Below are 142540 nucleotides of genomic sequence, written 5' to 3' on the forward strand. Positions count from 1 at the left end.
CCCCTCACTTCAGCATTGGTGCACTAGACTCTGTAAAAATTTTTCAATCACGCTTTTTTTTTTTTTTTTTTTAAACTCGAGTCAATATAAACCTTGTTCAAAATGTTATGAAAAAATGTACATGTTTATACAAGGCAGGTGGCGGCGGGGCGCCGGGGTTCCCCTCCCCGGTCGGCCCCTGGGGCGGGGAGAGGGGCCGGATGACGTCCCGCCCGCGCTGCTCCCCGCCCGTCCGCCCTCCCTCTCCCCCCCCCGCCCCCCACCCGGGAACCAGCAGCGTCCCGCCCCTCGGTGAGCGCTGACCCCCTCTTCCCCCGGCCCCGGGGGAGGGAGCCGCCGCCCCGTCCCCCGTCCCCCCCCCCCCCCCCCCCCCCGGGCAGGAGCGCGCCGGGGGTCGGCCGCGCCCCTCTCCCTTCCTCTCCCTCAGAACGGTCGGTTCACCCCTCCGGGCCCGGCCCGAGGGACGCTGCTCTGTACAGGTCCGGTCCGGGGAGGTGTCAGCTCATCATGTCGTTGCTGTTCACGCCGTACGTGGAGTTCTTCATCGAGTCGTTCACTTCCCGCCGGAACGCCGACAGGTTCTGCGTGAACCTGCACGGGACGGAGAGACGGGTTGGGGGGAGGGGCTCGCGTCGGTCCGCGGGCGTCCCCGGCTCCCGCCCCCGACCTGATCCGTCCCGGGGGCCGCTCCGGGCCCCCGTCGCTCTTCGAGGGAAGAAACCCCCCGGAGTCACTGGTCCCACGGGGCGGGCCCGTTTCCGGGGACGCTCCCGCACGGCGACGCGCTTTCCTCCGGGGCCCGCGGCGGCTGCCCGAGCTCTCCCGCCCGTGCGGGACGGCGGCAGCGCCGGCACGGGGGCCGGGGCGGGGCGGGTGGGGAGGGGAACTCCGAGGGGCCTGAGCCAACGGGCGGCCCGACTGGGAAGAGGCCGGCGCTGACCGGAACCGGCCCTCCGGGCTCCGCCCGGGGCTCTCCAAGCCTTCGGCCGAGTGACCCGAAACCTCGGGGAGGTCCTAGGGCCGACCGGGTCTCGCGGATCCTCGGCGGCAGCCCGGGACCCGAATCCCGGGGCGCGCGTCGAGTCCGGCGGCCGCTTCCTTCCTTGCCCGACGTCGGGCGGCCCGACGGTGCCGCCGCCCGACGCGAGACGGCCCACCGCCCCGCAGCCTCCGAGGCGAGGGGGATTCTCCCGGGCCGGGCCGCGCCCGAGTCTCACAGCTGACCTTCTCACCCGGTCGTACCGTAGCCTAGTCCTACGGGACGTCTGAGGGAAAACTGAGAGTCGCGGGGTCTTTGCCATTCCGGGACCCGCAGGTGGCCGCTCACCCGGACGTCGCCAACCGGAGAGGGCCTGCGCCCGGCCCGATCCGTCTGGCCCCGGAGTCCCCGGCTGACACGAGAGCCGGGTGAGCTCTTGGCCGCGCTTTCCTCGGTCCTGGCTCCCGGCCCAAGGGCCGCAGCGGCCCCTCTCCGGGGAACCTCCGGTTTAAAGAGGTGACTCGGGGGCGGCCGATAATCGTACATCCCTCTCCCCTCCCTGGGCAGGAAGTGGTGCCGGCAGGGGCGGCGCGGCCCTCGTCGACGGCGCGCGGCCCGGGAGTCGGAAGGACCTGGGTTCTAATCCCGGCTCCGTCGCCTGCCGGCCGTGAGACCGCGGGCAAGCCGCTTCGCTGGCTCGGTTCCTTCGCCTGTAAAACGGGGACCAGAACCGCGGACCCCGCGTGGGACGCGCACGGCGAGGCCAACCCGATCGTCTGCTATCTACCCCGGCGCTCGGTACGGTGCCTGGCACGCGGTAAGCACTTAACGTATGCCTCGATGATCGTCACTGCGAGGATGGCTCCCGCAAAAACTACACGGCGATGAAAACCGAGGGAGAAGAGCCCGAGAGCCGGCCGGAGTGAGCGCAACGGCGTTCGGGGTGCTTCTCCCGGACTGTTCGGAGGCCTCTTTTGCCCAGCGTGGGTAACTGACCCCGGGACCTCTCGCAGCCCCCGACCCATCGGCGGCAGCCGAGGGGGGCCGGGAGACTTCTCTACAGAGCCCTCTTCGGCTCTCGGCTTTCCTCGTTCCACCCGAGGGCCCGGGTTCGCAATGCAACGCGGAAGGCGGAAGCCACCGCAGAGGGCCGTCGGACATACGGACGGAGCCCTCCGGCGGCAAAACGCCGCACGGTCCGTTCTGTTGCGGTGTACTCTCCCCGGCGCTCGGTACGGCGCTCCGCACACGCAGTAGGCGTTCGGTAAACACCATCAATCGAGCGGGCGGAGGTCACTTCTCAGCCGCGGCAGGGAGTAGTCACCCCCGACTAAAGATGAGAAAGTTAAGGGCCGGGTGAGATTCGGATCACCGACCTCCCGACCCGCAGGCTCGGGTTAAACGCGTCGCGCCGGGCCGCCCCCGTGTCTCGTGGCCTCCGGTTGACCGCCGCGGCGGACGCTCGTCCGCGAGCCCGCGCCGAACCGCGCGACCCGGGCGGGGCACCGCCACGGGACCCGGCACGGAGGTGCCACCCGAAGGTCTCCTCTGCCGTCAGCGGGGCGGGGGTCCGGCTTGGTTAGGGAGCGTGCTCGGGGCCGGCCCCGTGCCTCCGGAGGAGGGCTTCCCGCGATCAGAGGACGCCAGCTGTCCCAGGCGAGCTCAGGAGGCCCCCCTCCCGCCCCGGCACTCACCTGTCTCTGTTTTTCGTCAAGAGGTTCCGTTCGATGCCTTCCATCAGGTTCTCGAAGCACAGATGCATGGCCTGCTGCTTCTCCGGCGGCTGGCTGTTCACTATACTGTTTCTCAAGTCTGAGAAATACTGGAGAGGAAGGGAGAAAGGAGGGCGTCACCGTCCTTTAAGCGGGTCACCCTTAAAGGGGGGCCGGGAGCCCCGGGCGGGTCTCGCCGGGTCTCTCGAGCCCCTGGGGGAAGGGGCCGGGCGCACCTACCTTTTCATTAAGCAATATCAAGCCAAGGAGGGGTCGGGACATGGACCACTGGTTCCTACAGTCCTCGAAGATTATGATGTTCAGCACCGTCGACAGCATCTGTGAACGGCAAGACCCGACAGGTCGACATCCCGATCCGCAGCCCGACCGAGGCGGCGAGGGGCACGGGCCGGCCCGGAAGAGCCGTGACGCAGGGGCACGGATCCGTCTTTATCCCGAGCTGGGTGGCGAGGCTTCAGAACGTTGGCCCTCGCCCCTCCCGGTGGGGCTGGGCCATCTCCCCCGCCTTGCCTTTTGCACAACCGGGAGACGCGAGGGCCGGCGTTCCGTCGCTTCAAAAACCGCCGGCAGATTCGGAGAGGTTTCCCAATTCGGGGGGGCGACCTGTCTCCCCAGGCAGTTAGAGCCGGTCCCTTCCTGCGTGCGTGAGGTCGGGGGGGGGGGGGGGCGGGGGGACGGGTCCCGTCCCCTGCCCAAAGATGGAGGCCGGGGAAGGGCCGGGACTCCGGGCTTCCACCCACCCCACACTCTTCCTCACCCCCGACCTCAACGTCCCGCTCCCGTTTTGACTTCTGGCTCTGGGAGGATCCGGCCCGGTCCATGACATCACCGCATCACTCTGGGTGGCCGGGGTAACGTACGGGATGTCGCGCGCGTACAGGTCGACTTTTTATTTTTCTTCAATTTCCCGCTCTGGGAAGGGCCCCTTCAGCCTAGGGCTCGGGGTGATAACTGACCCGCCTGCTCCTACCCTGGGGTCGGCCCGGCCGCCAGGGTGGCCGGACAAAGGCCGAGCAGGCCGGCCCTTCATCGCGCGGCCTTCCTCCTCGTCTCCCGCGCGGCCACCACGGGTAGCCGCCTCCGCTCTGCCGAGGGCCCTCCCCGCCGCGCCCGCTCGCTCACCTGCTGGATCATCTCCGGATGCTGCTGCATGATGTGCAGGAAACGGTCGCTCTCCTGGCTCAGGGGCGTCGTCCGCTTTTTGGTGCTCCGCGATAGCTGCTTGAAGAGGTATGTCACAATGTGGTCCAGGCAGGAGCAGCAGCCCGTGCACACCATGGTGTCTGGGAGAGCAGGGAGACGGGGGTGGAGTGGAGTCTGGGGACCCAGACGCGGGGGGCCGGGGACCCCCGTCGGCCCTTCTCGTCTCGGGCCTAACCCGGTGCTTAGTACGCGGTGATCTTTTAAATTGATAGCAAAATTATTCTACTTATTTGTTAAGCTGGTGGGCAGGGAACGGGCCAACGCCAACATTATACTCTCCCAAATGTTTCGTACGGTGCTCCGCGCACAGTGAGCGCCCCCAAAATAGCGCCGGATGATCGCTCTCATTATTGACGACGTCCTCGGCAATGCTGTTGCGCTTGACGAGCCCCTGCTGTTTTTGAGCGCTTTACTACCGAGCGGGCTAAGGCAGAGTTTTGCCCTCGTGAAAGGGACGTCCTTTCCGCCGCAGCACCGCCCTTCAGAGGTATGAGCCTACGCAGGCTCGACTGGACCGTTCTACACATTTCCCAGAAGGGGAAGCTTCCCTACAGCATGGAAACGGAATGCTTTGAAGCTGGGGAGAAAGGACTCGGGTCACCTGGATTTCTGGGTCTGTCTCGCTCCCTCCTGGCTCTCCGTCTCCACGGCCCTACGACCCAACCAAACACCCCCCCCCCCCCCCGGGGGGACTCGAGGCTGGTGGGCCCGGCCCGGCGGCTAGTTTAGGAGGGAGCCCCTCGAGGGACACGGTCCTCGTCTAATGCCCGGTTGTGCGGTCTTTCCTAGAGCCCGGTATGGTGCTCTGCCCACGGTAAGTGCTCGATGATTACAAATGATTGACCGACCACCACCGGGAATCCCCAGAATATAAGCCCAGTCGATTTCACCGGAGAAAGGGCCGGTCCTCCCTCGGGCCCTTTCACGGAGAGGCCCTCCGTGGACACCTCGGTGTCGGCAGTGAGCAACGGACCCCGACCCGACTGGTCTCCTGGGCTGATCCGGAGGTTACGATCATGACCCCTCAACTGCCGATGCCACGGACTTGATCTCCTCCCTCCCTTTAAGGATCCCGGAGGGGATTCGCCGGAGCGCCGATCCGGCTGGGGGCCGTGGGACCCGCGCTGCCCGGCCGGCTTATCTCTGACTTTGACAGGACGGGGCCTCCCGAGGTCACTCCCGCTGGCAGGAGGGTTGGCCCGGGCAGCGCTTTAGAACGATCCTCACATAAAAGATAAGCCTGGTTGGGGGAGGAGGCTCTGGAATTCTTACCTAGTGCAGTGAGTCCTTCAGAAATGGAGGAGAGAATATACATGATGACATGGGGCTCCAGGCTGGCGATAAAGTTCATGTGGTCCTGGGTGAGGACTTCCAGTAAGGAATAATACGACTGGCTGAGCTTGGGGTAATCCTACGGGAGAGGAGGGGAAAGAGGAGAAGATGAAGACTCTAAGCTTGTTACGGGCAGGGAATACGTCCGCTAATTCCGTTGTACTATACTCTCCCAAGTTCGTAGTACAGTACTCTGCACATAGTTAAGCGCTCAAATTTGACCGGTTGACTGACTGACGGACCCGACGGGCACTTTGGACCCCACTGGGTGGGCAGGGCGGTGAGTACAACGGGGCAACCCGGAGGCTGGGCAACAGGAAGCGTCGTTAGCCAATACCTCTGTTTGCACAAACCCCCCCATTTCAGGAACACAAAACAGATCATAGGGAATTTTTTTAAATTCCAGATTTGAAAATGACTAGCCTGGAATCCATTTTCTGCCCCTAAAACCCGCAAAAACGAAAGCAGAAAAAAACAACAACCTACCCCCAAACCAGTAGCCCTGCCTCCGAGTGGGAGAAAAGCTTCGGTCTCTTTGCCAGAGCCTTGGGGAGGGATTGTTTGGAGAGAAGGGTACAAGCACGCCCGCCCTGGGGTGTCCTGCTGATGGAGGGCTGAAGCGCTAGCTTCCTGGCTTGCCTGGCCCCTTGAGTCGTCTCAGTGCCTCTCACTGTGCGGTTCCTCAGATACTCCGGGCTCTTTGAACTTTGTGGCCTAGGATCCCCCTCGTCTCTTATTGTCCCCCATTCCTCCCCAAAGACGGGAAATCAGGGGGAGCAGGTGCGGAGGTCCTCTCTAACACGAACCCCAGCAGAAGCAGGGAGAGAACCGCCAGCTGAGCGGACACCCGACCGCGACCCCAGATGGACGAACCGCCCGACCGTGACTCAGGAGCAGAGTGAACCGGCTTGGGCAGATGGGACCGTTTCCTGTCCCATCAGAAAGTTTCTGAACTTTCGGAAGCCAGATCTAGAGGTGGGGAGCGGGGGAAGAAAATAAAAAAAAAAAATCCACGCCTGCGAAAACACCCGTGACACATCCGAGGAAAAGAAAACCCCCCAACTCCTAACCTGGGAGGAGGGTACGGTTGGAAGGCAGGAGGTTCCCTATCTGGCCCCGGACTCACCAGGAGATCACTGTGAGGGATGGAGAGGAGCAGCTTGATGAAGGTCTGCAGGGCGTTGTCCAGGGCGTCATCTCCGTAGAGGCGGAAGACCCCGAAGTTGACATAGCTCCCGCTGAGTGCGGCCTTCAACATGGAGAAGCAGATGGAGATGCCCTTGAGTTTCAGTGCGTAGACTTGATCCTTTGGGACCTCTCCTAGTGTCAGGATGCGATTGCCTGGGACCACACACAGGTACGTGAGCTTTTTGACAAAGGAGCCGGACCACTCTTCCCCCTTACTGCCCCCAGAGAAAGACAAGGTGGGGAAACCCCCAAATCCACCCGGCTGTGGAGACGCGAATACCGGCTAAGGAGAGCCTCGGCGTGTAGATTTGGGCGGGGCAGACTAATGGAGACCGGGCAATCCGTTGGCCACTTTGGTTTGAAACGCACTGACCCTCTTTCAAAGGCGGGTCCTCTTTCCACCATTTTGGCCCCTGGCCACCCGTACTGTATTAAACTAGGGCCTCTGGCTGTGACCTGGCCTTAAGGCTACGACTGACGTCCCTTAATGGTTCAAGGATCTCCTCTCCCTTCTGTCCCCCTCTACCCATCCGTCCCTCGGGCCGCCAATGACACTCAACCCAGAGGCAGCCTGAATCTTTCCTACTTGAAGATGGATGGGACACCCACTCCTCCGGCTCTCGATTCGTTCCCGAGACCCGAGGGAACCCCGGGCCTGCTCCTCCGTGTCGATTCCGTTCCGAGGGAGGGCCAACGGGAGTTCAAGCGGCCCGCGACAACGCCAGCCTGGGAACCCTCTCCAGAAACGGCCCCTCCCCTCCGGATCACCAGAGTGCAATTTTACTGGGGAGGTGAAGGAGGCCTAAAGAACCTACCGTATGTAGTTATCATCTTGCTGGTCTCCCGGAAGAGCAAGATCCCGTTAGGGGAGGAAACGTCAAACTGTAGTCGCTGGGACCTGAAAAGAGGACACGTGTGAGAAAACGACCAATGGGTGGGATGAAGACAGTGGTGGCTCGGGAGTAGGTGTCGGGCTACAGCTGAATACTGGGTCCCAGGACCCTGACCCGGGGTTTGGAAAGACAGACAAGTCAACGTCCTTACTAAAGACGGATGCCAGAATTGCCTTTTTTTAGCCAAACGGAAAGTAGCTTCTAAGGAAATCAAGAAATTCTTGACTTTTTTTTAGACTTCTGACTTCTTGACCTGGTCATAGTCATTTCCATTTCAGTAAATCAAGAATTTCTAATTTGGCCTTATCCTCCAGAGGTCTTCCCGCTTTAGAGAAGTTTTGTCATAGTGGGTGTTTTCAATGTAGGTTTTGCTTAGAAAAGATTGGGGAGGGGGGACGTCGGGCCACCAACGCAAGCCTGCTTGGGTTGCATCGCGTGATTTTCTGGGTCCCTTAACACCTCGCCGACACCCAACTGTTGACAAGTGACTACCGACCCCCTTGGCGGCCTTCTGTGAGCCGGGGGGACAGAATTAACGTAGCCCCAAGGAACCCTGTATAATGTTCGGTGTCTTTTCTGCTGGGCTTGGAGAAGATAATTAAGTATAGAGTTTTGGAGGTCTCTTGGCCAGCTCCGGGGAGACGAGAGTTCACCCGGACATCATTTACAGTCAGCAAACTGCTTTCTCTGAGCCAATCACCTGGCACGTCCATCTCCCCTATTAAAGTGGTCTCCCGCCCATAGAGGTTCTGGGGCAAGCAAGATCTCTCCTGCCACTTTCGAGAACTTTAAACCCGCATCTCCATCTCCTCCTAGTTCTCCCCGAGCCCGGGTCCGAAGGTAATCTCTTCGCCTCGGGGTGCAGCGACCCCGAGGCGGCTTACGCTTCCCCGTTCATTTCTCTCCGGGCCACCCGGGGCGTTGAGTGCTTAAGAGATGGTCTTTCTTCAGCTGCAGAAGACAGTGCTCTCCTAGGCATCCCGGACGCTAGGAATACCGGCACTCACAGCTATGGAGCTACGTGGAACGCTGGCCTCGACCAATTCCCTCTTGCCCCTTCCTAAGGCTGGGGACCCGCTAAGCTCCCCCGGGAACCCTCCCTCACCAGCTTACCTGTTGTGGACTAGCTCGGCCATCAGCTTCAGCACCGGCGTGGTACAGGCCGGGTCGTGGTACCACAGTTCGATAGCCCGCTGCAGGATCGGCATGTAGGACGGGTAGCTGTACGGAGGAAGCTAAGGCAACTCTGTTCTTTGAGACCCGGGGTTTAAAATAATTTTGGAGCAACCACGAGGACCAGCTGACGGCCCGCAAATCTCTAATCTCCAGACTCCTTCGGCGAGGCTGGGTCAAAAAGCCAAGCTAGCGGACCCTACCTGTCTAGAGAGTCGGCACCTCGGCTTGAAGACGACCCTGCTGATGGCAGGACTGAATCCATGCCTGTAGGGGGTCACCGAGACACTTTCCTAGGGTTTACTCTACCGGAGCTGCGGGCGATCACCTCATTTAGTCGATCACAAGCATCTGATCGTATTTTTACTCGATTCCGCACAAGACCTTTCTTCTAAGGACCCCACAGTACAGCACCATCGTCGTAACAGTAATAATAACTATTACGACGTTAGTTGGTTCTTCCTATATGCCAAGGACTGTGCTCAGATAGATATAAGATCAGACCCAGGCCCTGTCCCCGACGGGGACTCACAATCTAAGGGGGAACGGGCAGTTTATGCCCATTTTTCAGATGAGGGAACTGAGGCACGGGGGGGGGGGGTGGGGAGAGACAGGACGCCCTGTATTCTATTGATCCCAGTAATTGGTGAATCGAGGGCAAGGAGAGAGGGGGAGCTGGGTTTTTTTTTTTTTTTGGAGGAGCAGAATCAGAGTCAACTCTTGAGACGTTTTCCCTGTTCTGCTCTGAGAAAAATTCCAGAAAATTAGCTCTAACTTTTAAAAAACAAATGAAAATCCTCCTCCCCCTACTTACTTCACCGCCACCCAGGTACTTCATTATCATGACTGCTTTCAAATCTCAGCAGCCATTACACCCTAAGGCCAACACGGCCTTAAAAAATGGCATCAGTCCCCACGGTCGTCGGGTGTCTGTAACTTACTCCACTTCACAATCCATAACTATAACAGTCACTGCGGGTTGTTAAGCGCTTACTACGTGAGGACCACTCTTCTGAGCGCTGGGGCAGGTAGAATTCGATCATTCGATCGTATTTATTCGGCGCTTACTGTGTGCGGAGCACTGTACCAAGCGCTTGGGAGAGTACAATAGAAGATCATCAGGTGGGAAGCAGAATACCATCGATTTACGAAAAGACTGCTTGTCAAGGGGATGGATTCGGGTTTATTCCCTTGGGTTTCTGAGTTTGGTGCAAGCCAATTGGAAGCTCCTGAGGAGATCCCCCCCCGCAACCCCGCGACCAACCCCACTGTGATCCCAGTACGCTGGATTTGCGCAAAACCGGGCTCCCCCACATCTCCTCCCGTGACGTGGGCGTCTACTGCCGTCCCGCGGTCGGACATTCCACGTCTCCACCTCTCCCCTCGTCTGTAAAGCCTAACCTTACCCCACCGAGGAAACCAGCCCCCCCCCCCCGGCTAAATCCTCCCCCGACAAGTTCCTTTCCGGTTCAGGATACATCCACTCAAACAACATCATGAAGCTCGTCTTGGCGTTGAAGGCGAAGGCTATTCCTCTCAGGTCTCTCACTAGGCCCACCAGGGTTCGCTGTAGCAGAAGGCAGAAACACAGTCCAGTGAGGGACCGGCAGAAAACAGACTTCCAAGCATTCCGTCCCCCAAGCTCGCCAACGTTTTCCCTCGTGCTCTAGAGGGGGGACTTGGTCCGCGAGTTACTCTGATGTAGCGCCAGGGGGAGAGGAAGGAGAGGTGGGGAGGGGGCGGTCAATCTGGGACAGAGGTGATCCAGGGAATGGGGCGAGGAAAATTTTAATCAATCATTCACCGAGCGCTTATTGTGCGAAGAGCACTGTCCCGAGCGCTTGGGGAAGTACAATATACCCAAGTTGCAGACACGTTCCCCGCCCGCACCGAGACCTTACAATCTAGAGAGACAGACATTAATATTAAAAAAAAAATTACGGATAGGTACATAAGCGCTGTGGGGCTGAGGGCGGGGATTGCTTGATGCAAATCCAAGTTGCAAGGGCAACGTAGAAGGGAGTGGGAAAAGAGGAAATGAGGGTTTTAATTAGGGAAGGCCTCTTGGAGATGTGCCTTCGATAAGGCTTCGAAGGTGGGGAGAGTAACTGTCTGTAGGATGAGAAAGGCATAAACCACGTGTGTGACCCTTATAATTCACCTGCCTCAGAGGGAACAGGAAAACCACAGAGCCAGGAGACTCTCAATCTCCCAAATTAGGCAACGGCCCAATGCGACGACAGGTCACGAGATGCAAGTTTAATTGAATCCTCCCCTTCTGGTCTGGGATACCAGATTAGAAACCCCTCCAAGGGCAGGGAGATTGTCTTTTCCTTCTGCCAGCAATGCTCGATACATGCCGAGAAGGGGCAGGGCTGGGATGCCATCTCTAAGTACCCCTTTTGCATTCCCTACACTCCACATCCGACCGATCTCATCAATCAGTACCACTGTTCACTGTGTGCAGAGTCTGGGGGGGAATACGACCAAGTAGACTCGTAAAGCAGCCACGATCCCTCATAGAGTTTGCAGACTATCGCTAGGTGGAGGTTTATCCCTGGGCATTCCGGATTACCTATCAAAGCAAACATTCTCAGGCTGTTTCTCCGGCGCCACGTTTTAAGTGGATTCTAGGACACGGTCTCCGTTCGGGGCCGCTAGGGGCTCGGTGGCCGGGCTTGGCTCACGGAGCTGCCTGAATGCCACTGCGCCCGAAACCACCTCCGATCTGGAACCCTTGTGCAAGATCCAGGAGGCCTTGCGGTGGACGTTTCATATCGTCCTCCCCTAAAGGCTGGAAGGAGCTAGCTTTCTAGATTCCTCGCTGGGGGCGATGATGAAAACGAGGGCATTTTTGAAAGCCAGGTGGTCGCCCTGGCTCCGAGGAGCTCTCGCCGCTCAGCCTCGGGGACTCCCAGGACAGCTGGGTGCTAAGAAAGAGCCAGGGAGTCGTCGGCAGGATGCCGGACAGTGTTCTTTCGAACGAGATCTGGAAGTCATTAAGTGGTAAAGGAGATCTGGGTCTTGGACAGGGGAAGAGTGAGAGGGAATGCAGAAGAGAATATAATCAGGAAACGACAACCCTATGGCAGCAGCAATCACGTTTTAACTGAAGACCGGCGCCCGCAGGGGACGACGAGGGGGATTTTTACGGCCTTAATTCTTTCACATACTCGACTACGGGCCCTGAGGAAATCCGAGCGCAGGCCGTCCGTCTAATCGCTGCACGCAACAGACGGAGCCATCAGGTGACTGAGGGATGATCCCCAGTTTTTACAGGGCTGGACCAGCCCTCTCCGGATGGGGTGGGGTGGGGGTTGGGGGCATTCTCCCAGCAAACCCAGTCGATCGTCAGAGGGTAGACCCGACCCACTCACCTTCGCCTCCTGCTCATTGAAAGTATTAGTGCTAAACATCTGGGCGACGGTCTCGAACGCTGCTGTGAGAGGTAGCATGAACTGCTCGTACTGATCCTCGTCCTCCCCTGGAAGGGAAGCGATCGGGAGATGACCACCCTGACGACACAGGCTCGGTGACGCGGGGGGGGGGGGGGGGTGCCAGGACACAGGCTGGGGGTGGCAGGGGAGCGATCGAGAGCATGGGGCGGCGCTCAGAGAGAGGCCCCTCTCATCCCAGCAGGAGCTGGACTGACTACAGAATGTTACAGAGCGCAGGTAATAAGAGGTAAATAAGACCAACGCCCACTCCCAAACCCTCTATGAGAACAGGCTTGCACAAACATCGTGGATTAGAGGGCGGCTTCACAAGCCTGCCCTCCGGGTTTAGAAAACGACAGCGGGGCCGCCAGCCCTTCCCTCCCGACGGAGCCCCTGGCCGTTCCGGACGGCTCCGACCGCCGAAAGAGCACGCAACCGAGAAGCGGCGGGGCCTAGCGGAGCGAGCACGGGCCTGGGGAGTCGGCTGGACCTGGGTCCTAACCCCGGCTCCGCCGCTCGTCCGCAGGGCGACCCCGGGCAAGTACTTCGCTTCTCCGTGCTGCAGTCTCCTCAACGGTAAGACGGGGATACCTCTTCTCCCTCCTCCGTGGGGGGACGGGGGCTGTGTCCAACCCCGAACCCGTACCTCCCCCGGAGCTTAGGACGGTGTCAGACGCGGAGTAAGCGCTTTACAAATACCGTTAAAAAACGGGACGCGCCCGGGGAAACTCCTCACGAGCCCAGAGCCCCCCCGGAGCGTAGGAAAGGAGGGCCGGGTTGCGTTCCCAGCCCTCGGGATGAGGTGCAGTACCTAAATCCACCATGAGAAGTCGGCCCAGTGCCGTGTAGAACGTCGTCCGACACCGCATGTCCGACAGGTTGGACTGATTGTTAATGCCCAAGAAGGAAAAGTGCTCACTCTGGAGACGAGAAAGAACAGGTCGTAAGGATGAGATGCACAGGTCAGAAAGGACGAGGAGGATGGGGCCCGCCCCCGCTTTAAAAAAAAAAAAAAAAAAAGTTGACCACCGCAGTCCGTCCTCGCAAAAAGCCTGGGGGCCCAGCTGCGTGTAACCGCAGAGCGACGAGAAGACACTAAAGGACAACACCGGCGGATCGTGGATCGCTTTCAAGTTACCCCAGAGATCTGCTCTCACCACGGCGCCGGTCCCCGCCCGGGTTTATTTAAAAAACGACAACAGCGTTTTGAGAGTGGGGACTGCGGTGGGAGGACTGACGGAATACTTCCCTCTTGCTGACGCCGGCGGCCCCGGGGAGCCCAACTCCGCCAGTGTGGCACACTGACGGCCCGGGCGGCTTCACTGGGGAGGAGAAAACGCAGGAGCGACACTCACCGTGTGATTGTTCAGCATGAACTGTACTGCGCTGAGTTTCACCAGTTTCCTCACACTACTATACGTAGAGGCCGGAAGAGGGGACCGTCAAGGAAAGGGCAGTTCGAACCGACGGTCCCGAAGCATCGCACGCCTCGAGAACGTGAAAAGGTTGCCGCCGACCGACGCCGGAAGCCATTCGGCATTCCCGTTCAGTCGCGGGCCAGGAAGCGTCGCCAGCCCCGTCACGACTACCCATTCTACGAGTCCCAGAAAAGTGATCACTCTGGGAAACCCCGGTGGACCGTATGCCCCTGGAGGGCAGGCATCTTTTGTTCCCGGTATACTCCTGTAGTCCCCCAAATGCTTCATACGGGGCTCTCCCGCCAGTCGGCCAACCACTCAACGCTCGACCGGAAGGTGGAGAAGGCTCACGACTGCCCCACGGATAAACATTAAAGATTCAAAGGGCACAGAGGGGTGATTCCCCCGAACGGGCTCACGCGGTGGAAGTTAACCGTCGAGGTTCCCAACCCGGGTCCGATACAAACCGACCGAGTCACAGGATCTTCCTTTTACTATCGGTCACTACAATTTTGGGTCACGGGAGTGGGGGGGGTGGGCCATGAGGTGGCCACACGGGCCGCTTCTAGAGAGCGGGTGCTTGGAAACGGCGCGGAGAAACCCGTGACGCACCGCTGGGGTTGTGGTTTGGCTTTCAGAGGCTGGAACCGCTCCTGTATGTGTGTGGGTGTTATCTCCGGCACCCGGGAGAACCAGAAATCCTTAAACGGACCACGCCACCGCACCGGGGGGTGGATGGAGTGGGGGGCCGGGCCGGGAGGGGACGGGTCCCCGTTCTGCCACGCTCGGGGCAGCCTAGGAAAAGGATATCCGATGGAAAGGTCATTGAGAAGCTGTAGTGTCTTGGAGGTGATGGGTTCACAGCGGCCCCAGTACTTCAGGTTGGTGATGCTGAAGGAAGAGAGGAAAACACAAGAGAGAGATTTTTTTTTTTTTTAACTTCCCCCGCTGCCTGGGGAGAGAGGCGAGGGGAAGAAGGGGGAGGGAGGGACGGGGAGCGGGATATCGTCCATCAAGTCACCCAACAGCTCTTCCACCAATTCACAGACATCACAATGACAAAATACGGGGATAAAAATCACTGTACTTACATTTGGTTGGCTAGAAAATTATCCTTCAGATAATCTTCACTACTTGGTTCCAAAGCTACACTGGCCCATACCCAGGCCCTTGGAAATCTGGGTACTCCAGGGCTGATTTCTGCAGCAAGGGTAAGAGATTTCTGCGGCAGTGACAACATGCAGACGTCTGCAATTCTGCACCTGCGCCATCGACTGTCAGCTGCAGAATTCTAGTAGCCCTTGCTTCCGGCTTCCTAGCCGGGAGGGTCGTTTCGACCTATTCGTTTGTTCGTCTGCTTTTTTGGTTTTCTCTTCGGAAAGACCAGCGTGTGGTGTGAGGCGGGTGGAAGGAGGCAAACCGCCACCAGATTCCTGGAACCTGCCACCCTCCAAGCAGCCCTGGGTGTGAGGCCTGGCCGGTCCACTGACTGACTGACGGCGGGCTTTAACCTCAGAGTTTCGGGAGCCCCGTCGGCACGAAACCGCTTATCTTCAACCCCACGAGAAAGGCCAAATAGGAGGCCCAAGTGCGGGGAGGATTCTGACGATGGTGCTCGTTTTCAGACGATGGGTGCTGGTCAGCGGGGGAAGGCGCGGGAAGGGGGAGGACGGGAGGGAGCCCGTTTTAGAACGCATCCATCCCTCGTGGGGTTCTCCGGACTCAGAACCAGCCCGCCGTGAGGTCCCCGGGGTGGGCCCGCCGGGCACCAACGCAGACGGAAAACGGGCTGGTCTGCACCGTCGAGAAGGAGAAATCCAGTTTGGTCCCGCCGCTGACGGGGGGGTTTCGCAGCTGCGCCCTTCGGGGGCCAGGGTGAGATTCCACAGTGGGTGGATTAAGTTCCCTCCCTCCGAGAACTCTGGAACGCTCTGGGGCCGGGCCACAGCTCTAAACGCACCCTCGCCACACACTCAAGATACACAGTTCTCTCTGATGCAAACCGCCGAGGCGGAAAGACCGAGATCTTCGCGGTACGTCACCAAGAGCTCGACTCGACTATTACGAGAGCAGTCGCTGGGCTCTTGCCGCTAGCCCGCTCGAATACTTACATCTTCCCGATGAAGACGCTCAGAACCATGGTCTCGTCATTCAAGCCCAGGACCTCGGAGAGGCGGCGGTAGAGCTGTCGCGGGAAGGAAGATGGGTGAGACCGAGTGCGGGTCAGGGAGAGTCGCACCCGGCGACGCTTTTCTCCACTGTTTCACGGTGGTGGGGCGGGGAAGGAGACGCAAGACGGCCAATGATGGTGGGGAATTTGGGGGCGGGGCACGCCACGTTCGATACGATACACCGGGCCCCTCCCTCGTGCTTAAAGAAGTGGAAGTCACCGTCTCTGGCTCTGACACGATCCCTTAAATCTATGGCAGAAATGTGACTTATTTTACTAAGGGACTGAACTCTTTCCAATCGCCAGTTCTTTCAAAAATGTCCTCCCTGCATTTTGGGACTCAGTGTAAATGTCTCGGTCGGGTAAAACCAGCTGACTTGAAAAACGATTTGCCGAGCGTGCGCGGTGCCAGTGCGGCCGGCGGGATTCCCGGGATGCCCGGGCCCTCGACTCGGCATCTGGACGCACAGCCCCGAGACCCAAGAACGGGAGGTTGAAGCCACAGCGCCCGTTCCCGCAACCTCGACGTCGGCCGTCTGTCGTTCGGACTGCATCCGCTGCCAAAGCCACCGGGGAGCTGGGTTGAACGGGACGGGAGACTTACCTTGGAGGATTTCTGCACCTGATCCCCGATGTAGATTTTTCGGAACTGTTCGAAAAAGCTCAGCATGGCCAACTCCAGCTTCTCATTGCCGGCCTGAGCCAGGCGAGAGTCTGTTAGGTTCATCAGCTGGAGCACCCTAGAGGGAGGCGAGGGATGATTCTCTCAACAGCAGGACATCCTGGTCACTCCGGAAGATCGAACCCGCCCCCAAGGACCCTGCGCTAGCCTTCAGCTGCTTGCCTCCGTTCTCCATAATCTCCGACTCTGAGATCAACAGGAATTCAGAGTCCTTTCTATCCACTCCGGAGGCACCTCGGGTTAAGAGCGAATGTACGTAACTGGATTTCCCAATGCTTCCGACGGTAGACAACACCACTATCCTCCCTATCTCACAAGCCCGTGATTTTGGCATCATCCCCCCCGACTCATTTCTCTTATACAACCCGCCTACTCAATCAGTCAACAAATCTGGTCAGTTCTACCTTCACGACACTGGTTAAAATCCGCCCGTTCCTTGCCATCCAGTCGGCTACCATGTTAATCCACCCACTTACGCTGTCTTGCCTTGATGACTGCAACTGCCTCCTTGCCTCCTGCCTCTCCCCGCTCTAGTCCACAGTTCACCCTGCTGCCGGGATCATTTATTTTCAAAACAGCTATGTGCATGTCTCCCCGCTCTTCAAGAACCTCCAGTGGGTGCCCGTCCACCTCGGCATCTGACGGGAACGTCTTATCATTTGCTTTAAAGCAATCATCTCGCCCCTTCGTACCTAATCGCCTTGATCTCACACTACAGCCCAGTCCTCCCACTTTGTTCCTTTAGTACCAGCTTGCTTAGTGAGCTCCGCTATCATCCATCTTGCCATCGACCCCCTTTCCTATGTCCTCTCCGGTCTGGAATTCCCTCCCTTTCCGTCGAGGTCGGCTCACCACTCTCCCCAGCTTCAAAGTCTTAGTAAGGTCCCATCTCCTCCAAGGCGCCTCTCCCGACTAAGCTCTCTTTCCCCGACTCCCTTCTCCCTTCCGCGTCATCTACGCACTTGGATCCGTACCCTTTGGGTACCTGCTATTCACCCCGTCCTCAGCCCCACCATACTTTCGTACAGAGCCGTTATTTATCGCTACTGCATTCGTTACGCGCTTACTCTGTGCTGTATCAGTGTCTGTTTCCCTGCCTAGACTGCAAGCGTGTTGTGAGCAGGGAACATATCTACCACCTCCGCGGTTTCGTAGTCTCCCATGTGCTTAGCGCAGTGCTCTGCATATGGTAAGAGCGAGCAAATATCATTGATTGACTGATTCTGACCCATCCGGGTCTATTTCAATCTGGGAACGGGCAGTCCCGCCCTTCAAATCATCACTTAGTACAGTGTCTCACACACAGTAAGCGCTTTACCAATGCCGTAATTATCCATTATTATTATTACCATCATTCTCTCAGGCCCTGATTGGAAACAGAGCCCAAAGACCAAATCTACGCTGTCGTTTCTGTATTTTCAGCTTCTTGGCCAATCTGTTGTAAACGCTTCCCTGTCCTAGCAGTAGTCGGTTCCAAAAACCAGCGCAAACTAAAGATCGGGTTCCTCGATTTCATGGGCAACAGGCTTAACGCAGGCTCGTTTTCAGGAGGGGGAGGGGGAGGACGGAAATTCAGCAGACGAGGCATTTTCGTTTCAGGACACCTCAGTGAGATGGGCACACCACCCGCAGCACACTTACCGACAGACCAGCTCCCCATCCATCGCGTCTTGCTCATCAGTGCTGGCGAACGAAACTCGGCCGCCAATTACTGCTCCGATAATGTAAACCAACCACGTTAGCCGCCCTGGAACCGAGGGGAAAGTGTTACGGACTCCTCTCGCAGCGAGTAAGATCTTAGGAAGGATTACCGAACTCAGAGTTGGTTCTTTCCTTCCTTTTTAACAAGCTGCCCATACCAGTCAACATCTCCCGAACAGCAGAACATCGACAGTACGTCTACAGTATTAACCGTGTACCAGCACTCTACCAAGCACTTGGGAGAGTACAACCGAAGAAGACGTGATACTTGTCCACAAGGAGTTTACAATCTCACGGGGCAGACAGGGATGAAATAATATTTACCGAAAGAAGGAAATACTCAAATTGTACATTAAGTAAAACTACCGGTACAGAAATGCAACGAGATGGGATGAGATGATGGGCTTCAGGTTCTTCTTGGGTAAAATGGCGGTTCAATACCCGTTCTTTCTCCCCCTTAGACTCTGAGCCCCCATATGGATCAAAGACTGTGCCCGACCCGATTATCTTGTATCCATTCATTCAACAGTATTTATCGAGCGCTTACTATGTGCAGAGCCCTATACTAAGCGCTTGGAATGTACAAATCGGTAACAAATAGAGACAGTCCCTGCCCTCTGATGGGCTTTCAGTCTAATCGGGGGAGACGGACAGACAAGAACAATGGCAATAAACAGAAGCAAGGGGATCTACCACAGTGCTTGGCATAACGTAGGCACTTAAAAGACATCGTTATTAAGAATGTCCTCCCTTTACATGACCGGCAGGCGATCGGATACTCCCCAACCTTCAAAGCCTTATTATAAGCACATCTCCTCCAAGAGGCCCCCGACTAAGCCCTCGTTTCCCATTCCCCCCCGACTTCTGAGTCGTCCTTAAATTTAGATTTACTCCCTTTATTCACCCTTCCCTCAGCCCCACAGCACTTCGGTTCATATCTGTAACGTATTTATGCATACTAAATACTAAACTGTAGGCTCCCTGTGGGCAGGGGACGTATCTACCAAGTCTGTTAGGTTGCACTCTCCCAGGCACCGAGTACGGCGCTCTGCACACAGTAAGGGTTCAATAAATCCGACTGACTGACCGACGACGGCGATCAGTACTCTCCGCGTGGCTTCCCACGTGGGGTGGGCACTCACCTTCCTGCACCGCGATATCCATCGGGCTGGCACTGGCACTCTGGAGCAGCTCTTGGTACGACTGGGCCGACTGGTCGAACAGCTGCACGAGGAGCGCGCAGGTCTTCTCGTACTCGCAGCGGCCAATTGTAGAGAGCTGGTCCAACTGCTGCTGAACCAGGCCGGTGTCATCCAGGGGATCCTCCAGCCCGTCTCTGCACGGACGACAGGAAGGTGGCCCCTTGGCAACATGTTTTGTTTCAAAGATACGACTTCACAGAGGCCAGATTGGGTCCTTCAAGTAGCTAGGCCGCTTTTATGATGCGGTGACATTGGGTGGAGCCTCCCGGGAGCAGGGATCTCTCATTTAACTCTACTCGGGGGAAGAGCCTGTTGACCGGTCACCTGACTCTCCGTAGCCTAACCACGAAGCCAGTGGACTCCTGGACAAAGTCCGGCCCGGCTAATTGCACAGTGGCTCGCTATCCGTAAGGGCAGATTCGTTTCCCCCCCTTCAGGTTTCGTAATAATAATAATAATGTCATCTGTTAATCGCTTACTACGTGCCAGGCACTGAGCTAAGTCCTGAGGTTACAAACGAGCTAATCAGGTTGGACACAGTCCCTGTCCCACACAGGGCTAACAATCTTAATCCCCATTTTACAGATGAGGTCACTGAGGCCCAGAGAAGTGAAGTGACTTGCCCAAGGTCCCACAGCAGACAAGTAGCGGGGCCTGGATTAGAACCTATGACATTCCGGTTCCCAGGCCCGGGCTCTATCCACTACGCCATGCTGCTTCTTACCTCTACCAGAGGTTGCCCACCCAGGATATTTTCGGGGCTTCAGAAAGGAGAAGCAATACTCATCATCTCATCCCATCTGGTTGCACTTGCGTACGGGTAGTTTTACTTAACGTACAATTTGAGCATTTCCTTCTTGTGGTAAATATCACTGCATCCCTGTCCACCCCGTGAAGCAATGATAACAGAATTATAAGAGTGCTCAGAGTGTCAGGGTTTGAGGGGGACAGGACACCGGTTAGGTTCCGTTCTGTTGGGTATTTTTATGAGTTGATGAAGGGAGGCGTCGTACCTGAGGCCGGCTGAGTGGCAGGGGAGCCTGGAAGGAAAGAAGTGGGTGGGGCTGGGGGTGTGTGTGTGTGCATTTTAGGGGAAACACTTCAGGTAAAACCTTGATTCCACAGGGGTAGAGTTTCAAGGTCAGATCTTGGACTCATTTCGGCTAGTGACATCAAGAAGTCCTATTTTCACAGGAGAAATATTATCGTGACAGCTACCAGCACTTTGAACCGGGCAAGCTAAAAGACCGGGCAAGCTAAAAGACTCAGAGCCCAAAATGTGTCTTCCCCTGAGGGGCCGGGAGACAGCCCTCTGGAGGCTTCAGGGAATCTCTGGTTCCTAAACATTTGGCACAGAGCCGTACACACGAGAGCAGGGAGTCTAATCCAGCAAGTCACATCTTAAAAATACATACTCAGATAGCTAACTCTATTTCCTGTTTGGGGGTGGGAGGGAAGGGAGAAAAGAAAACAGGACAAATTTTCTTACGGGCACTACAGGGAATATGAGCTTTAAGTACGCTCAGAAAGTAGAAAACAGGCAGAGAGTCAAAGGCTTTATTAGACGGTACTTTTTTCTTTTAAAAAAAAGAAACCAAAACATTTCGAAACGTCCCCGACCAGTGATGATCTGGCCCACTGCCTCTGGCCTACTGACAAGACAGACGGGGGCATGGGCTAACACAGTAAACTAAGTGATCGACCATGTGGTATTTTTACGGTTTCTGGCAACTCTGGGAGCCAGTGGAGCTCGGGGTGAAATCTGAACCAAATGGGAGTGAATCAAACTCTTATCTAAAGATTAAGCACTCACTCCTCCAGGCGAACACTTTTGGTGTCTTCAACTTCCCCACCGCTGTCCCCGCTATCTCTATTTTACACACACTAGAGAGAAAATCCGTGGCAGGGAAACCTCAGCGGAACGTTAAAAAGGCAACGGTCCCTTCCTTCAACCAACATAGGTTGCTTTCTCTCCACCGGGCTGCATTTGCTTTGTTAGGCTCCTAAAAGGATCTTCTCCAATTGCTCCCTTTCCCGGAAGGTTTGGTGATAAGAGGTGGGGGGAGAGAGGGAGGGAGAGCAGAAAGAGGAAAGAAGAGGTGAAGGAGATACGCCCCCGGATTTTCCTACCTCAGTATGATGTGCACGGATTCCAACCGGGATGTAATATAGGCTTTTGTGACCTCAGGTGTGTACGTTTCCAACATGTGAGGTTCCGTGGCTTTGACGTACGGCACGGAGGCGGCTAACCGCTGCCAGAGGCTCAGAAGATAGTGAACGCTGTTCGGGGCAAACTCCCAGTGCTGGAAGGGATGGGGTGGGAAAAAAAAAATCACGAGACAAGTTACTTTTGGTTTCTGCCCCCAGTAGACTGGGATCATAAATCCCATCGACAGCAGATGCTTAAAAGAAGAGGACGCTCATTCCCGCCGTCCGCCAAGCTCGGTCGGCTAATCTTCCGAGGAAACAGACAACGAATGAGACCTGATGCTCCAGGTAGGCTCAGTCATCCCTGTTGGGGCATCAATCCTTCAGACTATCCTCCTGAGAGAAACTCTTCTGGAGTGAACTGATTTTCCTCGAGGGTTTGGCCCCCGCGTGCCCCAACCGCGGTAACTTTCCTAACTCTTCCTGCCGCGTCGCTCCTCCCTCACCTTCCTTTTCCGCAGAACGTGCCCATGGGTCGGGAGACCGCCTCAAACGCCAGGCTGCCGTACGCTAGATTTCATTTCTACAAAGGTGGCGGGGCCGGACATCTGTCTCGTTTGCTATTCCGTGCGTGGTTCACCATTCAAAAGAAAATTTCCAATCCAATCAGCCAAATTTGGCCCAGACTTATCGACAGACTCCGATAAGAGGACAGCTAAAATCTGTCTGAAATTAATTTTGGGGGGGTCATCCTAAATACTGCTGCTTTTAGCCCTGAGAACAGCAAAGAAATGGAAAAATCCACATTTATATTAACGTCTGCCTAGACTGAAAACTCATTAATGACGGCGGCATTGGTTAAGCGTTTACTCTGGGCCAGGCACTGTACTGAGCGCTGAGATGGATACAAGCAAATTGGGCTGGACACAGTCCCTGTCCCACAGGGGACTCACAGCCCGTCACTGGGCAGGGATCGTCTCTATCTGTTGCCGAACTGTACGTTCCAAGCGCTCAGTAGGGTGCTCTGCACATAGTAAGCGCTCAAATACTACTGAATGAATGAATCCCCACTTTGTAGATGAGGTAACTGAAGCACAGAGAAGTTACGTGACCCGCACAAGGTCACACAGCAGATAAATGGTGGCACTGGGACTAGAACATAGGTTCCTCTGACTTCCAGGCCCATGCTCTAATCACTAGCGCTGTGGGCAGGGAATGGGTCTACCAACCCTGTTACGCTGTGCTTTCCCCAGCGCTTAGTTCAGTGCTCGGCACACAGTAAGCGCTCAATAAATACGGACTGACCGACTCGTTTGAAGATGAAAGGAAATATTACCGAGTAAAGGAACCATGAGAGAGGTGTGGCCAAACCCTGTCTGTCCAGATTCTTTAAATGGGGAAATGACAGAAGCAAACTTTGTGTGGGTGCAAAGAAACGCATCGCAGTCATTAGAGTCAAAATCTCGCTGCTTCCAAACTATACATCCACGGCAGAAGGAAAGTCTCTGAGACAATGTTCTTGGCATATGGACTCTTGCATTTTAAATTAATTGCTGCAAAGCAACCCTGCGGCATTAACCAACACTGTCCTGCCCAGGTCGGTTTAAATAATGCTGGTCTTAAATCTGTCAGGGGAAAATAGTGCGGAGACTTACGTTTTTAGATTTTTGTCCTAAACTTTCATTTTTTTTGTCTTTCGGAAACTACACCGAGTGCTTAGTAATGGCCTGGTAGTACTTAAGGAAGTCCATCTTCGGCCGCACCGTCTGATATTACATGGTCTTCAGATAAACGAATTGGGCCAATTGCCCAGAAAAATCCAGCTGTTTGCTTACAAACGCCCCCCTCACAAACCCCGTGAGCTCCCTTCTTTCCCCCAGCCCCCCGGCCACCCCAAGAATCAAGGACAAAACCAGTCACAAACTCTCAAGACCCATGACCCGTACACACTACGCTATCCTCTGAACGTTCTCTGCAGCCAAGTTACAGTCCTACTGGGTTACGGTGTATTTATTACTATTGACAATAATAAAATTATAATAATGGTACCTGTTTGGTGCTTACTATGTGCCGGGCACTGTACCAAGCGCTGGGGTGGAGACAAGCTAATCGGGTTGGACACAGTCCCTTCTCCCACGGTCTCAATCTCCATTTTCCAGATGAGGTAACTGAGGCCCAGAGGTGAAATGATTTGCCCGAAGTCACACAGCAGACAAGTGGTGGAGCTGGGTCTGGAACCCATGACTTTCCGATTCCGGGCCCGTGCTCCCTCCACTACGCCTTGATGCACCTCTGTTCGAAAGCCAAAGGAGGAGGCCTGGCCAGTCCATATGAGCACGAGGGAAGTACTAGGTGAGCACTGAACTGGGACAAGGAAACGGGGCCCGCTGCCCGGAGTTGGCCCTCCGTGGGATTCACTCCAGTCTACGGAATGACGGCAAACGGTGTTGCCCACTCCTCGCGCTAGCTCCGGGCCCGGCCTGCCACGGATACAGTCAGCAATCCTCTCCCGTCCAACGGGCTGGGGCACGGAGGGGGAGGCTGACCGCATTAACCACAGGCTTGGGGCTACCTGGGATTGGGGTGAAAGGACAGCTGCTTCTGTCTCAAACCACCCACTGCACCCAACTCCCGCTCTTAAGGCGGCTAAGAAAAGGTTTACAGAACTCAGTACAAGGCTCGCCTTTGGCAGAGAGAAAACAGGGATAATAATAATAATAATGATAATGTTGGTATTTGTTAAGCGCTTACTATGTGCAGAGTAGATCCAGGGTCAGCAGGTCGTTCCACATGAGGCTCACAGTGTTAATCCCCATTTTCCAGATGAGGGAACTGAGGCACGGAGAAGTGAAGTGACTTGGCCACGGTCACACAGCTGAGAAGCGGCAGAGCCGGCATTCGAACCCCTGACTCCCAAGCCCGGGCTCTTTCCACCGAGCCACGCTGCTTCTCCGATTAAAATTCAATTCTAGCAGCGGAGACGTCTCAGATTGTTCGTCGGTCCGAACGTCACACTCCCCACCCTTTTCTGCACGTGACTGACCCTTTCTTCTCCAACAACTGGAGTCGACTTTGTGCCACGTCTCAACGCCGCAACTAGAAAACTGACACGACCGCCTGCGCTGTCAAAAATCTAATGCTCTTCTTGACCCAGCCCACTTGCTAACACATTATCTCCCCCCGCGATGAAAAGCCACACGGCACCAGGCCCTCTCCTGAATAACGCCGGCAGCCGCTTTGCGAGTAAATGACAAAACCTGTCGGTGAGTTTCAAAATACAACTGTAAAAGGGCACGGGTCACACAGTGTAATTATGATCCATTCTTCCAGCGTGGGTCTGCAAGGTACCCCAAGCCTACGGGGAATTCAAATTCACAGAGCAGAGGCTCCAACCCACCCTCCAACTACGTTTTGATAAGGGACGGGAACATTCTACGGCCAATTCCCAATGATCTGTCATAATAGATGATAAAATTAACAATCCGGATAAGCCAAACCCTCACTCTGGCCATCAGCGTTTTGCTACAACTGCTAACAGGTCACTTTTTAAAATGGCATTTAAGCGCTTACAATAACAATAATAATGACGGTATCTCTACGGCACCGTACTAAGCGTTGGGGTGGATACAAGCAGATGGGGTTGGACACGGTCCCTATCTCACGTGGGCCTCACGCTCTCAACCCCGATTCTCCAGATGAGGTAACCGAGGCACAGACAAGTGAAGTAACTCGCCCAAGGCCACGGAGCACACAAGTGGCAGAGCCGAAATCAGAACCCGTGACCGTCTGACTCCCAGGCCCGGGCTCTATCCACTATGCCGCGCCGCTTCTCTACTCAACCTCTAGCGGGAGGAGCTAACGGGAAGGGTCTTGGCAGGGAGGAGAATGGAAAGGCCTGCAAACCCTTCAGTTATTAATCCGTGGTATTTATTGAGCATTTGCTACGTACAGAGCACTGTACCAAGCGCTCAGGAGAGTGCCATACAACAGAATTAGCAGACACGGTCTCTGCCCCCAATGAACTTACATATTATCGGTCCCTGAATAATGCAAGTAAACTTGATTCACCTGCTGCTGGGATGGCAGGCCACACCCCCATGCTATTCTTCCAGGGAGACAACCTGATGGGAAGGGCTCAGTCTGGAAGGTGAGCCGGCCTGCTGTGTGACTCCAGGAGAGGTACTTGACCGCTCCATGCCTCAGTTTCCTCAGCTGTAAAATGAGGGTCATAAAGCTACCTGCCTCCCCCTTCTACACAAGGATGTTGTGAGGACAAATGACATAGCACACGTGAAAGTTCCGCGTCAAAAACGAAAGCAACGAACTCAAGATGTTGTTGCTATTACCCTCCGTTCTACCAGAGATCAGTAACGTGCTGGGGACGTCTTCTATCTACCCTAAAGTAGCTGTCCTGAGGCTGAGGGAAGTCAGGGACAGGAGAGACTTCTATTATTGTTATTATTCTTGTGCAGAGACCCTATAAAATAAATACCAATATGCATCTGAGAAGGGGACAACTCTGTGCTTTTACGGCATTTAAGTGCTTACTCACATATGTGCTCAACACTGGACTAAGCGCTAGGGTAGATACAATCTAATCGGGTTGGACACAGTCCATGTCCCACATGGAGCTGACAGTCTTAATCCCCCATTTTGAAGATGATGTAATGACAGCCACAGAGACGTTCAACGACTCGCCCGAGGTCACAAAGCAGACGAGCGGCAGAGCCGGGATTAGAACCCAGGCCCTTCTGACTCTCAAGCTCGTGCTCTATCCACGAGGCCATGCGGCATGGCCAGGAGGGCGAGGAAGAAAAGGGAAAGAAACCCAATACAAACCTGCAAGCTGGTCACTGTGAAGTTGGCTATCAATCGGATCACCTCGGGGTAATTTTCCACCTTTACCAGTTCTCCCAGTTGGTAGTTGCTTTTCAATCGGGCCAGCAGTCTGCAGAACTCATGGTAATTATTTGGGTCTGACAAACTCTGAAAGAAGAGGAAAAAAACGTGAACTCCAACTTTTACATCACGCGATGCCTCAAAAAAAAAAAAAAGAAAAGAAAAAAAAATCCCCCAAACCAGATAATCCATTCTAAGCAGGGCATCCGTATTTTACATTCAAGTAGGGATCCCTGCCGAACCATTTTGAGACGGGTGATACAGAGTGACTTGGGGATCTTCTTTTATTTCTGAAATGTGATTCACTTTCTGAAAAGTTGAAAGCTTTCGGGAAAAATAAATAAAGATGTCTGGCATGTGAGACCTTAACGGAAGCATCTATAATAAGGGGAGAGTTATACGATTTGGAAAAGTATTTCAGAATCACACAATTTACTTGGAAATTTAAATATCTCTTTCGGTTCTGTGCAGGAAATGTAAACAAAGCTGGGGGAACTCAGGCATGGGAGAAGAATGATAGGAACGACAAAGTGAAGGGATGAATATACCCAAGGACATAAAAGCACACAGGCAAAGAACACACCCCAAATGCAGAGCCGCCTTATCATTTTATTTCAAAAAGTTTAAAAAACAGTCAAAATTTCACCTTTTTGTCCAACCTGGACTAGCGCCAATATTTACCAACACAGTACACATCTTTTAATGTTTTGTTTATTTTTGTATCACCAGGCTGAGAAATATGGCTGTGGTCAAATGTACTCAGATTTTATGAACAAAACAAAACACCCCAGCAGAAGAGACAGACACGGTAAACATATTTAATTCACTTTCGAACCCCCAGACTGCTTTACTTAGCCACAGTCTGATTTCTTTTGGGCCTTGAGATGGGCAGATTTGCACGGCTGACTGGTTGGCAGAAATATCTACTCGAGAACCCTCAGACTCGGGCGCCCAAGCCCCAGATCCTCACCTGCGGGTTTTCCAGTATTCGTTTCACGCCATCGACGAGATGGGAGAGAAACTTGGCTCTCTCTGCATTGTTGAATAAGGATCGGCGGACTGAAGCGATCTGCACTAAACAGGATAAGACCTAAAAGCGAGAAAAAGGAAGCCAATTCGGCTGAGAGGTGGATTCTTTGGGTATGTCACTCCACCACCTCCACTCAAAAAGCCCTTTGCCTCCTAGCCCTAAAAGAGGGCACCCTTTTATACCTCCCCAATCCGCCCAGTTCCCCAGGATATAAGGGTAAATACCACTATTATTATTATTAATAAAGGTAGACTGGGGAAAGGGGGTGGAGCCCTTCCGTTCAGGGCAGCTGCGGCCTGTTGCTGAGACGTATAAACTAGGAAGAGTCCATACGAGTTCAGCACGGCTGCTAATCAGATGGCCTGGAGACAAACCTGGGATTTCTCCGGCCAGCTTTAAGGCGGGCAACTTATTAGTCTGTGTGAAAGCTGCTCTTATTCTTGCTTATATGCAAACTTAAGGCCTGAAAACTCCCCGCAATTAGCGATTCAACTACTTTAGATTTCTGCTGCTCGGTAGGAGTCATTTTTCTCTTTTCTGTGAGCCTCTCAGTGCCTCAGTAGGACTCGACGGGCTTAGGTAAGTACTTTACCGCTCTAAAGAGGTGATCGATTCTGATCTGTGCTACAAAAATAATGATGATGATAATAATAACGGTACTTGGTAAGTGCTCACTACGTGCCGAGCACTGTTCCAAGCACTGGGATAGATACGGGTTGATTAGGTTGGACACAGTCCCCGTCCCACACGGGGTACACACTCTTCATCCCCATTTTACAGATGAGGTAACTGAGGCCCGGAGAAGTGAAGCGACTTGCCCAGGGTCACACAGCAGACACGTGACGGAGCCGGGATTGGAACCCAAGTCTTCCCGACGCCCAGGCCCGTGCTCTATCCACTGAGCCACTCTGCTTCTCCGGGCAATAAAAAGCACACCTATTAAGAACACCTCTTACCCTTCCTGACCAGCGCTACATTTCTGGCCGCAGAACTATGCCTATGTTAATATTTCTTAAATTTGGGGTCTTTTTTAAAAATGGTACTGCGTAATAATAATGGTGTTTGTTAAGCACTGACTCTGCACCAGGCACTATACCGAGCGCTGGGTAGACCCAAGTTAATCGCGTGGGACACTCTACTCTGCCCCTTGTCAGCTGTGTGACTGTGGGCCAGTCACTTCACTTCTCTGTGCCTCAGTTCCCTCATCTGTAAAATGGGGATGAAGACGGTGAGCCTCACGTGGGACCACCTCATTCCCCTGTATCTACGCCAGTGCTTAAACCAGTGCTCTGCACGCAGTAAGCGCTTAACAAATACCAACGTTATTATTTCTGTCTCACATCAGGCTCTCACTCTTAATCCCCATTTTACAGATGAGGTTACTGAGGCGCAGAGCTGTTCAGTGCCTTGCCCAAGGTCACTCAGCAGACAAGGGACCACTCCTTTGCTAAAGCTCCCGAAGACTCTTATTCTGAGGAGGAAGAGGAAGGAGGAGGAAGAGGAGAAGGAGGAAGAGGAGGAGAAGAGGAAGCTATTCCTTCTTCTCTCGGCTCCTCCCTAGATGCGTCCTGCACGATGCTTTAGCGGGAGGAAGTCCACTGAGACCCTTATGCCACAAAAGTGACGGAGGAGCACTGCCTTTGCTTGGAAAATCACTCTGGGACCTGGAAGGTTTTCCACTGTGGGATTCTAATGCAACATAGCAATAATGTCACCGGATGAAATGAGGACACGCTTTCTCCGCTGGCACGAGCCCACCTTTATGAATCGCTAGAGCTTAATTAACTTAAAACAGCTCGGGAGGTCAAGGGTTGCTCTAAAGGGAAGATAGCAATCCTCAGCTCCTGGCTGGCCCTTCTGCCATGCATGTACGTTCCTCTTGCGATTTTAACCTGCACCTAAGTGACGGACTCAAGATTTTCTCCTTCGGGCTTGGTCAAATATGATCGGAATCTCGTCTCTGCTTTAGCCTGCGCAAAATTAGAGACTCGGTACGGATTGAGATTTGGAATGACCCTAGATAACTGCCATGCTGGTCAACGGACGGGCTAAACAAAACAAAGAAAACTCCAGGAAACTCCCCCCCCCCCCACAAAGAAATCATACGTAATGTGGAGGACAGTGAGGTTGCTTAAATGGGATAAAACAGACTAAAAACTGGGGGATATCTTCAATACATCTGTGTCCTTTTAGGAGATGCTTAGCACCGGGCTGCTCCCTGGATTTGGGCTTGCTCAGAAGGAGAGGCGCTGGCTCCGAGGGCCCGCAGTCCAGACTTACCAGAGGTGAAAAAGAAGGAGGGATGGAATGATACAGGTCAAAAAACAGCTGCAGGGTAGAAGAATCCAAGAACGCTGAAACAAACAAAAAGGACAGTTTTAATGGGCATACCTGTATCACTGTTTAGAATTTCTGTCAGTATAGCTCAGTGAATTGGCAGTTACTGGCGCCTCATGCTTATTTAGCGGGAAGAATGAGCATCCTCCCCGTAAATTGCAAGTTATTCTCTTTGGAAAAAAACAGGAAAAATGTTCACCTCCTCCAAGAAACAGACACACGGCCCTGAGCAGAAAACAGCAACACTGGAAGGTCTGTAAAGACCTTGGGAGGAAGGATTTTATTTCTGCAGAGAAGCCCAGGTGCGTGAAGGCTTTAAGAGAAGTACTGCCTGCGGTCGACATGCAGAGAAACCTAATCTCTGAGCTGATTCGGAAGGAGAGCCAAAGACGAATATCCCCAGAAAAAATACTATTTAAAGTAATCCCACCTGTCAGGGGAAACCTTTTCTTTCTAAGAGAGCTAAGCAAAAATCCCTACTTTCCCCACCGCAAACAGAAAATTGGGTTTTCCAGAACAGGAGAGGACTACCCAGTTCACCGGGAACTTTAAAAATGGGTACGGATGAGGACGTGAGTTTCCTTTTTCCGACACCAGAGTGGCTGCTCTCCGCCATTACCTGATCTCCAGCTGGTGGGAATCTGTACCGTGCACAGGTCGTCTGAGGACTCATCTGTCGAGGTGCCGATGAAGTCGAAGTTCAGGCAGTTGTGGGTGAGCTTGAGGAGTTGCATGAGCAAACCGTGTTGACTTTCATCATTTAAATTCAGGTTCTTCCCTGAAGCCTGCGAAAATCACCCGGAACAAGAACCCGCGGAAGTGGTGAGATGACAAACGAGTGAAGAAGATGTGATTTCAAGCAAATAGCTTTAGTTTCCAGAACGGGCCGCACAGAATCAGGGCTCCAAAGACAGCGTCTTACATCTGACGTGTAGAGGCCCGTTCCTTATTTCCACGGGAAACCAGCTGCCTAACCTGCAATAAGCTTCAGAGAACAGGGCCTCTCTGGACCGATACATCGAAGGCTGAAGACGGTGATTATGACCACCAACTAGCGACCAATCGATTGTATTTACTGAGCACTTAACCTGTGCAGAGCGCTGTAGTAAGCACTGGGGACAGTACGACAGAGGAGGTGGGCACAGTCCCGGCCCACGATGAGCTTACTGTCTAGAGGACTGGCACTCTCGGGGAAAACACAAGGGATAATCAATTTAAATGATATTTGCTAAGCACTATGTGCCAGGTGGTGTACTAAGAGCCGGGGCAGGTACAAGCTGATCATGTTGGACACCGTCCTTATCCAATCCGTACCAGAAATCCCCTCCGAGGGGCCTTCCCTGGCTAAGCCCTCCTTTCCTCTTCTCCCACTCCCTTCTGTGTCACCTTGACCTGCTCCCCTTTTTCATTCCCCCCTCCCGGCCCCACAGCCCTGATGTACGTATCTGTAGTTTATTTCTTTAATGACGGGCTCCCCTTCTAGACTGTGAGCTCGATGTGGGCAGGGAATGTGTCTGTCTGGCGTACTGTACTCTCCCAAGCGCTCAGTACGGTGCTCTGCACACAGTGAGCACTCAGCTACGACTGACTGGGGACCCATTCCCCACTTCCCCCAGCCCCCTCTCCACCGTGTCGGCCACCGAACTTCAATGGCAGCCGTGGCGGGCAAACTGGGTTGCTCCAAATCTAAACTGGGACTTTGGGAAGCACCTCGATTCCTTCTACAACTGGGGCATCCTGATAAATACGTTCAAATCGGCAGATGAAGAGCAAGCTGGAGCCGTTGCCGCTTCATCTTCTACCTGGAAAGAGCATGCGACCAGGTGTCCAGAGAGCCAGGAAATAGTAATAATAATGGTATTTGTTAAGTGCTTAGAAGGTGTCAAGCACTAAGCGCTGGGGTAGACACAAGCCAGTCAGGTTGGACACAGTCCGTGTCCCACATGGGGCTCACAATCTTAATCCCCATTTTACAGATGAGGCAACTGAGGCACAGAGAAGCCAAGCACCTGCCCAAGGTTACAGAGCGGACAAGCGGCGGAGCCGGGACTAGAGTCCTGCCTCCCAGGCTAGTGTTCCATCCACCGGGCCCCTCTGCTTCTCCACGCTGCCCTGGGTTCGCCCGATCCAGAAGCTTTTCCCCCTCAGCAGCGGAACCGGACCACCCCCCCTCCCTTCGGATCCCCCCACGCTTCTCCCCTTCCAGGTTCTCTCACTGGCTTGCAGCGGGGGCTTCGGCTTCCTCACCCAGCAACCGCTCTCCCGGCTACTTGAACTGGGAGACCCACGGAGACCCAGGAACGGTAGGATCTGTCTTGAATCTACCCATGATACTTGGCACACAGGAGATTCTTGATAAACCCCACCACCAACTCTAGGGGCAAAGCACCCCTAACAGTGAAAAGAACGTGCAAGAGTCCTAGGGAACATTTCCTGCAGCGTTCAGTTCGGTCCAAAAGGGACAGCCTAGATTAAAACACCAAAAAAACCTCCCCAAACCCAAAGGAGCCTTTGAAACCCCCCATTTAAAAAAAAAAAAAAGTCATTTCCTTACCTGATGCTATCACATCTTTGGGTTAATAAAACTGAATAGATTTTTAAATTATTCATCTACTTTCCCCTACAAGCGTTACCTATTTAACTTGCTGCATTGTGCTCAGTGGGGGACGGTGGAACCAGGTCCAGATAGAGGCGCTAACACGGAGCAGCCAGAATCCGATCCCAAAATTACACGCGTCGCAAGATAAAAATCCATTTTTGCTCAACGGAAAACCAAACTGATACTTATTTCTGTATGAGGATTGTAAAAAATCATTTTTAAAAGACAGAGCTAGAATTTGGGGGGGGTAAACAGTACTCGTTAAGAACGAAAGAAAGAGGGGAGATGTGTTTAGAGTCATCACTCTGGTCTTCAGGGCACTGATTTGCAAACGGGAAAATTACAGTGCTTTTCCTTTTATCAGCCTCAAAGACTGTACCTTCGTTATGGGCAGGGAACATGTCTGCTAATTCTGCTTTACTGTACTCTCCAAAGCGCTTAGCACAGTGCCCAGCACATAGTAAGCACTCCAGAAATGCCACTGATTGCTAGATTTTTTTCCTGAAGATCGAGATAGATCGTAAAAAAACTTTACTACCTTATAGAGCGCTTACTTTGGTAAAATTAAGTGAGCTCCATTCTCCCCTGTTGAGGGGGTAAGTGCTGGAACATTAACCGAGTGGATTTTTTCTCCACATTGGCCCACGGGGCTGAATGCGTACGACCTTCAAATTCAGGAAGCCAAACCTAAACCGTCTCATCACCCTCAAGAGTTCTTTCTCCCTCTAAAGAACTCTAGAAATAATAAGAATAATAATGATTAATAATAATAATAATAATGTTGGTATTTGTTAAGCGCTTACTATGTGCCGAGCACTGTTCTAAGCGCTGGGGTAGACAGAGGGGAATCAGGTTGTCCCACGTGGGGCTCACAGTCTTAATCCCCATTTTACAGATGAGGGAACCGAGGCGCGGAGAAGTGAAGTGACTCGCCCACAGTCACACAGCCGACAAGTGGCAGAGCTGGGATTCGAACTCATGAGCCCTGACTCCAAAGCCCGTGCTCTTTCCACTGAGCCACGCTGCTTCTCCGACTGCTAAGTGACTCCTAGGTGCCAAACGCTGTTCTAAGTGCCGGGATAGATACAAGTTAATCAGGTTGGACACGGTCCCCGTCCTTCACGGGGCTCGCGTTCTTAACCCCCATTTTATAGATGAGGTCACTGAGGCCCAGAGAGGTTAGGTGACTTGCCCGAGGCCACAAAGCAGACACGTGGGGGAGCCGGGATTAGAACTCGGGTCCTTCTGACTCCCAGGCCTGGGCTCTACCCACTAGATCGGGTTGATTCCCCACTCTACTTGGTGAGCAAATATTTTATTTGCTCTAGATAGAGGAGGAGGAAAAAATACTGTCTGAAAACGGTAGTTTCCCCCGGCCCCCAAATCTCTAAGACAGAATACAACCTATAATCTCACCTGTTTTAGTAAATTGCACGAGAGGGTGAAGATATCGAACAGTGATGAATCTCGGAAAGAGGAAGCTATTTTTCTGTGCTTGGTCAGAGGATGGGTGGTGTCTGCCTGTTCAGAGAACAAACACAGCCAAAGAAAGTTTTAGAAGACATGTGCTTATATAAAATACGCAAGACTTGCTACATTTTTCATCAGACACGTCACAAACCGAAGGATCGCCTTTCCTCCGCTTTCAAATGACCAAACCGACACCGAATTCTGTCGCCACTTAATACTTCACGGCCACACTTGCGGTTTCATTTAAGATGAGATACGAATATGGTGAGAGGGTTTGCAATAGGTTTTGGAAATTTCAATTGTCTGAAGTGTCTGAAGGAGATGGGATGTTTACACTGAAAATTACTTTGCCTCAGTTCTGCTAGGTGCATTTTACCAAATTGTTGAAAGGACAGGCTACTAATTGCCACCTCGTGATACCGAATCAAGCTGTGAATTTGAGATGAAACAAACCCCTGGAGACTGTTGCTATTTAACTTTCCAAGTAGACATTAACTTGCAGCTGTTAGTTTAAAATGCACCATATTCCTAGAAAATCTCACTTGCCGCCAGCCTCTCTGAAAAAAGGTATTGAGAATTCAGTTGCGTTTCTCCTGACTCCACGACAGGTCCCCAGGCAGCAACCACTTCCGACAGCGCCAAGTTATGGATCCTCGTTCTGTTTTCTTTTTTTAAAATGGCATTTGATAATCGTAATAACTTCTATTATTATTATAATATTACTTTTGGGGTATTTGTTAAGCACTTACTATGTGCCCGGCCCTGTATTAGGGTTGGGCACCGGGGTAGACAAAAGCTAATCACGTTGGACAACAGTCCCACCCTCATAGGGTTTTCGGTCTCAATCCCCGTTATACAGATGAGGAAACTGAGGCACACAGAAGTAAAGTGATCTGCCCCAGGGTCACCGCAGACAAGCGGCAGAGCCGGGATCTGTGTTCTATCCACTAGGCCTCGACGCTTCTCGCTACTTCATTTTTAAATCCGGGAGCCAAACAACCAAATCAAGCTGACGGTCGGCTCTAAATCTCGCATTCGAGTGTATCAATCACATACCTCGAAGACAGATACTTCTGTATTTTTCTGGCCATGCAGTCATCAGGTCATTCTAAACATGCTTATTAGTATTAAGTGTAAAATTCTGAGGTTTGATTTGTTTTCCCCCCAGTCTATAAATATAAAAAGCACACAGCTTGGGTCACTGGGTTCTTACTGCGGAGTCCGAATTTTAATCGACTTCCAACTATTAAGTTCGAGAGCACCGACTTCAAGTTAGAATTTCAAATGCTGGAGGTAATAAAGCTTCTGGGTATTAGAAAAAGCAGTATTACTCTAAGTAGGGTCCTTTGTTTTCAGTCGACGCAACTGTTTACTTCAAATTCCCAGGTTTCACAAGTGTTTTTTCCTGTTTTTTTTTTTTTTTCCACCCCAATTTTCCACTCCTCTAACAGACTCTTTTGCATCTTCAGTGTTTAGAACCTAACCCGTTTCGGATTGCTAAGCATTTTGCGAATGCTTGGGTCACTGTCTCCAAGGGTTCCGACCGGCTCTGAGAAGGCGACTTGGTAGGGAAAAGGAGGATGGGGGAGGGAGAGGAGAATAAAGTTGGCAGGTAAGACGGGTAGGACCGGAGATTTTGGGGTCAGCAGGACAGTCGGGAGAGACGAAGGTGCAGCCAACCCATGGGGGACGGAGGGCGTGAAGCCACGGACCCCCAGACGCAGGCCAGGCATTTACTCCTGCTAGCTTCAAACAGAGTTCACGCACTTAGAATCACCTCTCTGAAGAGAAACCGCGTACAACTTCTGAGGACCCTTTTCAACCAACACTGATGTATTTTATTAGAAAGCTCTGGAATTACTGGGTCGAAAGGGAAGGAAACTCATCCAGGGAAAACCCAACTACCCTCACTCGGTGGACTGTGACGACAAAACTGGGTTCTTTCTATGGAGTCCGAATTTTAATCGACTTCCAACTATTAGGTTCGAGAGCCCTGACTTCAGGTTAGAATTTCAAATGCTGGAGGTAATGAAGCTTCTGGGTATTAGAAAAAGCAGTATCACTCTAAGGAGGGTCCTCTGTTTTCAGTCGACACAACTGTTTACTTCAAATTCCCAGGTTTCACAAGTGTTTTTTCCTGGTTTTTTTTTTTCCCCACCCCAATTTTACACTCCTCTAACAGACTCTTTTGTATCTTCAATGTTTAGAACCTAATCTGTTTTGGATTGCTAAGCAATCTGCAAACAGAGCGGGAGCAGGCTGCCCGAGTGCCACTTCCAATCAAGGGGTGGAATTCAGGAAGGTTCAGGGAACTTTCTCCCTGGGTGAGGAAGGGTCCCCAGGAATTTCCTCAAGTCCACCATTTCTGACTCACAAATGGGGAGGCATGCTCATACCCCGCTGGCAATCTGGAACTGCTGGCAAGAAAGGGGAACCCCGGGCCCCATTTGTGATAGTAACCCACAGAGAACACTCTTTCCCCACCCATTTTTGTTACTGAACTAATAGATCCCACTAAATTGCCTGGAAAACAAGCAAAATAAACACCTAAAACAAAGGGCCCTACACATACAGGCACGCACACACACACACACACAAACACGCGTGCGCGTCTATCGGTTGACAACCTGGGAAGGGCCGCTTAACAGCATCTCCGGCCTGTTAAGCAAGTGAACGAACTGCAAGCGTTTCAAAAGCGTTTTCTGGTACCCGATTCTGGTGAGGTGCCATGGCAAATGACAGAGGTACCCACGGTCCAGTAGTGACCTACTATCGTTTCCTTCAGGCTTACTGGCGACGGCAATTTCAAATGGTCTCAAAAATAGCACGGTATTTAACAGACGGGATCTTCCGTTTCGAAAACATTTCTAGCCGCATTTTAATAACAGCGCTAGAGGGCCGTGGTCTTCGTCTGAGCAGAAGCGCATCCACGTGTGTAGGTGCAGGGGACAGAGAGACGCTGCCAGTCCCGTGGCGATTCAAGCTCCTGGACCCATCTCCCTTACCGGCAAGGCGGAGGGGCAGTGGAACAGTTCCCCTCTGCATCGGTCCCCCGGTCTTTAACGGTCTATGCTGTTAGTCAAGCGATGGGTTCCAAGAGAGGGGGAATGGAAAAGGTCCGGTCTCACAAGGACCTTCATCACTTACCGCCAAAGCACACAACTGCCAAAAAGATCATCCCACACACAGCAGAAAACAACAATACGAAAGAAAAAAATAGGACACTTACTTCACTGAGGAAGGCTGTAGCACTTACTTGATTAATTTCATTGGTTAACTGAGACAGAATCGTCACTCCAATGATGCAGTGCTCGACGCTATCCTGGTGAGAAAGGTAAGGCGGGAAGAGTTGGCGCTCTGCCCATCAGCCGCTTGCGTCCCCTCTGGACTCTAAGCTCGTCGCGGGCGGGGAAGGGGCCTACCGACTCTGCTGCACTGTACTCGCCCAGGCGCTTAGAACGGGGCTCCGCACACCCGAAGCGCTCAATCAACGCCGAGGACGACGATGAGGACTTGAACCAGGACGGGCCCTCGCCTCACGACACGGAAAAGGCAAAGCGAGACGGGGACGGCCGGGAATCCTAGTTTCGGCCCCGAGGCGGAGATCTCGGGCGGTTCTGAAAATCGATCTCCGAATGACTGCCTCTCCTCTAGTGATTCCTCCCGGGCCCTGCCAAACCGGGCACCCGCTTCGTACCTGCAAAAACCTGGTGACGTCTGTGATCACGTTTCTGAAGACATATTCGTCCTTCTGACAGTCAAACCAGCCCAGCTTTGTGATGCGGGCATATAACTGAATAAGTGCTTGTGTGACAAAAGTAGCCAGCTTTGGCCGGGTAGCTAGGTAGTTGAGCACATAGTTCCCTGCGAAACAAAAGCAATCCATTTGATGGGATATTTGGCTATCCGACTACGCCCTCATCCCGCGAAGGGATTCTGCGTGACTGGTGTTGTGATGTACGTACTGGGACCGGTGGTCTTGGCATTCTGGCGACTCCCCGGGCTCATTAGGGAAAGAGCTGGAATTCCGGACTTCGGTTTTCCAGACCCACCCGTTTAGGCTTCTCACACTAAAGCAGGCAAGATTTCTATCTTGTGATCTCAGACTGGGAATTTCACATCCGCACGGTAAACCCACCGGAAGAGGGCTTAAATAAATAAATGCCAACAGATTTTTCAGGAAGCCACGTCCCCCAGAACTTAATAAAATGGGAAGACACCCCTGCCGCTCCCCACCGGCCCCAGCTACCATCAAGTGAGGGGAGCCGCACGAACGCTATTAGGTTATTACTCAAAGAGTGATAAGAACACTACATCCCTGACCTCCAGGAGAGAGTCCAATCTATTATCGGCTTCGGCGACAATCGGAGGGGAGGAGCTTAGCCACTGTACAAGACAGCTCTGAGAATACCAGCACCTTTTCTGAGGACCGGAAGGTTTTCTACTTACGGATGTCTATACGCTGTTCCAGTGGCAGGGGGTTGTTTGTGCGGGACACAAGCTTCGTCAGGCATGTAGCTGCCAGTAACTGGGAGTACGAGGACTGCGGAAGCGAAAAAGAAGGGCTACGTTACGTCACGGGGGGCTTTTCACGTATAAGTCGGGGTGAGACCTTTAAATAGGATATCTGAGTTCAAATTCTCACTTAAGAACGGTAGACTTTTGCAGCATTTTTACCTTAGGAGTGGGAGAGACAAGCGTACACACCAAAAAGGCTCCCGTAAGGTGGCTAGCGTGAACACCTAAAATAACCAGCTGGTCTTATTAAATTGGCTCTAAAGGATGAGGTGGTTGACTTTTTTCCCTTGTGATTCTGTTCACAAACAGCGTGGCTTAGTGGAAAGGACTGGGCCTGGGAGTCGGAGGACGGGGGTTCTAATCCCGGCTCTGCCACGTGTCTGCTCTGTGACCTTGATCCTGTCACAACCTCTCTGTGCCTCAGTTACCTCATCTGTAAAATGGAGATTAAATCCTACTCCCTCCTACCTAGACCGTGTGCCCAAACCTGATTAGCTTGAATCTAACCCAGTGTTTCGAACGGTGCTCGGCAGGCAGTAAGCCCTTAACAAGTATGATAATAATAATAATAACGAAAAAGAAGGTAGGCCGCTCCCAAGCCCCCGAGAGCTGAACCACCATTATACGTTGAAATTACGACGCAATATCTAATCTTTACTCTTTACTCCTACTTAAGACCGTGGGCTCCTCGTGGGACAGGGCCTGGGTCCAACCTGATTAACTTGTATTTGCCCCAGTGCCTAGTACACAGTAAGCACTTAGGAAATACCATTACTAGCCTATTATATGATCATTTATGTCTTTTGGGGGAATGAGGAAAACACCACCTTTTATCTCAAAATATTTCCCAAAGCTCTATTTTGGTAGAAGGGGGGAAAAAAAAAGGAAAAAAAAAATCATATGCTGTAAAACTCATCCCCAAATTACATCCTTTCCATCAGCATATCTATCATTCAACTAGAGCTCTAGGGAAGGAGGATGTCAATCTGTGTCAGGTTCATTTTATACTGCAATTTATAAAATTAATTATGAAAAAGGAAAATCTATCCCCTGAGCTATAGAACAGAATTACCCCATGCTCAGGTGTGGATTTTAATGAATTCCAGCCCTTACTGCAAATCGAGCATTTCATCAGATTACACTGCACAGGAACCACGTAGAAAGACTCGCGTGTGATGATATCACCTAAAACAGGATGCAGGCTCAGGGCCATTATAAAGAAGTAATTTAATCAAGGGCTATGAATTATCTGCAGTGAAACTAGCAATATTCAACCCGCGGTTTGTAGATTATTAATGACAGTATCACAGAGAAATAACAAATTGGGGGGCGGGGGGGCGGCTAATGTTTTTAAATCCCACGCATCGTCGATGCTGGAAAACGCGGTCAGGGCGCACGAGTCATACGGTGCACGACCAACCCGTCCACCTTCTGGCTCCCGCTGCTGCAGGGAGGGGACAAGTGACAGCTTGTGCCGGCACTAAGTTATTTGAAAAGAATGGCTTAGGAAGTCGGCTTAAGTCAGGGGGCATTAAATTAGCTTAGGCCACTCACTGACCATCACCTGTCTCCTATTTGCCCCGATGTCATCTGGAAGAGAGAGCGTAATTCAGGCTGCTCCGATCACCTGCCTCTCCAGACCACGGCTGGGCGCGCGGGGCCCGGCTCTTTCCAACTGCCCCGCCGCCTGCGGCTGCCCAACAGACTGGGGGATTCCTGTGGGTGACTGGAGGAACGAGGCGGGTCGGGGTCCCCCTTCCTACGTAGGCACCCGAACCCAGCCCCAGCTCTGGCACTGCGAGCTGCAATATCGCGGGGATCTGCACGCTGGGGGTGCCGCACCTGAGTCGGGGGTGTCTGGTAGTGCCGGGGCTGTGGAAGGGAAACTGCAGGCCATTCACTTCTTCGGAAGTGAGAGAGAGAGAGAGCGTGTATGTGTATAGAGAGGGCGAGGAATCAGAAGAGGGAACGGAATCGGTCTGACCGCATCTGAGATCGGGAAAGGAAACCAACCCCGAGACCCGTCACCGATCCCTAGGGCAGTCAAGGATGAAATGGGGTCTCAGAATCCGGCAGCAGTGGGGTTGGGTGGGTTTGGCGGGAGGGGACGGACCGCTGCCTGACGTTTGAAGTTGCGGAGGATGAAATGGGATCCGGGGCCTGTTGGCGACTGAGCCGGCAGCACCCGTACGTAGCCTAGCCGGGAAAATTCCTCTCCCAGAGACTCCGGATCTCAATTCAGCTCCCCCCTCTGTTTTCTGCTTTCCAAGATCATTAGGGGTTTCTAGATTGGGGAGGGAACAGGATGGGGGGGAACTCCCTGGGGGGACTGAGCAGGAAGGGGAGGGGATTTTAACCTCCGACTCCTCTGCTCCTGAGTTCGGGTTGAGAGGAGTGGATGCTTGGGCTTGAGGACGGAACGGCCCCTCCTGAACAGGACCCCCGGGTATAAGGCTACCGATGGCCGTTGGGAGACGTTCTTACGGGCATATCTCATTTTTAAAAATACCACGTGCCGACCAGTTCACTCCACACGGGTAACGATTTACATTTTTCAGTCCCATCAGGCCTGATTAATCATCTGGAAAGATGGGAAAGTGGCTCACCTGAATCCGCTCTGACAATTTTTAGCTTTAATTAGAATGAAAATTTGGTAGGGACTTCCCGTTTAAATATACTTCCTTCAATCAGAACAATCGCAGTGGGATGTCGAGAACACTGACTAAGTGGGCAAGAAGCACCGTGTAGGATCGGGAAGAAACAGAAACCGGTAGCAATATGATGACAGTAACTAATATTTTTCACCGTTGCAAGCGTCTCGTCTCACCCTCGAGAGCTAACCCTGGGTGAGTACGTTGTGGGAGGGGACAAACCCTGAAACTGAACGGGAGAGGACTTGACGGGCCGGCGATCCGTCTCCCTGTGACAATTTTATGACGCAATGATGCAGATCAAATGACTAATTTCAAAAAGAAATCCTTAAAGGTAGTGCCCATTCTTTATCCATTCCTTTTTTTTTTTTTTTTCAAGTATTATCTGTTAAGTGCTTAGTATGTGCCAGGCGCTGTACTAAGCGCTGGGGTAGATATAAGTTAATCAGGTTGGATGCAGCCCACGTCCCAAATGGGGCACTCAGTCTTAATCCCCGTTTATAGATAAGGGAAGTGAGGCACAGAGAAGTTGAGTGAATTGCCTATGGTCACACAGCAGACACGTGGCGGAGCCGGGATTAGAACCCGGGTCCTCTGACTCTTTCTGCTGGGCCACACTGCTTCCCTTTACGGTTTTTTTTAGTTCATAGACCCCCCCCCAGTATTAATTTAGAACACTTTCACAGATGTTAGCCTTTAGCTGAAAGAATCTTTAAGCGGCAGCATGGACAAGATCAGGAAGCAAAGGATTCCCATCTATTCCAATCTCTCCTGTAGGCAAGATACATTTTTCAAATGTAAAGCTGGACACCCCCTTCTAGGTCTTTTGTAAAATGCTCTGAGCATTTAGGCACAGGGTCACTTTTAAATGCAAGGAACCGGGGGGGGGGGGGCGGGGGGGGGGGATTCTGCCGGGGAGGAAGGAGCAGTCATGAATTAGCGGTGAAACGTCTTAGAGCCCTGAATGGGATACGCTGGGCCCGATGGATCCAAGCTTGCAGGGCCCCGCTTGGTCAATCAACCAATCGATCATATTTATCGAGCGCTTGCTGTGTTCAGAGCACTGTACTAAGCGCTTAGGAGAGTAAAATACAGCCAGATTGGTAGACGTGTTCCCTGTAGCGGCCGTGACCATGCCGGGAACGGAGTGGTCTCGCTTAAAGAAGCCAGACAACTTTAATATACTAAGCCCACCCCGAGAGAAAAACATTACAAATTTAAAAAAAGCCTTGGGGTCCAGGTAGGCCGGTCCCCCAAATCCTGCCTTTGCAATAGAGAGACCCGGAGATGGGGAAAAGAGCAGGAATGGACATTTGAGGGGGGGGAGGAAACAAAGACACACTCGCTTGGGAACAAAACTGGAAAATCTTAGGCCTCAAGATAGAAAGGGAGTTCCGTGAAATTCTTAACACGAAGGAAACGGCAGAAGGTAAGAGAAACTTTAAAGCAGATTCTCCTATTTGGCCTCTACAGCTTCCTTGGCATCCGCGATCTTTCCGATACCGGGTAAGGAAACCTAAATACATCTTACAATCAAACAGTACGATTTTAAATTAGACCTACTTCGCAACTAATGGGAAACTCGGTAGGGTGAACACCAAACTCCACCCTAATCCTCCGGTGGCCTCAGACGCTGCTGACCACCCACGGCTCCCGGAAGCGTCATCCGACCTCGGCTTCGCTGCCACCGTTCTCTCCTGATTCTACTCCTACCTCTCTGGCCGCTCATTCTCATTCTGGACCCCTCCGCTGCCTCGCCTAATTGTGGGAGCCCCTCAAGGCTCAGTTCTGGGTCCCCTTCTATTCTCCATCCGCATCATCCACTCCCTCGGAGAACTCATTCTCCCCCATGGCTTCGACCACCACCTCTACGCGGACGATTCCCAAATCCGCATCTCCGGCCCCGACCCCTCTCCTTTCCCTGCAATCTCACAATTCCTCCTACTTTCACAACACTTCTACCTGGATGTCCCACCGTCACCTCAAACACGTCCGAAACAGAACTTTTTATCTTCCTACCCGAACACCGCCGTTCTCCCTGTGACTCTCCCGTCACCGTAGACGGCACCACCACCCTCTCTGTCTCTCACAAGCCCGTAACCCTGGCTTTACCCTCGCCTCGCCTGTCTCCTTCAACCCACACGTTCAATCTGCCACTCAGTCCTGCCGGTTCAGCCTTTACAACATCGCTAAGATCTGCCCTTTCCTCTCCGTCCAAACGGCTACGAGGTCGATTCGAGCACTTATCCTATCCCGCCTTGATTACCGCATCAGCCTCCCTGTTGACCTCCCTGCCGCCTGTATCTCTCCCACTCCAGTTCCTACTTCACTCTGCTGCCCGGATCATTTTTCTACAGAAACATTCGGCCCACGTCTCCCCGTTCCGCAAGGACCTCCGGCGTTACCCACCCACCTCTGCCACGAACAGAAATTCCTTACCACTGGCTTTAAAGCACTCCATCCCCTTGCCCCTCCAACCTCATCTCACCACTCTCCTACTACAACCTAGTCTGCACCCTTGGCTCCTCTAATGTCAACCTACTCGCTGTACCTCAATCTCATCTATCTCGCCGCCGACCTCTCAGTGACACCCCCCTCTGGTATGGAGCGCCCTCCGTATCCGGCAGTCACTCCCCCCACCTTCCGAGCCTTATTGAAACCGCACCCCTTCGACAGAGCCCTCGTTTCCTCTTCTCCCACTCCCTTCCGCGTCGCCCTTTCGCTTGGATTTGAGCCCTTTTCTCATCCCTCCCTCAGCCCTCACGCGCCTGTGTCCCTAATTTTTTTTTTTAACATTAATGTCCGTCTCCCCTTTAAAACCGTAAGCTCGTAGCGGGCAGGCAACGCGTCTACCAACTGTTTCACAGGCCTCTCCCCAACGCCTAGTACAAGGCTCTGCGCACGGTAAGCGCTCGATAAATACGACCGGCCAGGCGTAGGTGCTGTTGCCGGACGAGGCGAGGACGGTTCGCGGCTCCCTCGAGTCCCACCCAGACTTTCCTTTCCGTCTCCCGAAACCTCAGTTGGCATTCGCAATCTGTCAAATCTTACGTACACTCCCTCTTTCGAGGAGGAGCTGACACTTGCTCAGGCAGTCGGGGCTGTTGGTGAACTCGACCAAGGCTTTCTCCGCCTGAAGACGGGTCGTGGTGTCTGTCGTTTCATACAGCTGCTTGCACAGGTTCTCTAGCTGGGCTAGGCTCTGGAAGAGATCAACCAGAAAGGAAAAAGCTCAGAGACGATAGGACCGTTTCTCGTCAGCTGAGCCTCGGGGACGCGGTCAGCCAGTTCAGTTCACCGAGCGCTGTCGGTATTTTCCCTTTTCATTAGGCTTATTTAAACATCGTTCAGCCACGCGAGACCAAAATACGCACCTGTACAAACTGTACCTTTCGCTCAACACTTTTTCTTACCAGAACACAGCATATTTCAGGACATTCGTTATTAAGAGGACTAGTCCAGACGGTAGTTTTTAATCGAAGCTACACCCGCCCCACCATTCCATCGGCTTTAAACCCCGCAGCACGCTGTACCACTTTATGCCGATACTTTCATTTAAAATAAGACGGATACAGTGACCTATTCCTCAGCTCTCTGACACTAGCCTGCAAATTGATCTCACATTCTTCGGGTCAATATTTACTGCCCCCAAACGAAGGCACTTCTGCATCGCCTTCCGAAAACAAACGCACAAAAAATAGCTTTTCTTCCACTAAGCAAATCCGTGCAAAGAAGTATCAGTGGCATGTGTGGGTGCACACACGCGCGCGCGGACACACTTTCTGTGCATATTTCAGCCTTAGAGTTGGACACGTATCCTGCCGATGAACTGCGTGAATGGGTCTCTTTTTTAAATGGGGAATCCGCACCGGAATGGGAATAATTAGTCAGGAAAACAAATAACGGTGGATGTAGGAAAAAGAGATAGCAATTAGTCTCTCAGCTACCTGCCAGAGTGAGGAAAATACACAACAGGTGAGGGAAAACTGAGACCCAGGAATAGGTCTGTATACGGAAAAAGCCCTTACTCTTCCTTCCTCCTGCTGTTCAGGCAACCACCTGATCTCCCAATATTTCCAACCGTATCCTCGCACACTCAAATGCCCACAGATCATTTACAGACACTTACTTTGGAAAAACGCATCTTGGTATCGAGACTTTACGATCTCTTTTCCTCCGCTGGCAGCCTACAAAATGCACCCTATATTCAGTAGTAGAAGTTTACAGATGGAGAGGGCGAGCCTCAGAGCGGCCGAGTGCCTTCCGGCGACAGCGACGTTGCGCTGGGTCTTCTCTCCCGACCGGGAGCGCCTAACGGAGATGGTTTACTGAGCTTGCAAGTTTACGCACCTTCCTCCTCATGTCTGAGCTGATCAGTAGCCTCTCTCTGGATCTGTCCTCACTGGGGAATCCTGCCTCTGCTCCACATTTAAATGGACCCGTCAACACGAACCCAACTGCACCACATGTTTACTCAGAGATAAGAGCGGGGAAACACCCCAAAACAAACCCTGCTCTAAATCTTGAACCAATTCCAAAGAAGTGGGAAGGCTGTGTACGGCAGACCGAGAACCTGAATGGATCTAAACATCCCCGACGAGGCCGGTGACCCTCTGAGAGACACGGGACCAACCCATTAAGGTTCCGCCACTACTTTCTCTTCTTTCGTTCTTCGGAGGGAGGAAGGTTTAACAGCGCTTGGTCTTCAGAGGACCGACTGGAAGCAGGAGGTTGCAAACTCCCTGCGGGGATCCCGCGTACTGATTCTTCGGTGCGCTCTCAGGCGCTTGGTAGACTGCTCTGCCCACGGTACAGGCACTCAATAAACGCTCAATATTTGAGTGGATCCCAGTTTACTCCCAAGAACCGGCGACGTTTTGGGCGTGGCGCTCTCGGAAATGATCAGACGAAAAGTAAAAATTAAGTAAAACAACCTATATTAGCTGCCTATTAAAGTTTTCAAATACGGTACATCAAGCCTGCCCAGGGCTTTTCATTATCTCCTCGTTTCATTACGCTGCGGCTTAACAACCAGGCTTTTCCGCTGAGCGCGAAGCCCTCAGGCCATCAAACTCCGCTTCCTATTTTGCTCTGCCTGCTTAATGATGCTCGGAAATCAACCTGGATGAAATGAGAAGTAAATATCCCGGAATGAGAGAAGATGATCAACAGCCTCAACTGGGGAGTCGCAAACCTTGCGACCTTCATTAGGCTTACGTTAAATTCGTTCCTATTTGATTTTTCAGGGTCCCACAGTACCCCTCAGTTGATATCAAAGGGAGCAAGAAAACTGCCTGTTTATTCTACAGCTTCCCGTTCCAAAGTTCGGGAGACGAAAGACGGGCTTCTCGTGTAGCCACGCCACGCATTAAGAAAAAACTCCGTGCGCGGCTACCAAACCCGAAAAACGCGGTCACGGACCTCAGAATCACCCCGGGCTTGTCGTCCCAAAGTGATCTAGCTTAAAGCCTGACAGTCCAAGCTAAGAGATTCTATTTCCTTCTTTACAAGATACCGCCTCAGATTTTAAGTGGATTTTTTTTTTTTTTGGCTCAACAGCATTCACTCAAAGGAGGAGCAACCACTTGACAGCACAGATTAAATCATTTTCAAATGAGGACTAAACCAGGTCCAAAGTCGCCCCCTGACAGAAAAGGAGGGAGACCTATAAACTCCAGGATTAAGCACCGACAAAAAGTCACTTGACCCTCCCTGTGAAGAAGCAGATACGACCAAACCGAATACTTTGCCAAGTACAGAGTGTATGGACGGAAAAATGTCCATTTGTTTTGCTACTTTCTCAAATGCGGCTCTGGATTGTGTCCATTTCAGTGCCGCTGTCCACGGGGACTGTGACTAAACATCCGCCGAGAGGAGTTGGATTCCTGCTACCTTTATTCGGGTGGTAATCGGCTATTTTTCCGTTAATTCCGTTGACGACACGGTGCACGGTGAAATCAGGCCTTAATGATTTCAGACCTTGGAAATCAGTACTGTTTTGGAAAAGAGGTGAATTCCTTTCTATTAGCTACCTACATTTTGGGACCAGAGGTTGTCTTTTTTTTAAAAATTGTATTTGTCAAGCGCTTACTACGTGCCATGGTCTGTACTAAGCGCTGGGGTAGATACAAGTTAATCAGGTTGGACACAGTCCATGCCCCACATGGAGCTCACAGTCTTAACCCCCACTGTACGGATGAGGTAATCATTCATTCAGTCCTATGTATTGAGCGCTTACCGTGTGCAGAGCGCCGTACTAAGCGCTTGATTCGTTCATTCGCCCAGTCGGTGGTTTTCGCGGAGCGTTTAGGGTATGCAGAGCACTGCTCTAAAGCGCTTGGGAGAGCACGACAACGAACAGGCACATTCCCTGCCCACGACGGGGACCGAGGTAACCGAGGCACAGCGCAGGGAAACAACTTGCCCAAGGTCGTCCAGCGGACGGCTACGGAAGAATCCCGAAAAAGCGGCAGTTCTAGCTTTCAAGTTATTGGGGCGTCTCTCGCGGCAACGGTTTAAGTCTTTGCTTTTTCGTACTACGAACACAGGCACGACACCCGTGGGAAAAAGACTACACGTGCTTACCTGACAGGTTACGGGGCAAACCATTACGACGAGCTCATCTACAATCGGTTGTTCAGGACAACTGATCGAAGAAAGTGAAAAAAGCCAACCAGGTGATTCTATCATTCCTCTCCGGGAAGACACCAGCTCACTGCGGGACGAGGACCGGGCCTGGATCGTTTATTTTGTATTCATCCCGGCGCTCGGGACGTAATGATGCTCGTGAAATACTACGACTAACTCTACTTGACGTTTATGAGGAATTCACAATATGCCACGTGTAATTTTTCCTTCCTGTATATGCCTTCTCCTTGTTCAAGGAGACGCCCTCGGAGCTCATCGATGAACGCCTGGCCTGTTGGATCGCCGAAGTCCTCAGAACAGGAGCCGTGTGGCCTAGTGGGAAGAGCACAGGCCCGGGAGTCAGCGGCCCCGGATGCTAATCCACCTGTCTGCTGTGCGACCCTGGGCAAATCACTTGTCTTCTCTGTGCCTGTTACTCCTCAGTTACCTCACCTGCAAAATGGGGATGAACACTACGAGCCCCAGACGGGAAACGGATTCTGTCCAACGTGGTTACCTACTACCTAACCCAGGGCTTAGTACGCTGCCAGCTGCAAAATAACGTAAAAAAGCACTAGCCACCAAACACCAGAATGTCTGCTTTTTATTCTGAGGACACCAAGCCCGTTATCCAGAGAAGGTCCTCCTGAAGTCAGAGGAGCGTATTTTTAGCCGAATGTTCATCCAACTGGAAGAAGTATTTCCAACCAGTAAAGGACTGCTTCAGCACAGAGGGAGCTCGTGTCAATTCGGTCCAACTCCCAGAACCACACTAGTGCAGAGGCACTGACAACAGCAACGGCAATTCTCCGCTCTCGTAATGAAGAACAGAGAGTTTTCTTCCTCCAGTTTTCTCTCTTCTTAATGAAGACCACAGACGTCTTGATTTTTAACCCGACGGGTGATCTCTGGATATTCTTGACTTGGGGTTGCAATACCAGCATCAATAATGATGATAATAGTGATCAGGCTTAATAACTGTAATATTTGTTGAGTGCCTACTATGCGCCAGGCACTGTACTGAGCGCTGGGATGGACAGAAGCAAATCGGGTTGGACACAGACCCTCTGTCCCACATGGCGCTCACAGTTTCAATCTCCATTTTCCATCTGAGGTGACAGGCACGGAAAAATTGAGTGACTCGCCCACAGTCACCCAGCAGACAAGTGGTGGAGCCAGGATCAGCAGCACACGCTATGTACCGAACACCGTTCTGAGCGCCGGGGTAGACACAAGCTGATCAGGTTGGACACAGTCCACATTCCACATGGGACTCACAGTCATAATCTCCATTTTACAGATGAGGGAATTTAGGCCCAGAGAAGTGAAGTGACTTGCCCACGGTGACACAGCAGACACGTAGGCAGGGCCGGGATTAGACCCAGGTCCTCTGACTCCCAGGCCCGTGCTCTATCCACTGAGCCACGCCGCATCTCCAGTACCAGACCGACGTGTGGAGAGGACGAAGCAAAGCTCCCGACCAGCTCCCTGCCCCCCAAATCCGTTTAGTTACCATGTGCCGCTCATTGGATCGTCCAATGTCCATCCAATCCAATTCAATGAATTGGAGTCGAGGGCGTCCCAGATATTAAACCGGTAAGGAACGGACGATACGCACGCTCCACCGCCAGTTGAGATCCTGAGTGTCTATCGACGGCACCTGAGAAGAGGAAGGTGGGCAACTCTGCCCCGCGACTTGTTTTCCTTTAATACGCGGAGGTCACGCACGCCCGGAAGCAACGCTGAGCGACAGAACACCGAAAGGTAAAGTAAAGCTCCGTGCTTCTAAACCAATCGTGTCCAAAATTAGATCTCGCTCTTCAGTGGCACGTGGCCTTTTGCGGGGCGCTGTTCAGACGACACAGTCCGGGCAGAACCCGTACCAAATCACGTGACCTTTTCACCCGAGCAGGACGCCTGCACGGTCGTCAGGATTTACCAGTCTCTGCGGAAGCGGGGTGGTCTAGCGGCCAGAGCACGGGCCTGGGAGTCAGGGGGGACTGCGGTCTGATCCCGGCTCCGCCACCTGTCTGCAGTGGGACCCGGGCAACCCACTTCACTTCTCTGTGCCTCACTTACCTCATCTGTAAAATGGGGATTAAGACCGTGAGCACCACGTGGGGAAATGGACTGCGTCCGACCTAACTTGCGTCTACCCCAGAGGACGGTGCCCGGCATAGAGTAAGCGCTCGGCGGATACGTCTCATAGCCGATCGTCAAGTAAACTGCCTGCACTCTCAGCAGCTCGGTATGCGACTCGAGGCATCGGTATAACGTAATCAAGTACTATCCAAGAATCCCCAGATTTATCTATTCGATGACCGCATTTTCCTTTCCAGGATGCACACACGTGAAAGAGACCACCCCCAAATCACGCTGTTTTCGTCCCAGATAAGAGTGACCTTGTGTTCTATTTCCAGAATACCCGCTTTGGTCATGTACTCTGTGGACCATAAATGCACAAAGGAAAAAAAGAATCAGCCTCATCTCCCCATCCCGCTTACGCGGGATCCACGTTTCGACTGTTTTCACGTGACTACGGGGCCCTTCGGACAACGCGAAGGCCCAAGCCAACGTGCCATAAATATTATAAGACAAAGTTCAGGCCCCGTTAAAAATCCATCGAACTCTTTCTGAAGTCTGTTTGATTACTTTATGCCGTTACATAATTTTTATCACAGGCACGGAAACCGAGGTTCCCTATTTGCGCTCTCGGTTCTCTGTAGGTAGGTGGCATCGAGGCTGTGGGCTGCCCGCTTCGGTGAAATCGCATCTTCCCCACTGCCCATTTCATCCGTTACGATCTGACGCCGCCGGCCGATACTCTCAAGAGAGCGGAAATTAAAAATGGCTGTCCCGCCCCTCCTCGCAGCGCCTCCCGGTAGGCCACGGTAACCTCGGCTGTACGCAAAACCCGGCCCAGTCCGCAGAACAGACCGGTCGCTGCGGCTGAGCACGCGGGGAGCCCAAGATGGCGATCTCCTTTAGAAGTCGAGTTCTGCACGGCCAACGGACTGCCCCCTTACGTGCCGGTTTTAACGATTCTGTCGCATTCCTCTTCATCCCCAGTGAATCGCCAGTTTTTAGCCAAACGAGCTCGGGAGGAGACTCTGGGCTGCTCTCCCTTTGGTCCTTAGGCGACGTCGGAACGGATGACTCCACGCCCCTCCGGGTCTTAAGCGACCGGATCCATTAGCCCCAGCCCGGGGCGGGGGGGGGCGGGGGGGATTCCGTTCCACCCCGGGTTCAACTCTGGGATTCCCCGACCAGTTCCGTTCTCACCCCGCCACGAGTAGACAGCGTGGCTCAGTGGAAAGAGCCCGGGCTTGGGAGTCAGAGGTCGTGGGTTCGAATCCCGGCCCCGCCATCTGTCAGCTGGGTGACCGTGGGCAAGTCACTTCACTTCTCTGGGCCTCAGCTACCTCGTCTGTAAAATGGGGATTACCTGTGAGCCTCACGTGGGACAACCTGCTGACCCCGTATCTCCCCCCCGCGCTCAGAACAGTGCCCTGCGCATAGTAAGCGCTTAACAGATACCAACAGTATCAGACGCCTGAAACGGTACCGCCTATAATCTCTGTATCTGCCCTTCGCCTGTAGATCAGCCAAACGCACCACTGAGCACTGCACCTAAAAAGAGAAAAGAAAAAAAGAAATCGAACCCGGGTGGGCTCGCAACTGCCGCGAGCGCCCGTGGATCGGGATGGGTACCTCCGGGTGTCTCCCGGTGGTGTGGGTGCCTATGAGGCCTTGATAATGATAACGACGGCGTCTGTAAAGCGCTTACTATGTGCCAAGCACCGTTCTAAGCGCCGTCCCACTTGGGGCTCACAGTCCCAATCCCTACCTTACAGACGAGGTAACGGGCACAGAGAACTGAAGTGGCTTGCCCAAGGTCATCCGGCAGACGAGTGGCGGAGCCGGGATCAGGACCCACGTCCTCGGACTCCCGAGCCCGGGCTTCTTCCACTAAGCCGAGCTGCTTCTCCCACCGATTCTTCCTGCCGGGGCAGAGGCTCGCACAAGCCTCCCTCGAGTGCTAGAGGGCGGGTAGGTGGATGGCTAGGGTGAGGGTTGGGGGGGGGGCAGGTTAGCTACGGAGCCGAACAATTCGCCCCGGGCATCCTCGCGGCCCCGGCCGCTCTCCGATCCTCTCCTTTGACGTGACTGCCTTGACCCGCACTCAACCCTCACCCCCATACACCACCCCCTCCCTTTTTTTGGAATAATGTTGGTATCTGTAAAGCGCTCACTAGGCGCAGAGCCCCGTTCTAAGCGCTGGGGCAGACACGGCGCAATCGGGTTGCCCCGCGGGGGGCTCACAGCCTTAATCCCCATTTTCCAGACGAGGGGACTGAGGCACAGAGAAGTGAAGTGACTTGGGGTACTTATGGTAAGCACTTACTAGGTGCCAGGGACCGTACCAGGCGCCGGAGTAGATTCAGGCTAACCACAGTGGACACAGTCCACGTCCCACACGGGAACGTGGACCTCACGGTCTTAATCCCCATTTTACAGATTCGTTCATTCCCTCGTATTTACGGGGCACTTACGAAGTGCTTGGGAGAGTATAAAATGACAACAAACATATTCCCTGCCCACGACGAGCTTACAGTCTAGAGGGGGAGGCAGACATCAATGCCGGTAAACTACAGATATGTACGTAAGTGCCGTGGGGCTGGGGGGGGGGGGGGGGATGAATAAAGGGAGCAAGTCGGGGCGACGCGGAAGGGACCGGGAGAAAGGGAAAGGAGGGCTCAGTCGGGGAAGGCCTTTGGGAGAAGATGTGCCTTCAGTAAGGCTCTGGAGGGAGGGAGAGTAAACTCTCTGTTGGACTTGAGGGAGGGTGTTCCGGATGAGGTCGCTGCGGCCCAGAGAAGTCAAGCGACTTGCCAAAGGAGTCAGGATTGGACCCCAGGTCCTTCTGATTCCCAGGCCCACGCTCTCTCCACTAGGCCACGCGGCTTCATCCGGACACTAACTGCCCGACCCAAATTGCACCTCTGCGGGGGGTGAGCCCGCTGTGGGCAGGGAATACGTCTGTGGTTATACCGTCCTCTCCCGAGCGCTCAGTACAGCGTTGGCACACGGAGGCGCTCCATAAATACAGCGGAACGAATGATACTGCTGTATGTAGTATTGGAGAAGCAGCGCGGCTCAGTGGAAAGAGCCCGGGCTGGGGAATCAGAGGTGATGGGTCCGTATCCCAGCTCCGCCGCTCGTCAGCGGCGTGACTGTGGGCAAGTCACTTCTCTGGGCCTCAGTTCCCTCATCTGGAAAATGGGGATTGAGACCGGGAGCCTCGCGCGGGGCAACCTGATTAGCCTGTATCTCCCCCAGCGCTTAGAACGGTGCTCTGCACCTAGTAAGCGTTTAACAAATACCAGCATTATTACTATTATATCCGTGGGTTAGGCAGGATTCAAAAAAAAAATAAAATACGGGTGCGCAGGTGTCCGCCCTCAGGTCCGGTCCAAACCCGAAGCAGCCTCTGCTCTCACGGTGCGTCTCAGGGAGGGACGGTTCGGGGACCGCGACCGTGCGTGTGTGCCCCTTGACAGCAACGAAGGCCGTTTCATCAACGGCTTTCGAATTCTGGGTCCGCGCCACCCGTCCGTCCCGGAGGCGCTCTCCCGGGACCGTGTCATCACGGTGGACTGCTTCAAGAGAGACGGGGCCACAGCAGCCTTTGGGCAATGAGAGAAAGGCGACGCTTTCGGTGAGTGACCCGGGGGACCTCTCCGATGGCGAGCGTAAGAGCTGGGCAACAACCCTCTCGCCGGGCAAGGTCTACCGCTGCAACTAAGATAAAGAAAAAAAAAACCAGACGCGCATCTGGGCAAGCGATAGTGCGCAGCACGGGCCCCGTAGGCATTAGATAAGGACGGCAACTCGGCAGAAGCATGAGGCTGCAACATCCTACATTTAACAACAAATCCCAATCTGGTTGCAACTGGTAATAAACAAACGGCACGAGTGCTCTGGGTATTCCGGGGAAGGACTCCGAGAGCAAAATCAAGGTGAGCGTGTTGTTCGGCGAGGTGCGTAGCCCAGCTAATTAAGCCCGCTTCCCTACAAGCCGGTGCTTCGGGCAGACCGGCGTAATAGCCGAATTATTTCAGTATTTTCTCAAACTCCGATTTCCTGTATTTCCGCTATTTTATTGCTTTAAAAAAAAAAAAAAAAAAAAAAGAACGGTATCTGTTAAGCGCTTCCTACGGGCCAGGCTGACAACGTACGGATCCGAAAGCTAGACGGTGAAAGAACGGGACGGAAAGCACATCGATTCTTTTGAAATGTGGTGCTGGAGAGGCTTCTGAGGATACCACGGACAGCCCGGAAAACCAACAAATGGCTTTCAGAGCAAATCAAGCCCAAGTGGTCTTCGGAACGGCCAAACGGCTCCACTTCGATTAGCGTATTTTGGACACGTAATCGGGAGGGCTAATTCTCTGGGGGAGACGCTGACGCTCGGAAAAGTCCGGGGAAAACGAGGAAGAGGCAGACCGGCAGCTAGATGGACAGAGACCATAAGAACGATAAGGGAAGAACTATTAGAAAGGTCGCAGATTAGGGCAGCCGGGACGTTCCGGAGAGAGTATTTCCACGGAGTCGCCACGAATCGGAGACGACTCGACGGCACGATAATAACGGGCCGGGCGCCGTGCTAGGCGCCGGGGTAGATGCGCGCAGTATCAGGTTGGACCAAGTCCACACCCCACGTGGGGCTCACGGTATTAATCCCAAATTGACAGATGAGGCGCAGAGAAGTTACACGATTTGCCTGACAAGAGACGACTGGCAGACCCGGGATCGGTGGCGAGGTGCCAAGCCCTTGCTCCTTCCACCGGACCACGCGGCTTTTTTGGTCCACGAACACCAAGTGCGTCGGGAAAACTGAGCTGGGAATTCTCCTTGACGTGCATCAACCACCGGGGTCGAATAAATCATTCTTTCTTTGTGGTACCTAAAATGGGTAAAAAACCTGATCTGTACTTACCGAGCGTGAGGTCCGTGGGGGGGTCCTGACTGCCTCGGGACCAAACTTCTTTAAGTTTGGCATTTTACAGAATGTACAAGAGATGCACAGATGATCGGAAACATCCTTCAACTGTTAACGCCACCCATTTCCCCCCTCAATTACCAAAAAGGAGTCACACCACCTAACTGTAGAGGAAACGCATCTTGGCCCACGGTCTGAAAGGTTGAAAGGAGCTGACCGAGCTTCCAATCTTTCGACAGAAAGATCCTTTCGATTTGACGATCCTATGTGCTACGTGTTTTCGGAAAGCCCAGAGCATCCCTTTTATTCGAAGACGACGCTGTGGTTGGGATTCTCGCTCGCCCGGGCAGGACCGGTTGAAAATCCACCGTCGGAAAGACCAACGGTCCCCGCCCGGCCACTGGGTATCCAGCACGGCCTAGTGGATGGAGCACGGGCCCGGGGGGGGGGGGGGGTCAGAGGGTTACGGGTTCTAACTCCGGCTCCACCGCTTGTCTGCTGTGTGACCTCGGGCAAGTCGCTTGGCTTCTCCGGGCCCCGGTCACCTCACCTGTAAGACGGGGATCGAGACGGTCCACGTGGGACGGTGACTGCGTCCGACCCGATTTGCTTGTATCCACCCCGGTGCTTAGTACGGTGCCTGGCACGTGACACACTTAACGAATACCACTATTATCATCATCATCATCATCATCATCCCTGGAGACTGCTCCCCTTTGGTGTTTGGAGTGAAGTGGGGTACAAAAGATCAGGTCTCACTCAATACATTTTACATAGCCAAATTCTTGAGGGCCAAACAGAAGACCCAGAAGCTTTTTTTTTTAAATGAGATCTCTTAAGCGTTTATTATGTGTCAAACACCGTTCTAAGCGCTGGGGCAGGAACAAGCTAATTAGGTTAGATACAGTCCCTGTCCCGCATGGGGCTCACAGTCCAAGTAGGAGGGAGAGAAGCGATGGAATCCCCATCTTAGGGTTGAGGAAACTGAGGCCCAGAGAAGTGAAGGGACCTGCCCGTGGTCACTGCCGGGATGAGAACCCAGATCCCTCGCACTCCCGGGCCCATGCTGCTTAAATGAAAGTCCTTCTAAGGCCTCTGGGAATCTTTTAATCAAAAGGCCGGCCAGGCCAAGCTGTTGAGTAGCTCCGCTGGCCCAACCTCTCCCCCTCCTTCACTACCCTGCCCCCGCCCATTCCGCCAGCTCCGCGTTCAACGGGAACTCCTTACCGCTGGCTTTAAGGTGCTCAAGCGGTACTCCCCAACCCACCCTACCTCGCCCATCTACTACAACCAAACCCCGGCTCGGCCCCTCATCTGCCGTGACCCCGGGGCCGAGTCATTTCGCTTCTCTGGGCTTCGGTGACCTCATCTGTAAAATGGGGATCGCGGCTCTGAGCCCTGCGGGACCTCGACTGCGCCCAGCCCGATTAGCTCGTAACTAACCCCGTGCTAGGGCACCCAGTAAACGCTTAAAAAATGCCATTTAACCGCCCCCATCCCCACCACACGCACACTTTGCTCCTCTAATGCCAATCGATCACGTGCTCTCACCTGACCTGCCGCTGGCTGAATGAATCCGAACGCTCCCTCGCCCATCTCCTCCAGCTGGACTAGAAATCCCTCCCCCTTCATATCTGACAGGCCACCGCTCTCCCCACCTTCAAAGCCCTACTCAAATCACATCCTCCCAGAGGCCTTCCTCGACTAAGCTCTCGCTTCCCCTATCCGCCTTCCCTTCCGCGTCGCCTATGTTTATTACGCGTATTAACGTCTGGACCGTGAGCTCGCGGCGGGCAGAGAATTCTGCTGCGGTACTGTACTCTTCCAGCCCTTAGTACAGTGCTTTGCCTCCAGTAAGCGCTCGATAAATACGTCTGAATGAATCTATACCCTGAACATCTTAAGCACTTTTTTATCCACCCCGGCCCCACAGCTCTCACGTACCCGTCCTCATACTCTTGCGTATCCCCTGACCCTAATTTATTTTTTAATGGCATTTAAGCACGTGCTAGGTGTCGAGCCCTGCGCTGAGCACCGGGGTAGTTACCCGTTGATCGGGACGGACCCGGTCCCCATCCTTCAAACGGGTCACGGTCCAAGCCGGGCGGGGGGGAGAACAAGTATCGAATCCTCGTTTTTCAGTTGAGGAAACTGAAGTACGGAGACGTTGGGTGACTTGTCCCAAGTCACGCAGCCGGCAGCTGGCAGGATTAGGATTAGAACCCAGGTCCCGTGACTTCCAGGCCCGTGCTCTTTCCGCTAGGCCATGCCGTTTCTCTGCGGCGACCAGCTCCCCCCGCGGGCTGTCCCGTGGGCGTCAATCAAGTCTGACGACTCTATTTTACCGAATCTCCCAAGCAGTTAAGGTATGTTCCGCACACAGTAAGCCCTCGAATACAACGGATTGACTGGGGGGTTTATGGCAATCTGGACTGAGGTCGGCCCGGATAACCTCCTCTGCCAGATTCCATATTTTTATCACCTACTGGGTGGAACGAGTTTTCCCCTCGGTATCCGGAATCAATCACTTTCAACGGGGAATGCGTCCGCCCGCTCCGTCAGACTCTCCCAAGTGCTCAGTACAGTGCTCGGCGCATAGGAAGCGCTCCACAAATACCACCGACGTCGATGAACCAGAAAAACTGCGGCGCTCGCGGTCGGGGGAGGATCCGCCCCCAAGCCCTTCTCCGGGGTCCCACAGCTTCCTCTGCCCCGTTTCATCTTCCAGAGTGCCTCCTTTCAGGGCAAAAACAATCTGCCTGCGAAGCTTCTCTCTTTAGCATCCTTGGGGGGTTTCGCCGCTCCCCGACGAGCTCTTCCCGGCAAGCGCCAAGAGCGTAGGGGATCGGAAGGCTCACGTCGGTCATTCTTTAGCCTGGCTCGCTGGGGGACGGACTCCCTGTTCAGTCCAGCTGAACTCCCTTAGTCATTCGATCGTATTTACTGAGCGCTTACTATGTGCGGAGCACCGTTCTCAGTGCCGGGGCAGATACAGGGTCCCACGTGAGGTTCACGGTCTCAATCCCCGTTTTACAGACGAGGTAACTGCGGCACAGCGGAGTTCAGTGACTCGCCCGAGGTCACCCAGTTGACGAGTGGCAGAGCCGGGATCTGAACCCATGACCTCTGACTCCCAAGCCCGGGCCCTTGCCACTGAGCCCCACGTGGGACAGGGACTGTGCCCAGCCTGATCACCTCGAATCTACCCCAGACTCAGAACAGGACACATAGTAAGCGCTTGACAACTATAACGATAACAATAACGATCATCACGATGACCAGAGGCCACCGATGCCACGGGGGGCAAGACGGGCAATCGGGGGAGTTTTGCCCGCAGAAGCTTTTGGGAGCTCGGCCAGTGGTTGTGACTGGCCTATCCTCCTCCTTGGCACGAGGCAGAGACCCGAGATAGAACCAAGGTGGTGCCTTCAGACTCTTGCCCTCTGCTGAGAGTAGGAAGAGGAGGCTGCGCTGCTCTTGGGGCCCTCAGTGGTCCCCCAGTTCAATAACGGTATCTGTTAAGCACTTACTAGGTGCCAAGCACCTTACTGAGCGCTGGGGTAGATGCAACAGAATCAGGTCCCGCTTGGGGCTCCGGGTCTGAGTAGGAGGGAGGGAGAACGGGCCCTGACAACCCATTTTACAGATGAGGCAACCGAGGCGCCGAGAAGCTAGGCGACTTGCCCGAGGTCTAACTTGCCTGTGAGCACCACGTGGGACCCGGACTGGGGCCGACACGATCTGCTTGTATCTACCCCAGTGCTCAGTACGTAGAAAGCACTTGACAGTTACCATTAAAAAAAAAAAAAAAAAAAAAGGATCCTCTTCCCTTTCACTTCTCCAGATTTTTCTCTTCCTCTCCTTCTCCCCCTTCGTCCCCTCTTTTTTTGGTGTCCGTTCTTTCTCTCCCCTTTCTCTTCTCTTTGCCCCTAACCCCACGTTCATCCGCACTTTCCAAACAGAACTCCGGCACTCCGGGGTCTGAAGGTTTAAATCTATCGAGGGAACGGTGAAACTTGGCTACAACCCCCCCCCTCCTCAAAACCCAAAATAATAATAATAGTGTTGGTATTTGGTAAGCGCTATGTGCAGAACACTGTTCTAAGCGCTGGGGAAGACACAGGGTAATCAGGTTGTCCCACATGAGGCTGCTCACAGTCTTAATCCCCGTTCTCCAGAGGAGGTCACTGAGGCCCAGAGAAGTGAAGTGACTTGCCCGCAGTCACACGGCTGACAGGTGGCAGAGCCGGCATTCGAACCCACGACCGCTGACTCCCAAGCCCGGGCTCTTTCCGCTGAGCCACGCTGCTTCCCCAAATCCCGGTGTTGGTCTGGGACTGATTCTATATTTACAGATGCTTCCAAGCTTCAAAACAACGGGAAAACCTGTCTTCTCTTGTTCACTTCTCAGGCAACTGTTGGAGACGAAAGTTTACATTCCGTTCGTGCTGCAGCTCAGCTCGGAGGCGAACCCCAAACAGACCCCCCCCCAAAATCGAGTCAAAATTAAAAAAAAAATTAACCAAAAACTCTTCTACATAACTGAATGATCGCTTTTGCCCGGTAAGGACACCAAAGGAGAGAAAAGAAAAGCTATCGGAAGGTCACTGCAGAGGAGGAACTGGGCCTGTATATCCCATGGTTTCCTACGCGCGGGAACCCTGCGTCAAAAGACGGCAAAAATTCGACACGCGTTCATTTTCACCGTCTCTGACTCTTCCGCGGTTTCGAAAACCAAAGCGGTGTACTGGTCGGTGAGGGGGCCCGAACAAGGAAGCAAGCGGAAGTTCCGCGGCCGGCCAGATCACGAAGGCGAGCGGGGGCCGTAAATGGCGATTCGGAAGAACTCTGGCCGAACACAAATCCTTCTAGTACAGCAAAATGAAGGGACGCGGCACCAACTGAATCAAGACGTCCGTCCCCCTTCTCCCCCGGGGGCGTACAACACCACCGCAGAGCAGTTAGGGGCCAACGTGGCTCCGACGCGGTGGCCTAAGGCTCGTAAAGGCGGCGTCCAAAACGCTGGGTCTCGAGATGCTCGGTGTAAATTCAAATTGCAAGCTTGACTCCGCGGTGGCTGATATTTGACCTTTTGGGGGGAAAAAAAAATTATACGCGCCCACACACGTATATGTATATGTACACACACGTATCTGGAATTTATTTATATATCTGTAGCTCATTTATAGTAAAGTCCGTCTCCCCTCTGGACGGCAGGCTCACTGTGGGCAGGGAATGTGTCTGTTGCTATGCTGAACTCTCCCAAATGCTTAGGACGGGGCTCTGCACAGAGTAAAGCCTCAATAAATACGACAACCAACTGAACGAATGCGTTCCGCGTATATATTTACGTATACGTCATCTAAATAATGGAAACCGCTAAAGCGGCGAGCGAGCCGATTCTCCCAACGTCTACTACCTCAGTGCCCCCGGTTCACACCCGACGCTGCGTTCAAGCTTCCGGGTGTGAACATCCTCCCCGGAGAAGGCTGCGGTCCAGCCCTCAGTGAGCATCCTCTGCCCATTCAAAGGCCCCGAAATGACAGGGAAATAACGGTCCTCGGGCTAGAGAGCAAAATCGAGTGCCGAAATCATCGACCCTCTGTAACTGCCGGTCACCGAGCGAGGTTTATAACCCCGCAGCTCGGCCGGAAAAAAAAAGAAAAGCGAACTCCGGACCTGTGCCCCTGACACGGCAGCAGAATCGAACGGGAGTTACTGGTTTTTAATCTTCAAGGACCCGAGTGAAACTGGTTCCCGATACCTCAGGCAGGCCGGGATTTATCTCCCCCTCCAACCGGCCCGCCACTCGTTGAGCCGCGAGGCAAATATCAGTCGCCAGAAGTCGTCCCAAATAGATTTCTCCATTAAGTTCACTAGGCTGCGGCGCTACCCGTTCCCTCAAAATTGATCTCCGTCACAAAGACAACTCCGTTGACCCTCCCGCCAGTCCTCTCCTCAGCCGACCCCGTCGCCGGGATCGATATACAATCCGTCTCTCGTCACGGTCGTGTACGCACACGGCGAGCGCTCGATGAACGCCCCCGACTGATCCATCGAGCCAACCTGATGCGTCTTGGGAAGGGTTTCTCTCTGCCTTCACTAGCATATCCCGGTTGACTGTCGCAGAACCATCGGGAACCTCTAATCGCGCCGCCTTACTGAACTGCGACGTCAACGGAGCCCGCCGTAATGGTTTACGGGTCGGTCGGAGAAGCGGCAACCCGCTTCGCTTGTACCTGCCCCGGCCCTCCGCACGGGGCCTGGCTCGTGGAAAGCGCTTCGCCGACACCACCGTTGTTATTCTCGGCGGGAGTCTGAGGACCCGGGGTCCGATCCCGGCTCCGCCGCTCGTCTGCCGCGTGACCCCGGGCGAGTCACTTCGCGTGCAGAAGCGGCGTGGCTCAGCGGGAAGAGCCCGGGCTCTGGGGTCGGAGGTCACGGGTTCAAATCCCGGCTCGGCCATCTGTCAGCCGTGTGACTCCGGGCAGGTCACTTCACTGCTCGGTGCCTCAGTCACCTCGCCTGTAAAACGGGGATTAAGACCGTGAGCCCCACGGCGGGCGACCTGATTCCCTCGGGTCTCCCCCAGCGCTTAGAACGGTGCTCGGCACATGGTAAGCGCTTAACGAACACCAACATTATTGTTCTCTGTGGCTCGGTTACCTCACCTGGAAAATGGGGATTGAGACTCTGAGCCCTCCGTGGGACACGGGCGGTGTCCAACCTGATGGGCCTGTATCCACCCCGGCGCTTAGTACAGTGCCTGGCCCTTAGTAAGCGTTTTCCATGTACCGTTCAAAAAAAAACAAAAAAACAAAAAACCCAAAAAACAAAAAAAGCATCATCAAGGATCCTCTCTCATACCGCAAAATAGCGTGCTTTTTGATACGCTTTAGTTTCCAGCACCCTCAACCCCGCCAGCCGTCTCCAACACTTATTCACTTATTTATACACTCTTTGATTTCTCTATTTGTACACATTTGACATCTGTCTCCCCCACGAGAGTATAAGCTCCCTGTGGGCCGGGAACATGCCAGCTCCCGACTCCCCAGATGTTCAGAACAGAGCGCTGCACCGGTGGGCGCTCGGTAAATGCCATTTCTTCTCTTCCCACTTTTTGCGACTCCACCTTCCAGATTCGCAGTTCGCCCTACCATTCATTTCATTTCTCTCGTTCGCTGCGTGTCGGGAAGCGGCGTGGCTCAGTGGCACGAGCCCGCGCTTGGGAGTCGGAGGTCACGGGTTCGAATCCCGGCTCCGCCACCTGTCAGCCGGGTGACCGTGGGCAAGTCACTTCACTGGGCCTCAGTGACCTCATCTGGAAGATGGCGACGAAGACCGGGAGCCTCACGTGCGACGACCCGGTGACCCCGCATCTCCCCCGGCGCAACGAACAGCGCTCTGCACATGGTAAGCGCTTAGCAGATACCAACGTTATCCTCCTCCTTCTTCCGCCGTCTCCCGGCACGCCACAGTATTGGAAATGGTACAGTATCTGAAGAGACTATCTGAAAAGCGGCGGAGCCCAGATGCAGCGGGAGGGCGCGTGTCCTCTTGGAGGCCCCTGCGCTGCGGGAACATCGATCGGCCGGCACTGCCGCGCGCACAGCACTGTAGTAAGCGGTCAGAAGAGTGCAGGAAAATGATCACGTTGGTATTCGTTAAGCGCCGACCACGTGCCGAGCACCGTTCTAAGCGCTGGGGTAGATACAGGGTAACGGGGTCGTCCCCCGTGCGGCTCACGGTCTTCACCCCCATTTTCCAGATGAGGCCACCGAGGCACCGAGAAGCGAAGCGGCCTGCCCACGGCTGACAGGTGGCGGAGCCGGGATTAGAACCCAGGACCCCCGACCCCCAAGCCCCCGCTCTTTCCACTGAGCCACGCCGCACCTCAGAGTTGGTAGATGCGTTCCCCGTCGTCCACTTCGGGCTTACAGTCTCGAGGGGGGATACGAGGTGACGGTACGCATCTGGGTCCCCGTGCCGCCGCGCCCGGCCCCACACCGCAACCTCTCGGCCCCAGACGGGCCCGCGCACGACAAATCCCTCCGGCCGCCCTTGCCCCCGTGCCCGCCTACCGGCCCGGGGCATTCCGGGCCTACGGGGAAACCCGGGCTGCCAAGGAAGACGGCGTGCCACGGACACTGGGCCGCCCGCCCGCCGTTCCCGGGTGGATTCTCGGTCGGAAGCCCCAGGACGGAGATCCATCCGGGGTCGGTCCCGACGGGAGAGCCCGTCGCCCGTTTGGGGCCGGGGTGTCCGACGTGCGGCCCCACGGCCCACTTAAAATTTTTAGCGCCCTTTTGTTTTTTCAAATTTAACTGACGCACCCGAACTACCTCCCGTAACTTATTTAGAGACGCGGCACGGCCTGGCGGCGAGGGCACGGTCTTGGGAGTCAGAGGACGTGGGTTCTCGTCCCGGCTCCGCCACTCGTCCGCTGTGCGACCTCGGGCAAGTCACTCCACCTCTCTGTGCCTCGGTCACCTCATCTGGAAAACGGGGATTAAGACCGCGAGCTCCCTGTGGGACCGGGATCGTGTCCAACCCCATTACCCTGTAGCTACCCCGGTCCTCAGAACAGTGCTTGGCACACGGTAATAATGATAATGTCGGTATCCGTGGAGCGCTCACCATGTGCAGAGCACTGGGGTAGACACAGGGGAATCGGGTTGTCCCGCGCGGGGCTCACGGTCTTCATCGCCATTTTACAGACGAGGTAACTGAGGCACAGAGAAGTGACCCGCCCACGGTCACACGGCTGAGAAGTGGCAGAGCCGGCATCCGAACCCACGACCGCTAACTCCAAAGCCCGTGCTCTTTCCACCGAGCCACGCGAGCACTTAAGTACCGTAATTCTTATTATTTCAATGTCCGTCTCCCCCCCGTAAGCGCCTTGTAGGTAGGGATCCCGCCGGGTGCCCTCCCGGGCGTTTAGCACGGTGCTCCGCACCCAGGATTCGCTCCCTAAACACCGCTGCTCGACGGACCGACCGACGTCGGGCCAGTCGGGCCTGGTCAGAACTGAGCCGTGCCCCGGGCCGAACACGCCCCACGCATCTCGGGAACAGGTCGGTTGGCTACGGCACCAGTATTCAGCACGGCTCAGCGGAAAGAGTCCGGGCTCGCGAGTCAGAGGCCATGGGTTCGAATCCCGGCTCTGCCACTCGGCAAGCTGTGTGACCGTGGGCGGGTCACTCCGCTTCTCCGGGCCTCAGTTCCCTCATCTGTAAAATGGGCATTAACTGTGAGCCTCACGTGGGGCAGCCTGATGACCCTGCATCTCCCCCAGCGCTTAGAACGGTGCTCTGCACAGAGTAAGCGCTTAACAAATACCGACATCACTCCCGCTGTCTTCATCCGAGTGGAACGGTGGTTAGCGTTCGGCTCGAATCTGAAGAGTTGACTGAACTTTTAAAAGGTTTTGTTACCGCTTAAGGAAAGGCCCATAGGCCGCGTTTCAGCACCGCTAATAACAACAGTAATACTACCGTTTTTGATGTGCATATGGCGATACTTCTATTTATATTGATGCTACTGATGCCTGTTCACTTGTTTTGATGTCTTGTCCCCTCCCTCGTAGACTGCGAGCCCGCTGCGGGCAGGGATCGTCTCCCCGTTGCCGAATCGCACCGTCCAGAAGCTCGGTACGGGGCTCTGCGCCCAGTGAGCGCTCCATAAATACGACCGAATGAATAAATAACGATCGCAATGCTGGCATCTGTTAAGCGCTCACGTGCAGAGCGCCGTTCTAAGTGCTGGAGCGAACCAGTGCGGTACCTGTTAAAGTGCTCACAATAGGCCAAGCGCTGTACCACAGAGGCACGGGGAGGTGAAGTGACTTGGCCGAGGCCAGGCAGCAGACGAGTGGCAGATTCCGATTCCACGACCTTCGGACTCCCAGGTCTGTGCTCTTCTTAATTTCACGACGCATTCCCGGTTTGACTGTTGTGGGGGGATTAGGATACATTACATTCCACAGTGTATCACATCATTATATTCCATACTGGGAAGCGGCGCGGCTCCGTGGAAAGAGCCCGGGCTGGGGAGTCAGAGGTCATGGGTTCGAATCCCAGCTCTGCCGCGTGTCAGCTGTGAGACTGTCACTTCTCTGTGGCCCGGTTATGGAAAATGGGGATGAAGACTGGGAGCCCCACGACGGACAACCCGATGACCCCGTATCTCTCCCGGCGCTTGGAACGGGGCTCGGCACACAGTAAGCGCTGAACGAATACCAACGTTTACTATTATTAATAGCCTACTGGACTGGGCTAACCGCTCGGGCGTTCACGCGCAACATCGGAAAGAGGGTGCGAACGCGCTTTTTTTTTAAAAAAATGGCATCTGTTAAGCACTCCCTAGGTGCTGAGCACCGTGCGAAGCGCCGGGGAAGATACAAACTAATCAGGCTGGACACGGTCCCCGTCCCACACGGGGCTCACGGTCTTAATTCCCACGTCACCGACGAGGTACCTGAGCCACAGAGAAGTTGAGAGTTTTTCCTGATACGAGGTTTGGCAAGTACGCACCTTACGACCGGGGGAACGGGTGTACTTTCGTTAAGCATTTTCAAACTTTCCAGTAGTGAATACAGAAAAAGAAATAGAGGCCAGAACGCAAGGCAGCCCCGTCAGCGGGCGACACGACAGGACAGGGATTTGCATCAAAGAACGCTACGGCGATATCTTCAAGACACCCACCCTCTACCTCATTGATTCCCAGTGAATCCACGATTATTACCATTCCTTTTTCCCCAAACGTGAGGTTCTTCAAACCCTAACCCCCCGCGTAACGCAGGCGAACTGGACGTTCGATGGCCTCGGCGGGCGTTTCTGGGTTTCTAAAACTACTACGTAGCTATTCTGCTTTTAAGACTCACCCTACTTAACGGCCAGGCGATTCGAATCATCAGCGTCGCCTAGCAGTCTGCGCTGAAGCTGAGATCGGGACGACTCGTACAGGAAGCGGTACGGCCTAGTGGAAAGATCGTGGGCCCGGGAGTCGGGGGACCCGGGTTCTGATTCACCTACCATCCGTCTGTTTGACCCCCGGAGAGGCTCCTTTCCTTGTCTGCGCCTCCATTTCCTTCTCTCTCAAATGGGGCTCGGATACCTGTTCTGCCCTCCCTCACGATCCCCACGTCGCCGAGGGACTGCGTCCGATCTGATCTGCGTCTAGCCGGCGTTCGGCGCGGTGCTCGGCACAGAGTATGCGCTTTGGAAGAAAATGGGATTTGTTAAGCACTGTGAATCCAACACTGTTCCAAGTGCCGGGGGTTAATTAGACGGGACACAGTCCCCGTGCCACCTGGGGCTCACAGTATGAGGGACAAGGGGAACCGGGGCACGGAGAAGTTGAGCGACTTGCGCGAGGTCACGCAGCAGGCAATCGGCAGGGCCGCAATGAGAGCCCCTGACCGCCGAGCCCAAGCTTTTTCCACTAGGCCATGCTGTTTCTCATAATTCATTTCTCTCCGCTTAACACACTTTGAAAAATAATCACTGTTGTTATTCTTCACGGGCTCCGGGTTTACTTCAGAGATGTAAGGACCATTCAAAACGCACTAAGCCTGGATATTACACCAAATTCCCATCTGCCTTTTCCCTAGCAAAAAAAAACCAACAAACAACTTGCACAGCTCAAGAAGCCAACCTTACGGCTGGGGGCCTAAACTGGCCGGCTAGTTAGGAAGCAGCGTGACGTGGTGGAAAGAGCACGGGCCTGGGAGTCGGCAGGTCATGGGTTCTAATTCCGCACTCGTCTGCTGCGGGACCCCGGGCAAGTCGCTTCGCTGCTCCGTACCTCGGCTGCCTCATCTACAAAATGGGGCTCGAGGCCGTGAGCCCCACGTGGGACGGGGACCGCGTCCATCCCGATCTGCCCGTAACCAACCCCCGCGCTCCGTAGTGAGCGCTTACCAAATGCCGTAATTATCATTAGTGGTAGTAGTCGTCCCTACCAAAGAACCGTGCACGATCTTAGCTGTCGTTATTAGCGAGTCTCATTCATTCCTTCCGTAGTATTTATTGGGCGCTTCCTACGTGCAGAGCACTGTACTGAGCGCTTGGAATGGGCAGATGGGTAACAGATAGAGACGGTCCCTGCCCTTCGACCGGCTTACGGTCTCATGCGTGCAAGACACTGAATGATACCTGAGCTTTAAAACCTCTCAGAAAGAATATCAACACAAGGTCCCTGCCATTCAAGGCCCCGCTTCACCGGAGAAGCGGTTTCAGCATCACACAGTAAGTGAAAGCGAGCGAGGCCTGCAGATCCGGGATAAAGTGCGTTTCCCAAAATGCCGCCCCGGCAGGACTAAGTCTCACCTGATTTTCGGAAAGGGCGGAACTTAGCGGCCGCCCGGGGCGGGGGAGGAGAACCACGGAACACTCGGCTCCGAAACTGCAGTCCGACGGTCAACGCGACGGTCGGTTCTTCTCCCGTGCCCGGCCGGCCGCCGAGCACCTCGTACCCCGTCTGAGGCGTCCAAGACGATTCCAGTTGGGCAGCGGTCACCGACGCACCGCTCCCGGCGAGCATCACAAGGTCGCTCCCGATCTCTCATTAGTCAGTGTACAAGGGGAAGAAAAGAACCGAGGCTTCTAAACCAGACGTGACACCCTTAGTCGCTCAGGACTACTCGCTTAGTCCTCCGGACGCGGTCACGGAGCTAAGCTTCTCGGTTACTGGCTTGGCGGCGACATCAGGGGGAGGCGAAGACGGCAAAAGGGCACAAGTCAGCCTATCGAGCCACGGAGGTCTCTCCCTGACACCGACGCTTCCCTGGGAAACACCGCGACTCGAACCATCACACGAGGAAAGTGACTCGAAAAACTCGGCGTAGATTCAGTTAGGGGCCTGGGCGCGGGTTAACTCTTGGATCGTCCTTTCACGTGACGGCGGTATCCCTCTGGGAGAAAGGATTCAGTTCCCGGTCCTTTTCTGTAAATTAAGAGCGGGGAGCCAAAGAAGACCGAGCCAGCTAAAGCTGAAGTGGTATTTGTTGATCTGTTCAGCGCTGACTAGGTGCCAGGCGCTGTGCCAAGCACTGGGGCGAATACGAGTAAATGGCGACGGACACAGTCCGGGTCCCACACGGGGCTCGGAGTCTCGATGCCCGTTTGACCGAGCAGGAGAGTGAGGCTCAGAGAAGTGAAGGGACTTGCCCAGAGTCACACAGCAGACAAACGGCCGGGCCGGGATTAGAACCCAGGTCCCTCTGACTTCCCAGGCCTATGCTCTATTCACTACAAGCAGCGCGGCTCAGTGGAAAGAGCCCGGGCTTGGGAGTCAGAGGTCATGGGTTCGAATCCCGGCTCTGCCACTTGTCAGCTGTGGGACTGTGGGCGAGTCACTTCACTTCTCTGGGCCTCAGTTACCCCATCTGGAAAATGGGGATTAAGACCGCGAGCCTCACGTGGGACAAACTGATGACCCTGTATCTCCCCCAGCGCTTAGAACGGTGCTCGGCATAGAGTAAGCGCTTAACAGATACCAACATTACTATTATTATTATTAGACCACTAGAGAAGCAGCGTGGCTCAGTGGAAAGAGCACGGGCTTAGGAGTCAGAGGTCATGGGTTCGAATCCCCGCTCTGCCACTTTGTCAGCTGTGGGACTGTGGGCGAGTCACTTCACTTCTCTGGGCCTCAGCTACCCCATCTGGAAAATGGGGATTAAGACCGCGAGCCTCACCGTGGGACAACCCGATGACCCTGTGTCTCCCCCAGCGCTTAGAACGGTGCTCTGCACATAGCAAGCGCTTGACAGATCCCAACATTATCATCAGACCACGCCGCTTCTCATAAAGTCGGAGAGGTTGCCCAAGGGTCAAGGAGAAACTGCCAATCTACTGTTTATCACTAGGTCAGAGGCAGCTTGGAAAGAGCAGAGGCCCAGAAGTCAGAGGACTTGGCTTCTAAACATTCTCTGTGAGTTTGGGCAAGTCCCTTAACTTCCCCGAGCCTCACTCTCCTCATCTGTCAAATGGGCATCAAGGCCGTGAGCCCATGGGACACGGACCGCCGTCCAACCTGGTCCTTTTGTACCCACCCCGGCGCTTAGCGCGGGGCCTGGCACTTAGTAAGCAATTAACGTCCTAATGAACCTAATGGCCGCTCACGGTCTTCATGCCTACGAACGAATCCTATCTATTAAAGACCGTGAGAAACCCAGAGGAGAGGTCTTTCACTCCCGGGTAGGCGTAAGATCATTTTTCTAATTTAAGGTACCCTCTCCCCGTGGCTTCCTCTGTGGGAGCGGGGGGCAATAATCCTCTGCATTCGGGACGCCGACGAGGGAGTAAAATGAAGGTCCTCCCTACACAACAGCTATTTGCAAGATGAAACTAAAATGATTCCTATAGTACCAATTGCATTTACTGAGCGCTTACTGTGCGCAGAGCACTGCCCTAAACACTTAGCACGGCCCGGTGCTGCCTTCTCACCGTACCTCGATCTCGTCATCAATCTCCCGCCCGCGTCCCGTCCCCGGCCTCAAACGCCCTCCCTCCTCAAGTCCGACAATTACTCTCACCCCGCTTCAAAGCCTTTTTAATGATAATAATAACAACGTTGGTATTTGGTAAGCGCTTACTACGTGCAGAGCACTGTTCTAAGCGCCGGGGGAGATCCGGGGTCATCAGGTTGTCCCACGGGAGGCTCACAGTCCTCGTCCCCATTTTACAGATGAGGGAACTGGGGCCCAGAGGAGGGAAGCGACTCGCCCGCAGTCACGCAGCTGACAGGTGGCAGAGCCGGGATTCGAACCCATGAGCTCGGACTCCCAAGCCTCTGCTCTTTCCACCGAGCCACGCTGCTTCCCGCATCTCCTCCAAGAGGCCTTCCCTGACTGCCCTCCTTTCCTCTTCTCCCAATCCTTTCTGCGTCACCCTGATCTGCTGCCTTTATTCACCTCCCTCCACAGCCCCGCCGCACTTCCGTGCATATCCGTAACTATTTATTTATATTAATGGCGGCCTCCCCGGACCGGGAATTATTCTGTACTCTCCCAAGCGCCTAGTACAGTGTTCTGCACCCGGTGAGCGCTCAATAAACAGGACTGAATGAACGCATGCTAAATCGGGCCGCTCTCCTGGTCCCAGGTTTTATTTCTTCCAAGAGAAAGAACTACACGGACATCGCCGGGAGGACAAATCGCGCAGCACATATCGAGGCAGGAAAACTAACACCCGGAAGAGCGCAGATATTCTTCCGCTACACGTCTCATAGCCGAGAAGCTCTAACCGGAACGTGAACCAGGTGGTCAACCACCCGGCTCCCGCGAACATCGCCAGCCCTTAATCGTTTACTGAACCAGAAGCACCCGAAGACGGGACGGGTGTGAAACCTCGCAAAAAATCAGCTCTGACGATCCTGGGGGATAACGAGGAGTGTGCCGATTCCTTGAAGACACAAAGAACTGCATTCACATCTCGTGTGACGAACAAGTAAATAAATGAAAAACAAAAGCAAGACGTGCACCGAATGCAACGGCCACAGAACGCCCGGAAAGATCCTGGGCTTCTAACAAATAAAAAGTCATTCTACGGAATCTACGTTCTCTTCGACCATAAAACTGGAGACGTGGAACAAGGAACCGCTATCTTAATCTACCGGCTTGGCAAGCGGCACCGAGGCTCGGTCCGCTACCGAGACCTCTTCGGTGGGATTTTCGAGCACGACGGCCACGGATGAGAATTCCTTCGGCCGGGAAAACCACCCACGGCTCATTCGGGCTGTCTGAGGACTGGGGAGGTCATGGGTTCGAATCCCGGCTCTGCCAGCTGTGTGACTGTGAGCAAGTCACTTCACTTTTCTGTAAAAGGGGGATTAACTGTGAGCCTCACGTGGGACAACCTGATTCCCCCGTGTCTACCCCGGTGCTTGGTAAGCACTTAAACACCAACATTATTATTATTATTATTCTTATTATAATTCGCTTAAAGGGCTTGGGCTCAACCTGGGGGCGTGATGCGGAGGCGGTTTACCCGGACTGATGAACTGCTCTCCGACCTGAAACGGACTATATTTAGAACCCTACTTGGGCAAGGACTCTTCAGTCCGGCCCAAACCCCTCTGATCCCTAGGTAAGCCTGGACCAATTAATGGAAGGGAGGCTGAGCCTCTCCTGGGCTCACATTCTGCTTTGACACGTGCACGGCTGTTTTGCACGGGAATAGTTAGTCCCCGGGCTTCTGGGACTACTTCTCCGGTCAGTCCACGCTAGTCACAGCACACGTCCTAGACCGGGATACCACACTTTCCGTTCACGACCGGCCCTCTGGGAAGGGAGGCCCGGATCCACGTCTGGTTCCACTTGGAATCAGACCACACTCCGACGCCACGACCCGCCCGGGGTGGCCCGGCTGGGATTTTCCTCTCCTTAAAGACTCTTGGCGGGCAACTGCGGGGAAGGAGCGTGGCCCAGCGGAGAGAGCAAGGGCCTGGGAGTCGGAGGGCCCGGCTTCTAATCCCTTCTCTGCCAGGTGCTTGCTGCGTGACCGTGGGCGAGTCACTTCACTTCTCTGTGCCTCCGCCTCCCGTTCTCCCTCCTACTTCGATGGTGAGCCCCAGCGGGGCAGCGACCAGTCCCACCTAAATGACTCCCGTCTACTCCGGCGCTTAGAACGGTGTCTGACACGTAGTAAGCGCTTCAATTCCGTAAGAGTTCCGCCAGCCGCCAGGAATAACTGCTCATCTGCTCGTTCCCGTGATACGTGCAGCGGCGTCCTAACTGCTTCAGGACAGTTCTCCCGGATCCCCTGATCAGCAGGCAGGGACAGACGGGGCGCGCCGACCCAAACCCATGCCAGGTTCTACAACTTCCGTTCTCCAGACGAGCCGGGTGTGCAAAAAGCTGGGTGATAAATGGTGAAACCATCGGGATTGTCCCCCCATCGTTTCACTCGATGAGGCTTGAACTGCTTCACGGCACTTTTAGTGTGAAGCTTCTGATATGAGAAAAGAACTTCCAAGTTCCAGACAGTAAAGGGGAAAAGTTTAATGGGACAGCGGCACCTCATTTTTGTGGTACTTTTTTTTTTTTTTTTTTAATTTAGAGGAGCTCGAAGCCGCTCGAAGATAACCCATTTGTCCCCGAAACACTGTTTTCAGGAAGGGATGGAGGATTTATTGTGCGCGTTTGGGGCCGAGGAGGCAGAAATCCAGTTTTTTGTCCAATTCTTTTTCCAGTCTGCTGCTCTATCAGTCCAAGAATTGGACAAAAAACTGGATTTCTGCCTCCTCGGCCGGGACCAAGTACAGTCTTGGAGTTACCGACTGGGGTTTTGGGGTGAGGCGCTTCGCGGCCAACAGCCCCAACTCTGCCGTATTGTTTGCTTCTCTCCCTTCCTCCCATCCCATCTTCCAGTCCCGGGTTTGAAACGGGTGGCTTTCGGAAAGCGGCGGCATTTGTGGGGACAGACCAACGGCCACAAGAGAAGAAAGACAGCTGTCTGGAAAGTGCACCGTGGCCATTCTTAAATCAAGTAGAGAAAAAAAATTCTCTTTTCAGATGAAGCGGACAAAGACCTACAAGCCCCCTCAGGCAGCTGAGCACTAGGAGAGATTTCACCTTTTCCGCAACAGCGGCCCAGATCGAAAGGTATCCAATCTGGCAACACAACAGATTGTCCAGAATGCTTTCTAAAACAAATAGCTCATTAGTTGCGCAAACCTAATTTTTAAGGACTCAAATTGGATCCCGGGCATCAAGAGATGCGAAGGTGAACCGGACTGCCATCGACTTTTTTTCCGTTCTTGAGCCCGCCCGATTTCAAGAATCGGAAAGAATCAAGTTGGGTGGGAATGGATTTGGAGCAGGGTTCTCCCCTAGAGCTTGAGGGACTCCGTCCGTTGCCTTTCTGAGGAACCTTTCTCCGCGGACTGACTGCTGGTGTGCCCGCGACCCTGAAAAACACATCGCGGATGCTCCGAGCGTGCCCAGATTTTTAGGTTCAAGATGGGGAGCGTAGGCACCTCTTTATGGTTCTTGTTAAGCACTTACTATCTGCCAAGCCCTGTTCCGAGCACTGGGGTAATTAGGCTAATCACTGTAATCGCCGCACCTCAATCTCCTCTCTCTCACCAAGGACTCCTTGCCCACATCCTCCCTTTGGCCTGGAATGCCCTCCCTCCTCAAAACAGACAATTATTCTCCCCAACTTCAAAGCCTTAGTGAAGGCACATCTCCTCCAAGAGACCTTCCCCCTAACTAAGCCCCCCTTTCCTCTTCTCCCACGCCCTTCTGCGTCACCCTGACCTACTCATCCCCCGCTCCCAGCCCCAGAGCACTTATGTACATATCTGTAATTTATTTCATTTATATTAACGTCTGTCTCCCCTCTAGACCGTGAGCATGTTGTGGGCGGAGAATATGTCTGTCTACTCTCCCAGGCGCTTATTACAGTGCTCTGCCAAAAGTAAGTGCTCAATATAACAATGAATGAATGAAGTTAATCAGCTTGGGCCTAGTCCCTGTTCCTCACAGGGCTCACAGTCTAAGCAGGAGGGAGTGGGATTTGATCCCCATATCACAGGTGAGGTAACAGACACTGAGAGGACAAGTGACAAGACCAAACATGATTAGAACCCAAGTCCTCTGACGACTCCCAGGCCCGGGCTCCTTCCACTACGCCCCGTTGCTTCTCTGCGAACACGGTCCCAGCTCTGTGATGACTTCCTTCCCTACACCGATTACAGGATTAAGGCGCGCAGATACAATTCTTCCGCGGAGGTTGTGTAGGATTTGTTATGCTGCGGCTCCCAAAGTCCCAGGCCGGATCGGTTCTGACTCCAGCAAGGTTTGGCCGGAATTGTTCGGGACTCGGAAACACAACAAATCCAATGACCGCTGCAACGCTTCCGTGTGAACTGCCCTTTGTCCGGCCAAATAAACCTAACGAAAGATCAAAAGGCTCAAGAGTCCTAGAGCGCCCACTTGGTTTAAATATATTGGAAATCAGATTATCTGAACACTGGTTAATCACACCACGGCTAGCTAATAACGTTGAGGATGGGGTGGATGGGGATGGGGGGGGAGAGGACTAGTGCCCAGAGGAGAACCGGACATACACCCGTTCAGGATGGTCAAATCCTATTTTGCTTGATTATTCACTTTTTTATTACCTGAACATACTTTGGGCTTAGATGTATTTTATTTACGGCCGTTCTGTGTATTTGTGAACATATGCAAACTCAGCATTTCTAGGTCCGAGTCCCCTATCAGAATATTAATTAGCTCCTTGTTGGCCCCCAGCAATAGGGCTTGTGCTTCTGTGGTAGCTTCCAGGTGCACTGCCCTCCCTAGGCATCCAATAAACGCCATTACTCTCACCACCACCACCAAAAACAGAGACTAAAAGAGTTGGGATAATCGGTTTTACCGCCCTTAGGACGAGGATACCTTTCCACCGCCCCGTAGGACATCGTTACTATTAACTTTGGTACCTGTTAGGTGCTTACTTTACGTTAAGCACCGTTCTAAGGGCTGGGGTGGATACAAGTCTATCGGGTCGGACGTCAGCAATAGCCTACGCGGCTCCGATGCTAAATATAACGGTTGCCGGAAACTCTGGACGAGGCTATCTCATATTCGTATACCTTTGCTTTTCCAAAGGCATAATTATCTTGGATTATATTATTTATCTAATTGGCTCGGTTCATTTAGAAAATTAGGAGACCAGGGTTAATGGCCTCTGCCGGGAGAGCTACGGCCCAACAAAATTCGACGTTCGGCAATTAGGACAATCTGCCTACCGTAAATTTATTCATACCGTTACATGTGACCTACTCTCGTTTCCTTAAACAACTGCAATGATTTTCGGCGGACGGTGGTCTGAGTATCTAACACCCGGCATCGCCCTAGGTCCAAGGGGGGGGCGGGGCGAGCGATCAGCCGAACACCCGCGTGGCCGGAAGGGGAGCGGCAGCTGCCCTAAGGCCCTGGCAAAATCGACCCGGGTGACGGTGGCCAACGATGACCGTGGGGGGCAAATGATGGAGGAGGGGGAGAGGGAAGAGAGCGGAGGTGAGTGGAGGCGGATGGAGAAGGGCGGAGGAGGGAAATCTGCCCCGGCAGCAGAGGTGGGGATGTGTAGAAATCTGTAAATCTGCCTCTAACTCATCCCCTTCCCACCCACTTTGGCGTCCTTTAGGATCTGACCTCTTTTTCCGGGGCGCTGATATGCCGGCAGATCTCTCCCCTAGCTGTTGCCTCCCCATTTCACGTCCGTCCCAGCGTGGGCAAGAACCCTGGCACTACGCGGACCTGAGTCTTCTCTCCCGGGCGCGATTGGGAGGGTGGAGAAGAGCGGATCTCACCTCCCTCCCGTGCCTCACGACAAGATGAAAGCTTCTTCCAGAAGCTGCCACGGGTCGCAGAAGGCGGGAGTGGGCCTCCAGGTCTCTTGGCCTTCACGACACGGAGATCGGGATCCCCGTTCACGTGTAGCTCTCCCCCACCTCCTCCCTGGGCTTTCTTGGCCTGCCCTATCCACCTGTCATGACAGGCAAGGTTGGGACCAACTCTGCTCTCCGTTTCAGAGGCAGTGAGGATAATAATCCTAACGACGGCATTTGTTAAGCGCTTATTATGCGCAAAGCGCCGTTCTAAGCGCTGGGGGATACAAGGTGATCAGGGTGTCCCACGTGGGGCTCACAGTCTTCATCCCCATTTTACAGAAGATGAGGGGACTGAGGCACAGAGAAGTGAAGTGACTTGCCCAAAGTCCCACAGCTGACAAGCGGCGGAGCCGGGATTCGAACCCATGACCGCTGACTCCCAAGCCCGGGCTCCTTCCACTGAGCCACGCTGCTTCCCCGGGAGCAGGATATTTTGATCATTCTTAAAAAGCAAAACCCTCATGTACAAAATTCCTTAACTGACAAAGCCTAAAATGTTAGACTGACAATAAAATGGCAAGGTATAGATGAAAAGATGAAAACGTTATGCAGTTATCATTAGAAGTCGACTTTACGATACGTGTTTAAAACCTTAAACTTCTGAGAAGATTTCAGATAACACCGCTAACGCTCGAACATGAAAATTCCTAGTTTATGGATTTAAATCTGAATGTTCTTTGGGGAAAAGTGACATTTGGAAGAGAAATGACATCTGGCTTACAGAAAGCGCCGGCCTTCGGGTAACGCTGACGCTCGACCCTTTCTTCGGGCCAAGCTCTGCGTTGACTCCTGGGGTGTAGATGCAAAATAATCAGGGCAGACCAAGTTCCTGACCCATATGGGGATCGCAGATGAGGAAACTGAGGCACAGAGGTGCAAGGGACTTGGCCAAAGGTCACACAGCAACCAAGTGGCAGGCTGGGATTAAAACTCAGGACCCTTGACCGCCCTCCCCTCCCCCAAACCCGGCCCATGTTCTTTCCAGCACGTCATCTACCCTTTATACAACTATCAGATATTTGAGGCAAGCCATTACGGATTGCCACTCATTGTTAGATTTCTATCAGTGGGGGGGGGAAAAAAAAAGAGCACAAGTGCCAAAAGGTATTTTCTCATCTCTGAAATAACCAACTTTTCGCATGTCACGAATCGAGGAAAAAGCTGCCTCTATCTACCGAGACTTACTGACCGTTTTAGAAGTCAGAGACGAGATCGGTCACTGGACCAAAGCTTGTTAATACGTTCAAGGACATTTACAAGCATCTTCAGAAGAATAAAAGGAGCGAGAGTGAGGTAAAGAGGCCAGAACTTTTAGCGTTTTAAAAAGAAAAAAAGCTTCTTCTACCTCTCCATCCCCCCAACCCCCGGAAAAGCTTAAAATTCTACTCACTTCAGACACTCGGGCAGAAACTCTCGGAAACAAAATATTAAAAGCAGCCGGGTCACCCCGCCTCAGAATTTTAACTCGAAACGACAGAGGTTTTTCAGCGTAACACAACTGAGATTCCAGCGGCCAAATACAGCACCGACGAAGTCCTTTCCCACTTTTGGACCACGTTCCTCACATGCGGTTTCTCAGATTCCCCGTCATTCTCAAGATATTCTCTAGTACGCTTCCTAAGGTGTCGATTTACCTCGCAATTTACAACTCGAGGCCCTATTTGAGATGCTTTGCAGAGACACCCGGCGGGTCAGCGTTAAAAAGCAGGCAAATCATGAGACGAGAAAAGTCATGAAAGAAACTTCTTTCCCTACCACTTCGGAAGCGTGGCTGGTTAGACGCTACCTCGCTTTAATTAGCCTCGTCACGTGAGGTGCAGCATTCGCCGTTTGGCAATTACTTTCTGATGATATCTGTGACCCGAATTCTGAATACAGTTCGACCCAAGACGGGGGAAAAAGCCCCAAAGAACACCGTCCCTTTGGGGTCGAGATAATGTACGCCAATAACCTCACATCGGGTGGATAATACGCCGGGTCACTGGCTTTAGACTCCAATTTCAGAGTTGACTCTCAGAAGCATTTTCTCTTCTCACCGGCTACAGGACCCGAGGATGTTCTAGCAGAGGATTAACCAGAGAAAGCAATCACGGTTCCACTCGAGGTAGGTAAGTCACGATCGAGTCCGTTCGGAAATCCCCCTGGCCAGACGCAAGTCTTGGGGAACCGACACGGAATCCGGCACTTAGGAGATTACAGGACTGATCTGATACTGTGAGAATCTGTGATTCATTATAACCCACGGAGATGATTTGGTAAATTCCGTTTAAAGACGACCCACAGAACTTCACAAACCAGATCTAGGCGCATCTGACCCAGAAATGACAGCTCTAGAGCTATCTCAAGTGTAGAGAAGTTGAACTCAGAAATGTATAATAATGTTGGTATTTGTTAAGCGCTTACTCTGTGCCGAGCACCGTTCTAAGCGCTGGGGGGAGATACAGGGTCATCGGGTGGTCCCACGTGAGGCTCACAGTTAACCCCCATTTTACAGATGAGGGCACTGAGGCCCAGAGAGGCGAAGTGACTCGCCCACAGTCACACAGCTGACAAGCGGCAGAGCCGGGAATCAAACCCATGACCTCTGACTCCCAAGCCCGGGCTCTTTCCACTGTAACTCAGTGAGTCAAGGGCCTTCGGAGAGAAACCAAACCAACGGGATTCACGTGGCCAGGAGCAGACCACGGAGCTAAAAGGAATCCAGAGAGTTCAACTTAATCTATTTCCTCGCTTCCAAGCAAAGCAACCTCTTAACCAACGTTTCACAGCAATTCTGCCAAGAGAAGCTTCCAGGTACGCCTGAGAATTTCACTGCAACACATCTTTAATTTTATCACGCATGCAAGCATGGGCATGCTCCCAAGTTAAGAAACGCACCCAGGCACAACAGGGAAGCTAAGAAGCTGACAATCAGAACCGGGGTTCCCCCCAACTTATTTTTTAAAAGAACTCCGGTAAAGATATCTTTTAGACTGTAAGCTCTTGGCGGGGAGGGAACACGTTTACCAACTCCGTTATACTGTCCTCTTCCAAGCCTTCGATACAGTGCTCCGCATACGGTAAGCCCTTAATAAATACGATCGCGTGATATTCCAAAACCTCCTTTTCTTCAATAGCGTTGCCGGTCTTTTTTACCAACGATCCCTTCTCACCCTAAGTGGGCCATTCCGCTTCTGGAGGGTGGAAGGAAGTCTGACATTCTCAGGTAGGACCTCTACCACAGAGCAGAAATCTATCGGAAATCCCTACTCAAAATGATCCAGCTAGAAATCGGTGTTCGCGTTTAGCCTCCACCGGTCAAGGCTCAGAAAACGTGGCACGAATCACGACCCTGAAACCACGAATCGCAAAACTGAGACAGAGTTTCCGGCTGTAGGTTCCGCCTCTCCTGAAAACCTTCCTATCGGTAGGATTTCCGATGGCCAGGTTAACTCGATCACAGAACAGGGACGTATACGATCAATTTTTTAAAAAAATGGAGTCAGAAAATATTGTTATTCTTGGTTTCATTTCATTTTTCTCTCTCTTTCCATTTCTTCAATTGAACAAGTCATTATAGAAACAGCTCAGTGACATTTGGAAGGTAAAAGTGTCTCTATGAAAACACAGCAAAATGGCATATTAAGCAACGCGTGACTAGACCGGCGAAATCACGATCGCCTTACCAAACAACCGCAGGTTTCCAAAGCATCAAATGTGAATCACGCTCTCGGCCTCCTTGCTTCGTTATGGGGCATATTTCACGCGACAAACTGCTGGAGCCGAATGCGATTTCACATCCGTCTCCAAGAGGTATTCTTTTGGAATATAGAAAAAATGAGCAAACTCCAAGAACCACTAGGCGAGGAGGAGGTTGTGAGCCTCTTGAGGGCCAGGGAACGCGTCTCATACCCACCTCTGTATACTTTCCCGGTGGTTACTACATACGCTTGTCTTGTCTTACGCTGTCGAGTAGTTTCCAACCCACAGCAAGTGCTTAGTAAATACTACTATTACTATTAGGTTAAATAAAAACAAGTCTCGGAAAAAACTTGGAAAGCACAACTTCCCATTACCCAAAATAAATCCACAGTGCATTAACAGATTTAACTCAAACGTAACTTCTCACTCTTTATTCCAAGTAACCGTACACTTCAAACTTCAAATCAAATCCTCTATCCAACTGATTTTACATCCTGGAATTCCAAAATAATCCCTCAGAGTACCGTAAGTCCTTCTCTTTCAGGGGGAAAAAAAAAAAGGGTTCTTTTTACCCAGGCTCCTTATTCCTTTTCCCACGTTGCTGATAGTTCCGTCTTGTTTCAAATAATCACCAAGATTGCAGGTTTGAACTTGGGTGATAACCGTCGATTCAACTGACCATTAAATTCAGACGACTAACTGCCCTCTCCTTCGGCCCAAATGCCGTCCAAAATGAATTCAGGGCTTCTACGATATACATCAGATCGATGACGTTCTACCTCGGGGATTCTTAACCTGAAGTTTGAGAACATCACAGTGACTGAAAAAGTGCCCCACCTAGGATGATTTAAAGACGCTTGGTCATGGGGAAGCGACTCAGGTGGAGAAAAATAAAGAAGAAGGGAATACGAAAGCGATTTCGGAGATGGCAAATTATAATCGATGAACCGGTATAAGCAATCGAATCAGTTGAATTTATTGAGCGCTTACTGGGTCTGCGGTCCAAATGCACGGAGGCCGTAGAAGGGAGGAGGAGTACGTTTAATCGAGGAAGGCGTCGAGGAGGAGATATGGCTGCGAAGGCGGGGAGAGTGGTGGTCTGTCGGATGTGAAGGGGGAGGGAGCTCTAGGCCAGAGGCGGGACATGGACGAAGGGTCGGCGGGGAGATAGACGAGATTGAGCTACAGTGAGAAGGCTGGTGTTAGAGAGGAGCAAAGTGAACGTGTTGGACTGCGGTGGGAAATCAGCGAGTTTTAAGCAAGAAGGGGGCAAGGGGATGGGGTGCTCGGAAGCCAACGGGAAGGAGTTTCTGTTTGTTCCCGAGGTAGACGGGCAACCACTGGCGGTTCTGGAGGCGTGGGGAGATGTGGACTGAACTTTTTTTTTTTTTTTTTTTTAATGGAAAAAACGATCCAGCCGCAGGGCGAAGGACGGACTGGAGTAGGGAGAGACGGCAGGCGGGGAGGTCGGCAAACTGCAACTTGCGTGCAAACGAAATGAAAGAGCATCGGAGGGAAGGGTGCTGGAACCCGGGTTATCATTTGGGCCCAGTCAGGACTGAATAAAGGTTGAGAATTCCCGCTCTGGTCTTGAATGATTAACGTATTCACTACTATGGGCTGAGCACTGGGATAGATACACGTTTCCCAGACTCTAAAGGCAGGCCCTTCCATCCCTCGGCCACTTGTCGGCTGTGTGACTCTGGGCAGGTCATTTAACTTCTCGGTGCCTCAGTCACCTCATCTGTAAAATGGGGGTGAAGACTGTGAGCCCCACGTGGGACAACCTGATTCCCCTGCGTCTACCCCAGCGCTCAGCACAGTGCTCGGCACGTAGTAAGCGCTTAACAAATACCAACATTATTACATTATCATCCCTCGATCCTGCTGGCCCCAGCCGCAAAAGACGCGGGCCCATTCGGGGTCAGGCATTTCAACGACCGGTGGAAAAAGGGAAGGTCACTCCAAATGGTGTGGGAGGACTCGCCATCTCCTTCTGCTGTAGGCGAGGCCTAAGGAAGGAGGCAGTCGGGGAGCCCTCGTAAAACCGAGAAGAATATCTCCACTAGTTCCACCTCAAGGAAGGCTTTAACTTGTGGGTTTCAGACATATTGGCAAGTTTCTCCTGCTTCAGGGCTGTGGTACAATATTGCTTCCAAAACCCAAGGAGGAGAAAGGAAAATACAGCTGGTGATTACCAACCTCATCTTCTGGACCAAACGAAAGCTGGGTTCGCTGCAAGACGACACACTCGCAAAATGAAAACGATAAAGGGGATCTTCTTAATAATACCCCTTTCCTGGGGGTTGGAGCCGGTCCTGACAGTTACGACTGGCAGGGAACTCAAACACCGTAGGAGGTTCCAGATGTTCGGAATGAGGGTGGGCACGCTGGTTGGTGGAGAGGGGCAGAGAGCAAGTCAACGCGCAAAATTTAATCATTCACGGTATTTAAGTGCCTACTGCGTGCCAGGCACTGTACTAAGCACCGGGGACAGATCCAAGCTAATCGGGTTGGACGGAGTCCGGGTCCCACGAGGACGAGGTCCCTGAGGCACGGAGAATAACAACGCATTTGTTAAGCGCTTACTATGTGCGGAGCACCGTTCTAAGCGCTGGGGGAGATACAGGGTCATCAGGTGGTCCCACGTGAGGCTCACAGTTGATCCCCATTTTACAGATGAGGTCACTGAGGCCCAGAGAAGCGAAGTGACTCGCCCACAGTCGCACAGCTGACAAGTGGCAGAGCCGGGAGTCAAACCCGTGACCTCCGACTCCCAAGCCCGGGCTCCTTCCACCGAGCCACGCCGCTTCCCCTAAGTGAAGTGACTCGCCCAAGATCACCCAAGTGGCAGAGCCGGGATCAGAACCCGGGGCCTTCCGACTCCCCGGCCCGTACTCTCTCCGCTAGCCCACGCCGCTTCTCTATTGTTGTGAATTACTTCTCGGAAGAGAGGTGTCATTAAGGTAACCGAGGTTTCAGAGTCAGGGGAAGCTCGATCGCCTGGAGACCAACGAGGCAGCCTTTGAAACTTACGGAAGCGGGGCATTTCTGACACGCGGGAATCAGGTAGCCTGGGTTCCTCAAACTCTGAAAGGTCAGAGGATCGTTATGGAAAGCTACGGTTTTAGGCATGCCTTCAAAACACAGGACCTGCCCATTTATTAGACCTACACACGCGACCGGAGACGGAGGAAGGTCGCACTTCCGAAAACCGGTCAGCCCTACGGTGACAGAGATAACTACGGCAGTCGCTAAGCGCTTCCTACGTGCTAAGCACTGGGGTGCACACGAGGTCATCAGGTTGGACCCAGTCCCCGTCTCACGTGGGGCTCGGAGTCTCGGTCCCCATTTTACAGAAGAGGTAACTGAGGCCAAGGGACGTGACTTGCCCGAGGTCACACGGCGGCCGAGCCGGGATTAGAACCCACGTCCTCTGACTCCCAAGCCCGGGCTCCTGCCGCTGGGCCGAGCTGCTTCTCTACGATAATGACGGTATTTGTTAAGCACTTACTGTGTGCCTGGCCCTGTCCTGAGCGCCGGGGGTGGATACAAGCAAATCAGGTCGGGCGGAGTCCCTGTTCCACGTGGGGCTCACAGTCTAGATCCCCGACTTCCAGATGTCATAACTGAGCCGCTGAGATAACCGAGGCCCCAGAGAAGTGAAGTGACTTGTCCAAGGTCACCCAAGAGACGAGTGGCAGAGCCGGGATTAGAACCCACGACCTCCGGACCGCCAGGCCCGCGCTCTCTCCACTACGCCAGGCCGCAGGCAGGACGAGGCGCTCTTCCAACAACCGTCTCCTCTTCCTTTGCTGTACTCCGGGTGACATTTCTGAAATGTCGTCCGGGGCCAAGATCACGGCACTCCGCTACGGCATTCTTACTCTGCATAAGGAGGATTTGCCAAAGTGAGAGCGTCCTTCTTTTTACTTTCCATCCCCCCGAACCCGGAGGCTGCGGGTAACCCCTCCAAAGTGGTCCTGCCCGACGGATCCACCGTGGCTTCCACCTTTATTACCTTACGCATCTTGAAAATAATGACGACGGCATTTGTTAAGCGCTTACGATGTGCAAGGCACTGTCCTAAGCGCCGGGGAGGATACAAGGCGGTCAGGTTGTCCCACGTAGGGCTCACGGTCTTAATCCCCATCTTACGGACGAGGGAACTGGGGCCCAGACAGGTGAAGCGACTTGCCCCAGGTCACACCGCCGACAAGCGGCCGAGCCGGGACTCGAACCCATGCCCTCTGACTCCCGAGCCGGGCCCTTCCCACTGAGCCCCGCTGCTTCTGCATCCGTCGGTTCGGCTGCTAGAACTGGACTTACGCTTTTGCACCCTGTTAAATTTTAACCTGCAAGTCTAACGGTTCTTCATGACCCTCGGGTTTCGCTTCCAGTCGACATTTAATTACCGCGCTAGAAATTTACAATAAAATATGACTTTCGCTCAACAGCTGGTCTCGCGTGCTCGGAAACCGAATGCAGAACCCAGTAAAACTCAGCCACGGAGCGATCTCCGAGAACAGCCCGATATTAGAAAGTGTTAAAAACCACTGAAAAACAGAAACAACCTTCACTTATGTAACTATTTCCTTATGCCTTCAAGATCCAGAAAACCAACTGGCTCTAGTTATCAAAGCGCTCCAGTGCCTCAGGCTTCTTAGATCCCATTACCGCTGGCCCGGTCGCCTTTTCACCTTGCAACAGTAAGCCTTCAGGATGAAAGAGGCGTAAACTTCTCAGCAGAGTAACCGCATTCAACTCTGAATACGAGAAAGAAGCCAAGGGGTCGGCGGAAACCCATAAAGATAATTTTGTAACGGTCGAACCCGTTTGGATCTCTTCATCTGGAATTTGATTTCCGTCAGCTTTAGGTGGGAGCCGGGGAGGAGAGGCAAGGAGGTTTATTGGAAGAAATCAGCTCTATCTCCTGGTTCACGGTGGCCACTTCTTCGATCACCTTAACCCTTGAAGTTACGGCGCCCAGATGAGAAATCTTTTTTTTTTTTTTTTTTTTTTACGACAGTTCCGTAGCACACCGAGTTTTCCGTTAAGTCGGCAATCGCCAAAGGAAAAGTCAGAAAGCACTTGGGATAATCTTCACCTCGTGGGAAAAAAACTAAGAACACAGAGGCACGTGACACGGGTTCAGTGTTAACCACCCACCGCTCACTCCGGTGGTCCCCACAGGTACCGGAGGCAGAATATCGTGATCTGAAGTATATCGTGATCTAAACGATAAACGGGATATATAACTTTCAAAGAGTTACTCTCTTGCCGTTCTCCGGACTCATAAAAGAATCGGGGGGAAAGTCTGCTCTCCCTCTCGGCACCTAATTCCCTCTTAACAGTAACCAAGTCGCCTCTCTAGTCTGCAGTACATCGGTCACGGAACGGTTCTGCCCTACTACGGTGCCAGGTGCTCGCGGCTCAGTGGAAAGAGCCCGGGGTTGGGAGTCAGAGGTCGTGGGCTCGGATCCCGGCTCCGCCGCTTGTCAGCCGTGTGACTGTGGGCAAGTCACTTGGCTTCTCTGGGCCTCTGTTACCTCATCTGTAAAATGGGGATGAAGGCTGTGAGCCTCACGTGGGCCGACCTGATGACCCTGTATCTCCCCCAGCGCTTAGAACGGTGCTCTGAACATAGTAAGCGCTTAACAGAGTCCGACACTATTACTATTACCTTGGCATGTTCTCCTTTCGCCACTTGATTCCAAAAAATGACTTGGCCTCACCCACCCGAGCCGAGAAAAGCCCACCGGATTCCTTGCAGTTTCAGTGCTCTCTCTGACTTCCCGCTACCATTTAATAATGAGAATGTTGGTATTTGTTAAGAGCGCTCACTGTGGGCCAAGCACTGTTCTAAGCGCTGGCGTAGACACCAGGTAATCAGGTGGTCCCGCGTTGGGCTCGCGGTCTTCACCCCCATTTGACGGCTGAGGGAACCGAGGCACAGAGGAGCGAAGTGACTTGCCCAAGGTCACTCGGCTGACAAGCGGCGGAGGAGGGATTATTTACCGTCGGCAACATTCAGCCTTACGTCTTGGAGGCGCTTCCTTGGCCATTCCTTCCTCTCTCGCCATCCGCCCGCTCCTCCCTTCCTTTCTCCCCACCCATCCGCTCCTTGATAAGCGATTTCATCAGCTTCTGGTTGGACTGCTATAGCAGCCTCCTTACTGGTCTCGCGCCTCCGCGTCCAACAGCTAGCTGGACCCCTCGTCTTTCTAAAACCCCAGAGCCCATCACCTTCCTTCCTCCTCCGGGAGCTGCTCCCTCCGCCCCCATATGCTGGCGTAGAGCAGAAGCTTCTCAAAGCTTCACAGCTGCCCATCAGTTGGTGCCGTCTTCTCACCCCGCTCACGACGCCTTCGCTCCTCCCAAGCAAACTTGCTAAGCGCCCCTTACTTCTGGCTCGGCTTCTGGGCCCCCGCTCAGGCCTCGACCCCGGCCTGAAACGTCCTCCTTCCCCTCTCTCGCCTTGGCTAAAATCGAGGTGCCTCCCTTTCTTCAAAACCACCTACCCCTTCCGCTAATTTCCCGATGAATTCCCACCTTCCCCTTTGGGCTTTTCCATCGGCGACCTTGGTATCTCTGTACTTATCTACCGACTGTCGATGTATTTACCCGTAAATACCGAGCGACTTAAATCTGTCTCCTCCATGGGATCGCAAACTCCTCGAGGGCAGAGATTCGCCGTCTGCCTGGTCTGTCGTTCCCCATACACCCGGGCGCACGGGCGCTCGATGCTTTTGATCAGCAGTCTCGGCGCTGAAAGAGACTCTCAACACCGAAAGCCCAAGGTTTCAAAGCCCTCTTCCCAGGCACACGTGTCTAAGCAGCGTGGCCCAGTGGGAAGAGCACAGGCCGGGGAGCCGGAGGGCCCGAGTTCTAATCCTAGGCCCTCCACTTGCCTGCCGGGTGACCTGGAGTAAGTCACTTAACTTCCCCGTGCCTCGGTGTCCTCAACCCGTTCTCCCTCTTATTTAGCCGGGGTGTCCGACGTGGGGCCGGACACGGGTCCAACTCGATTAACTTGTGTCTATCACGGAACTTAGAACGGTGTCCGACACAGAAAACGTTTAATATTATCGTGAGAGCGGACGCGTCGTCGGCCTTGTTTTCAACGCTCTGATTGGGAGATCTGTAAATGCAGCTTTTATGAAGCAGCTAACAGTTGTCATTTAAAACACAATCAGGATTTTGGGGGCCGGGCCCGGGACTTGGCTTATTTTCTATTTTCTCGTGGATTTTATGGTATCCGTTAAAGCGCTCACTGTGTGCCAGGCACCACACTGAGCGCTGGGGTAGATCCGAGCTAGTCGGGTCGGACCCAGTCCACGTCCCACAGGGGGTTTGCGATCTTACGCCCCGTTTTACCGAAGAGGTAACCGGGGCCCGGGGAAGTCGAGTCAGGTGACCACGGTCCCGCTCGGCAGAGCGGGGATTAGAACCCAGGTCCTCCTGACTCCCAGGCCCGTGCTCTAGCCACCGGGCCACGCCGCCGCTCCCGTCCGCTTGGTCAACTTCGAGCCGCTCCCTTTGCCCTACTGCCAGGCGGCTTCGATTCCCGGGACGGCTCCGCGGCCCCGTGGAGGCGGAAGGCGGCGAGACCCCCTCTCCCTCCTGCTTAGGATCGTGAGCCCCACGCGGGACCGGAGCCAACCTGATAAACTTCTATCTCCCCCGACGCTCGGAACGGGGCTCGGCATAACGAGAGCGCTTAACGAATACCACAGTGATTTTATGAGTCTTATTATTGCGACTAGGAACCGGAGAGCCCTCCTCTGTCCATCAGGCAACGTCTCCATCCATCTCTGTTTCCATCCGTTCCAACGTCTGGACCGGGAAGCATTAGGCGATCTAGCGGGAAGAGTCCGGGCCTGGGAGCTCGAGGACCTGGGTTCTAATCCCAGCTCTGCCATCTGTCTGCTCTGTGCCAGTCACTCGACTCGTCTGGGTCTCGGTCATCTCACCCGCAGAACGGGGATTAGGACCGTGATTCCCCTACGGGACGGGGATCGTATCCAACTCCATCATCTTGTCCCTATCCCGACGCCTCGCGGAGCGGCCGGCACGGGGGTGGCGCTTCGGTACCATTTGAAAAAAACCTTTTCTGAAACAAAAAAGTGGGATTAACGGTGGGCACTTCCAAAACGATTCCCTTTTTGGATGACTACACCGGGTGCATGAAAATCCGGGTCACAAATGCACTTGCCCAAAGCAGAGTCTGCCAGAAACTTACTCTGTTGGTGGAGACCGGAAAACAACGGCTCCTAGTCGAGACCGTCACGCTTCGCCTTTCGCAGAACTCACAGAATAACCGATCCTGGGTAGCAAAAAAATCTCTACCTTAAAAGAATATCTGAACTATTTATCAAGGGCAGCTCCTGAGCACTTACTGTGTGCAGAGCACTGTAATCATAATCACGACGCTGGTATCCGTTAAGCGCTTACTATGTGCCGAGCACCGTTCTCAGCGCCGGGGGAGATACAGGGTCATCGGTTTGTCCCACGTGAGGCTCACGGTCTTCATCCCCATTTGACAGAAGAGGTCGCCGAGGCACCGAGAAGTGAAGCGACTCGCCCAAGGTCACGCAGCTGAGAGCCGGGATTAGAACCCACGACCTCTGACTCCCGAGCCCGTGCTCCTTCCACTGAGCCACGCCGCTGCTCACTGTACTAAGCGCTGTGAGAATACCACGCAACAGAACCGGGAGACCCCTTCGCCTCGTCCACGGCGAGCTGTCGGTCTAGAGCGGGAGACTTCTCATTTCACCAGAATGAACGTCTGATGGCTCTGAAGCTCCTTCAATATTCTTCCGGTCAGGAGCGGCCACCTCTTTCCGCTTAGCCTTCCTCGTTTCGCTGGCGTCTCCCCGCTCCTAAACGCGCTTCCCCTGAGGAGTCCAAAAACCGGGCCGCGTCGGAAAGCAATTCGGTCAATCAGCTTATCCTGTGAGAATCCGAGCTGGACTTCGGTCCAGGGCAGAGGGAATAAATGAGCCACGCTGGGCGCGGGGGCTGACGCCCCTCAGTGCGTCTGGAGAGCTCTAAGTCGGTAGGCCTCAATCCTCCGGTCGCCTCTCGGAAAATCGCCGACAGAGTCCCTTCCCCCCTCTGCCTCGGTTTCTCCCCATTTTCAAAAACGGAGACGATCTTCAGTCCTCTGCCTACGTTCCCCCACACCGAGGCGAATTAGATGAAAAACACACAAGCCCGTCGTGCCTCTCGGGCACCAGCGCTAGACGAACCCCTTTCGGGGGCGGCGACTATCGATGACGGACTTTGACTGGCCCCAGCCCAACCGGCACAATCCCTAGCCATCATCCCTCGTCGCAGAGCCTCCTGCCTGTCTGAGGAAAACCACGCCTCAACGGGGATCACCGATCCATCGCTCCGTGGCGCTGACTGAGCGGTCGCTGCGCGCAGAGCGCCGCACCGAGCGCCGGGGGGGAGCGCGGTGCAGCAGAGTCGGCAGAAGGCGTCCGTGCCCGCGGCGACGGATTCCTGGGGCTCCCGGACCAAACTCTCTCGAGGCTCGGTCCCGGTTTCCCCTTCTGCGGACGGCTCCGTGCGAAAACAAGGCGGGGGACCCAGTGCCGGGCGTATTCCCCGGACCGTCCCCGGCCTGAACGAGACCCCCGCTTATCCCCTCAAGGGGAAGGTGCCGATCGTCTTCCACCCCCGCGATCGTCCCGTCCCGAACCGAAGTGCCAAGGAAGGTCTGTAGCAGTGCCGGGTTCCCTCTGATTACCGATCGAGGACTGACATCGGAAATACCAGCTGGAGACAACGAGCGGGAGGGGGGGGGGGGGGCGCGAACAAAAAAAAAAAGAAAACCGACCGCACACACACAAAATCCTCTTCCCTGCAAACTTTCTCCAGTCTGGGGGAACCCAAGCCTCCCTTCAGCAGTCGGAGGGTCTTCATCCTTCAGGCCGCGAGTCGCATCCTGGTGGGGGAGCCACGGGGGGAAGGCCGCGGTGCGATGGAAGAGCCCGAAAGCTGGGGGGGGGTCCCACGTTCGAGTCCCGACTCTGACCCCCGTTCCCCGCGCGGCCTTGGGCGGCTCACTTAACCTCCCCCCGCCTCAGTTTCCCCGGCTGTAAAGTGGGGCTACTACTATCGGAACTCCTCCTCGCAGCGAAGAGTAAATAACTAAATCACGTAAGGCGCTTCGGTAATAAAAACACCACCTGAAAACAGAGTGAGACGCAGGGTGGTTTAGGGGCAAGAGCCCGGGCTTGGGATTCGGAGGTGGTGGGTTCTAATCCCGGCTCGGCCATTCCTCAGCTGTGCGACTCTGGGCCGGTAAACCTCTCCGGGCCTCACGCCCCTGATCTGTAAAATCAGGGAAGCGGCGTGGCTCAGCGGAAGGAGCGCGGGCCGGGGAGTCGGAGACAACGGGTTCGAATCCCGGCTCCACCGCTCGTCAGCCGCGTGCCTCTGGGCAAGTCACTTCACTTCTCCGTGCCTCGGTCACCTCATCTGTAAAATGGGCACTGAGACCGGGAGCCCCACGTGGGACAACCCGATCACCTCGTATCCTCCCCGACGATTAGACGCCAACATTATCATTATTAAAGGGGGGAGGGGTACGACTACGAGGCCCAGGCGGGACAACCCGATCACCTCGTATCCTCCCAGGTGCTTAGAACAGTGCTTTGCACACAGTCGGCACTTACGAAATGCCAGCGTCACTACTGTTAAAATGGGGGGAGAGGGGTTGAAGGCTGTGAGCCCCAGGTGGGACCACCCGATCACCTCGTATCCCGCCAGGCATTTAGAAGAGCGCTTCGCACACAGTCTGCGCTTATCCGATGCCAACATTAATATCGTTAAAATGGGGGGGGGGGCGTTAAGCCCGGGACCCCCCCAAGGGGGACCACCTGATCACCTCGTATCCTCCCCAGCGCCGAGCAGAGCGCTTCGCACACAGTAGGGGCTTACCCAATGCCAACATCAGTATTAAGATGGAGGGGGTTAGGCCCGGCAAAGGGGCCAACCTGATCACCTCGTACCCCGCCCGGCGCTCAGCAGAGCGCTTCGCCCACAGTAAGCGCTTGCCAAATACCAACATCATCATTATTAAAATAGGGAGGGGGGGGGGGGGGTCAAGCCCGGCAAGGGGAACAACCTGATGACCTCGTATCCTCCCCAGCGCTCAGCAGAGCGCTTCGCACACCGTAAGCGCTCGACAAATGCCAGCATTACGATTAAAATGGGGGAGGGAGTCAAGCCCGGCCAGGGGGCCAACCTGATGACCTCGCGTCCTCCCCAGCGCTGAGCGGAGCGCTTCGCCCAGAGTAGAGGCTTACCAAATGACAGTATATAAGTATTAAAAAAGGAAGGGGGAGGTCAAGCCCGGCCAGGGGGCCCAACCTGATCACCTCGCACCCCGGCCGGCGCTGAGCGGAGCGCTTCGCACACAGTAGAGGTTACCAAAATGCCACTATTAGTATTAAAAAAGGAAGGGGGAGGTCAAGCCCGGCCAGGGGGCCCAACCTGATCACCTCGCACCCCGGCCGGCGCTGAGCGGAGCGCTTCGCACAGAGTAGAGGCTTACCAAATGACAGTATATAAGTATTAAAAAAGGAAGGGGGAGGTCAAGCCCGGCCAGGGGGCCCAACCTGATCACCTCGCACCCCGGCCGGCGCTGAGCGGAGCGCTTCGCACACAGTAGAGGCTTACCAAATGACAGTATATAAGTATTAAAAAAGGAAGGGGGAGGTCAAGCCCGGCCAGGGGGCCCAACGTGATCACCTCGCACCCCGGCCGGCGCTGAGCGGAGCGCTTCGCACACAGTAAGCGCTTACCAAATGCCAATATAAGTATTAAAAAAGGAAGGGGGAGGTCAAGCCCGGCCAGGGACCCAACCTGATGACCTCGCGTCCTCCCCGGCGCTGAGCGGAGCGCTTCGCACCCAGTAGGGGCTTCCCAACTGCCACCGTTAGCAGGCGGCCGGGGGGGAGGGGGGGGGGGTCGTCGAAGGGGGGGAGGGGCACGTGGGCGGCGGGAGGGAAGCAAGGACGTGCGGCCCCCGCTCCCGGCCGGGCGCAGCGCTTAGGCGAGGGTGTGCGCGGGCGGAGGAGGAGGAGGAGGAGGAAGAGGAGGAGGAGGAGGAGGAGGAGGAGGGCGGCGCGGGGCGAAGGGCCGGTCCTGGGGGGGGCGGCGTGGGCGCCCGGCCCGTCCTCCCTCCCGCCCTCCCCCCGTCGGTCTCTCGCCGGCGTCGGCGGCCTCACCTGCACAGGATCCGCCATTTTGCTCCATTCATGCTCCTCTCCCGCCCCCCCCCCCCCCCGGCCCGCCGCCCCTCCCCCCGCCTCCCCCGCGCCGCGCCTGCGCGCTGCCGCCGCCCCCCCCCCCCCTCGCTACGCCGTTGGCGTAGCGCCCCTCCGCCCGCGCCGCGCCGCGCCGGACGCCGTTGGAGAATAGGGCCCGCCGCGTAAGGGCCCGGCGTAAGGCCGCGCCTGACGTCACCGCTGCCGCCTCCCCCCCACGCCCGGCCGCGCCGCCAGGGGGAGGGGCCGCCACAAACCTTTGTTTACATGACTCTTAAAGGGGACGCGACACCCGCAACCCCCACCCTCTCCTCCTCCTCCTCCTCCTCCTCCTCCTCCTCCTCCTCCTCCTCATCCCCCTCCTCCTCCTCATCCTCATCCTCATCATTCTCCTCCTCATCATCCTCATCCTCCTCATCCTCCTCATCCTCATCCTCATCATTCTCCTCCTCATCCTCCTCATCCTCATCCTCCTCATCCTCCTCATCCTCCTCATCCTCATCCTCCTCATCCTCCTCATCCTCATCCTCCTCATCCTCCTCATCCTCCTCCTCCTCATCCTCCTCCTCCTCCTCCTCCTCCTCCTCCTCATCTTCATCCTCATCCTCATCCTCCTCATCCTCATCCTCATCCTCCTCATCCTCCTCATCCTCATCATCCTCCTCATCCTCCTCATCCTCATCCTCCTCATCCTCATCCTCCTCCTCCTCATCCTCCTCATCAATCCTCATCCTCATCATCTTCATCAATCCTCATCCTTATCATCCTCATCCTCCTCATCCTCCTCATCCTCCTCCTCCTCCTCCTCCTCCTCCTCCTCCTCATCCTCCTCCTCCTCATCCTCCTCCTCCTCATCCTCATCCTCCTCATCAATCCTCATCCTCCTCATCTTCATCAATCCTCATCCTTATCATCCTCATCCTCCTCATCAATCCTCATCAATCCTCATCCTCATCAATCCTCATCCTCCTTATCCTCCTCATCTTCATCAATCCTCCTCCTCATCCTCCTCATCCTCATCCTCCTCATCCTCATCAATCCTCATCCTCATCAATCCTCATCCTCCTCATCTTCACCCTCCTCACCCTCCTCATCCTCATCCTCCTCATCCTCCTCATCCTCCATTCATTCAATAGCATCTATTGAACGCTTACCATGCGCACAGCACTGGACCAAGCGCTTAGAAGGAACAGACACCGGTTTGCGGTAACAGATAGAGACGGTCCCTGCCCCTTGACGGGCTCACGGTCTAATATCCTCATCCTCCTCCTCCTCCTCCTCATCCTCCATTCATTCAATAGTATTTATTGAGCGCTTACTACGTGCAGAGCGCTGGACTAAGTTCTCGGAATACACAAACCGTTAACGGATAGAGACGGTCCCTGCCCTTTGACGGGCTCACGGTCTAATATCATCCTCCTCATCCTCCGTTCGTTCAGTAGTATTCACTGAGCGCTTACTATGTGCAGAGCGCTGGACTAAGCGCTTGGAATGGACAAACCGGTAACGGATGGAGACGGTCCCTGCCCCTTGACGGGCTCACGGTCTGATATCATCATCCTCGTCGTCCTCCTCGCCTGGGTCGGGCGCTCCCCGTGCGCCCACCGCTGGCCTAAGTGCCGGGAGAGGTCGGGGGCTTGGCCTACGTGGGGCCTCGCGGGCTGCATCCCTATCTTTGTGATGATGATAATAAGCCAGCCTCATTGTAATGAGAATCACCGTCATCATGGTGATCATAATTATAATGAGGACGATGGTACTGGTTAAGGGCTCGCTATGAGCCAAGCACCGGTTTAAGCACTGGGGGACATTCCGGGTCGATGGCTTGCATCCCTATCTTTGTAATGATCATAATAATCCAGCCTCATTTTAATAATGGTAATCATCATCATCGCCATCATCATCATCATCGTAATCATAATAATAACGATGATGATGACGGTATTGGTTAAGGGCTCACTTTGAGCCGAGCGCTGGTTTAAGCACTGGGGGAGACACAGGGTCTATGGCTTGGCCCACGTGGGGCCTCACCAGATGCATCCCTATTTTTGTAATAATAACGATAATCCATCCTCATTTCAATAATAATAATGATAATAATGGTATCTGTTAAAGGCTCACTATGGGCCAGACACTGGTTTAAGCACTGGGGGACACGTACGGGGTCATCGGCTTGGCCCACGTGGGCCCTCGCGGGCTGCATCCCTATCTTGGTAATAATGATAATGATCCAATCTCATTTTAATAATAATCATCATCACCGTCATCATCACGATCATAATAATAACGACGATGATGGTATCTGCGAAGGGCTCACTATGAGCCGAGCACCGGTTTAAGCACTGGGGGACATACGGGGTCAACGGCTTGGCCCACGTGGGCCCTCGCGGGCTGCATCCCTATCTTGGTAATAACGATGATAATAATGATCCAGTCTCATTTGAATAATAATAATCATCACCATCATCATCACGATCATAATAATAACGATGATGATGGTATTGGTTAAGGGCTCACTATGAGCCGAGCGCCGGTTTAAGCACTGGGAGACATTCGGGGTCAACGGCTTGGCCCACGTGGGGCCTCACGGGATGTATCCCTATCTTTGTAATAATAATAATAATAATCCAGCCTCATTTTAATCATCATCGTCATCATCATCATAGTGATGACGGTGGTATTTTTTAAGGGCTCACCATGAACCGAGCACTGCTTTAAGCACCGGGGGACATTCGGGGTCAACGGCTTGGCCCACGTGGGGCCTCACGGGATGCATCCCTATCTTTGTGATAATAATAAGAATAATCCAGCCTCGTTTCAATAATAGTAATGATAATCACCATCATCATAATAATCTTCATAATAATGATGACGATGGTATTGGTTAAGGGGTCACTATGAACAAAGCACTGGTTTAAGCACTGGGGGACATACAGGGTCATCAGCTTGGTCCACATGGGGGCCTCACCAGATGCATCCCTATTTTTGGAATAATAATAATAATAATCCATCCTCGTTTTAATAATAATAATAATCACCGTCGTAATACTCATAATAATAAGAATGATGATGATGGTATTTGTTAGGGGCTTACTATGAGCCAAGCACTGGTCGAAGCGCTCGGGAAGATACAGGCTTGGCCCACGTGGGGCCTCACGGGCCGCGTCCCTATCTTTGTAACAATAATAATAATAATAATGATCCATCCTCGTTTTAACAATAATCATAATAATGACGACGATGATGGTATTTGTTAAGGGCCCACTGTGAGCCGAGCGCTGGTTTAAGCACTGGGGGAGATACGGGGTCTACGGCTTGGCCCACGTGGGGCCTCACGGACTTCATCCCTATTTCTGTAATAAGAATAATCCGTCCTCATTGTAATAATAATCATCACCACCATCATCATCATAATAATCATAATAATCACGATGATGATGGTGTTTGTTAAGGGCTTACTATGAGCCGAACACCGGCCTGAGCGCTGGGGGGGGGGGGGGGGATACAGGGTCATCGGCTTGGCCCACGTGGGGCCTCACGGGCAGCATCCCTATTTTTGTGATAATAATGATCCACCCTCATTTTAATAATAATAATCACCATCATCATCATCATAATCATAACGATGTTAAGCGCTTACTATAAGCCGAGCACCGGTCTAAGCTCCAGGGGAGGTACGGGGTCAGCGGCTTGGCCCACGTGAGGCGTCACGGGCCGCGTCCCTATTTTTCCAACAATAATGAGTCGTCCTCATTTAAATGATAACCATCATCATCATCATCACGGTGATGATGATGGTAATTGTCAAGCGCTTACTCTGAACCGAGCACCGGTGTGAGCGTTGGGGGAGATACAGGGTCATCAGCGTGTCCCACGTAGGGCCTCATGGGCTTCATCCCTATTTTTATAATAATAGTGATAATTCATCCTCATTTTAATAATAATAATCATCATCATCATCATCATAACCATGGTATTTGTCAAGCACTTCCTATGTGCCAAGCACTGGCCTAAGCGCTGGGGGAGATCCAGGGTCATCAGCTTGTCCCGTGTGGGGCCTCCCGGGCTTCATCCCTATTTTAATAATAGTAATACTTTTCACTCCTATTCTTATAATAATAATAATAATTCATCCTCGTTCCGATCATCATCATCAGCATCATGATAGTGATGATAATGGCATCTGTCAAGCGCTTACCGTGAGCCAAGCACCGGTCTGAACGCTGGGGGAGATAAAGGGTCATCAGCTTGGCCCACGTGGGGCCTCACGGGCTTCATCCCCATTTTCCAGATGAGGGGACCGAGGCCCAGAGAAGTCGAGTGACTTGCCCCGAGTCACTCGGCCGACAGGTGGCGGAGGCAGAATTAGGACCCGTGACCTCTGACTCCCAAGCCCGGGCTCTCGCCACTAAACCACGCTGCGTCTCCGTCCCTCTGTCCCTCTTATAATGACGAGGACGGTGTAGGTCCAGCGCTTACTACGCGCCGAGCATCGTTCTAAGCGCTGGGAGAGAGACGAGGTGATCGGGTTGTCCCACGTGGGGCCTCCCGGGCTTCATCCCCATTTTTCAGACGAGGTGACCGAGGCCCGGAGAAGCTGAGTGACGCGCGCGAAGTCACCCAGCTGACCGGTGGCAGAGGCGGGATTAGAACCCACGACCTCTGGCTCCCCAGCCCGGGCTCTCCCCACTAAACCGAGCTGCTTCTCTCTCCGTCTCTCCCCACCCGTCGATGCTGTTTCGGGTCCTTCCCTCTGCGCTGTTTAATAATCGGCCACGTGGCTCCGTGGAAAGAGCCCGGGCCGGGGAGTCAGAGGACGCGGGTTCTAATCCCGCCTCCGCCACTGGTCCGCCGTGACCCTGGGCGGGTCACTTCACTTCTCCGGGCCTCGGTTACCGCCTCTGTAGAAGGGGGAATTGAAAGCGTGAGCCCCACGGGGGACAACCCCATCACCCCGTGGCGCCCCCGGCGCTTAGAACGGCGCCGGGCCCGGGGTAAGCGCTCGACAAATACCCTTATCGTTATTATGTGCTAAGCGCTTCCCCTGGGCCAAGCGCCGTTCTACTTCGAAGCCCTACTGAAGGTGCACCTCCTCCAGGAGGTCTTCCCAGACTAAGCCCCCCTTTTCCTCAGCTCCCGCTCCCCATCCCCCTTTGCTCCACGCCCGTCTCCGCACCCCACATCACTTAGGGATATATGGAAATATCTATAATTCTATTGATTTGCACTGATGCCTTTTTACCGGGAGGCAGAAGGTCACGGGTTCTAATCCCCCCTCCACCACTCGCCTGCTGTGTGACCTTAGGCGAGTCACTTCATTTCTCCGGGCCCCAGTTCCCTCGCCTGTCAAATGGGGATTGAGGCCAGGAGCCCTAGGTGGGACGGGGACTGTGTCCGATCCGAATATCTCGTATCTACTCCGGTGCTCAGAGCGGTGCCTGGCACTGAGAAGCAGCGCGGCTCAGCGGAGAGAGCCCGGGCTCGGGAGGCAGAGGTCATGGGTTCGAATCCCCGCTCCGCCACTTGTCGGCTGTGGGACCGTGGGCGGGGTCACTTCACTTCTCTGTGCCTCGGTGACCTCATCGGGAAAAGGGGGATTAACTGTGAGCCTCAGGTGGGACAACCCGATTACCCCGTATCTACCCCAGCGCTTAGAACAGTGTTCTGCACATAGTAAGCGCTTCACAGATCCCAACATTATTATTATTATTATTATTACAGAGTAGGCGCTTAACGAATACCATAATGAGAAGAAGAAGAAGAAGTATGTATCTATAATTCTATTGAAAGTGATGCTGTTTACTTGTTTTGATGTGCATGTATCTCTGGTTCTATTTATTCGTATTGACGCCTGTTTACTCGTTTCGATGTGTACGTTTGTATTTATTCACCTTGATGCCTGTTTACTCGTTTTGCTGCGTATCTATCTATAATTCTATTTGTTCGTATTGATGCCTGTTTATAACGTTGGTATTTGTTAAGCGCTTACTATGTGCAGAGCACTGTCCTAAGCGCTGCGGTAGACACAGGGGAATCGGGCCGGCCCCCGTGGGGCTCACGGTCTTAGTCCCCATTTTGCAGACGAGGTCACTGAGGCCCAGAGAAGTCAAGCGACTTGCCCAAAGTCACGCAGCTGACAAGTGGCCGAGCCGGGATTCGAACCCATGACCTCTGACTCCATAGCCCGGGCTCTTTCCACTGAGCCACGCTGCTTGTGCTGTGTATATATCTATGATTCTATTTATTTATATCGAGGCCCGTTTACTCGTTCTGCTCTGTAGGTATCTATAATTCTCTTTATTCATATCGAGGCCCGTTTACCCGTTTTGATGTCTGCCTCCCCCCCCTCCTAGACTGTGAGCCCGGTCTGGGCAGGGATCGTCTCTCTTTGTTGCTGAATTGAACTTTCCAAGCGCTTAGTACAGGGCTCTGCTCACAGTGAGCGCTCAATGAATCCGATAATAATGATAATGTTGGTATTTGTTAAGCGCTTACTATGTGCCGAGCACTGTTCTAAGGGCTGGGGGGGACCCGGGGGAATCAGGTCGTCCCGCGGGGGGCTCACAGTCTTCATCCCCATTTTACAGATGAGGGAACTGGGGCCCAGAGAAGTGAAGTGACTCGCCCAAAGTCACACAGCTGACGAGTGGCCGAGCCGGGACTCGAACCCACGAACTCCGACGCCAAAGCCCGTGCTCTTTCCACCGAGCCACGCTGCTTCTCTACTGAGCCACGCTGCTTCTCTTAATGAATGAACGATTGAATACTGAGCGCGCTTCCTGTGTGCGGCGCTCCGTCTCGGCCGTATTTGCCTTTGACACCGGACCTCCTTGTTCCTCCAGAGCGGGACCCCGGGCTCCACCCCGACACACCTCTGGACTCGCCTACTGACCGTCCTCCTCATTTGGTTTGCATTCCTTGCTCTCCCGATGTTGAATGAGAATAACTGCGGCGTTCGCTGAGCGCTCACCGTGTGCCCAGCACCGTTCTAAACGCTGTCACGGGGGACTCGCGGTCTTCATCCCCATTTTACAGATGAGGAAACTGAGGCACAGAGAAGTTGAGTGGCTTGCTCAAGCTCACACAGCAGACGAGGGGTGGAGCCGGGATCAGAACCCACAACCCCTGACTCCCGAGCCCGCGTTCTCTCCGCGAGGCCCGAGCCGGCGGGGGGAGAATGTACGGGTATCGGCTTCGGTCTCTCCTCGAATCATTTACCCTCTGAAGGGGGACTGCAGGAGCACATTCACTCAGTCCGTCGTATTTATCGCGCGCTTACTGCGTGCGGAGCACTGTACCGAACGCCAGGAACGTACAGTTCGGAAACGGATGGAGACGACCCCCGCCCGGCGACGGGCTCGCGGTCTAATAAGCGGGCGAGCATCCAGTCGTGAAAATAACGGAAGATGAGATATCGGTAGCGAGCTCCAGTCGATCAGTGGTGTTTATAAAGTGCTTAATATATGCAACAATAATGGCGTTGGTATTTGTTAAGCGCTCACTATGTGCAGAGCGCCGGGGTGGACACGGGGGAATCGGGTTGTCCCCCGTGGGGCTCACGGTCTTCACCCCCATTTTACAGACGAGGTTGCCGAGGCCCAGAGAAGTTCAGCGACTTGCCCAGAGTCGCCCCGCTGACAAGTGGCCGAGCCGGGATTCGAACCCACGGCCTCTGCCTCCAAAGCCCGGGCTCTTTCCACTGAGCCACGCTCTAAGCGCTCGGCAGGGAGCACGTGAGGTTGGAAGGATGGTGGAGGAGGGAGAGTCGAGAGCGAGGGACGGCAGGGCCCCGGCGGAGCCGAAGCCCGGGGGAGGAAGCTAATCGATTAAGAGCCCGGAGGACAATTGTCGGGAGCTTTTTCATTTTGCTCAAGACCGTGGGGAGTTCTTGAGGGGAGGTGACGTTGCCTCGTTTAGGCGTTTTATTTAGATCGCCCGAACCTGTCGGGCGTTATTCTTTCCAGGTGTTCTCCCTTCCCTCCCGCCCGAACGGCTCCCATCCCCGTCGGGACCCTGCTCTTCCTTCGCTAGACCGTCGCGTCCTCTTCGTCCTCTCCCCTTCGAATCTCGGCTCTGCCACTTGGCAGCTGTGTGACCGTTCTTAAGCGCTGGGGGAGATACAGGGCCATCGGGTGGTCCCACGTGAGGCTCCCGGTCTTCATCCCCGTTTTCCAGATGAGGGAACTGAGGCCCAGAGAAGCCAAGTGACTCGCCCACAGTCCCACGGCTGACAAGCGGCAGAGCCGGGATTCGAACTCATGACCTCTGACTCCCAAGCCCCGGCTCTTTCCACTGAGCCACGCTGCTTCTCTTGTAGGCGTCCCGGCGCTGGCACATAGTAAATGCTTAACAAACGCCACAGTTATTATTATTATCATCATCAACACCCCCGGCCATCCTCAGCTCTTACGAATGTATTTTTATACCCATCCCCAGCACTTGTGTTTATGAGTTTATCCCACTCTACATTCGATTTTTAGTCGGAGATTTGAAAATACGCTTATTCTGTCTCTCTCTGTCAAAGCGTTAACTCCGTGAGCTGGGATCGGTCAGCCAGCTGATGGAGAGGAGCGGCGTGGCCTAGTGGAAAGAGCACGTGCGTGGGAGCCAGAGGTTCTAATCCTGGCCCTGCCCCGTGTCTGCTGTGTGACCTCGGCCAAGTCGCTTCACTTCTCTGGGCCTCGGTTCCCTCATCTGCAAAATGGGGATTAAGACTGCGAGCCCCCCATGGGACGTGGCCCATGTCCAAGCTGATTTCGCTCGTATCTCCCCCAGCGCGTAGGACGGTGCCTGGTACATTGCTTAACAGATACCATTTAAAAAAGAATCGGCGATATTCATTAAGCTTTTACGCTGTGCAAAACACCGTACTAAGCACTCGGGAGTTGACGACTGATCCCGGCCCACGAGGGGTTTTCAGTGTAGTGGGAGAGACAGGCGATAAAATACGTTACAGAGAGGGGAAGCGGCGGAGTGTGAGGATAGGAAAACAAGTGCTGTGGGGCTAAGGAAGATAGAACAATTATGGTATTTGTCAAGCATTTGCGATGTGCTAAACACTGTACTAAGTCCTGGGGTAGCTATAAGCTAATCGTCAGCTGTGTGACTGCGGGCAAGTCACTTAACTTCTCGGTGCCTCAGTTACCTCATCTGGAAAATGGGGACGAAGACCGTGAGCCCCCACGTGGGACAACCTGATTCCCCCGTGTCTCCCCCAGCGCTTAGAACGGTGCTCGGCGCATAGTAAGCGCTTAACGAATACCAACATTATTAAGAGGGGACACCGTCCCAGTCCCACACGGGGCTCACAGAATTAATCGATCTCCATTTTCCAGATGAGGTAACTGAGCCACGGGGAAGTCACGTGACTCGTCCAAGGTCACGTGCGGACGAGTGGCGGAGCCGGGATTAGAACCCAGGTCCTCTCCAGACCGCTGAGGACAAGGAATGTGTCCGTTTGTTGTTGGGCCGCACTCGCCCAAGCGCTCAGTACGGTGCTCCGCGCACAGTAAGCGCTCAATAAATACCACCGAATGAGTCGAATGCATATTACGGCGAGAGCTGGGATGAGAACCCAGATCTCCTGGCCCCTGATAATAATGTTGGCTTTTGTTAAGCGCTTACTACGTGCAGAGCGCTGTTCCAAGCGCTGGGGCAGATACGGGATAATCAGGTTGTCCCACGTGAGGTTCGCAGTCTTAATCCCCATTTTCCAGGTGAGGGAACTGAGGCACAGAGAGGTTAAGTGACTCGCCCACAGTCCCCCAGCTGACGAGTGGCGGAGCGGGGATTCGCACCCACGACCTCCGACTCCCAAGCCCGGGATCTTTCCGCTGAGCCACGCCGCCCCTAGCCCCGTGCTCTTTCTACTCGAATACTTTCTTTGCAGTCGATTAAATGGAAGGGAAGCCTGAGGCGGAGAGAGACCAGGAGATAAACGGGAGACTAGAAGGGAGGCTTTAACGGGAACCGGTTAAACGGCGATTAGATCTGGCAGCGACTGCGTAGTTGTTGGGGGGGGGGGGGGCGTGAAAATGAAGGGGAAGGATCTATTATATGTTACTGAGGGCAAACTGGCGAGGCCTAGAAGTAGATTGAATGTGGGAGAGGGAGAGAGGTGTCAAAAACCACCCCAAGGTGAAGAGGAAAGGAACGGGGACGATAGGTACCGTGATCCAAGTCGTTCTACCGACGTCGTTGGCAACGGTATCAATCGTGGGCGCCTTTCCTGGTCACCTGAGTCAACGACAGATTTATAAAATGTAATTCCTGCCCAAGAGGAGCCAGGGAAAAAGTTAGCGAGGAGAAAGGTTTCAAGACGAAGACGAGGTGCTCGGTTGGGGCGTCATTTCTAGTCTGCGAACTCGGGGGCAGGGAGCGGGTCTGACGACTCTCTTGGGCTCTCCCAAGCGCCTAGGACGGTGCTCTGCACGCAGCAAGCGCTCAATAAATTGTCTGATAGTCGGTTCGAGGTCCTGATCAACCATCTAAGCGAAGCTGTCCTAAAGGCGGGAGAAAATATGGGGCGGATGCTGGAGATCGAGATTTGGAACCTACCCGCACGTAGACGTCGAAAAGAATGTCATCTGATAAGTTCACGGACGAATCGATCGATCAGCCGCGCAGTGTATCGAGCGCTCACTCTGTGCTTCCCTATCCCTTCGTCAGTCTCGCACCACTAACCCACGGCCCCGGATCGCCTCGCAGTCCGCTTCCTCCGCTCCTGTGTTCGAGCCGCAGAGGACCGCTGGCGGAAATCTACGCCTCAGGGCGACCTCGGCCATCTTAAGCTCCTCCTTGCGTGCTTTAACTCCGCCCCCTCCTCCGCCTGGCAGAACAGTTTCTCCATCCCAAGTGACCCCCATGCCCACTGCCCTCGCCATTTGTTCCAGACATCTAGCTCCCTCCTCAAACCGCCGCCTCTCCTGTCCCTTGCCTTTTCCTCTCCATCTGAATTGCTACCCTGTTAATCCAAGCTCTTCTCCTCCCCCGCCTTGACTACTCAATCAGCCTCCTTGCTGACCTCCCTGTCTCCCGTCTGTCCTCACTCCGGTCCCTTCTTCACTCTTCTGTCCAGGTCATTTTCCGGCGAAAACGTTCGGGCCGTTCTTTCCCGATCCTCAAGAACCTCCAGTGGTTGTCCATGCGTTGGCTTTAAAGCCCTCCATCACCTTGCCTCTTCCCACCTCACCTCGCCTCTCTCCTTCTACAACTCAGCCGCACACTTGGCCCCTCCAGCGCTGACCTCCGCACTGTGCCTCCATCTCGCCTGTGTCATCGCTGACCCCTTGCCCGCGTCCTTCCTCTGGCCTGGAACGTCCTCCCTCCTCAAATCTGACAGAAAATGACTCTCCCTCACTTCAGAGCCTCACGGAAGGCACACCTCCTTCAAGAGGCCTTCCCAGATAAGCCCCACTTTTCCTCATCTCCCACTCCCTTCTGTGTCACCCTTGACCTGCTCCGTTTGCTTTCTCCCCCCTCAACCGGCCCTACGGCGCTTATGTACATATCTGTAATTTTATTTACCTGTGTCGATGTCCGTCTTCCCCCCGAGACTGCGAGCTTGTTGCGGGCGGGGATTATCACTGTCTATTGTTGGACTGTACTTTCCCCAGTGCTTAGTACAGTGTTCTCCACACATTACGCACTTAATAAACGACTGAATGCGTGAACGAATGCTCTCCCACCACAACCCAGGCCGCACACTTCGCTCCTCGAATGCCACCCTTCTCGCTGTCCCTTGATCTCGTCTCTCTCACCGCCGACCTCTCGCCCAAGTCCTGCCTCCGGCCTGGAATGCCCTCCCTCTTCATATCTGACAGACGGTTACTCTCCCCATCTTCCAAGCCGACTGCTTAGTAGTGCCAACTGCTGAACATGGTAAGCGCTCAATAAATATCACTGCTCCGTATTTAATAACGTTGGCATTTGTTAAGCGCACGCTACGTGCCGAGCGCTGTTCTAAGCGCTGGGGTAGATACGGGGTAATCGGGCCGTCCCACGTGAGGCTCACAGTTGATCCCCATTTTACGGGGGAGGGAACCGAGGCACGGAGAAGTTAAGTGACTCGCCCACGGTCACCCAACTGACGAGTGGCTGAGCCGGGATTCGAACTCGTGACCGCCGACTCTGACTCAGTACGAAGGACTTGGGAGAGTACAAGACAACAGTAAGCAGACACATTCCGTGCCCACAGCGGGCTCTGGAGGGTATGGTGGGGTCAAGGGATTTTTTTTTTTTCCCAGGTAGGGAAATCCTGGACAAGTCGAAGGCAGGGGGAAGGAGCCTGGTGATGGGAAAAGGTTGAAGATAGGAGCGAGAGTGAAGTAAGCCCGTCGATTAGACTGTAATGGTAATAACGATGGTATTTGTTAAGCGCTTACTATGTGCCAAGCACTGTTCTGAGCTCTGGGGTAGACACAGGGTAATGAGGTGGTCCCACTTGGGGCTCACGGTCTTCATCCCCATTTTCCAGATGAGGTCACTGAGGCACCGAGAAGTGAAGTGACTTGCCCAGTCCCACAGCTGACGGGCGGCGGAGCCGGGATTAGAACCCCCGACCCCCGACTCCTAAGCCCGTGCTCTTTCCACTGAGCCCGTCAATGGGCAGGGATCGTCTCCGTCTGTTGCCGAATTGTACATTCCAAGCGCTTAGCACAGTGCTCTGGACCTCGTAAGCGCTCAATCAATACGATCGAACGAACGAATGAAGCGGAGGGTCAGAACAAAGATTTTCAGGAGGCGAGAGGAGCCGAGGCCCAAGGCCTATAGAGAGGGCGGCCTCCTCTCCCCGCTGCCCGGTCAGTTTAGCGTTCCGCTGCGTAGATATGATGCAAAACAATATAACGTAATGTGGAATATCGTATCCCTGTTTCCAATTAGAAATGTACACGAGGCTTCCCCACAGCTCACGGGCAACGGGGCGGTGGCCGAATTAGGTCCAGTAACCTACCAGGAGCTCAGTCTCCTCGGTACCCAGGCCCCCTCTGGCTCCGGATTCACTGAACAGCCACAGTATCCTGGGTGCGGCACAAAGCAAACAGTGGATTTAGTTGCGACTTCCTACGGAACGGGATTCCCAGGAACATCCCAGGAGGCCCGGAGAAGACTCGCCTGCCGGGTCAAGTCGAAAGGCCAAACGGCGGCGGAAAACGGTTTGGCCATGATGCCAGGTCGGGGCTCGGGAATGAAGATCGCGAGCTCCTCGGGGGACGGGGTTTGCGTCTCTTTCCCCCGCTGGCGTATTCTTTCCCAGCGCTTAGTACGGACCCCGGCTCGTGGTAAATGCTTAAATAAATACTACTGCTGCTAAAGAAATCGGGAGAGGATTCCCAGTGGCCGTTTCTGATGGCTTCCCAGTGAAGCGGCACGGGCTCAACGTGTAGCGCAGGGGCCTGGGAGTCAGAAGGAGCTGGGTTTTAATCCCGGCTTTGCCGCTTGTCCGCTGTGTGACCTGGCCCAAGTCACTTGACTTCCCTGTAAAATGGGGATTAAGACAGCGAGCCCCTTGTGGGACAGGATCGTGTCCAATCCGCGTAGCTCTGTCCCACCCTAGAGAAGCAGCGTGGCTCAGTGGAAAGAGCACGGGCCTTGGAGTCAGGGCTCATGAGTTCGAATCCCGGCTCTGCCACTCGTCGGCTGTGTGACTGTGGGCGAGTCACTTCGCTTCCTCTGCGCCTCAGTTCCCTCATCTGTAAAATGGGGATTAAGACCGTGAGCCCCACGGGGGACGACCTGATTCCCCTTATGTCTACCCCGGCGCTTAGAACGGTGCTCGGCACATAGTAAGCGCTTAACAAATACCAACGTTATTATTATTATTAATACAGTGCCTGGTTAATGGCGCTCAGAACAGCGCTGGGCACATAGTAAGTGCTTAACAAATGCCATCATCATTAGGATTATTATTATTATTAAGCGCTTAACAAATTTGTCATCGTTGTTGTCTTACGCTGTCGAGCCGCGCCCGACCCGTAGCGACGACATGGACACGTACCTCCCGGAACGCCCCACCTCCAGCTGCAAATACCATGAACACATTTTAAAAGGAGATCTACCCGATCGTCGTCTTCAAGAGTCTCCATAAACCTTTCGGCTTCCTTTCCGTTATTTTTAATGATACCCGTTGGGACCTTACTACGTACCACACACCGTACTGAGCGGCGGGGTAGTCAGATAATCTGGCTGGACACAGTCCCCGTCCCTCACGGAGCTCACGGTCTAAGAAGGAGGGAGGAGAGTTTAATCTCCACGGTACAGTTGGGGAAACCGAGGCAGAGAGCAGTGACTCGCTCGAGGTCACACCGCAGGCAAAAGGCAGAGGTGGGATTAGAACCCGGGTCCTCTTGCTCCCTCTCCACTGGGTCTCTCCGCTCCCCATCCTTCCGTTAGGCCACGCTCCCGGTGCCCTCTGTTCGCCGTTCTTCCAGGGGCTCAGTCCAGTGCTCGGCACACGGTAAGCGCTCGATAAATACGATCGAATAAATGAATGAATGAATGAGCCTGTTCGTTCTCTATCATTGCGCCCTGTTTCCGCTCTTGATTTTCCCAAACAGATCTCCCTCTCCGCTCTCAGATTGCCGGCCACCCTAGGGACAGGGAACGCGTCTGATTCCCACACGTGTATTCTCTCCCAGTGCTTACTACGGTGCTCCGTACCCACTAAGAACTTAATAAATGCTATAACTCCGTCTTGATTCTTCTCCTTCCAGTCGCTGCTGATACCTTTCATCTGTAAAATGGGGATTAAGACCGCGAGCCCCACGTGGGACATCCCGATTCCCCTGTGTCTCCCCCAGCGCTTAGAACAGTGCTCGGCACGTAGTAAGCGCTTAACAAATACCCACATTATTATTATTATTACTATTACCTTTCTCGAGTACCCTCTCCTCAGCTTCCCAAATCCACATTCCTCCTCCTCCTCTCCTTTAAAGCCTTTCTCACACATCCCTCCCTCCTGGAGGCATTCGCTGATTAATCCCCTCGCCGTGGTCCCATTCGCTCAGCCCTCTCCACCTTCTTGCCTGTCAACGGCTGGTTTGTTATTCCGTTTATTATCCACTTATATACATTATATTTATTCTCACACCCTTTTAAAAACGATCGTATTACTCAATCCGTGCCGTTCATCGTCCTCGCTCTATCTTGAACTCTTCGAGGGCGAGGCGAACGTCTCGATGAGAGGCGGCGCGGTCTAGTGGGAAAAGCCCCGGGAGTCAGAGGATGTGGATTCTGGTCCCGCCTCCGCCATTACCTGCTGGGTGAACGCGGGCAAGTCACCTAATTTCTCTGGGCCTCAGTTTCCTCTTCTATATATGCCGTTCATCAGTTTTAGTTGATCATTTCATGAGCAGTTTGGAGAATCTATTCCGTTCAAATTACATAAATGGTTCCTCGGCGTTGACGGCCCTCGAAAAACCCAAGTTTTTCCCAACCCGTCCCGCCTCGTCCCAACGGTCCAGCTTTTCAGACTTGAGATTTGCCATTTCCAAAGGTATCGAATGTCGTCTTCAAAAGGTCTCCCCGACTTAGACTGCGGACCCCATCTTGATACTGTCGTATCTCCCCTCCCCAACATTTAGTAACAATCGTAAGGTTGGTATTTGTTAAGCGCCTACTATGGGCAGAGCACTGTTCTAAGCGCTGGGGGAGACACGGGGTCATCAGGTTGGGCCACGTGCGGCTCACAGTCTTCACCCCCGTTTTACAGATGGGGTCGCCGAGGCACAGAGACGTTAAGTGACCTTGCCCACAGTCCCACAGCTGACAAGCGGCGGAGCCGGGATTCGAACCCATGACCTCTAACTCCCAAGCCCGGGCTCTTTCCACTGAGCCGCGCCGCTTCTCTACAGTGTCCGGCACAGAGTAACCTTCTAACAAAGCAGCGTGGCCTAGTGGAAAGAGCACGGGCCTGGCTTCGAATCCCAGCTCTGCCGCGGTTTGCTCTGTGACCTTGGGCAAGTCACTTTACTTCTTTGTGCTTCAGTTACCTCCTCTGTAAAACGGGGATCAAGACCGTGAGCCCCATGTGGGATAGAGAAGCAGCGTGGCTCAGTGGAAAGAGCACGGGCTTAGGGGTCAGAGGTCATGGGTTCTAATCCCGGCTCTGCCACTTGCAGCTGCGTGACTTTGGGCGAGTCACTTCACTTCTCGGTGCCTCGGTTCCCTCATCTGTGAAACGGGGATTACGACTGTGAGCCTCACGTGGGACAACCAGATCACTCCGTGTCTGATTTGCTATCGTTCCAGTGGGATGTTCTTCCCCTCGATTCTATTTATCGCCATCGTTCTCCTCCGTCCGTCTCCCCCGATTAGACCGTGAGCCCGTCAGAGGGCAGGGACCGTCTCTGTCCGTTGCCGACTTGTCCATTCCAAGCGCTTAGTCCAGTGCTCCGCCCATAGTCAGCGCTCAATAAATACTGTCGCATGAATACCCCAGCACTTAGAACAGCGCATAGTAAGCGCTTAACAAATACCAACGTTATTACGTGGACTCTGTCCAACCTGACGATTTTGTATCTACCTTAGCGCTCAGCACAGTGCCTGTCAAATAGTAAGTGATTGAAAAATGCCATAATTATTATTATTATTATTAACCTCTCGTCTACTTTCTCTACACATTTAGTACCCTACAATCCTCCGTGGGCGTTAAGACACTCAGTAAATCTGTTGATTCTGCCGATGACAACCAGGTGAACGAGCACCGCTGCCTTACGTCTGCTCGGTTCCCCGTTTCCGTCCATCCAAGATCTGGTCCTTCCTACCCCGCTGGGCGTGAGCAGCTGTAGCGCGGGACGGGAGGGTCTCTCGGTATCGAGCTCTTCTCGTTCGACCTCGGTTGGATCAAGGCCAGGAGAGGAACCCAGGGATCCTGCTCTAACCTCGGCCTGGGCGTGCCGTGGCGGGGCGGCCCCGTGGACGGGCCTGGGCGGCAGAAGGATCTGTGTTCGAATCCCGGCTCCACCACGTGTCCTCTGCGCGGCCTCGGGGAAGTCACTTCACCCCTCTGGGCCTCCAGCTGGGGGACCGTGGGCAAGTCACTTAACTTCTCCGTGCCTCGGTCACCTCATCTGAAAAGGGGGATTGAGAACGCGAGCCTCACGTGGGACAACCTAGCTATCCCGGCGCTTAGCACGTAGTAAGCGCTTAACAAAAACCAACACTGTTGTTATCGTGATTAGAAAGGGGATTACGATCGCGAGGCCCACGGTGGACGCGGACTGCGTCCGACCCGACTTGCCCGCATCCACGCCGTCGCTTAGAAGGGCGCTTGGCACCTGTTAAGCGCTTAACCGGTATTATCATTACCGCTATTAGACGGGTGATGCCTGAGCCGGGTCCCCCAGGGCCCTCGGCGGTTGGCGGAAATCCCCTTGGCACACCCGGGAAGGGTCGGTCGTGCGATCCGCCACCCCTCCTGTTTCGGAAGTGGACTTCTGGGCAGAGGGGAGTGATTTGGCCACCGGTTTAGGGAATATTTAGGAATCCCGGATTGCTGTAATTTATAGAAATGGCAGAAATCTGGGCCCAGGGTGGGTGGGCCACTGAAGCAGCGTGGCTCGGTGGAAAGAGCCTGGGCTTCGGAGTCAGGGGTCGTGGGTTCGACTCCCGGCTCTGCCACTTCCATCCATTCATTCAGGGGTATTTATTGAGCGCTTCCTATGTGCGGAGCACTGTACTGGGCGCTTGGAATGGACAAATCGGTAACAGATAGAGACGGCCCCTGCCCTCTGACGGGCTTACGGTCGAATCGGGGGAGACGGTTGTCAGCTGTGTGACTGTGGGCGAGTCACTTCACTTCCCTGGGCCTCAGTGACCTCATCTGGAAGATGGGGATTGACTGTGAGCCTCACGTGGGACCACCTGATGACCCTGGATCTCCCCCAGCGCTTAGAACGGTGCTCGGCACAGAGGAAGCGCTTAACAAAGACCACCGTTATTATTATTGTGTGACTGTGGGCAAGTCACTTAACATCTCTGTGCCTCAGTTACCTCATCTGTAAAATGGGGATTAACTGTGAGCCTCACGTGGGACAACCTGATTACCCTGTATCTATCCCAGCGCTTAGAACAGTGCTTAGTAAGCGCTTAACAGATACCAACATTATTATTATGATGATGATGATGATGATTTAAGCCGGATCTGGCAGCCTCGGGCGCCCCCCTGTGGCGCCGAGAGGAATGTCACCCGTGCAACTGTCCATTTTGGACGCCGAGCAAATCCAGCGCTCAGAACAGTGCTTGGCACATAGTAAGCGCTTAACCGAAGCCGCCGTCATGATTATTACTGAGCACTCACTGTATGCAGAGCAGTCGGTCCCTCCAAGCTCCTTGAGGACTGGGAATGTGCCCGCGACTAACTCTCTTCCCCTCTTCGAAGCCCCGCTGAGAGCTCACCTCCTCCAAGAGGCCTTCCCAGACTGAGCTCCTCCCCCTTTTCCCTCTGCCTCCCCCCCTTCACCTCCCCTCAGCTAATCCCCCCCTTTCCCCCTCTTTCCCTCTGCTCCTCCCCCTCTCCCTTCCCCTCCCCTCAGCACTGCGCTCGTCCCCTCATTCCTATAGATTTCTATTTCCCCATTTATTTTGTTAATGAGGTGTACATCCCCTTGATTCTATTTATTGCTATTGTTTTAATGAGATGCACACCCCCTCGATTCTATTTACTGCTGTCGTTTCTGTCTGTCCGTCTCCCCCGATTAGACCGTGAGCCCGTCAATGGGCAGGGACCGTCTCTATCCGTGGCCGATTTGTCCATTCCAAGCGCTTGGTCCAGTGCTCTGCGCACAGTACGCGCTCAATAAATACTATCGAATGAATGTAATATATAATATACAATGAATTATAAATGTAATTACTATTATAATATATGTAATATGTATCATGTAGCACTTAGTAATAATAATGTTGGTATTTGTTAAGCGCTTACTACGTGCAGAACGCTGTTCTAAGCCCTGGGGTAGATACAGGGTAATCGGGTTGTCCCACATGGGGCTCACCATCAATCCCCATTTCTTAGATGAGGTAACTGAGGCCCAGAGAAGCGAAGTGACCTGCCCACACTCACACAGCTATGTGGCAGAGCCGGGATTCGAACCCATGACCTCTGACTCCCAAGCCCGGGCTCTTTGCGCTGAGCCACGCTGCTTCTCTTAGCGCGGTGCTCTACTCCCAGTAAGCACTCGTTAAATACGATCGACTGGCTGACTATTCAGCGCTTGGGCGAGTACAGTATAACAACGTAACAGACACGTTCGCTCTCACACTGAGCTTACCATCACGGCACTAAGCGCCCGGAAGAGTACGATACAACCGAGTCGCCCACAACGAGCTCAATCCATCAACCGTATTTACTGAGTGCTTAGTATCTGCAGAGCACTGCGTTAAGCTCTTGGGAGAGCCCAGTAGAGTAAGACGATACTTTCGACGGTGGAATCCTATTCACGTCTGGGAACGTGACCGAAAAGACCAATGCGTGATCGAGGCTCCCTTCTGAATTTCTTCGCTTACAGACAGTTCCTCCATGTGATCGTGGGTTCGTCCCATCTGTCCCCGAATGTTCGTTTTTGAATCCGCCCCCCCGGCGTCCCCAATCTTTGCCGAGCCTCTGTTCAAGGAGGGTAGCCCCTCTTCTGCCTATTCTACTTAGTTGCCACTGATTCTATTTAGTTGCCGTCGGTTTTTACGAGCTGTGCTTCCCCTCGACTCTATTCATTGCCATCGTTCTTGTGGGCGAGTCTCCGCCGATGAGACCGTGAGCCCGTCAAACGGCAGGGACCGTCTCTGTCTGTTGCCGACTTGTTCGTTCCAAGCGCTCAGTACAGTGCTCTGCACAGAGTAAGCGCTCAATAAATACTATTGAATGAATGAATAGGCCGGTCAGTCTGTCGAGGGGCTCTCAAGACATTCAGGGCTTTGTCACGTTGCCTCAGTGAGGCAGGCAATTGTATTTATTGAGCACCTACGGTGTGCAGAGCGCCGTATTGAGGGCCTGGGAGAGTACAGGATAACACAACAGCAGACACATTCCCTGCCCACAACGAGCTTACAGTCTAAAGGGAGAGACAGGCATTAACGTAGATATAAACGAAATTACAGACGTGTACGTAACTGCAGTGGGGCTGGGGGGGGGGGGGAATGAATAAAGGGAGCAGGTCAAGGCAGTACAGAGGGGAGTGGGAGAAGAGGAAAGGAGGGCTTAGTCAGGGAAGGCTTCTTGGAGGAGATGTGCCTGCAGGAAGGCTTTGAAGTTGGGGGAGAGTGATCATCTCGGAGAAGCAGCGTGGCTCAGTGGAAAGAGCCCGGGCTCGGGAGTCAGAGGTCCCGGGTTCGTATCCCGGCTCTGCCTCTTGTCAGCCGTGTGACCAGTCACTTCACTTCTCTGGGCCTCAGTTCCCTCATCTGTCAAACGGGGATTCACTGTGAGCCTCACGTGGAACCACCCGATGACCCCGTATCTACCCCAGCGCTTAGAACAGCGCTCTGCACACAGTAAGCGCTTAATAAGCGCCAACGTTATTATTATCACGATTATCTGTCAGATATGAGGAGAGAGGGCGTTCCAGGCCAGAGGCAAGACGCGGGCGAGAGGTCGTCAGTGAGATAGACGAGATCGACGTGCACGGAGAAGGTTAGTGTTAGAGGAACCAAGTGTGTGGGCGGGGTTGTGAAAGGAGACTGGTAAGGTGAGGTAGGAGGGAGCAAGGTGAGGGAATGCTTTAAAGCCAACGGCGAGGAGGTTCTGTTTGATGTGGAGGTGGATGGGCGACCACTGGAGGTTCTTGAGGAGTGGGGAGACACGGCCTGAACATTTTTGGAGAAAAATGATCCTTGCGGGGAGAGTGAGGAGTGGACTGTAGTGGCGGGAGACAGAAGGCTGGGAGGTCAGCAAGGAGGTTGATAAGTAATCAGGCAGGATAGAATAAGTACTCGGATTAACGTGCTAGCGGTTAGGACGGAGAGGAGAGGACAGATTTTAACAGGGTCGTGAAGGTCAGAGCTACAGGATTTAGTAATGGATTGAATAGGTGAGTGGAATGAGAGAGCGGAGTCAAGGATCACGCCAAGGTTACGGGCTCGTGAGACGGCAAGGATGGTGGTGCTGCCTACAGTCGGGGGAAGGACCGGATCTGGGTGGAAAGATAAGGAATTCTGTTTCAGATGTATTAAGTTTGCAGTAATGGTGGAACCTCCAAGTAGAGATGTCTTGAAGGCAGGAGGAAATGTGCGACTGCAATTAGGCCTGGAGATGTAGATGTGGGGATCATAAGCCCAGAGGTGGCACTTGAAGCCCCGTGAGCAAATGCGTTCTCCAAGGGGATGAGGGTAGATGGAGAATAAAAGGGGACCGAACCTTCAAGGCCATTCACAGTTAGGGGATGGGGGACAGAGGAAGAGCCCGTGAAAGAGACTGAGAAGCGGCAGCCGGAGAGACGGGAGGAGAACCAGGAGAGGCCAGTGTCAGTGAAACTGAGGTCGGATAATGTTCCCAGGACAAGGGGGATGGTCGATGGTGTCGAGGGGGTCCGAGAGATCAAGGAGGATTAGGATGGAATAGAAGCTACTGGATTTTGCAAAGAGATCATTAGTGACCGAGATCCACGGGTGATCAAGGTCGTACGGAACCACGGCCAGAAGCTGAGGACTCTGGTCTTCTGAATCTCACCTCTGGACTTGGACGTTAAGAGCATGGGAGGAGGGGGGGAGATATGATTGAGGGAGCAGAAAGTAGACCGCACCTTACGCGTGGTGTGTTATTAGCCTCCCGATCTAGCTCCCAGAACGGGCAGTGGAGTCTGGCAGAGTCGTGGCCATGGCACATGGGGGCCTGCTCCCCTTGGAGTTATTCTGGATCTGTGTGGCTGACAGATCGAGCCCCGAGCCTGAAGACGCCGTTTCCCAGGAGAACAGTCACTTCCTCTGCCGGGCCTCAGGGCCTCAGGTTCATGCAGACGGGGGCTGTCGCACCGACCCTTTTTTAAAGTGGTATTTGTTAAGTGCTTCCCGTGTGCCAGGCCCTGTTCTAAGCCCTGGGGTAGATGCAAGGCCTTCAGGTTGGACACAGTCCAAGTCCCACATGGGGCTCACGGTCTCATTCCCCATTTTGCAGATGAGGTAACAGACGCAGGGAAGTCAAGTGACTTGCTCAAGGTCACGCAGCAGACCAGCGGCCGAGTTGGGATTAGAAACAGGTCCTTCTGACTTTCGGACACGTACTCTGCCCACAAGGCCAAGCTGCTTCTCTTATTGGTATTTATTAAATGCCCGCTACGTGCCGGGCAAGCTAATTGGGTTGGACAATTGGTTGGCTCCAGGTCCCGCGCTCTAACCACTAGGCCATGCTGCTTCTCGAACTGGCGGGGGGAGGGGAGGGCCTCATCTCACTTCCCCCGGAGGACACGGTGTCACTCCCCATTGGCTCTCGGTGACTGTCTCTCGGGGAGGATGCGCTCTTCCCCGGGGACTCATCTCTTTGAGGGCCGAGGACTCTTGGGACGTGAGGTTAGCTTTGCCACCGTGCTGACTCTCTGCTCCGTGCTTCGCGCTCTTCTGCATTCTGAATTTTTCTTAACCACCTCATTTACCCTCATGGAGTCTGGGGCCCTAAAAGGTTGCCGATGGTCCGGTGTGAGCGACGGTCGCCCAGCTAGGCGTCTTCAAGTAAAATGGGGATGAAGACTGAGCCCCACGTGGGACAACCTGATTCCCCTGTGTCTACCCCAGCGCTTAGAACAGTGCTCGGCACATAGTAAGCGCTTAACAAATACCAACGTTATTATTATTATTATTATTATTATTAAGGAACGCTCCCGGAGGAGAGAATCCAGCTGACTCTCCACTTTCACCCTCGGTCACTCAATGATAGAGAAGCAGCGTGGCGTAGTGGATGGAGCACGGGCCCGGAAGTCAGAAGAAGGTCACGGGTTCCAATCCCGACTCCGCCACTTGTCTGCTGGGTGACCTTGGGCAAGTCGCTTAACTTCTCTGTCCCTCAGTTACCTGATCTGTAAAATGGGGATCGAGTCTGTCAGCCCCATGTGGGACAGGGACTGTATCCAACCTGTATCCATCCAGTACAGTGCCTGGCACATAAGAATAATGTTGGTATTTGTTAAGCGCTTCCTCTGTGCAGAGCACCCTTCTAAGCGCTGGGGGAGATACAGGGTCATCAGGTCGTCCCACGTGAGGCTCGCGGTTAATCCCCATTTTCCAGATGAGGGAACTGAGGCCCAGAGAAGTGAAGTGACTTGCCCACGGTCACACAGCTGACAAGTGGCAGAGCCGGGAATCGAACCCATGACCTCTGCCTCCCAAGCCCTGGCTCTTTCCACTGAGCCACACGGTAAGCCCTTAACAAAGACCAAAATTATTACTATGAATTACGATTATCTACTGAGTGTTTACTGGGCGCCATACGGGGCGCTTGGGAGAGTACGACAGAGTTGGTAGACCCGTCCCCTGCCCGCAAGAAGCTGACATCACTGCCAGTAAATTAGATCAGCCGCGTGCAGGAGGCAGCTTTGCTAACCACCACGAGGCACGTCTTGAGCCACGTCTGCTCGTCTGGACGGATGCCTATTTCTCTCCCGTCCGGGGTGCGTCTGCGAAAGGATTCTTGGTCTAAAAGTGTCGCTGTGGGTCTAATATCACCTCTGGACAATCGTGCCTCTTTTCACGAAGGCGTGGTCCCTTTTCAGCCCCCTGAACGTATCCGTAGGCCAGTGGTTATCCGTATCCGTGCTCGGCCGTGCCCGGTTCGAGCGTGCAGACGAATCCGCGTATCGAGGGGCTCGGCGCCCGCAAGGCAGAGGGCATTTCGGCTGCCGGGTTAGGTGTCTCTTCGTGTGTGCGTGTCTGTGACGCTCCGTGACTGGGTAAGCGAGCTTCAGGGAGCTATAGCTGACCTCGGCGCACTCTCGACGCAACCCCTCCTCACTCAAACTGCTACTGCCTTTTTTTTTTTTTTAGCTCAGGATACAGGAAGCCGAAGTGTGAAACTCAGTCATCAAAAATACCACACGCCCCGTCGTCAGTCAGACCGAAGAGCGCGACGCAGGGGAGTCCAGGAAGCAAGGAGACTCATTTGAGAGAAAGGGGGGCAGAAGCGGAGAAGAGAGGTCGGCCAGGCGGGGGGACTTGAGAAAGTCGGAGGCAGGGACGGCGAGATGGTCAGGAGATGGATGAGGTGGCGGTGAAGCAGGGTTTCCTGTACCTTCAGCAGCAGCAGACGTTCGGGAAGGTAAGGCCAGGCCCGGGGACGGTCAGGCCGAGAGCGGGAGAGAGAGAGGAGGCTGCTGAAGGGGAGATCTATAGGCTACCATCGCCACCCGCCACCCCGCTCTTGGCTCACCCCCGTTGAGGCAACCTCGGGAGCACGGCTGCTCTCTCCAGAGATCTGCCGGCTCACGGTGGGGTGGGCAGTCACCCCTCTACCCCCGCTCTCTCGACTCTGTTCCTCTTCCTGCCCTCCCGGGCGGGGAGAGAGAGATAGTGACTGCGTGCACGCTTGAGAGAGAAAGAGAGAGAGAGTGAAGCTTTCTGCCTTCCCTGGGAGACGAGTCCCCTGCCTTAAAGCGCAGCGGGAAGTGCAGGGGTTGGATGGGACGGAGTGGCAGGTCGGGGGAGGGGGAGAGAGAGAGAGAAAAGCTTCCCAGCTTTCTAGGCTCTCCAGGGTGAGGCTTGAGTGCTGTTTCGGGCTTCCCCGTGAGCCCAAAACCTCTCTATCCTCCTCAGAGGAGGAAGTGGCTGCTTCCTTCCCACCCACACCCAGAGGCTTCCCTCTTCCCCAAACCCCTGTCCTAGGGAGAGAAGGCACAGAGGGAGAAGGGAGGGCACAGAAGGTTCCCCAAACCAAAGCCTTCATTCCTCCTAGGATGTAGATAACGTATTCACCAACTAACCCGTGGTCGGGCCTGCTCTCTATCCTCGTCTCGGCAGTTCTCCTCCCGCTTCTCTGTCCCTCTTCTCTGCTATCTCTCCCCGAGTCGAGTGGGCTCGGCGCGTGTGTCCCGACACCTGCCGGCGCGCCTGCCCGCCTCTCTTTACTCTGGGTTCCTCACTCTCGCGAACTGGGTCTGGTTTTTTGGCTGCTCTTTTCCTCTCCGCCTCACTCATCCTCTCACCTTCTTTTTTTTTTTTTTTTTGGTCACACTCGATTTCCGCCGTCTCACGGTATCTTACTGTCTCAGTCCCTGGTGCTTCTCGCTGTCGAGTTTCTCACAAGCGTCGCCTTTCTTCCACTCTCTTCCTTCTCTCTTTTGCTTCCCGACTTCTGCCATCTCTGATGGCTTAAATCAACTGGTAGCATTACGCCACTTGTCAGCTGTGTGACTGTGGGCAAGTCACTTCACTTCTCTGTGCCTCAGTTCCCTCACCTGGAAAATGGGGATGAAGACTGTGAGCCTCACGTGGGACGACCTGATGACCCCGTATCTACCCCAGCGCTTAGAACGGTGCTCTGCACACAGTAAGCGCTGAACAAGTACCAACATTATTATCATCATTCTTATCCACTGTGTGCAGAGCACCAAATTAAACACATGGGAGAGTCCAAAACAGCAAGAAGGCACAGTCCCCGCCGTCAAGGAGCTGTCTTTCCTGCTCTTTCTACCTCTTAGCACCGCCTCTCAAAACGATCCCTTCCTCATAGTTTTGAAGCAGCGTGGTCTAGTGGATGAGGGCACGGGCCCGGGAGTCGGAAGGTCATGGGTTCTAATTCCGACCCCACCACTTGTCTGCTGTGTGACCTCTGGTGAGTCACTTAACTTCTCTGCACCTCAATTACCTCATCTGAGAAAAATGGGGATTAAGAGCGTGAGCCCAGTGTAGGACCGGGACTGTGTCCGACCTGGTCTAGCTGTATCTACTTCAGGGATTAGAACAGTGCTTGGCACACAGTAAGTGCTGAACAAGTACCGTGATTATCATCATCATTATTATTAAGTGGGAGAGGGACTGTATCCAACCCGGTGAGCTTGTATTTACCCCATCTCCTAGTGCCCGGTACAAAGTAAGTGCCTAACGTCTACCCCGATTATTAATTATTATTTCCTCTCCCCGACTCTGACACCGTCCGCCCTCGGCTCAGAAATGGAAGCGGTTCTGGGCCGTACTCTACGGAGAGTCGGGCTCCTCCTCGGCCCGACTGGAGCTGCAGGAGGGACCCGAGAAGGCCCGCCGAGGGGAAGCGGCCCGGCGGGTCATCCGCCTCAGCGACTGCGTTAAGGTGGCGGAGGCCGGAGGAGAGGCCGGGAGCCCTCGGGACACCAGCCCCTTCCTGTTGGAGACCACGGAGCGCCTCTCCCTGCTGGCCGCTCCCAGTTTGGAGTGCGGAGACTGGCTCCAGGCCATCTGCCGTCTGGCCTTCCCGGTAAGGACTGGGGAATCCACGGTGGGCGGGGGCGGGGGCAGCTGCGAGAGGAAGGAGAAGCGTCGGAGGAGGGAGCGGCGGATACCTGAGGGTGGGAAACGGGGAATGACATTGCCGAAGGGAGGCCAGGGCAGCTTCCACGGGGGATGTTTGGAAGGCCGGGCCTCCCCCTTGGGGTGGGCTGTAGAGTCAATGGGATGTTCTGCGGGATCCCGGACGATGGAGCCCTTCCCCCGGCGGCCCCCCACCCCCACTCCAGAGGTGGATTTGCCTCCCAGAGCTTCCACATCGCCCCAGCTCAGTCCGTGTCCTTTCCTCACCGCAAGGATGTTAGGTCTGGCCGGGACTGGTAGGGGGGCCAGAACTAGGTAAGGCCTATGTGGTCGAGGTAGCCGCAGAGGGCTCCCCGAGGGCTCCCCGAGGGTTCCGGGAAAACGTCTAGCGGACCCAGATTGTTCAGCGGTCCTCGCGGGAAGGATACGGGCCTTTCTCTCTCGGCTTTTGAGGACGCCCGGTCGCCGGGGGTTCGGGGAGGGTGGCGATGGTGGTGGTCATCGTCGCGTGAGGGAGGGCGGTTCCTCAGGTGGGACTGGAGTGACGGGGAGAGGTCGGACTCATTCTCATTCTCACCCCCCCCCCCCCCCAGATGCAGAGGGGCGAGTGGAGGGAGGCAGCCGGGCAGGAAAGCTACTCGGCACAGTTGCGGGACTCTCCCTGCATGGAGGAAAATTCCCTGTACAGCAGTTCGGGTGCAGGTAAGGGAAGGTGGGGCTCAGGCGGGACGATGCCCAAAGACCAGAACTCTCTCTAAAGGTGGAGAGCGCCAGGAATATTGCAGGGGGAGACGAGGAGGAGGGGAGACCGGGCCGGGCCTGAGTACGGCCTCGTCAGCCACCCACTCGCTTCCTGCCTTGTGGTTCCCCCGCTGGGCTCTGGCCCCGACTCGCCTTATCAGCCCAGCCCCATCGCTTCCGGGCTCAGCCCCGAGCAGCGGGCCCGGGGGCGGTCCCGTCAGCCCGGAGCTGGGAGAACAACCCCACCGGGGGCTCGGGATGGCCTAGTGTCCGGAGACACTGAAGGAGGTTGAGCTGGCAGAGGTTCAGGACTCTTCCCTGTCCCATCCCGGGAAAGGAACTTGCCTTTCCCCGGGGGCCCGCAGAGCCGAGCAGATGATTGGTGACGGTGGAGAGTCAGCGCGGGCTTGAGGTTCCGGGGAGCCATTTTCCATCTGACAGGCTCTTCCTCCGGCTCAGGGATCTTGGAAGTAGGGTGACGGGCAGGTTAGGCCTGCTAATTATAATGATAACTGTGGTATTTGTTAAGAACGTATTATGGGGCCAGGCACTGTGCTAAGCACTGGGGTAGATACGGGATAATTGGATTAGACACAGTTCCTGTCCCACATGGAGCTCACAGTCTTCACCCCCATTTTACAGATGAGGGAACTGAGGCACAGAGACGTTAAGTGACTTGCCCAAGGTCACACAGCAGACAAGTGGCAGATTGGAATCAGAACTCAGGTCCTCCGAATCCCAGGCTCGCGCTCTCCCAGGCTTGCCCGCTTTCCATTAGGCCACGCTGCTTCTGACGCCGCGGCCCTGGGTCGCTCAGAAATCCCACGAGAGGTCTGTGGGTTGTGGGCAGGCAGGCAGCGGAGAGGGGAAGGGCAAGGCGGCACAGGATCACTGGGCGGCTTGGCCCGAGGGAGGCAGGGAAGGGTCCTGAATGGGCTTGGCGGGGTCGGTGGGGGGGGACGGGAGGTGGTCAGGAGGCTGTGAGCCACCGGCAGCCCTGGCAGCAGCAGGAAGGAAGTGGGCACAAGGCTTCAGGTGTCTGCGGCTGGGGCACGACGCGTAGCGGGGCAGGTGTGGGTTGGTCAGGTGCCAGGAGCGGGGGCTTCGGTGGGGAGATTCTGCTCCTGGCTGCGCCCTTCCGGCTGCTGTTTCTTCAGCCTCCCCTCGAACCTGCCCGCCGGTCGGCTGGCCGGGTGACATCACCCTCCTGGCTCCCTCCCCTTCCCACCTCCTGCTCCCTCTCCTCCGGCTCTGAGCAGAGATGAGATGCCAAGGCCGGTTCTCTCTCCCCCACAGCGCTGCCCTGCAAGGAGTTTGCCGTCAAGGTGCGACGGACGGATGCGAGCGAGCGATGCCGGCTGAGGGGATCCTACGTCTTGCGGACAGGGGAGAGCGCCCTGGAGCTGAGGCGGAGCTCTGAACCCGGGAAACAGCTCTACACTTGGCCCTACAGATTCCTACGGCGCTTTGGGAGGGACAAGGTAACGGGCGACGGGGTGGCCGGGGTTGTGTGTGGGGGTGGCGGGGAGGGAGGCCTGGCAGAGAGAGGGCAGGAGACAGAGGAGAGAAGCGACAGGGAGAGCGGGAAAGCGGAAGGGTACGAGGGAAGAAAGTGGACAAAGAAGGATAAGGGTGGAAAGATGGAAAAGTGCGACATAAAGAAGGGTGTGGAAAGGTGGGGGGAGAATTTTGGAGGGAGAGGGAAAGCCAGTCAGCCGGTCAATCGGATTTACTGAGTGTTTACCGTACTTAGCGCTGGGGCGAGTACAGACTATAATACAAAGACACGTTCCCTCCCCGAAATGAGCTTACGGTATAGAGGACAAACTTCCAGAATAGAGAGTGAAGGGTACGAGGAATCTCGTCAGACAGGAAGTGTGTGTGCTTGGGTGTGTGTGTACGGACACAACACGGCACAGGCACCGGGTCGATAGAGTTAGGAGAGGAGGACAGGAACATTAGAATCAATACAGCGGCCAATCAGTCAGTGGTATTTATTGAGCATCTACTGGGTGCCAAACATCGTGTTGAGCATTTGGGAGATCTCATAATAATAATAGTAATAGTATTTGTTAGCTCTTACTACGTGTCAGGCACTCTACCACTAAGCTCTGGGGGGATACAAGTAAATCGGGTTGCACACGGTCCCTGCCCTCCACGGGGCTCACAGTCTTAATCCCCATTTTACAGACGAGGTAACTGAGGCTCAGAGGAGTTAAGTGATTTCCCCAAGGTCACACAGCAGACACGCGGAGTAGGCTGGATCAGAACCCCGGTCCTTCTGACTCCCAGAGCCGTGGTCTATCCAGTAGGTCATGCTGCTTCTCAACCGTAGGACTAGGGGATATGAGCCCTCAAGAAGCTTACCAGCTGGTAGAGAAGCCAGAGGCTGAAATGAATTCAAGATAGGGGAAAGAAGGAAAAGGGGATTTATACATAAATTGGAGCTGAAGTGATAGGGTATGATAATAATAATAATGATTGTGGAATTTGTTAAGCATTTACTCTGTGTCAAGCAATGTATTAGGCGCTGGGGTAGATGCCCCCCAAAATCAGGTTAGATTCAGTCCCCGTGTCACATGGGGCTCACAGGCCAAGTAGGAGGGAGAACAGGTGTGGGACTGACATTTTACAGATGAAGAAACCGAGGCACAGAGAAGTCAAGTGACTTGCCCTAAGTCACCCCGCATCAAATGGCAGAGCCGGGATCGGAACTCAGGCCCTCTGACATCCAGGCCCATGCTCTTTCCACTAAACCACGCTGCTTCTCAGATATGGAGGAGCAGCGCGGCTCAGTGGAAAGAGCGCGGGCTTGGGAGTCAGAGGTCGTGGGTTCTAATCCCGGCTCCGCCACTTGTCAGGTGTGTGACTTTGGGCAAGTCACTTCACTTCTCTGGCCCTCAGTTTCCTCATCTGTAAAATGGGGATGAAGACTGTGAGCCCCATGAGGGACAGTGTGATCACCTTGTATCCCCCAGCGCTTAGAACAGTGCTTTGCACGTAGTAAGCGCTTAACAAATACCGACATGATTATTACATGTACCAAAGTTCGCTGGGTGGCTGTGAGTACTAAAGCGCTCATGGGACGTGGAAGTGCCGAACAGGGAGCGGTAGGGTCGGTGGGGAGGGAAAGTGGAGAATAGAAGTAAGGATGGTGAGAATTAATCGGGGAAGGCTTTTCGGAGGAGATGCGATTTCAGAAGGGCTTTGAATACGGGGACAGCTGGGGTCTACTGAATTTGAAGTGCAAGAGGGAGTTTCCAGGAAGAGCACAAAGCCAGCGTGGGTCAATGCGGCCCATAACCACTGCCCGACGGTCCCACCGGAGGGTGCTTGGAGGATCGGTGTGATCGATCAATCAATCTGTCGATCGATCTGCGGTATCGAGCCCTTACTGCGTGCAGAACACTGTTCTCAGCTCTCGGGAAAGTACAGTATAGCAGAGTTGGGAAACACATTCCCTGTCCACAAGGAGCTTACAGTGTAGAGAAGAAAAGGAGATGAAAACTTTCTTTCCTTCCTTCCTCGACATTCATCCTCATCTTCAGTTATCAACTCATTTCCCAGCTCTCGTCCACGAATTACTCCAAATCCTTCTTAAATCTACGGATTAATTCTGCTTGCCCAACCTCCCCGTGTAGCCAACTTCGCAGGCTTACCCACGGCTGGGTGAAAAAGCAAAGTTAAAAGAGAGGGTGGGCAAAGAGAAGGAAAGAAAGTGGGTGGGGGAAGGAGAAGGAGGAGAAAACAGAGTAACTGAAAGGGAGACGGAGGAGGATGGGAGGAAGAAAGCCTGGGTGTTGGGGAGGAGGGAGCAGAGAAAGGAGGGGAGGCAGAAGTTGCCCATCTAGTGGCCTAGGTTCCCCTCCCCGGTTCCCCCCGTCGGGATCGGCTCGGTAACACCCCACTCCATTGCTCCCCAGGTGACCTTCTCCTTTGAGGCTGGACGGCGTTGTGCCTCCGGTGAGGGGAGCTTCGAGTTTGAAACCCGGTTGGGCAATGAGATCTTTCTGGCTCTGGAGAAGGCCATCTCCGCCCAGAAGAACTCCGAGTCTTCTGGACCTCCGGTTCAGCCCGTTCTGATCCCTGCCCCCCCGCGGCCCGAAAGCCCGTATTCCCGGCCCCACGACTCCCTCCCACCCCCATCCGCCACCCCAGCGGCCCCTCCCCAGCGTTCTCGGCCTCCGGAAGGGGACTACGCGGTGCCTTTCGACACCGTGGCTCGGTCGCTGCTGAGCAACAGTTTCAGGGGGCTCCTGGCCAACTCTCCCCAGGCTCCCCAGCCCCCCAAACCTCCCCGGTCCCCTCCGGCCGACCCTCTGTACGACAGCATCGATGAGCGCCCCTCCCTTCCCGACCCCATCTACGACGAGCCCGAGGGCATAGCCGTGCTGACCCTGTACGACAGGCCCCAGGAGCCCCAGGGGGAGGCCTGGAGGAGGCAGGCCATTGCCGATGGCCCTGGGGAGGAAGGTGCCCAGCTCTCCTACAACCTCAAGAGGGAGGACCGTGTCCCGCCCTCGTCCGGAAGCCGCTCTGGTTGGCCCCAGAGATCCGAATACGACAACGTGATTTCCAGGAAGGGCCCACGCTGAAAGAAGGATGGACTCGTGGGGTGGGAGTAGGTGGTGAAGGGGTGGGGACAGGTGGGATTTCAGCACTGGCTCGGCCCTCTTGCTCCCTGACCCCCCAACGTACCCTGACTCCGCTCTCTCTGAGGCAGGGGCGGTCCTCCCGGGCTGAGCCTTCTCATCGGGGGCCCTCCCTGGATAGGCGGGTAGCCAAACGGGAGAGATAGGCCGGGACGCTCTCTCCTTTCCCTCCTCCGGCCAGCCACCCCGGACCAGGGTGGCTTCGGGGTACAGGCCGAAAGGGGCTTCTAACAAACCACCCTCCTTCGCCCCGTCGCCCCGCGGGCGGCCGGTGCCCGCGGGGCACACCGCCGTGGTCCAACTCAAGCCGGAGGAAGATAGCTGCGGCTGGCGCCGGTTCTCTGGATATCTTTCTGGCATTAAAGCAATCTCTGAAATGTCTCCGTGTGGTCAGTGGCGTGGGGGCAGAGGCCCCCACCGACCTTGGGTTAGCCCTCCCGCTGGAACTGTTGCCCCGGGCCTCTCTCTCGGGGAGCTGAACGTCCTGCCGGGAGACTCTGAGGCCTGGAGGAGCGTGGATACCAACGCCTGGTGTGAAGGTAACGGGCTGGGGGGGGGGGGGGGACCCGGTTGCCGCGAACAGGGAAGAGTCAGTCAATTCGGTGGCCCTAGGAGATGACTCGGCTCCTAATCTTGCTTCTGGGATTTGCCGAGCGTGGCTGCCTGATGGGGTGTGTTTATGGAGCAGGACGATAATAATGACGGTATTCGTTAAGCCCTTACTATGTGCCAAGTTGTTCTGCTTCTTAAATTCCACACCCCCTCGGCCTCGTCGCCTCTCCAACCCGGGACCGGTGACTTCCATCTGTCCCATACCACGCTTCTCCTTGACCGTTGCTCCCCCTAGAAATCGACCCCCCCCGGGGACCCCCCGCTTCACCCCACTCGAGCGGGCTCTGGTTCCAGGTCCCGTCCAGAACTCTTCTCCGCCGAACAGGCCTGCGGCGGAAGGGGCCGGCGCTGGCGGACTGAGGGTCTGGACCCATCTAATTCTCTGGCTCTCTGGTTCTCCGTCCTCGTCTCCAGTCCAAGGCTGCCCATTTCCCACTCCTGGATTCCCGAGGGCCGCCCGGGACTTTGCAGTCTTGCCTCTGCCCAGAAAGGGGCAGTATGGGTTCACGATCCCCGTGAAAGGGGCAAAGCCACTCCCGGGCTCTGAGACTTGGCAGCCGAGGGGACGGAGGGGCAGACTGGCATGATTGTTTCTGTTGCAGCTATTCCAGGCTCTTAAAAATGAGAAATGATCCCACTCCGCCCCAGGTAGGCTCCTTCCTCCTGGACTCCCTCGAGGCTTGTCTTTGGGTTGTCTATGGGAGTTGGCTTTATAACTGTTTCCCCCCCCCCCGCCCCCAGCTCTGCTTGCTGATAATAATACCAATAATAGTATTTGGTATGTGCTTATAGTAATAGAATCATTGCGGTATTTGATGATGTCGGTATTTGCTAAGCGCTTACTATGTGCCGAGCACCGTTCTAAGCGCTGGGGGAGGTGCAGGGTCATCAGGTCGTCCCACGGGAGGCTCACGGGTAATCCCCATTTTACAGATGAGGGAGCTGAGGCACAGAGAAGTGAAGTGACTCGCCCACAGTCACACAGCTGACAAGTGGCAGAGCCGGGAGTCGAACCCACGACCTCTGACTCCGAAGCCCAGGCTCTTTCCACTGAGCCACGGGCGTTTGTTAAGCCCTCCAGAGGTGCCAGACACCGTACTAAGCACTGGGGTGGATGCAAGTAAATTGGGTTGGACCCAGTCCCTGTCCCATGTGGAGCTCAATCCCCATTTTACAGATGAGGTAACTGAGGCATAAAGAAGTAAAGTGACTTATCCAAAGTAACACAGCCGACAAGTGGTGGAAGGGGGATTGGATCCCATGACCTTTTGACTCCCAGGTCCGTGCTCCATCCCCTATGTCGTATTATTATATTATAGGGGAAGCAGCGTGGCTCAGCGGAAAGAGCCTGGGCTTGGGAGTCAGAGGTCATGGGTTCGAATGCCGGCTCTGCCACTTGTCAGCTGTGGGACTGTGGGCAAGTCACTTCACTTCTCGGTGCCTCAGTTACCTCCTCTGTAAAATGGGGATGAAGACTGTGAACCTCACGTGGGACAACCTGATTACCCTGCATCTACCCCAGCGCTTAGAACAGTGCTCTGCACACAGCGAGGGCTTAACAAATACCGACATTATTATATCATGTGCCAGGCACTGTACTAAGTGCTGGGGTGGATACAAGCAGATGGGGTTAGACACAGTCACTGTCCCCCATGGGGCTCACAGTCTTAATCCCCATTTTACAGACGCATGAACTGAGGCCCAGAAAAGTTGAGTGATTTGCCCAAGGTCACACGGCAGAAAAGTGGGGGAACTGGGATTAGAACCCAGGTCCTTCTGACTCCCAGGCCCGTGCTCTCTTATACCGCACCTGGGTGAGTTCTGCACTGGGGTCATAGGAGAGAGCTGGGGAAAGGTGAGGTGGGGTTCATTTGGGGAGGTTAAAAGATTTTCAGAAGTTCTCGAGACAGCTGCCGAGAATCAGGTTCATGACTTGCTTTGAAGAGATGACCCAGGATTTAGATAAAGAATCAGTGCGCCATGCAAAGAAGAGTCTCACTGGAGAAGCAGCGCGGCTCAGTGGAAAGAGCACGGGCTTTGGAGTCGGAGGTCAAGGGTTCGAATCCCGGCTCTGCCACTTGTCAGCTGTGGGACTGTGGGCAAGTCACTTCACTTCTCTGTGCCTCAGTTACCTCATCTGCAAAATGGGGATGAAGACCGTGAGCCCCACGTGGGGCGACCTGATTCCCCTGGGTCTACCCCAGCGCTTAGACCAGTGCTCTGCACATAGTAAGCGCTTAACAAATACCAACATTATTAAGGCAGAGTAACAGTGTGGTCTAGTGGAAAGAGCGCAGACCTGAGAGTCAGAGGATCTGGGTTCCATTCCCAGTCCCATCACACGTCAGCTGTTTGCAGTGTATCTACCCCAGTGCTTAGTACAGCGTCTGGCACCTGGGTAATAACGATGATAACAATAATAGCATCTGTTAAGCACTTACTATATGTCAGGCACTGTTCTAATCAGGTTGGACAATTCCTGTTCCACATGGGGCTCACAGTCTCCATTTTACAGTCGAGGTAACTGGGGCGCAGAGAAGTTAAGTGACTTGCCCAGGGTTACACAGCAGACACATGGCGGAGCAGGATTAGAACCCCAGGTCCTTTTGATACCCGGGCCTGTGCTCTATCCATCATTCATTCATTCAGTCGTATTTACTGAGCGCTTACTACGTGCAGAGCACTGGCGATTAGGCCATGCTGCTTCCCCAGAGCCGCTTAGTAAGTACTTAGCGAATACCTTTAAAATCAAAACAAAACTGAAAGCCGTCCCTGAATTCTCCAGGGATGACTGACAAATGATTCGCCAACTGACAAAGAACTAGAAAATAGAATTAAGGGAGATAGGGTATCTGGGTGTCTGAGAACAATAGAGAATTAAATTCTCTGTCAAGTGAGGAATCTGCAAAATAAAGTGTTGTCCAGGTGTAGGTCCTGTACTAACTAAAGGCATTTCATACAGGTTCAGTTTCACCTGAACACCCAAATAATAATAATGTTGGCATTTGTTAAGCCCTTACTATGTGCAGAGCACTGTTGTAAGCGCTGGGGTAGATACAGGGTCATCAGGTTGTCCCACATGAGGCTCACAGTCTTAATCCCCATTTTACAGATGAGGTCACAGGCACAGAGAAGTTAAGTGACTTGCCCACAGTCACACAGCTGACAAGTGGCGGAGCCGGGATTCGAACCCATGACCTCTGCCTCCCAAGCCCATGCTCTTTCCGCTGAGCCATGCTGCTTCTCCAGACTCAAGACAGTTTATTAAAGAAACTACAGAGAGGGCCGTGTCCACCCGTGTCCAACGCATGGCTAGTGGAACTCAGCTCAGGAAGATTAAACAGCTGTGGGGAACTTAAGGACCTGCTTTATGGTCAATCGACCCATCGTATTCATTGAGGACTTACTGCAGGCAGAGCACTACACTTAGTTCTCGGGAGCGTATAACTATATAACAGACGCATTCCTTGCCCACAGCGGGCTTACAGTCTTGAGGGGGAGACGGGAGTTAATATAAATAAAAAACGATGGATATTTACAAAAGTGTTGTGGGAGTAAGGGGGCGGTGAAAAAGGGGAGCAAATCAGGATGAGGCAGAAGGGAATGGGAGAAAAGGAAACGAAGTTTAGTCAGGGTAGGCCTCCTGGAGGAGATGTCAGTGAGGCTTTGAAGCGGAGGAGAGTAACTGTGGGATATGAAGAGGGAGGGCTATTCCAGGCCAGAGGCAGGACTTGGGCGAGAGATCAGTGGAGAGGTAGAGGAGATCGAGGTACAGAGAGTAGGTTGGCATTAGAGGAGGGTGCTGCACTGTAGTAGGAGAGTTGCCAGGTGAATGGATGAAAAGGCATTCACCAGCAAGGTGGGAGGAAGAGACGTTCCAACGAATCCCAGCGATGAAGCCAAGTCCTGCATGGGAATCGGAGGGGGAGAAGAGAGGGAATCTAGTGGCCCCACAGATCACCCAAAGTGACAGAAGGGGATCCAAGAAGGGGTGTCTCAGCGTGGTTCCAGACAGAGTCTCAAACCAGGCTCCGCTAAAGGTCTAAAGCAGAGGACAAACTAATGACTATTTAGTATTTAATCTTATTTGCGGCTATTCACTTACGCAGGGTAGCAGGGGATGCATCAGGTGCCTGAAAGCAATAATATGATTTGCAGCTGAATGCAGAGGGCAGTGATATCTGTGGGGAAAGAGGGCTGGGGGCCGTTGATGTCGCAGGCACTGCCTATTTTGGGATGTGTTAGCACCAGTCTTTCTGCCGCAGGGGAATGGCTCTTTAAACGGGGCCAGAAGTCACCTCTGGGACAAGCCGAGCCGGCATAGGGTTACCGTGTGATGTGAAAGGATTTTCTGCCTTCTGTCCGTCAGGCAGAATGTTTCCAAAGGGCAAATCTGGGGTCGTGCTAAGTGCTGAGCCCTCCATTTAGAGACATGGAATCGGGAGCTCTTCTGGGTAGAGGAGAGCAGGAAGGGCACACACTGGCATAATCTGTGTCTCTGATTAGAAAGTGAAGTAAAGCCTTTATTCTAAAAGGATCCAATTCCCCCTATACACACATGCACAGAACCAGCGCCCAGCTCCTGCCAATCACCTCACCGTCCCCAAATACCTCTCTCCCATGTTCCTCCCCATTTCTCCCTCTCTGTTCCCTTCTCTCTTCTTCTTCCTTTCTCTCTCTCTGTCTCTCTTATACTCTCCCTCGTTATTGTGTCTGTCTCTCTTGGGCGTAAGCCCAAGGCAGGGGGTACAGGGTGACCTCTCTGTGTTCTATCTTGGGCCAGAGTGGGGACCACCTAGGGTCTGGGCTTCTCTCTTAGAATTAAGGACAGGTAGAGAGAAAGATGCACCATCTCTGAAATCCCCATGGATGAAGTCACACTGCCTTCAGCTGTGCCCTGCAGGCTGTAACTCGATTAGCCCAGCCCAGGAAGGTCTATTTAGGCTATTTAGGAGATCAGTTTAGGCTGATCAAGAATTAGATGGTGGGGGCTGAAAAGGAGGAGGAGGAGAGGGAAGGAGAAGGGAAAGGAGGAGTGGGGTGGGGCTATACCATGGAGATTGGAGAGGAGCAGAGAGAAGAAGCAGTCATTCATCATCGAGGTGGTCACTTCCTCAATTTTCGCAAGAGCCTGATTCATGCCCACAGTTCTCCCTATCTTGCCCAACTGGTATCGATTCCTCCTCCTGATGCTATCATCTCTCTTTTCTCCAGGCCTCGCTGCAGCTACTTCTAACGTCAGAGATGAGAGGCAAGTGCCAGCTCAGAGCAATTGGGGACCAAGGGGAATTGGTTGAGGGTGCAGAGAGCCGGTGACAACGAATTAGAGGGTGTTGAGCTTCTCCGGCGTTGCCCATCTCCATCCTTTCATCTTGCCTCTGGCCAGTTTTTCTGAGTTCCAGGGAAATGTCAGAGAGTTCCATTCAGGCCCCATCAGGTTGCTGGGAACTTTACAGGCCTGGGACTGTGGGCGTGTGCCAAGTTGCCCACTTTACTGTGTCAGTGGATGTGGCTTTGGCTTGGAGGAAGGGAATGAGCGCCCTCCTGCCAAGGGACGCGCCCGCCTGGGAGAGGAAACCCCCAGAAGGATGTTAGGTTTGGGAGAGCAGGTGGGTGGGCCCTGTGCTCCTTTAAGAAGATACATAGGCCGGCTGTGCGGTTCCCGCTGACCCAGGCGGGTCGATGACTGATAGCCCTCCAGAGGGGAGGGTTGGGGAGGATTTATGTAGGAGGAAGTCATCTCCAGGATGGAGCAGAACTGGCTAGTCAGGAAAATCTCCAGCAGATCAATAGGAAGGGGCCAGTAGGAGAGACCTCTTGACCTCAGAGGCTGCACTTTAAGACCAGGGCGTGACCACACCCTTTCTCTGGGGCCCATCCTCTCCTTCATCACTTGCTCTCTCCCCCTTAGCTGAAGCCTTCAGGATACAAAATCTCTCCGTACTCTCCATCCTCTTCCACTCGATGTCCTCTTCGCCATCCTCCCAAGATCTAGTCTCAGTCCTGGGCTGTACCAGTGACCATAATCTATCTCCTGGGCAGGAAGCCTCCTTCCTCAGTCCTTTACTCCCTTCCCAGTTTGGGGCAAATTCAGATATTTTCCACTGTCGCTAACCTTGAGGATATTTTCCGCTAACCTTGAGGAGTAGAAATCTTTCCTGAGATAGGGCAGAAGCATGGGCCTCCGTCCCTGGGAGGAGGAAGGATGAGCGCGTACACCAGGAGCCTAAAGAGCTATGTGTGCCTGTGAGAAATGGGTTTCTCAGCTGTCGCTGCCGAAAATCTAAACAATCTCTGCCGCAGCCTGGAAAGGGAGAGAGACTGTCAACTTTCCACTAGGCTGGGTGGAAAGTGCCCCAGCCACCACTCTGTCGGGATTTCCCATCAACTACTTCTTCAGGTCGGGAAAGGGTGTCAGCATCATGGAGGCCTTCCCAACCTTTAGTGTAATTTGGCAACCTAGGACCCTCGAACCATTTCTGGCTCTTCTTGGAGCCCAATGTGGCTCTCTACTAGGTGCTCGGGCTAAGTGGGACCCCTCTCCTGGGCATCCCACGGTGTGGGGTGTCGCCACAGTGGACAACACCACTACCTCCACCAAAGTAAAAGCCTTGGCAGACAGTGTGGGGCCTCGGCGCCGTCCGGCCCATTGCTGCCGGGGGCAGAGGAGCGAGTTAAGGATGGGTGGGAGAGGAGAGGATGGATGGCTGGGCAGGGGAGTCAGAAACAGGCAGGTTGCCTGGGGGCCCTTGGGGAGTGGAGTGGGTGGGTACCAACCCTTAGTAAGCCATGAACCTTTGGCCCCAGGTCCTAGTAGGCCGGAAGGACACTACAGCACGAAAACAAAAAAAACCCGCCCGCATGGTAAACTCCTTTCTAGAAACACACCAGTCAACAGCAAATGAGAGAGCTCACCTCCTCCAGGAGGCCTTCCCAGATTGAACCCCCCTTTTCCCACTGCTCCCCCTCCCCCCACCCTCTGCTCTTCCCCCTTCTCCTCCCCTCAGCACTGTGTTCATTTGTATATATTATTTATTACCCTCTTTATTTTGTTAATAAGGTGTACATCTCCTTGATTCTATTTATCTTGATCATGTTGTCTTGTTTTTGTTTTGTCGTGTTTTGATTTGCTGTCTGTCTCCCCTGTTTAGACTGTGAGCCCGTCATTGGGCAGGGATTGTCTCTATCTGTTGCTGAATTGGACATTCCAACTGCTTAGTTCGGTGCTCTGCACATAGTAAGTGCTCAATAAATACAATTGAATGAATGAATGGGAGATTCTGGGGCCCTGGCGGACAGCTGCTCTGTCCACTCATCTTGTGAATCCTTACCCCGACCATCCAGGGAGGGAGACCCCACCCCACACTTCAGCCAGGGGGAGGGAAATCCCTCCAGGCCTGGAAAAAGATTTCACTGAGGTGAAATTCGCTTGAGTGCAGCAGTGACTGAAAAGGACCCACAATCTCAACTGCATTGTGCGCACAAAAAGACTGTCCTTGGAGTTGTTTCGTTTGATGCTTACAGCTTCTGGCAGTGTTTTTTCATTTGCTTCTTGTTGTGGGATATGAATTTCAGTGATGTGTGTATGAGAGAGATTAGCTACTGCCCTGTTGAACCCTCCTCAATCCTGGGTTTTACTCCTGGACCCACCTCCTATCTGTTGTGTGACCTTGGGCAAGTCACTTTACTTCTCTGAGCCTGTTAACTCATCTGTAAAATGGAGATTAAGATTATGAGCCCCATGTGGGATATGGACTGTGTCCAACCTTATTAGTTTGTATCTACCCCAGGGCTTGGTACAGTGCCTGGCACATAGGAAGGGCTTAACAAATACCTGGAAACTTCCCCTTTCAGTTCGGCAAGATCCTCGTTTGCCCCTTTGACTTCATACCTCCCCCTCCCTTGCTCGTTGCCAGTGTCCTGCTTAGCGGGTGGAATGGGAAATGAATTATTCCGGTCTCGGGCGATTTTTAAAGTTGTCTTCCTTTTCCCTGCCAAAAACACCACATTTGTCAAGAATGGCCTACTGTATAATATGTGAATGAATGAATGACAAGAGCCCGGGGCTTGGGAGCCAGAGGTCATGGGTTTGAATCCCGGCTCTGCCACTCGCCAGCTGTGTGACCGTGGGCAAGTCACTTAACTTCTCTGTGCCTCAGTTACCTCATCTGTAAAATGGGGATTAACTATGAGCCTCAAGCGGGACAACCTGATGACCCTGTATCTACCCCAGAGCTTAGAACAGTGCTCTGCACATAGTAAGCGCTTAACAAATACCAACATTATTATTATTATTAAGACGGAATGTTTGCATTGAAAATACACTTTTTAAAAATTTTTTCAAAAGAGATTACGCTTCTGAAGAGAGTGGGATTTTTTAAAAGGATCAAACTGGTTAGGCAAAAGCTACTGGGAATCAAATCAGATTCCCTTTCCCTATCATTTTTCCCCTTGTGCAAATTTATAATTTCAGTTTTCAACTGGATTTTCTCCCCTTAATTCAGGAATTAAATGACCTTACAGTTTGGGAATCTGGTCTGTTTAGGTTGGGTTATTTTGAATCTCTGCGTTGTTTTGGAAAGGCTGCCGGGAAGTCTGGTTGTTGAACTCTCTGTTTATGGGATTAGTTCCTGCATTTTGGGCCAAGGGAGGAGAACATGTGAATAGTGGAAGCTTTCCTGCATTCTGTGACTCCTTGTCAGTGGTTCTCCAGGGTCTGCACTGTGCCTGGATCAGAGGGACCTGATCCGCAGTGGCCCCTCTGCCTCTTCCTTCCCTCCATCTTCCTCAATCAATCATTCGCATTTACTGAGAGCTTACCGTGTGCAGAGCACTTTACGGAGCTCTTGGGAGAGTAGAATATAACAGACACATTCCCTGCCCACAACAAGTGTACAGTCTAGAGGGGGAGACAACCATTAATATAAAATAAATTACGGATAAGGGCTGAGGGGTAGGGAGTGAATAAAGGGAGCAAATTAGTGAGACAGAGAAGGGAGTGGGAGAAGAGGAAATGTGGATTTAGGGAGGAGATCTGCCTTCATCAAGGCTTTGAAGGTGGGGAGAGTAATCATCTGTTGACTACGAAGAGGGAGGGCGAGATGGCAGAGGCAAGAGGTGGGCGAGGGGTCAGTGGTGAGATAAATGAGATGGAAGTACAGTGAGTAGGTTGATATTAGAGGAGCGAAGAGTGAATGGACTTTTCCACACTCCCCGACTTCTTTCCCCCTACCCCTCAGGTTGGGAAGAGAGCTGTCCTCTTCCCCACTAGGTCCTCATTCCTCATTTTCCTGGAGTTGTTGTGTAGCCCTCACTTCTATCTCCCTGATGTCCTGGGCACAAATCCCAGTAGACAGGGAAGCCTTCTCATAAACTAGAATCATGAGCGGGGAATGCTATCAGCAGAGCGATCTGCAGGGTGAGGTAGGCTTGGGTCGGGAAGTAGGTGCATCATGTTTCCAATTAAAGTTCTAAGGATTCATCTTCTAACTCGGGGTCCCTCTGAAATTGACATTTATTAGGATGTCAAAGCTGATTTTCTTCCTGGCCCTTTACTGCCTCCAGCCTGGGCTTCGATTCAGGGAGGCGTTCTGTTTGCTTTTTGAAAATTAAAAATACACTCCAGTATTGCTGGGGACATTGTTCCCCCCCCCCCCCCCCCGACACCCCATCCTAACCCCTCCATGGAATGGAAGGTAGGTTGTGTTGGGAGTCTGAGGATTTACCTGGGAGGGTGTGTGAGGCTCGTTCGGGGGTTGTGATCATCATAATCACTTGATTGCAAGATTCTGGTTTTCCGGTGCATTGCACGATGTCTACCCAGGGCCCGATAGAACACGGGCCTGGGAATCAAAAGGACCTGGGTTCTAATCCTGGCTCCACTTATTTATTTGCTGTGTGACCTTGAGCAGTCCCTTACCTTCTCTGTTCCTCAGTTATCTCATCTGTAAAATGGGGATTAAGTCTGTGAGCCCCATGTGGAACAGGGTCTGTGTCCAAGATGATTAGCTCATTTCTACCCCAGCTCTTAGAGCTCGTAAATCCTTAACAAATATCATTATTATTATTATTATTATTATGTGACTCCAGATTCTCCAGGAAACAGACTTCTCCCACTATCCTAAGCTCTCTAGAAAACCTCAGAGTAAAATGAACCCTAATGGAAAGAGCACATGCCTGGGAGTCAGAGGACCTGGGTTCTAGTCCCAGCTTTGCCAATGTTAAAATTTTATTTATTTTATGATTTTTCAGTGTGTTAAGCACTGTTCTAAGCACTGAGGTAGATATAAGTTTAACAGGTTGGTTACAGTCCCTGTCCCATATGGGGCTCACAGTCTAAATAAGAGGGATTAGGATTTAATCCCCATTTTACAGTTGGTGAAACTGAGGGATAGAGAAGTCAAATGACTTGCCTCAGGTCAAACAGCAAGCAACTGGCAAATCCGGGATTAGAACCTGGGTCCTCTGACTCCCAGCCCCATGTGCTTTCTCTTAGGCCATGCTGTTTCACTGGTCTGCTGGGTGGTCTTAGGCAAGTCACATAACTTCTCTGTGCCTCAGTTACCTCATCTGTAAAATGGAGATTGAGACTGTGAGCCCCACGTGGGATATGGACTGCTTCCAACTTGAATTTCTTGTATCTACCCCTGCGCTTAGTACAGTGCCTGGCACATAGTAAGTGCTTAATAAATACCATAAAAAATACAACAAAACAAACTCACACAAACTCTTTTGTATTGTACTCTCCCAAATGCTTACTCTAGCGCTCTTCACACAGTAAACGCTTATCAATAAATACCACTGATGGATTGTAGGTGGTTAGGAAATGACATAATTGGATTGTGGAATTCAGACACAATCACGAACACGTTCAGAACCATGGACAGAAGGTATTTTGGCTTCCCTCTCCCGAAATATCCCAGTTTTCCTGCCGTCCCAGGGACCAGGATCATCCAGAACACCTCGGAGGGGTCGCTGCAAGGGGGACTTTGGGGAAATCGAGGCACAAGCTGGGGCAATGCACCTTTGCGTGAACATCTGTGCTCGGTAGTTGGGAAATGAGGAACTTCCCCTGGAGTGTTGCGGGGCTCTGGGGCAATCAGTCAATCAGTGATATTTACTTAGCACTTACTGGGTGCAGAGACATTGTTGGGGCTCAGATACAACTGAAGAATTATCACCTCGGGATGAGTTTTTATGTCCTTTCCTGTCTCCTAGTTGGATTTAGGACAAAAGGTTTTCAGCCCCTGTGAACTCTGTCCCCTTCATCTCCCCTCTCTATGTACCCTGGCCTTTTGTAATCACAACCTTTCCATATTCCAGGCACCTAGCCAGTAGAGTCAGTTCTCCTCTGCCGCGTGGGGGTTGTGTTCTTAATGAAATCTGAATTTGGGAAAAGTCACGCTATAGTACATACACCCATTTCTTCTGATATCTATCCAGTTAGTTACCCGGATAACCTCTAGACTGTAAGATCGTTGTGGGCAGAGAATGTGTCTACCAACTCTGGTATATTATACTTTCCCAAGTTCTTAGTACAGTGCTTTGCATACAGTAAATGCTCAATAAATACTATAGATTGATCGGCACCCTTTGCCGGAAAAACATTCCCGAGTTCCCTAAGCAACATCAGATCCAAAACACTCATTAAGGGAGAACTGACTATTGTCCTTGGTGTCTTCTGACGACTCCCTAGGACACTGCCTCCAGACTGGTATGCTTTTGGTTTGGGGTGTTCCTTCCTGACTGGGCAAAATCCCACTTGACTTTTACATTCAGGTGGAGAAGGGAGCATGGTCTATGTCAGGCCTTTCTTGTGGAACGAGGGGAGGGCAGACGTGAAAAGTCTGGGATATATGATGTGGCGGCTTTGCTCTCAGGCTCCCCTTCATACCGTCTCAGTTCTGTAGGTCGCTTTCCATCTCCAAAGAGCCCATCAACACACACGAGATAGAATCAAGGGCCTTGACAAGAGGACCACTGAGCCAATTATCGGAGGTTTGGGTCAAGGGTGAGTCTTCCCCAAGAGAGTTAGGGGTTGGTTAAAGCAAAGGTTCACCTGGGGGAAGAACCCCTGGGATAGAGTCAAAGAGCCCACTGGGTCTAGGGGTAGACAACAGTTCTCTAGAATTCAGGAATCAGAGGATTGAGCGCAGGGTATAGGGGAAGACCGCAAGTCAGAGTTGGATGACCGTTCTGAAGAAGGAGCTCAGCCGTGAGTATTGGGGACTCTATGCACTTCAAGAAATGGAAATGCTGCTGATTGGGAGAGAAGAGGAAACTGAGACCACCCTGAGACTGAATCCCAGTAGGGTTGACTCTGCTGGGCAGCCTGGGGGAAGTAGTGGGAGGAGCCACAGTAGGGGCGCGTGGTGGGGTGAGATTGAGGAGGCTGTGGAGCAGGAGGGAGCGGGAAACACGGGGTCTCGGTGGGCCCGGGGCTGGCGCGATTCAGGAGGAGAATTTCATGAGGTTCCGCCTCAACCCGACCTCATGAGTGGACTCCTCTGCCAGTTTCCTGGTCCTGGCCCAGCAGGCACCCAGGTCTCCTTCCTGGCTAATTGGTGAGGCTCTCCAGGCCTGATTTATACCGACACTTGAACATCCTCCCACAGACCATTATTCTAATCAGACACCTCATTACTGGAATCCTGCCTCCCTGCACTGCCTGGACAAGGTTATTACGGGATATTATACAGACCATTTGCATGGCCACCTTCAGGTCATTTCCATCACTTTAAGCTACTTATAGGCCCATTTTCTTCCTCATAATATTTGCCTAATTCGATTACTCTGTAGCCTCAGAGCGAGAGCTGGTGCAAATACAGTCAGAAGTTATGACCCAGAGCAAAGTCAAATGGATCCTACCCTGAATCTGGATATCATTTGGCCTGGTGTAGTGACTGGATCCTGGTTGGATGACCTAAGAATCAGGTGAAGGAGAGATATCTTGGGAGAGGGGAAGAGGATCAACCGAGTCTCTCTTCCGGTCTCTGCACGAGCAGTCGATGTGGCTAGCACTCCTGGCTCCCAGGCCGCGGCCAAAAAGGAGGCCCCAGGGCAGCATCAGAAGGGGCAACTGGAGATTGTCAGGCTCGTGGAATGGGGAGGACCTGAGCTCTGTATTACTTGAGAGAGGAAACCAGAACTAAGAGGCAAAAAATTCCAACTGTAATGCTATAGGAAGCACCTTGGCCTAGTGGATTGAGCCCAGGCACGGGGTGGGGGGGGGGGCGCAGAGGACCTGGGTTCCAATCCCGACTCTGTCACTCACTGCTGTGTGACCTTGGGCAAGTCACTTAACTTCTCTGTGCCTCAGTTCCCTCATCTGTATGGGATTCAATACCTGACCTCTCTCCTACTTAGACTGTGAGCCCCACCTGGGACCCGATTATCTTGTATGCACCATGACACTTAGTACAGTACTTGGCATATAGCGAGCACTCAGTAAGCGCCACAGTTGTTATTAGTATAATGTCAACAGCCTCTGCCATCCTCTGCGTGACACTTTCGCCGTCTCCACCCTGGCATCATATGAGTTTTGTGTGTGGGAAGAAGGGCAGTGGTGGTCATGACAGAGTTGGCATTTGGGGATGGAAGAGGAAGTGACCAGTTTGTCACTGAAGACGTACAGCCCGGGAGCTAGGGGGAGAGTTAAAAGGGAGAAGTCGGGCTGCTGCTGGGAACCAAAGAGACAGCAGACAGGAGATGGGGAAAGGGGTCAGGGGCTCATCCTTCCCCCAGTCTTCAAAGTTTCTGGGACTAATCCAGGCTCTGGCAGTTGTTTGAGAATTTGAGATGAGGTGATCTCCCTTCTACCCTCTCATGATGTCACCTCGAGAGTTTCCAGTACTCTACCGGTCTCGGCTACAGGAGGGAGAGTCAAGTAGGGGCATAGCCATTCCATTCCTAGCTTGGCCAGTGGCTCGAGAGTGGAAGCCAATCTGCTCTAAGTCAAAACTCACCCGTGCTGGGCAGCAATGGCATGGGAGAGAATCAAGGGTAGAGACACAAATTTATTTCACAGAAGGCAATGGTAAACCACTTCTGTATTTTTACCAAGAAAACTCTCTGGATACACTACCGGAACGATTGCAGATGCAGGTGGGACATTCTGGGAGAGATGTGTTCTGGAGTTGCTATGGGTCGGAGATCACTCAACAGCGTAAGACAAGACAAGATCTCCCTTCTGGATCTCTGGAGAGATCTGAACAGATGCCTCCAGGAGAAGCTTCCAGAATTTTGTTCCTCTCTGACTTCCTAGTCCCATCCCTCTCTGTTTTCCCTCCCCACCTCCTTCCATCTCCATCTCCCTCCCCCTTCCTGTCCCCATTCCTCTCTTTTTTTCTTCTTTTCCTTTTGCCTTTTCCCCAACCTAAGATTTGGAAGCCCGTATGAGTCCCCGGGGGCCAGTGTAACTTCCTGGCCACTGTAGAATCATGGGTTGAGGCAGACCAAGCAGCTAGCTCAATCACGTGGACTGACTCTCCTTCGCCATGCTTCTCTGACTCCCAGCCAGACCCTGCTCTAATCAGGGGTATTAGAGAAATTGGCCAGTGACCAGGGAAGCTACGGTTTAAGACCTACTTTCCCTCAGCCTTTCAAACCTGGAGCATTTCCTCAAGGGAAGTAAATGTTGCATCCCTGAGATGCCCTTTGCCGGTGATTTCTCTGGTGATGCCTGAAGCCTGGGAATGGATTCTATCTAGGACTAAAACTTCATGAGCAGTGGAGACCACAGGCAAGGGATCTGGGCAGAGCCAGTCAGAAAAAGGGTGGGGCTATCCATGAGCCGAACGCTCAGAACAGTGCTGAGCAATTAGTTCGGCCCCTTACGCAAGGGTAGCACTAAATAAGACTATCAGTGAACTTAGGTCCGTTTCCTGTTCTGAGGAAAGGCCAGATAAACTTTCAGCATCTCTTCCTGCCTTGGAAGCCCTTCTGCTGAGATGCAGGAGTAACAGGGGGTGGAGCCGAGCTTGCTGCCCGGCCCGTAGGGCAAGGCTCCGTTTGTAATACTTGTCTGCTGTGGGACCCTGGACAAGTCGCTTCACTTCTCTGGACCTCGGTTCCCTCATCTGTAAAATGGGGATTAAGACTGTGAGCCCCACGTGGAACAGGGACTGTGTCCTACCTGATTTGCTTGTATCCACCTCAATATTTAGTACCGTGCCTGGCCCATAGTAAGTGCTTAACAAATTGTGGAGAGCCCACAGCAAGCTGCTTGCTAGTGATTGTGATCCTCTGAAGGCACTAATGGGTTCTAATTAAGGGCAGGTGATTGCCGGCCTGTGAGGTTGGACCAAGGAGGGAGTCGAGGCCTTCTCTCCCTGTTCTACCCAGTAACCGGCTTGGACCAATCTACGACTGCCACATAAGCCCCAGTTGCAACGACCAAGGCAGATAAAAGGCGGTCTTTTTTTTTTTTTTTTGTTTTGACTCATTAGGGTGCATGTAGAGGAAAGCATTTAGAGTGTGTGTGGTTTGGTGGGTGGGGAAGCAAGGCAGGAGACCACAACTCAAAAGCAGCAGAAGTCGGCAACGCTTGGAAGCAGAAGAAAGAAGCACCAGCGGAATGGGCTCCATTGACCAGCAGACTGGTATTGGACCATTGGTGAAAGGGAATGAGTGAGAGTGTGTGTATGTGTCACTCCCTTGCACGTTGGTAAAGCTAAGTAAAAACCTTCCCACAGTAACCTTGGTGGTTGGTGGTGTGGTTTGACTTTACTATGTGTCAGTGACACTCCCCTGGTCCAGGAAAGTCCCCCTTGGCACCAACTGTGGGCTTGCCACACAAATGCCATAGTAATGATTATTATTAATGATAATTATAGTATTTGTTCAGTGCTTATTCTGTGTCCCTTTCCTAAGGGTCAGAGTAGGGCCTCAGGTGAACATTTATGGTATTTAAGCACTTACTATATGCAAGCACTGTTCTAGGTTATCAGTTTAAACACAATACCTGTCCTGTTCAGGGCTCACAGTCTAAGTATGGGGGGGAGTAGGATTTAATCCCCGTTTTATAGAGGAGGAAACTGAGTCACAGTGAAGTGACTTGCCCAAGGTCATCCAGGCCGACAAGTGGCAGAGCTGGAATTAGAACCCAGGTTCTCTGACTTCAAGTCCCATGCTCTTTGTCCCCTCAGCCACACTGCTTCTCAGTCTCAGTGAATACATAGTCTAGAGAGAGCTCTTGGTAGGCTAGGAGTCCCCTTTGGGGACTGGATGGTTCTGATCCTGCTGTGGCTCCCTGTTGTTGGTGAGCACAGAGGGGTAAAGGAGCTTGGGGGGCAGTAGTCAGCCAGAAGGCCCTAGAAAGCTGCAAACGTCAGTGTTGGGGGTTGGCAAAATTGGGATGGAGACTCTGGGTTTCTGGGGATTCAATGGGATTGGCTCTCTTCTGAATCTTTGTTCTGCCAGCTGTCCCTTCCTTTTTTCTTCCCTCCATCACCGCCCCAACTCCATTCCGTCCAGCCTCATTCAAAACCTGGAGATGTGGGATCCCACTCCAGCTTCACCTGGTACCAAGCCCCCTACTCATCTTTGCCCACTGCCCAGGCCCCTGCCCAGATGTTCATCTCCACTTAGAATGGACATTCTGGAGTTCTCTGGCACCCTGTCAATCACCGGCCACCCCTGTCAATAATAATTATGGTATTTAAGTGCCTGGTATGTGCCAGGCATGATGTTAAGCGCTGGGGTGGATACAACCAAAATGGGTTGGATACTGCCCCCGTCCCACTTGGTGCTCATGGTTTCAATCCCCATTTTACATATGAGGTATCTGAGGCACAGAGAAGTAAAATGACTTGCCCTAGGTCACACAGCAGACACGGCGGAGCTGGAATTAGAATTCATGACATTCTGACTCACAGGCCTGTGCTCTGACCACTCCACCATGCTTCTTACTCACCCAAGCCTGACCCCCCCATCTCTCATTCTGCTGGTATCTCTTCCTCCCTTTCTCTTTAACTCTTTCCTCTCTCCTACTTTCAGAGAGTGGCTGTGGGGCCTTCTTGACTGAATCGAGCCCTGTCTCTGGGATGGGGATGGTTGCTAGGTTGGATTTGATTTTGGTCGAGTAGTGCCTAGGGGCAGGGAGATGAACTAGAAGATCCAGACTCTTCCTATGTAAAGCTCTTCCCCTTCCCAGATGCTTTTGTTAGGGTTAGAGTTAGGCCGGGGCCAGGTAGCCAATCTGGTTAGGGTAGGAGCTAGCTGGCTCCAAGCCTGATTAGGACTTGGGAATCCTGGCATTCCCTCCAGCTGGAAAATGGCCTACATCTAGCAGGAGGTGGGAAGCAGCATTTCCCTGGAATACTAGGTGGGGTTTTTTTAAAAAAAATATAGTATTTATTAAATGCTTACCATATGCCAGGCACTCTACTAAGCACTGAGGTACATACAAGTTAATCGCTAGTGCTGAGGTTTGACATTAAAGGAGAGAAAGAGACTCCCCCGCCTCCCCCTATAAAAGCAGCAACAGCAGAGAAAAGGCAGTTGAGATTTCTGGGAACAGAGGACACACAGCTTTATTCCAGCGAAGTAGAAGCTGAGAAGCAGCATGGCTAAGCAGATAAAGGGCCTAGCCATCAGAAGGACCTGGGTTCTAATCCCACTCTTCCACTTCTCTGCAGTGTGACCTTGGGCAAATCATTTCACTTCTCTGTCCTTCTGTTACCTCATCTGTAAAATGGGGATTAAGATTGTGAGCCCTATGTAGGACGGGGACTGTGTCCTACCCGATTATCTCGTATCTACCCTTGTGCTTAGAACAGTGCCTGACACATAGTAAGCACTTAACACATACCATTATTATAATTATTATAGTAGGTGCTTACAAAATACCATAAAATCCCCCAAACCTTCCAGGCCTCATTCCAAGTCTTTTACAATACCCCAGAGAGTTTCAGAATTGGGCTGGAGAGACTCCAAATGATACCTTACTGGTCTTTCTCCCTTTCTGTCCAAATCTTTAGTCGCTGCTCTTTGCCCCGCTAAACTGTAAGCTCCTTGAGTGCAGGGATGTCATCTGCTTATTAGATTGTGCTCTCTGGAGTGATTAGGACTGTATTCATAGAAGGTGCTCAGTAAATATTGCTGCTGGACTGCTCTTAAATAGAAAAGTTTGCATTTATGCTCAGGACTATTTTTTGCAGCTGCCGTTGCTATTCCTCTCTCTCTCTCTCTCCCCACTTCCAGGACTGTCCCTCTTCTCCCTGCTTAGCTGCCTCATTACAGTTTGCTCTCTGCTTGGCCCCTTTAATAGGCTACTGGGTCGTTTGCATAAAATAATCTGCATACCCAGACACTGGAACGTGCAGATTTCTTTTTGGGAGCAGGGAACACAGAGTCTGGCACTGTGGGCCAGAGGACAGGGATCCTCCTTGACTCTTTTCATTTTCTGGCCCTCGGTTTCCCCTTCTGCACAATAGTTTGCATACACCTTGCTTGGCAGCCTCTGGGGTTGCTTATAATGGAAGCAACCCAAGGTAATATAAATTAGTTTTAATAGATATAGTCAAGTCATGCTCATTTGCATACCTCCCCCGACCCTCCCTTGGCAATTTGTGTCTCATCCTCCAAACATTTTGGGCTTGTTTCAGAGCTGCTTGGCCTTGTAGTCTGAAATGCCCAGGCACGGAGATGCTTCCCTCTCTATACTTGTGAGCTCTTAGTCCTCTGACGGGCTTTCCCAAGGTCAGAGGCTGTTTTTTGATTCTCTCCTCTACCATCCCTATTTTCTACCTGGATATTGCAGCCCAGCAAAGAAAACTGGAAATGGATTCTCCAACCAGTAGGTCCCACTGCCAAATGAGCCTGATGGATAGCGGCGTGAGCTGCAGAGTCCTGGATCCCACAGGAAGAACTGGGCAGGGTCGTTCTCACGGCACATGTTGTCCGCCAAGGGTGTGGGATTGTGGTTGGGGTGTTGTTGGGGGAGGGGGGGTGGCACGTATCAGCTGGGCGGGCTGCCCAGATCGTCAGGGAGGCCTGGAATGGGTTAACCATCCAACAGCTTGGTGGTTATGCTTGTTCTCCAATACCAACACACAGACTGGATCGGCCCAGATGTGAAAAAAAGCACTTACGACGGATCCTGTTCCTTCCAGGAACCAAGGCAGACCTAAGGAGGGTAAGGTAATTGGGACTGATCTCTGCCCTGGAGGAGCAGGAGTTTTTGCTTGGTCACTGCCCATAAAGTGATCTCCCCTGGATTGCTCTTTGCCTCTCATTCTGGGACTGGGAAGTGAACCCAAGCTTTGGAAGTGACAGTTCCCATTTTTGGTTTACCCAGGTTAGTGTCTCCCAGGGGAATACAGCAAACTCCCAAAACTGACCCTTGTCTTCTCCTTA

The 142540-nt window shown here is 53.6% G+C and overlaps 2 protein-coding genes across 3 annotated transcripts; one reads left to right on the forward strand and one right to left on the reverse strand.

Moving 5' to 3' along the window:
* Positions 1-375: 375 nt before the first annotated feature.
* XPO7 (exportin 7) lies at positions 376-90768 on the reverse strand. 2 transcript variants are annotated; one of them, XM_039912006.1, is made up of 28 exons: positions 90723-90768; positions 43819-43965; positions 38044-38137; positions 37292-37458; positions 36851-36916; positions 33541-33645; positions 30145-30310; positions 29469-29542; positions 27129-27248; positions 26099-26245; positions 21242-21414; positions 19052-19245; positions 17850-17955; positions 16131-16266; positions 15468-15541; positions 14167-14247; positions 13294-13357; positions 12750-12858; positions 11879-11985; positions 9980-10068; positions 8442-8549; positions 7251-7333; positions 6374-6588; positions 5188-5326; positions 3835-3995; positions 2932-3030; positions 2674-2801; positions 376-591 (listed from the first exon to the last, which is right to left on the reverse strand). In XM_039912006.1, the coding sequence occupies exons 1-28, from the start codon at positions 90738-90740 to the stop codon at positions 498-500; spliced, it is 3264 nt and encodes a 1087-aa protein (XP_039767940.1). In that variant the 5' UTR covers positions 90741-90768; the 3' UTR covers positions 376-497. The 2 variants fall into 2 exon arrangements, with proteins under 2 accessions (XP_039767940.1, XP_039767939.1); XM_039912005.1 differs by having other exon boundaries at positions 36824-36916.
* Positions 90769-114749: 23981 nt separating this feature from the next.
* Positions 114750-122949, forward strand: DOK2 (docking protein 2). Its single transcript, XM_029064648.2, has 5 exons — positions 114750-114996; positions 116845-117126; positions 117773-117881; positions 119217-119401; positions 121844-122949. Exons 1-5 carry the CDS (start codon positions 114934-114936, stop codon positions 122513-122515), a joined length of 1311 nt encoding a protein of 436 aa, XP_028920481.1. The 5' UTR covers positions 114750-114933; the 3' UTR covers positions 122516-122949.
* The last annotated feature ends 19591 nt before the right edge of the window (positions 122950-142540 follow it).

This window comes from Ornithorhynchus anatinus, chromosome 5, assembly GCF_004115215.2.
Source record: "Ornithorhynchus anatinus isolate Pmale09 chromosome 5, mOrnAna1.pri.v4, whole genome shotgun sequence".
Classification (NCBI taxonomy): domain Eukaryota; kingdom Metazoa; phylum Chordata; class Mammalia; order Monotremata; family Ornithorhynchidae; genus Ornithorhynchus; species Ornithorhynchus anatinus.

Excerpts from the sequence above, each read along its gene's own strand:
- DOK2 (XM_029064648.2), top strand. The coding sequence starts at position 114,934 with ATGGATGAGGTGGCGGTGAAGCAGGGTTTCCTGTACCTTCAGCAGCAG. Across the intron at positions 117,127-117,772 it reads TCTGCCGTCTGGCCTTCCCG|ATGCAGAGGGGCGAGTGGAG; the intron begins GTAAGGACTGGG and ends CCCCCCCCCCAG. Across the intron at positions 117,882-119,216 it reads GTACAGCAGTTCGGGTGCAG|CGCTGCCCTGCAAGGAGTTT; the intron begins GTAAGGGAAGGT and ends TCTCCCCCACAG.
- XPO7 (XM_039912005.1), bottom strand. Across the intron at positions 27,249-29,468 it reads CTCCTTCTTTTTCACCTCTG|GTCTTATCCTGTTTAGTGCA; the intron begins GTAAGTCTGGAC and ends TCTCGCTTTTAG. Across the intron at positions 12,859-13,293 it reads TCATGCTGAACAATCACACG|AGTGAGCACTTTTCCTTCTT; the intron begins GTGAGTGTCGCT and ends TCTCGTCTCCAG.